The sequence below is a fragment of the Gouania willdenowi genome, unplaced genomic scaffold (assembly GCF_900634775.1).
Source record: "Gouania willdenowi unplaced genomic scaffold, fGouWil2.1 scaffold_303_arrow_ctg1, whole genome shotgun sequence".
Classification (NCBI taxonomy): Eukaryota; Metazoa; Chordata; class Actinopteri; order Blenniiformes; family Gobiesocidae; genus Gouania; species Gouania willdenowi.
In genome coordinates, this window is record NW_021145064.1 from 209,613 (window position 1) to 353,791 (window position 144,179).

Sequence of the window (144,179 nt, forward strand, 5' to 3'; positions counted from 1 at the left end):
AGGTGTGCAGACAGGTTGAAGTCCCCACCGAGATATAAAAACAAGTGCACACACACACACACACACACACACACACACACACACAAATGATCCAAATTAGACTAAATGTTAAAATGAACAGATTTAAATATATATCTAATATTGAAATTGTTTTTCAAGGACAAATGTTTTTAATATATTAAAACCAGAGTAAACATATTTTCTAATGATAATCTGTACTTCATTAAGGAAATCTAGTGATTCCTTCAATGACTACAGTGTTCTTTCATCCTAGCAGATTAAAATGAATCCTCATATTATGTCTGTAAATTGTGTCTTACCTGTAGCAGCCATTCCTCACTCAGGTCTTTACTATTAAACCTTTCAAACTTCATAAAAATGTTTGTTTTACTTTTTGTTGCAAAGTTACTCAGAGAGAGTTTTTGCTACTTCTCCACTTGCAGTGAGAAAAGCAACTGAAGATTTAGTTATGTTTGAGTCTCTTTCATCTTGCTGCCACAGCAACCGTTCACTTTCAAGTAATGTCAACAAACTGTTTCCTATGTTGTACATGTATACATACAGTGTGAACAAATTTAGTTAATGTACTGACATTTAACTTGAGTATTATTTTAGGGGATAATTTTACATTTCCACTGATGTCATTATTACTCAGTACTTTTATTTATTCAATCAACTTAGTTTTTTTTTTTTTTTTTTTTTTTTTTTGTCACTGGCCACGTTTACATTTGAGCTTTAATTCCTCTTTAATTCAGAATAAAAGTTAAATCATCTTTAAACTCACCTTGTAAACATTTAATTCCTAATGCAAATTTAATTCCAAATTAAACTTAAATCTGAATTAGGTGGCTGGTTTATTCCAATTTCATTTCTGAATTAAATAATTCCTCTATCTTGTAAACACTTAATTCCACTTTAATTTAATCCACTTAAACACTGTAATTAACTAGTATTTTCATTATGTACTTTATATAAGTATTATTTTGGGGGATAAGGTTTGGTTGGAGGAGATGATGACACTACCTTTTCTGGGTTCATATCATTTGGAACATGATTAATAACTATAGTTTGTCAGATTAATGTATTAGGTATTATCATTGTTGTACATAGACGGATCACAATTACATACATTAGGAACAAAAGTTTAAAGATAATTTTATTTGTTATCACAGTTTTTTTAATACTTGTGGTACTTTTACTTTAACAGATTTAAGGATTCTAAACTGTCCAAAGTTTCTGTAGCCCAGTAAAAAAAAAAGCTTGGGTGTTAATAAATGTTAGAAGATGTTCACTGATTAAGGAGGTTATTTGTTTTATTAATCTCTGAACATTTGAAAACATGTGTATTTTTCTGTTACTTGAAAAGGAATGTTTATTTTTGTATGTAAACTAAACCAATTGTATAAGGCGAAGAATATGTTTTGTTTGGTTTGAAGAGTATATGTGTAGTGACCAAAAGTGACCAGAGGAGGTGCTGTGGAGGAAATGAAGAGCCACGGAAGGTGTAGAGAGAAGAAGAGGAATGGAGAAAGAAGAGAAAGAAAAGGAGACAGAGCAGATAAGGTTGAGAGAGAAAAGAAAAAAGGAAGTCCATGTTAAGAGTTCATGTTTTAGAGGACCAGCCACACAGAAGAGGACGTGAGATTGTCAACCCGACACAGTCTACTGAGCGGACTGTGTGAGAGTTGTACGTCAGACCGACGGATGAACATTAGCCTGTTAGCATTTAGCTTAGCTTGTCCAGCAGAGTGATTCAGTGCTACGGCGTCAATCAGCCATCCACCTGTCCTGCTCGGGAAACGAGAGGAGAAACTAGGCTGGTGTGGTGTGAAGTGGACTGCTGCTGTCGGAGAGAGGATTTTCACCGTTGGAGGAGCTAACACCACGTGGAGAGTTTGGACCTTGAATGCACCACGGAGATCCGCCATTTTCCATCAGTGTGGAAGTGAGGGGAGGAGAACACCCTGAAATACAGGCCTGAACTTGTTTTATTTTTATATGCTGGCTTTTTCAGGGTTTATTTTGTTTTATTTTATTACAGTGGGTCCACATTTGTTGTGTTTTATTTTTACCTTACCTAAATCTTTGATTGTCTAAACAGTGATTTTTTTATGTTTGGTTAATTCAAAAAGAAAATAATAACTTTGATATAAAGCATTATTAATCCCTACTTTTGGTATTTATTATTTGTGGTGAAATATTTAATGGGCATGTGTTTTTCCTGTTTCTATTTTATCTTAATAAATCTGCGGTTGGGATAGGCTAATTAAAAATTCAATACTATTTATTAAAGAGTCCCAGAGCCTTGCTCAAAGAATTAGAGGGAGCAAGAGCGCTACATTTCATTGTTCTTTTGTCTTATACTCCATGTAAAGAGGTCTTTTATTAGTCTATTTTCTTTTTAAAGTGGTGCCATTTTTGTGGCTTTAGACTTCAGTCACATTCATGTATAAAATATCTTCCCTACATTATAAACAAACTTTTTTTTTTATATTTTCTGTTTCCACTTGATCCAGAATAATAATAATATTTCTCAACAAGAATTGTTGATTGATTTGTCACATGACTGCTACAGGGTTTGAGTTTATTTTATTTAGTTTCACATCTACCTGTAACTCTTTGTTTTTTAGACTGATGACAACTTGTTTGTAGTTTTATTTCAGCAAGTTTCACTTTTACAGTTACAGTTGTGGACCTTTGTAAGTGAATACACTAGTTACATTACAACAACCAAATTAAACTGTATCAACTAAGTGAATTCATAAAAATGGCCTGTGTAAAGGCTTTTTCAAATGATAAAATTGTTGAGCAATGAAATAAACACAGAAAATCTGCTCTCGGGGACTCGAACTGGCAACCCTGGGCATGAAAATCCAAAATATTCCATAGGACAGTAGTTTCCAAACTTTTCCCAGTTGAAAACACCTTCAGACTTTGAACCTAAAGCCATGTACCCCCTACTCCTCCACACTTAAAAAACATCATAATGTAATGTCATATACAGTTTAGCCCTACAAGGGAATTTTTCACTGAATTTGACCTGTTGAGGAATAATATATAATGGAAAAAAATAACAATAATCTGTTAGCACATAAGAAAACATCTTATTCAGAATTATCACTTGTTTGATTTATCTAATCATTTAGCCTACTGGTATTTTTAGAAATAAACCTATTTCCTCTTTGTTTTAGAAAAATAAGTCGACCAAACATTTGTTATGTAAATTTGTTGTTATGTAAATTTGTTGTTATGTTGCTGCTGTTTTTTTATCCTGTAATACGAGCCAATGCAACCACATTTTGTTATCTGTACTGTAAAGTTTAAGTTTGAATGACAATAAAGAAAGTCTAAGTCTTGATTGAACATATTGCAGTAATACAACATATTGATCACCCTGAAACTGTGAAATACAACTCACTACAACTTAAATAAGAAGGATGAGGTTGAGAGGATGAACAGAACTCTGCAATGTTTGGCTGAATTTGAGAAAGTCTGAGTTTTTAATTGTTCTCCACGTAAAGTCAACAGTAGGAATAAAAAGATGAACTCACAATATTGAGGGATAAGAAACATTTTGACTTTACAAAATAGTTGAATTATTTAGCTCAAAATAAGCATTAAAGTTTAAAATAAAACCTTTATTGTAAATACATAAAAACATTAACATGAAACTAAACAAGTGATATTAAAGATTGTTAAACAAAACTTAACATTTCAGATTTTTACTCTAGAGAAAAATAAAAACAGGAAATACTGTTTGTTGGCTAAACTCATTAATCTAGGTTTCAAACTGGGATTAAAAAGATGAAATGTAAGATTAACAAAATCCTATTTTCAGATATAAAAGCATGCTGTTCTTGGGAGATAACATTAGCTTTTGCTGATATCAGAAAATGTTCATCACTTAATTTTCTAAATTAAAAGACAGAGATGGTGGTCAGAAATATGAAATACAATCATTTTTTATTTTTTTTACAAGTTGGTCAGTATGTGACTGTCCATGGACACCAGCACGAGGCACAATATGGGTTCTACTTCCAGGTTCCATCGTGGGAGAGTCACCAGATGGGTTCTACTGCCATCTGTAGGGATGTAACGATTCACTCAACTCCCGATACGATTCGATTCACGATACTAGGTTCACGGTACGATTCTCTCACGATTTATTTTACAAAATGGGACTGTAGACAAATTTTTTTTTTTGGGAAAAAAACTAGAAAATGCTGTACTATTTTTCTTTTATTTTTCGTTGTCAAAAGAATCCCTTGATAAACGATTCAAAACAATGCAATTTAACTAAAAATAAATCTTGAATGAAATAAATAAAGGAATAATACAAATGAAAATGAAGCCTATTAATTTAAATTCTGGTTCTATAATAAACAATGTAAAACTGCATAATAGTTCTTTTCCTTTTAAAAGTGCAACTGAAAATGTATTTTGTGCCTTAACAATTGGACTTTAAAAAAAAAAAAAAAAAACCTGATTATGCTGATTTACGTCATATTTGTTTGGACCAGCAGAGGGCGCTGGTAACACAGTGGTCGGTTGGCATGCAGATATCTTGCAGTGAAGAAGAGAAGCTATGCTAGCAGACAGAGCTACTAGAAAAATGTGACTTTTACAGATATTCAAGTAATATTACAGATATTCTTTCGGTGCTTAAGGGGTAATTAATCATTTATTAACATATTTAAGAGTAGAAGGTGGCCAGAAAAAAAGTATTAGCAGACTCCGCCCGCCGCCTACACTTGTGGATAGCGCCCTCTGCTGGTTAAAAAAATACTGCGATTCAATTTTCAGAAAATCAATATCAACCGTGATACCTATGAATCGATTTTTAACTGCCTTACGATTAATCGTTACATCCCTAGCCATCTGTGTCAATCATAGCTTTCAGATATTACGTTAGAATAAGGGGTCGTACGTCTTTCATCCATTTTGTTGAAGCGGTGAAACACTTACCTTGAGCTTGGTTCTGTTACTGTAAATGTCTGCACTGACACAAGCACTATTACCTCATCATTTCAATAAGCATTTTATTTATGTTTTCTTTGATGTTTTTGCACAATTTATGCATAATCAATGTAATCTGTTTGAGACAGTTTGTTTTAAATGCATAAATACTAAGTTTTTGACATTCCACCTAGAATGTTTTATAGACTTTATATAACATACTGTCAGCATTTCTTGCTTTCAGAGATTCCTAAAGATAGGAATAGTTTTCTTACTAGAAAATGTTTTATTAGATGCTCTGACACATTGGATGTATTGACACAAACACTTACCTCATTGAATTGTTTTATTTATCCAGGTTAGCCACACCATGTCTTGTTCTCATGCACATTATTTTGAAATGGTGTTCTCTAATAATAATAATAATAATAAAAAAGAACCTAGTTTGATCTTTATACACATTTTTGTACTTTTTTATTGCATGGGAGAAAACTTTTACTCTGAGTACATTTTAAATGATCAACTTTTTACTTTTACTTGATTAGTAACTTTACTTCGACTTCAGTAAAATGTCATCAAAGTAACAGTACTGCTACTTAAGTAGACTTTTTCTGTTCTCTTTCCACCCCTGGTTGCTATAGATACGATCAACAGACTGATGAAAATAACCGTGATGGGTACAGAGTCAGAGCGTGCAGCAGGAGTCGCCATAAGATGGATGTTCCTGTCAGATTTCCAAGTATCTTGATCATTTAAAAAAAAATTCACAAAAAACAGAAAAAAATTCACAAAAGCTCTTTTCACTAATTTTTCCTCCTGTTTCTTTATTTTCTGTTTTCCATGAATCTCTCATCACTCGTCTGTCAGCCTGATTATTTACAGTAAGTACGTTACTCACTACTACACGGGTCACTATAAGTGAAACACTGAGGTATAAAGAGTGCTGATATATTTACTAAAGTAGAAGAAGTTATTGTTACTTGATTTAAATTGTACTCAAGTACAATGTTTATTTTTGGTAATAAATCTTGGTACGGGTCCCTTGCATACATAAACATCTCATGTAGAAACTTAAAAAGGAAGAGACCAAATCTACCACAATTACAACTTTATTTATTTTCCACAAAGGGATCTGTATAAAAGCTTTGTAAGAATGTACAATTATTAATAAAATAAAACAACATTAATTAATTCAAATCAAAATCAATAAATTCTCAGGTTATATAGTATAGATACATTTATGAACTCTAAAACTGAGAAAATAACCTCCATTCAACGCTGTTTTGGTGCCGTACATTACGTTTAATCTGATTGATCGGCTATGATGTGATGCATTACATTTAATCTGATTGATCTGCTATGATGTGATGCATTACGTTTAATCTGATTGATCGGCTATGATGTGATGCATTACATTTAATCTGATTGATCTGCTATGATGTGATGCATTACGTTTAATCTGATTGATCGGCTATGATGTGATGCATTACATTTAATCTGATTGATCTGCTATGATGTGATGCATTACAGTTTATCTGATTGATCGGCTATGATGTGATGCATTACATTTAATCTGATTGATCTGCTATGATGTGATGCATTACATTTAATCTGATCGGCTATGATGTGATGCATTACATTTAATCTGATTGATCGGCTATGATGTGATGCATTACATTTAATCTGATTGATCGGCTATGATGTGATGCATTACGTTTAATCTGATTGATCAGCTATGATGTGATGCATTACGTTTAATCTGATTGATCAGCTATGATGTGATTCATTACATTTAATCTGATCGGCTATAATGTGATGCATTACATTTAATCTGATTGATCTGCTATGATGTGATGCATTACATTTAATCTGATTGATCGGCTATGATGTGATGCATTACGTTTAATCTGATTGGTCGGCTATAATGTGATGCATTACATTTAATCTGATTGATTGGCTATGATGTGATGCATTACAATTAATCTGATTGATCGGCTATGATGTGATGCATTACGTTTAATCTGAATTAATGAGTCATCGTTTTAACTTTTTAAACTAATAATTTGTTTATGTTCCTTGTCTTTTATGCCTGTGTATTAATACTAGGCATGCAACAGTAATATTCTCTACAGGGTTGGGCTCAATTATAATTGTATTTGCATAACTGATAAGTATGCATTATTGATAATTAATTACAATTATGACATAATCGTAAATGCTAAATTCTGTGGCCGTTGTGATCTTAATTGAATTTTAATTGAGTTCTAATAATTGACTTAGAACTGTAACATGGTTCTCCAGTTTTATGTCAATTACAATTACTATGTCTAATACATATGTAGTTCATTAAAATATATTGTGTGTGTGTGTGTGTGGGGGTGTGTGTACGGATTTGCACTGCAATCTTAGTAAAGTCCCCACAGCAAGCAAGGAAACAGCTCCCCCAAGATCCCCCCAACAGACAAGCCCCCACCCCTCCCCTATGTAACGCACTAGGGGCTCAGGAACTGACTACAAATAAAGGTAAACAGAAATAGGTCCGCCTGTTGAACCAAAGTGTGTGAATAATTGACAGACAAAATAATTTCAGGTAAGTATATATATTTAAGATATTTGGAGTCAGTATATATTTTATATTTATTATTTAGTTGCTATTAATAATTAGATATAGACAATAAACAACAACAAAAATATAATTACAAAACACAAAGGAAATAATTTCTTATTTCAGAATTCAGCAGTCATAGTTAGTTTCCTTTAGTGTGTCTCAGTTCATTTTGTTTGATTTCACAGAGTTGACATGTGAAGGGTTCCACAAAGTTCTTTCGCATTGGAAAAAGAAATGAAAAAAAAAAAAAAATCCCCAGGGTTTAATCCAGATATTAGGTCAGAGTGTCCGAGGAAACAAAAAGATCAGATATTCCTACTGCGATGCAGCGGTGGTTGGGTGGTGGCTCGCCATCTAGTGGTTGAGAGTGGTAGGTGATCCAGAACTAAGAAAAAAACCTGACCTATGAAACCAGGCCAACAACAATTAGTCAAAAAGCTAATAAAATTAGCTCAAGTACCTTTTAAAGAAGAAAATAAATGAACCTTAGCACCCTTAAATAATTGGTCATTGTTAAATAAATAGTTATAAATACATTCTATAAATCGTAATCAATTTGAAGCTTCATTATATACATTCACAGTTCAAAAAGAAATAAAGTGCACTTTTAAATCAAAATCATTAGCTGTAACGCTAAGTCATATCATAAACATGCATGTCTTCAACATATTCTTTAAATAATTCATTGTTGTTGTACAATACATATCTAATTCATTCAAAAGGTCAAAGCTTATTCAAAACCACATAGCCGCTTAGGCATTTATTTCAAAAAGTAACAGATATCGTCAAAACCGGTCAAAACTACAAAAAGCAAAGTATTATCTTAATATAATACTGTCTAAAAAACAATTCAGCTTTGGTAATAAATTAGAAGGTAAAATGATTATTTAAATAAAAAGTGCAATTGGTCAGACTGACCATGTGTGTTTCAGAGCTAATACTAGCTTATTTTTATTTTAGCAGGAATTTCAATGGAGTCTGGCACGACACAAATACACAAAATGCATAAAAATACAACGTGGATCGACTCACCGATGAGTGGGGAGATGGTGGGGTTATAGATGAAGATATTTGTCAGGTTATTTTTGATGGATGGTTTGTTTAACTGATTATTTTTAATCAAAAAGCCAACCAGGTCTACGCCACAGTGAGAGCAGCCATAGCAGCAGCAGCTGAGCAATCAAGAGTGAGGAGGAGGGGCAAAGGAGCTTAAAGGCAGAGCGTGCCCATCACAATAAAACTATGACAGGAAGTGGGCTTCTAGTTCACATGGTTACACCTAGCACTGTGGACGCCACACACCACGCCAGGAATGAACGTGGCTTTGATATTGATGATGTCATCAGCTCAGTATAACATGTTCTCTGCACACACTTAGATCTCAGAGCTCATCCAGAGGCACAAGATAGAGCAAGTCCAACTTTTAGCTGATGATACAGATGTGGAAACTAAAAACATTTCCTCTCTAGCTTTGTCAGACTCATCAATGACTGATTATTTGGTCAAATTTACACTTGTTTCTGCTGAAGTAATCAGACATAATGCTGCAGTTACAGCAGAATTAAAGAAACGATGGAAAGTGGACACAGAGAACGATGACTCAAAGGTCCCAGGTCAGGACCTGACCCAACCAACCGCCGACCCAGGAGACGTGCTAACACAGAACCAGCATCATGTGATGAAGACTCCACAGAGAAACAGGCTCACAATTCTTCATCTAAATCTTCTGTAGACCAACATTTTGAACTGAAACAAGCATCAGAAAACTACGATGATGATGGTTGGGGTACGGTGACGCGTCAGGATCAGTAGAACCAAACGATCCGTGCTGTTGTTAGGGGCAACAGAATACAAACCAACATGGAACTTTGTGGACTTGATGTTAAAAAGATCACTATGCAATGTTTTAGATTTTATCAGGGTTTTCTCTGGAATCTCTGGTTTCTTTTCACATTCCTGTGAAATGTTTAAAAAACTTTATTTCAAACATAACACGTCTTCTTTCCTCACACGACTTCCTGTTCAACCAATTTTGTAAATGTTTATATATTCTCTTGATTATCTGTTTAACACTTGTTGCTATTATTCCTACTATTACTATTTTTGATACTGTTATTGTCATTTTTCTTTTGTTTTGCTTTATCCCTGATCCTGTTTTTTGCACATAATTACTGTATGTACCAAGTGTGGAAAACTTTGTTAATTGAATGCCAAAAATGTGTAATAAAATGAGTTTTGAAAATAATAATTGTATATTCTCTCTACTTTCTGTGTTTATATTTTATATCGACCCTGTTTGCAGTTTTTTCTTTAAATGCTGCTGGAAAAGAGGGACACACACACACACACCAGTGTATTTTAAGTTTAACACATGAAGACATCTGTTAAAGTAACAGTACCTCTATACACTAACAGTTGTAGTTAAGATGTGTAAATAGTTTAAAGGATTTTTTTGCATTGTTTGCCCAAGTAAATGACTATATGTATACCTGTTTATTTTTAATTTATCATTAAGCGTTACATTTAGGATACAACAATATAACCTTTATTTGTCCCACAAAGAGGAATATTACAGTGTTTCAGCAGCAGTAGATAAATAAACAGGGTAATAAACAATAGGAGATATTTACACACACATGGTCCTGTACACAGTACAGTGAGAAAGACGGAAGATAATGGTGCATGAAGGGACATTACAAAATAAAAAACATGAAAAATGTAATTCTTAAATAGTCTTTTTTCTAATATGCTTAAAGTCTAAGTTTAGTTTTTTAATTCTTAATTTTTGAAGGTGAGCAAAAACATGACAACATTATAATGTACATTATAGTGAATTATTTTCCTTTTTAAAAAACTGCATTTATTACACTTTGATCGACATAAATCAATAAATATTACTGTTTTTTATTTTCTAAAAGTGCTTACATAAGTATCTTCTGTTATTATTTTTATTTGTATTTTTTTCTGCCCTTTTGAAATGTCCAGTTTGCAAACCAGAACAAATAAAGTTATTTGATGGTAGACTACATTAACTGTCACTTTTAATCTTAAAGTACATATTAATACAAGAGCACATCTTAAACAAATACATAACAATTATAATGTAGTTGATAATGTAAAATTAAAAAAAAATATTTTCCTGATATGTTACAGTGAGAAAAACACAGTTGGAGGATGTGGGAACCTCTCACTTCCACAGGTACCATAATCTTATTATTATCCTGATGTGTGAGTGTGTGTGACCCAGGCTTTGTGTTGGCAGCAGGTTGTGGGTTTGAGTCCAGCTCACAGCAAGGAGCACGTCTGGTGACTCTGTTAAAATACACCAGAAATATCTATATAGAGGTACAGGTGATACTGTCTATGATATTTCACTATTGCTTTTTGCATCTTTTCCTTTGAGTGAGGGAGTGTAAAAATTGTCCAATTGTGCAGCTAGCACTCTACCATTTGAGCTTCATGATTTTGATTAAATACACACAATAAAAATATTACACACTTTCAAAATTGTCACACAACGTAAAGAGATTTTCTTGATATTTTCTTTTAAATTGCCTGATATTTGTATTCTTTCAGTGATGATTCAAATGAAGAAAATCACAGTGTAAAAAAACAATGAACACTGGAATCAATGTGTCACATTTATTTATTTAACCAGACCAGATCAACAACTTCCTGAACTGTTGGTGTCCATTTTCCAGCTGACAGCAGGTTTATGTTGGAATCCTGTGCAGCCTGATCTCTGGGTTCTTCAGTCCAACACTGGAACCAGAAGGTGTCGTCACCATCCGTGTGTCGCTGGGATCTGAAGATGATTCCTGCTCCATGTCTCCATCCACACAGAGATGTGAGTGGAGAACAGATGAAGTGCTGAAGGTCTTCCCACACTCGTCACATCTGAAAACATTCTTCTCATGAACTCGTTGGTGGAGATTAAGTTGAGATTTCCACTTGTAAGATTTTCCACATGTGTCACATTTATGAGGTCTTTCTGATGAGTGGCTGATTTGGTGATGTTTTAACTTTTGAGAAGTTGTAAAAACTTTGTCACACTGGTCACAGGGACACACTTCATGTCCAGTGTGAGATCTCAGGTGATCAGTGAGGGTTTGTTTCCGTGTATATATTTTCCCACAGTGGTCACAGAGATACAACTCTGTTCTGGAGTGAGTCTGCATGTGCCTCGTTAAATTTGATCTTTGTGTAAAAGTCTTTCCACACTGTTCACATCTGTGAGCTTTGATTCCACGGTGAATGAGGACATGTTGACTGAGGTGTCCAGATTGACTAAAAGTCTTTCCACACTCGTCACACGTGTATGGTTTCTCTCCACTGTGAACAAGATGATGTAATTTCAGGGTCCGCTTTAAAGCAAAAGCTTTTCCACACTCGTCACATTCAAATGTTTTAACTCCAGTATGAACGACTTTGTGTATTATTAAGTTACAATTCTGGTTAAAAGCCTTTCCACACTGGTCACAGTTAAATGGCTTTGATCCAGAATGGATTCTTTGATGTCTAGTGAGGTATGATTTAAAGCTAAAGTCCTTCCCACACTGGTCACATGTATGTTTAGCTTTAACTCCAGCTTGGCTCTGCTGTTGAACTCTTTGCTCTGAAGTTTTTCTCTTAGATTTGTTTCTTTGTTGTGGCTGAGCTTCATGGTCCTGAGAACGTTGAGGTGTCACTTTGTTCTGGCTTCCAGAGTCCTGTAGAACAGTTAGAGATTAAACACAGAGAAGGAACCAAACAAACATTTGTTTCTAAATGTGTTCCTAGAAAGAACAGTGGCTGTTAAAGATGGATCAGACATAGCATTAGGCTTCAGTAGGAGATCAACTTCAAAAGAACATCCACATGGACGTCAGGAACCAAACTTCAATCCACTCATTTCTCACCATGTTTGCTGTCACGGCTGAGTGGTTCCACAATCCTCCATTCACCTGTAACATCAGCATAGAATCAGCTCCACCTGAAGGATAGAATAGACAGAATGAACATGAAGGATCTAGAAATATTCATCCATCCTTTGCAGTGTCATCACTTTGAAATTGACTAAAATTATCAGTTTGTTCAGAGATCACATGATGTGGAGGAAAATCTTTAGATTTTGTAGCTGAATAATTTAAATTCCCATTGATTTGTAAATGAAGGTCTTCAGAGGAAACAGTTTGACTTTGAGGTTTGACTTTGTTCTTACAGGATTAATGAACAACTTGTAATGAGCTCATGATTGGCTAATTATGGTCCTATAATATCTGTGTTAATAGAATCATAGACAGAATGACAGAATCTACCAATAAAAATAAAATCCATTGTTAAATGCAGAAAGTGACATAATGTGAATGAAACGCTGTCATCGTGAGGTAAAGGGAAATGTTAAAGGGGACCGTTCATTTGGTGCACCCCAGCACCCCTCCTGGTCCTGAGCTAAACAACATGTTGAAGCGTCCACCTGAAACACGTCTAAACTACCAAAATACTGAGCAGACCAGTTCCCACGTAACGTTTATGTGTCTGTGAAGCTACGGCCATTTCTGGTGAAGAGCTGCAGTTGTTCTGTTGTTGTGGACGAGACCAACGATGACAGGGATTGTAGAGTCTGAAACATCATAGGTTCATGATAACTTGATAGCTTCTAATACTGTACAACATTCTGCCCTCTAGTGGTGAAATAACTGATGCATTTGTTTTTGTTTAATCATTATAGTCTGGAATGATGTCATCAGGATGATTTAAATTAGTTTAATTTAAATGAAGTTGATCAGATTCAGTAAACTATTGATCCCTGAGGGGAAATATGTTGATATTAATGCTGCTCTCATACATCTTTATATTACATATATAATAAAAAACGTTTTTTGTTTAAATGTATTTGTAATATATTTCTAGAATATTTCTAAATAAATGAATTTAAAAAAAAAAAATGAATCATTTGTGTGAATAAAACAGAAAACAAAATATCCCTGAACTTATTGATTAAAGTCAGGTCATGTTCTCCACCACAGATCCTGGATCAGTACCAGTAGTGGGCGGTTAAGGAAGAATTGTTGGTAGAATCGTGCACTTTGGGTTAAAAGCATGAAACTTGGCACATAGATGGCATGAACACTACTGATTATTTTAGAATGTGGATCCACCTCAGCAACCTCCCCTAGTGGTCGTTATGGCCATTTTTTTCAAAATGGCAGATAATTTATTGAAATACATATTGAAATCCGTAGCCGAGCTCATGCTGCTTTATAAACATGTGTCTGTTTACATGTCAATCATGGGAGAGAGCTTCCTGGAGGTGTGGCTTCTCCTGCTCAGTCAAATTCGTCATCAAAGTGGGAACGCGTCATCAAAATGTAGCGAGGTGTTTGGGCTCACCCTGTAGTAAGAAAGGAGCAAATCACCCTCTAACTAACGATTGAGGGAATTAATTAAAAACTATATTTAGGACATGTGTATGAAGCCCTAATAACACTTTATCATGTTTAAAGAACAGAAAAGTTCATTTAGATTAACATGTGCCCTTTAAATAAACATTGTTATTGTCACACTGGCTCAGCATCTGATTTTGGATCACACACACACACACACACACACACACACACACACACACACACACACACACACACACACACACACACACACTCTGTATAAAATGATCCAATTCAGACTAAATGTTAAAATGAACAGATTTAAAATGAGCTTTTATGACAAAGTCGTTCCAAAGATCTTTACATTATCATCTCATTCACACAAGATTATTACTAAATATGTAAATAAGTTTAGAATCAAACAAGCAGTATTTACTCAAAGGATTCTGGAAAATCACTAAATTAGTCAATAAAGTTGACATTATTATCATTAGAAACTCACTTTGGTCTCCAACGTTGCTCACTGATGACATCTGCTGGTCAACGTTAATATATATTATTAAAGCTACTTTAGTCGTTTCTGACGGCGCACAAGGAGATTCTGTAGAATGGTGGAGATTCTGCAGCTTTTATCTTAGCCTGAGTTACTATGACAACCTGTCAACATTGAGCTTCCATTTTTGCCTGAGTTGCCAGACAACCTGTCAACATTGAGCTTCCAATTTAGCCTGAGTTGCCATGACAACCTGTCAACATTGAGCTTTCATTTTAGCCTGAGTTGCCATGACAACCTATCAACGTTGAGCCATTCAAAGCTGCCTTTTGTGATTTAATGTTTCACTAAGATCTATAATAAAGGGTGGTAAACCAGTTGCGTCCCTAAATGGTGATGCAGTTTCACTAAGATTGTAGCAATGATTAGCACACGTGCAGAAGTGGTGGAGACCGCCCTATTTAAATGAGCGTTTTGCTTTTTCAATGTGGAGACGTGAGTGCACAGAAGCACACAACGACATTTGAAGAAGTTAAATTGGAAGCAGATCGTCTTCTCTGTCTGCTGCACAAACATTTATTATTGTAGAAAACTAAATAAACATGCCCTGTGATGGACTGGCGCCCTGTCCAGGGTGTACCCCCGCCAAGCGCCCTATGAGAGCCGGAAATTGGCACCGGCAGACCCCCGCGACCCTGTTAAACGGGAATAAGTGGGTATGAAAATGGATGGATGGATGAACTAAATAAACAATTTTTTTTTTTTTTTTTTTTTTTTAAATAAACAACTTTAAAATTTTGATATTTTTTCCACCTTATTTTATGTGGCTGCTCTCTCCCTCAAACACACTTTACTCTGCATTTTCTCATTCAGTGGCTGTTAAATATTGACTATTTCTTTATTTAAATTATTTTCTTACACTAGAAAGGTTAACTTTTACATCTCCGCTGTGTTTTGTGTCAACATTCAGTGCAGCCATGATCTCTGTGTGTGAGTTTACACCATTGATGCGTCGTCACAAACATATATGACACCAGTCCAGAATTGATGGTAATGCATCAGAAATCTAGCCTTCAAACCACCAAATGCGTAGGACAAAGAAGATCTCATAACCAATAATGGAGTTTGCACCAGCAGAGGGAGCAACGCAAGTACCAAGGAGCAACACAGGTTTGTCCATCATCTTTAAAGGTCCCATGTCATGTTATTTTTCACACATCTCCATTTGTTCTAAGAACCCCAAAAACATAGTATTAGAGGTTTATCTTCCCAAACTTCAGAGTTTTAGCCTCTGAGAAGTCACTTTCTGAGCAACTCTACACACAGGTTGATTTGCGGCCTGCTTATGCATATTCATGAGTGGGCGTGTCTATAGACGAGACACTGACTTCCTCCTCCCCACGCTTTATCATGTTTAAAGCACAGAAAAGTTAATTTAGCGTAACATGGGCCCTTTAAATAAACATTGTTATTGTCACACTGACTCAGCATCTGATTTTGGGTCACACACACACACACTCATGAACACACACACACACACACAAATCCATGCACGCGAGCACGCAGGGCCGAAGTGGGTCTCACTTTCAGCCCTGGAGCTTCATACCTCAGACCCAGAGGCGTTGTAACGGAGTAGGCAACACAGGCAAATGTCTAGGGCCCCGAGCTGAAGGGAGCCCCCGAGGGACGGCAGATATAAGCAATACAACTTGAAACCCCCCGGACACATTACGGTTATACGTCAGGCACCTCCCTAATGGGGCACCAATACGACCGGTGTCACGTCTGAGTTCACATGGGTCTGAGTTTGATTATGAGCATGTGCACTACCAGAAAATGAATTCATGCTACTTCTGCTTAGCTTTTTTCTACTTCGCCGTGCTGAGGTTGAAAATAAAATTTCAAAGCTAAGGTTCAAAGCTAATGTTATTAGATGAGTGCTGAATGGCTCCTTTTCTTGTCCAAAAATTTACAAATGCTCAATATACGAGGCAGGAGAAATATGTTTTATAATGTATTATATGCAGTTTTTATTATTACATGTATTGAGTTTGTATTAAAAATGTTTTATCATTTATTCTATGCAGTTTTTTTATTACATGTATTGAGTTTATAATAAAATTCCATACAAAAAGAAATAATTTATTTTCCAAAGAAACATGATTATAATAAACATTGCAGTAAATAACAGTTAACCTAATGTATCTTTATTTTTTAAATCAGTATAATCCAGCACAGGTACATGTCAGTACGTACTGACATTTTAAGAGGATCTCAGTACGATGTGAACTCAGACCGTGACATCGGTCCCTGCATCAACGTGCTGATGTTATCAAACACACACTGATAAAGTGAGGCAGACTTACCCACAGGGCTCATGAAAAGAAGAACAAACAAGAACAAGATGAAAATAAAAAACATGATAGTGGTAAGTGAGAATGTGTAAACTATGTGTTACATTATATAAAAATAGTTTGTCCCAGTTAGTCCCACTCACTTTGTCCCAAACTCCCAGTCATCCACCAGCACCAGAAAAGTTCACTGTACATTTAAGTCTGTGTAAAGTGAATTCTGCCATTTTCTTCTAAACTCATTAACAAAGTGTGTTTATATGTATTTATTAATCATTCATATTCAACAGTGTGGTTCTGTGGTATGACAAACTTAGAGCACATTCTTACTTTACACCAATTTTAACAGTTTTATTTTAAGAAGTATTCCAGCTTTGCTTACATCATAAGTCTTGTTGCCAATGGCTGTGTACATACTGTACATTTATAACCACACAATAAGTTAGTCCTTTGCTGACAATATTTTCTACTAGAATAAAGTATTTGTTGTCAAATGGTAAAACTGATACCAGCATCAATCCTACTCCTGCTGTCAGTTTAGTCTAGACTGTGTGACTAATTAGGGGGCCAAGCCCGCGGGGCCAGGGAACCGCGTATGTAAGCATCCGCGGTTCCTAGGACCAGCGGTGCTCGGAGCCCTATTGTAATCGTAAGGATTATTGTTACCTTTTATTTTTCCCCCGGTAAAAGTAGTGCTGCAGGCTAAACCGTGCAAGGTAGGGCGATGCCCCTTGGGGGTTGGGTCCAGAACACCCCGTGTACCTTGGACGCAAAAATTCACATATGATCGCCAGCAGGTGGCGCTATAACAAAGGTCAACACAATTTGGACGATAACTCCCACACCATTTGTTGCAAATTTAAAACCTTCATATCCACAGATTCCTTGAATAGCACTGAATCACCTGGGCTAGGCCACGCCCATTTCCGCCTAAACTTTTCTGGAGCAAAATTGCAAAAACTGGAAAACCTACTTTTTCGAAATCCTCCTTGGGATTTTGTCCAATCAGCGTGAAACTTGGCACGTAGAGTCTTCAGTTGGACGTAATATACAGTTAATAAAATGAGTTTGTTCGGGTAAATTATGCGCAAATTATTAGCGAGTAAATTTTCCTAGAAAGCTATAAAAATGCAAACTGGCGCATATCTCGGTCAAAATAAATGCTAACAACACCAAATCTGAGATCCTTAGTTGGCATGTGACTGTGAAGAAATCTGCCAAATTTGAATGATGTAGACCACTAGGGGGCGCTACAAATAATGAATATTTATATCTCTTAATTGGCACAACCAATTGTTACCAAATTTGGAGGGTATGATCTTGGGTCCCTCCTGAGGCGAGATCTCAAAGTTATTCACGATTGGTCAAAGTGGGCGTGGCTAATGACATAATGACAAAAATAAACATTTATTTCTGCTGAATTATGTTGAGGGCAGTGAAATTTACAGGGTAGATATAGAAGACCACACAGACCACCCATACCAAAAACTGCCCCACTAGGTGGCGCTATAATTGCAAAAACATTTTGGCCTTTAACTTTCACAATTTTATTCACATCTTCATAAAATTCATATCCACATGTTCCTTACATAGAGTTGCATTTTCTGACATAGGCCACGCCCACTCCCACAGCACATTGCTCTTTGTAAGTCACTATATATCACAAACTTATTTTTTCAAATTACTCCTTGGGGTTTTGTCCAATCGGCATGAAACTTGGCACGTACAGTCTTCATTTGGACCTGATCTAGAGTTTAGAAAAAAATTTTGTTCGGACAAAAAATGCGCAAAATATTAACGAGTAAAGTTTTCTAGCGAGCTATAAAAACACAAACTGTTGCATATCTTGATCAAAATAATTGCTAACACCACCAATTCTTAGATCCTTGGTTGCCATGAGACTGTGGGGGTATGAGCCAAATTTTAAAAAATTAGGCCTCTAGGGGGCACTGTAATTATGAGAAATTTTTATCTCCTAAATGGCACAACCGATTTTTACCAAATTTGGTGTGTATGACCTTGGTTCGCTCCTGGGACCGGATCTCGAAGTTAATCACGAGTGGTCAAAGTGGGCGTGGCTTATTACTACATAACATATAAATAAACAAACCTTTATTTCAGCTGAAGTATTATGTTGAACGATGTGAAATTTACAGGGTAACTATAGAAGAGCACACAGGTCACCCATACCAAAAAGTGCACCACGAGGTGGCGCTATAATGGGTGCAAACACATTTTAGCCTGTAACTTTCACACTTTAAATCACATCTCCCAAAACTTCATATCCACCTGTTCACAGCAAATGGCACGTTGGCCTGTGTCCTGACGCTCGCCACGAGCCGTCGTGTGTGCGTGTGTGCGTGTGTGTGTGTGAGTGTGTGTGTGTGTGTGTGTGTGTATGTAAAGCTGACTCATGACTGTAGCAAATCAGGAAGCAGCTGTAAATCTACGTTTCATCAGCGACACATTGAAATATCTCAAACATGGCGACTGATAGAATATTACATTATTTTTATTTCCTGACTTTACTGAGTTGGAGCTCCGCCTTCAGGTGGCGTTCAAGGTCACATTTTTAAGTAGGAAGTTGGAAAATCCTGAGGTGTTTTGAATGCATAGACTGATATCTGTGATAATTTTTTGTTCTTGTTTGTTTTTCTCTTCATTTAAAATCAGGATCCAGTTTTACACAGAAATGTCTCACATTAATGTTTTGGGAGAAAATGACACATTTACATGTTATTTTTCACTGAAGGCGACTGAATATTCAGTAAATTTAGCAAATGGACAAATAGGCCACATTTCACCATAATCTTGTTTAAAATCTAATAATCATGAAATATCTGCATGACACGGACTAAACCATGTTTGGGATCATATCACATTTCTGTGTTTGTTTTCCTGTAAAACAAATATGTGAGTGTTTAGTGAGTTTAGCTAACAGACGTTAGTAAACGTAAAGTTACAGAAACAGAGGAACACTTGGTACGACCCAAAGAAAACAGAACAAATGAAAAGAAATAGAAGGAATGGAACGTTCCGTTCTTCCACTGAAATTGTGACATTACAGTTTTTTTTATTGCTAACAAGCATTGGTTGAAACTGAAGTCACATGTTCCAAACTCTAAACACAGCCTGTTTATCCATCAGTCATCACAGCTCAACAGTTAATGTCATCCACTAAAGTGTTTCTCACCAACAAAACACTTGATACACGTCTCAAAAGAAGCTCATTCAACCACAACACTAACAAATAAACACACTTTAGAAACACACATTGTCATTGTGAGCACACTGAACTACTAAATACTAACAACAAAGAGCTTTACATCAAATACATCTGATCTTTACACTTTACATGATTTTTGTATTATTTTGGGCTGAATTTGAGAAAATCTGAGTCTTTAATCGTTCTCCTCATAAAGTCTGTTTCTGTTTTTCTGTCCACATTCACACAAATAAGGGTTTACATGGTGGTAAAATACATCAAGGTCTTAACAAAACATTTGTCTAGTGCAAAAAAATGCAGCTTTTACCATATTTGCAATTTTTTTGACAAGATTCTTTCACTGTCACTGATGTTTCCATGCAGGAAAATAGCAACAAAATGTGAAATGAGATGAAATTGTTGGTTATCTTTTACTGAGGCCAAAATGTTTGATAATTCCAGGGGATCTATTGGGGGATTTACCTACTGTTACAGATTGGTACAAAGTGCACAGCCATGTCCAGCTCATCATGTCAATCAGGGAGATCTGCTGCACCTGTAGAGTTGAGCACGACTGTGAGTTGTTGACAATCAGCTGGACTGGACTATATAAGGAGGATTTTCACTCTTCATTCAGTTGCTGTGAGAAATTGGATTCAGAAGGTTCTGCACCATGTGCTGGCCTTCTTTAAAGCTTGAGTTTGACTGTGAATAATTGATCCAAGTACTTCTATGATTGTTTGTGGTGAACACTGTCCTCTTAGTTTTGTAGTTTCCATCAAATTATAATTCAGGTCCTCATTTTATCCTGATGCAGAGTTAGACAAAAAACTTTATTGACTACTGCATCACAACAGAAGACAGAGAGACACTCTGTGCAGGAATATCAAACAGTGCCATCTATAGGTGAAATTACCACACTACAACACTGCCACTTAATTTTACACTAGTATTTAAAATCATTCAAATAATAATACAGAGCCAATGCCCTCCTTTGCTCTCACACCAAAAAAAAACTTTTGTCATTGTGGCTTATATTTTTTTAAACAAAAAAAAACTTTAACATTCACAATTACCTTCAGGAAAACAATTTTGTTTACAGGGATTTTTTCTTGGAACTCTTTAACAATTACAATCACTTTTAAGAGCATTTTTGTTTACAGCGATTTCACTGGAACTCTTTTAACAATTTTTCTTTTTTCCCTTTTATTACTTTGACCAGGCAGCGTTCGGCGTTCACCTGTCAAGCACAACCTCTTAAGAAGAAAAAAGACCACTCGCTTCTCTCAGTTTTTCAAACCTCTGTTTAGCAAAAGGCTTTGTCACGATATCTGCTTTCATGTCATTTGTTGGACAGTAACATAGCTCTATTTGTTCATTCTGTACACATTCACGGATGTAGTGGTAGCAAATGTCTATGTGTTTAGTTCTGGAGTGATCAACCGGATTCTTTGCGATTGCGATTGCTCCTTGGTTGTCTTCCATGATCACTGTGGGCATGGCCTCCATTCCAACAGTAAGCGTCTCAGCCAGATACCTTCTTGAGCAGCTTGACTGAGTGCGACATACTCATCCTCAGCTGTTGAAAGTGCAACTGTTGCCTGTTTCTTGCTGAGCCAGCTCACGGCTCCTCCGTTTAGTAGGAACATGTTGCCTGTTGTCAAACGTCGATCATCCTGATCTCCAGCCCAGTCAGCATCTGAGAATCCGATCAAAGCTCCAATCTCCGACCGCTCATACTTCAGTACAAAGTTCACTGTCCCCTTTAAGTATCTGAATATCCTCTTCACAGCAGTCAGATGTGTAGCATTGGGATTTGCATTGAACTTTGATACAGCACTCACAGCTTGAGCTATGTCTGGTCGTGTGGCCATTGCAGCATACAGCAGACTTCCAACCATTGACTGATATTCTTGTTGCTGTACTGGCTAACTAACACCATCCATCTTTTTCAGTTTTACATTGACATCAGCAGGAGTTGCTACAGGATTTGCATTGTTCATTCCAAATTCTTTCAGAATGGCTTCTATATAATGCTTCTGATGGAGAAAGACACATTAATTTTCTTTGTCTTGAGCCACTGAGATGCCCAGGATATAGGACAGCTCACCCATGTCTTTCATCTTGTAGTGCTCCTTGAGAGCAGTTTTCAGCTCTTTCATGCTCTCAGTTGACTCTGTAATCAAAATGAGATCATCCACATAAACTGCGAGTATTTCAAGCTCTTTTCTTGTTCTCACAAATACACAGGGATCTGATGTGCTTTGTTTGAAGTCAAGTTCCATCATGAACTTTGTGAAAGCTTTGCTCCAGCAACGAGGAGACTGCTTCAGTCCATAGATTGATTTTTTTAGTTTACATACCAGATGTTCTTGCCCTGGTTTGATGTATCCCTCTGGCTGCTCCATGAAGATTTCTTCTTTTAGATGTCCATTGAGGAATGCAGTGACAACATCCATCTGGTGCACATGTAGATTGTTTTGAATAGCAAAGGAAAGTAGTGTACGAATAGAGCTAAATCGTACTACTGGTGAGAAAGACTCATCATAGTCAGCACCATACAACTGTGAGTAGCCCTTGGCGACGAGTCTGCACTTAAATCTTTCCACTGGTCCATCACTATGATGCTTAACTTTAAACACCCATCTTGATCCTACTGCTTTTCTTTCTTTTGGTAAATCTACTAACTCCCATGTGTTATTTTCCAGCAGCGATTCATATTCCAAATCAGCCGCTTCCTGCCATTTCCTTTTATCAGGACTCATCATTGCTTCTTTCATTGTTAATGGCTCTGTCGTACGACACATATTGGCATGATGATCAACAATAACTGTGTCAGCAAACTCATCATATCCAAATCTCCTTGGAAGCTTCCTGGTTCTGCCACTTGTTCTTACAGTGGCATCATTAATGACCTCATCTTGTGTATCACTCTCAGTTTCCATGGTTACCTGGTTCTCTGAGCAGGATACTTCTGCTTCCTGACTCATGTCAAAGTCTGACTCGTTGAAAACATCACAACTAATTAGAATCCTCCTTTTCCTTTCATCATAAAGGCGATAGCCTTTAACATTGTTTGCATATCCCACAAAACGTAGTTTTACAGCCTTTTTGTCCAGCTTCCGTCTTTCTTCATCTGGGATATGTGCATAAGCAGCACATCCAAACACCTTCATGTGACTCATGTCAGGTTTTTTTTTTACACCATTTCTCGTAGGGTGTCTCCTTTTTCAGGACAGATGTGGGCAGTCTGTTCTGTATGAAAGCTGCTGTGGCTACAGCCTCTGCCCAGTAGGTCTTTGGCAACTTAGCATGTGAAAGCATACTTCTTGCTGCTTCAACTAATGTCCTATTTTTTCTTTCTGCAACACCATTCTGTTGTGGCGAATGAGGTACAGTCATTTCATGCTGGATACCTTGAGCATTCAAATATTCTTGAAACTCCTTTGATGTGTACTCCCCACCATTGTCTGTTCTCAGGCTTTTAACTGTCTGTCCACACTCATTTGTGAATATTTTTTCAAATTCCTTAAATTTGTTCAGCACCTCATTCTTATGTTTCAATAAATATACTTTGCAGCATCTAGAGTAATCATCAATGAAAGTCACAAAGTATTTTGTTCCACCTATTGATTCAGTCTGCATAGGACCACAGACATCACTATGAATCAACTGCATTCTGTGTTTGGAACGAATTCCTCCAATCGGCTTGTATGGTTTTTTATGCAGCTTGCCTTCCACACATCCTTCACAGAAAGGAACCACTGTTTCTACAGAGAGATCTACTCCATTCACCAGATCTTTGAGTTCCTTCAGCTTGGTGGTGTGACCGAGCCGTTGGTGCCACAGGCTGGCTGCTACCGATGCATTATGACAGACAAGAACACTTTTTTCAACATCCAACTGATACAGTCCATCTGCTCTTTGTGTTCCCATTCCCTGAAGAGCTCCATTTTTTCCACGTATGTAGCAACGAGACTTCCTGAACTTCACTGTATTTCCTTTCTTGGTAGCTGCTCCCACTGAAAATAGATTCCCGGACAGCTTTGGAACATACAGCACATCATACATTTTGACATTTTTTACATCACTTGTTTTGAATGTCATTTTCATGTTAATGTTTCCTATTCCTAGGGCGTCAACTACTCTGCCGTCACCGAGTTTCACAGACTGCGTTTTTTTAAAATTCTTGGTACTCTTGAAGAATTTCTTTATTACACGTCATGTGCTTTGATGCGCCCGAATCAATCAACCATTCACTCTGTTGTGATCCGTCAATCAGATTTGCCTCGTTAGTGACAAAAGCACTTTCATTTTCTGCATCGTCACACACCATGCTCTTAGCCTTGTGATTTTTTCTTTTTACTTTATGTTTCAAAGTTGGACTTTCGCGCTTAATATGACCCTCCTTTCCACATTTGTAACACCGCCACGTGTTTGTCTTTTCTGCTCCTCCTGACCTGGAGTTATTCTGCAGATTTCCTGGAAACTGTGATGACATGGCTGATGCACCAGCCGACGTAACAACACTAGCTTTCATTAGCATTCACCTGCTTTTGCTCTTCATTTATTAAAGCTTGTTGAACAAACTGCAGTGTCAGACTGTCAATCTTTGTTTCTAGTGCAGTGACAATAGTTGCATAACTTGGTGGTAAACTGCCTAAAAGTGTTACAATTTGGTCTTCTTCTTTGATTACAGCTCCTATTGCTGATAGCTGATCAGTGAGCACTTTCATTTCCTTTAAATGTTCATTTAAGTGATCTCCTTCCTTCATTTCACACCGGAAATATTTTTTCTTCAGGAACAGTTTATTTGCTAACGTATCTCTCTCAAAATGAGCTTTCAACGTAGTCCATGCTTCTTTGGGAGACTGGCAGCTTGTTATAAGATACAACTGGGGTGTACTTACATTCAGCACTAGCATAGAGAATGCTCTCTCTCTCCGTTTGGTGAACTCAGCTTTTGCATTGGTATTAGCATTTGCGGCTAACATATCCGTCTTCGTTAGCATACCCCATAGCCCTTTAGCTTTCAGCAAGTGCTCCATCTGAAACTTCCATGTTGTCCAGTTCTCCGGTCCGCTCAGCTTGGCTATAAACAGCTTCTCATCCATTGTGCAGTCCCACAACACTGTTTATTCCACACAGCTCAGACAAAAAACTTTATTGACTACTGCGTCACAACAGACAAACAGAAGACAGAGAGACACTCTGTGCAGGAATATCAAACAGTGCCATCTATAGGTGAAATTACCACACTACAACACTTCCTACAGCTGACCATCCAAACAATCTGAACAGCTGGGGAGAAGAGCCTTTCAGACCACATGAAAAAGTTTCAGACCACATGAAAGGCAGGATATGGTTTTCAAAAACACCTGAAGGATTCCCAGACTGTGAGTAACTCTGTGCTGCCTTTTTATTTGTCTATCACTGAGGAGAAGTTTTCATTGGTCCACTCTGCCATAGAGCCCAGTTTTAGTGCAGAGCTGCAGCAGTGGTTGTAGGCCTGGAACTTTCTCCATCTCCACACAGGATCTCTGGAGCTCAGTCACAGTCATCTTCAGGTTCTTTGATACCTCTCACTGAGGTCCTTCTCCCCCAACTGCTCAGTTTGGCTGGACGGCCAGTCCTGGTTGACCTGAACTTCTTTCATATCAAAATTTTGGAGACTACTGAGCTCTTAGAAATTATAAATGAAGATAAATTTTTTCTAGCCTTCTCCATATCTGTCCATTCTACAACTCTGTCTCTGAGCTCTTGGGGCAGTTCTTTTGACATCATGGATCTAATTTTTGCTTTGATATACAGATACATATATTTATACAGGAATTCAGCTGGACTCCACAGCTGGACTGGACTGTGACGAAGGTATAGAACCATCACATTTTTTTTCATGAAGATGTAAGACATCCTCACCTTCGGTGCCAACAACAGTGACTTTTACCCCTGTGTCCTGTGAGCAGAGTTCTGTCCTGGTTTTGGTGTTGAAGTAAGTCTGGCTAGTTTACTGGGGTCTAGAATTATATTAAAAATATAACTAAATAAGAATTTTTCTCGGCAAATAATCAAAACTCTTCCGCAATATAAAAAAATAAATAATATTGTGGCCGCAAGGAGTTGCCGTTGTTGATCTGTGCTGCCATGGCATCAGCCGTCACTGGACCCCGGACAAATCTGCCAGCCTGGACACCTTTGGTACTTACATTGGCAACATCTGGCACGGGGACAGCCAATGTAAATCAGCCTCTGGCTGCAATCATTTACTTATTTATTTTTTTCTTATATTCAATGTTGCACATTGTCCCGTTAAAATAAAATAATTGAAATTGAAATCTCTTAATTGTGATAGCAAATGTTCTTTACAATAATTACGTCCATATGTAATGCTACGCAAAAAAAATTAAGGCTTCAAATTGACGCTGTGATTGGTAAAGGTTATCGCGCCAAAAAATTCTCGTAGTAGCACCTCTAACGTCAACCACATTTTTATGGGTGAGTAAAGCTCCAACACCAACAACTGCTGCATTTGTACTCTATTTTTTGTGCTCTCTTACAACAGTATGTGTTTGTCAAGTTTCGTACTCTTCCTCAACATGCCAAACTTGAAAGGCCGAGAAAACGCAGAAAACTGAGTTCATTTTCCTTTTCTTTTTTTAATTAATTTTGTTAATTCAGATGGAGGTTCAGTTTCAGGTTCATAACATTAACAAATTATAAAGGAAATCACAATTACTGTATTATCAGCTTTCATTAAGGGTTCGAGACTGCGACCAAAATGGTCGCATATGCGAGTACATTTTCAATGTGTGCAAGTGAAAATTTTATCTGGTCGCATTCGTGCGAGTTTGTATAGGGTGACGTTATTTTATACGGAGTGGCTGAGCGCCTCATCACGTCCCACAGAGTGCACTTCTCTTTCTCTTTGCGCTGTGGGATTACCGTAAAACCATCTATAAACAGGCACTGCAAATTGGCTGGCGGCTAGGTTGACCGAGGATTTTGAAGTGGAGGCTGGCTTGACCACAGTGCTGCAGGTGAGGAGACGGTGCACGCTCACGCATCTTTGCTGTGGGTAATGCTACGGTGAATGCATCGACTATAAACACCAATGAGCTCCTTTGGAGTGTGAGTGGTCCGTGAATGGAGCCAGGAATAACAAGTCCTACACTGAGTGTGCGCTCACATTGAGGGCAGCAGTAAAAAGGAAACATGGAAAAACTTCTGTATTCATGTAAACTGAGATGTGTAAGAACTGGAAGATGCAAGATACTGTTGTAGTTCTTGATGTCAATTTATTTTATTTTAAAGTATTTTGAAGTTATTTTTAAGGTATTTTTTGGCTCCAGGAGGACTTTAAATCAGGTGAGATGAGGTTAAATGGTTCCTTGTAGAGTAAAGGTTACATACCCCTGACCAGGGGAAGAGGGTTAGGAGACCCCACTATCAGAGCTGGACCCTCTGAATTTAATTCATGGGGTGAAACAATGCAGATGCTAAGTTGGTTATGCTACTGTAAAGTTATTTCAAGTACAGCATTTCTGCAAAATAAAAAAACAGAATACATGTAACCTGTTGTTATGCTTTGCTGTTATTTGAAAATTATATAGAATAAATGACCTATTATTTCAGCCACTGCTTGTTGCAGAAAAACTTAATATTGACACAAAAACATGAAAACTTTTAGCAAATATATCTCGAGTCATTGTCAATCTTTACTTCAGACAAAACTACGGTACGCCAGTTAAAGGGGACATGTCATGCTTTTAAATCCTTCCTTTTTACATATAAATCATACAGTTGTGGTCTATATAAAGCGGAACTGCAATGCTTGGATCAGATGTGGGTACATTTCCGTAAAAAATAAAACTCAACCAGGCACTTTGAAAAGGTTCTGATGCTGGGAGACGGTGTAATGAAGCGTGTGGGTTACTACATCCAACAACCAAACATTTTGACTTATCCTCTCGTAACTTCGGCATCCTTGGACTACAAAATAAAAGCGAGAAATAAAAATGGCAGATTGCTCGAAGTGTTGGGCCTGGAGTCGATGTCCTAATTTGACAGTTCCGCTGCAAATACTGTGACGTTATTGTTCAAAAAACGTAATAGAGAATCGAAAAATCTAAACAGATTGAAAAATATGACCAAAACAGAATATAAAGATATCAACGGAGCACCTGAAGAGACTAATTTGAGCTTTTCTGTACTTCTAAACACTCTAAATATACAACAAAATGCATTTAAGGGCTAAAAAAGTGGATTTAGCACCCCCCCCCACCCCCGCTCAAAAAAAAGGGAAAAAAGATGCGACCAAATTCTGTGCTGGTGCAACCAACTGAGAAAGTTAGTCTCACCAGTGATACCACTGGAAAAATTAGTGTAGAGCCCTGCCCAATTCATATTAACAATGAAAAATTCCCTAACACGTGCTGCTTAGAGTAAACAAAAGATCAAACAATAGCTTGGCCTCTAAAGCCACTAGTCACTCTCATAATTTTGAAATTAATAAACAAATAATGCAAACAATCAGCGCATGATGAGCTGCACACATACCGATGCTGTCGGTTGCAGTTTTGGTTTGTCACTGCTCAGCAGCCAGAGCAGACTGGCAGTAGACTGGTAGAAGGATCTCCTGCTAGGGGGACAGCAGCAGAGAGCATCAGAGGCAGGGATCAGTTTGCTTTGACTTGTAACATATGCTAACCTTGCTATTAACTTTTTATTTTTTATTTTCCTCATTTGAGATGTGGCTTGTGAGGGGGAGGGTGCAGAGCAGCAGCACCGCCTCCACACGTGTGTTACATGTAAACAGGTCTTATAATGTTTGTTAGTCCTCTTAAACCATAACCTGGTTTGTGTTTGTGTTACATGTAAACAGGTCTCATAAACACTCTTGGTCTCATAAACCATGTCCTCATAAGCCTGTGATATGTCACATATTTTTATCACCAATTGCCATTTTGAGGAAAAATATAGAGATATGAATATTGTTGTTTTATCTTGTAAATGATATTATTGTCTAAACTGTGTAAAATGAGGTGTAGGATTTTATTAATATGAGTGTGTTACCTCAATAACAAATAGAAATCATGAGACTGATATGCTGCCTTGTTATGTAGCAAGTGATGCTAATGCTAATGCTACACTATAGTTCATTCATTTCATTCATTTTCAGACCCACTTATTCCCGTTTATCAGGGTCACGGGGGTCTGCCGGTGCCAATCTCTGGCTATCATTGGGCGCTGGGTGGGGGTACACCCTGGACAGGGCGCCAGTCCATCACAGGGCAACACAGACAGACAACCACTCACTCTCATTCACTACTATGGGCAATTTAGAGACTCCAGTCAATCTTATAGTCATGTTTTTGGATTGTGGGAGGAAGCCGGAGTACCCGGAAAAAACCCATGCAAACAACACTATAGTTAAAAGACTGTGTGACTATAAGAACATGTCAGATCTTTTGTTTGATGTTCATTGTACTTGGAACCAGTTTGATAAATTGCTTACATACAATTTAAAAAAAATATTTGAAAATGACCTTGTCTTAAATGATCTTTTATTTCTTTTTTCCATTTAGGGTGATGATTTTAAGTAGGTGAATTGGTTCGTTTTTATTGGTAAATAACTTTAAAATAGTTTAAATGATTTGAATGAAAAAAATTGTATTTTGATCGTGTTTTTACAAAAAATAAATGGTGATATGATTTTTTCCCCATATCACCCACTGTGACTGAGGTAAAGGTAGCACTGCCTTGGGCCACAGTGTTTTAAGTGGGAGCCCCCTGCCTCTGTCATCATCAACATCTGTGATAAACACCTACAACATGAGACATGTCCCCAGATAAATGATGGACAGTTGGTTGATATGAAATATTAACAAATAAATGTATTTTGTCACATGTTCTCCACAGGGGCTGCTAAACAAGCTAGCTAACGTTAGCCAATGTGAACTTTAGCTAGCTAGCTCACTCTGTGGGTCTTTACCAGGTAATACGTGTTAAGGCTTCAGCGAGCAGGAGAACTCTGTCAGCATGGAAGATTTTGACAACACCGTACTGTCAGTGTTGGAGGGTAAGTCATGTTTTTCATTCATATTTGGTGATTATTAAGCAAAGTTAGTGTCTGTATTGGTAGCTTTGGTCACATTAATGTTGCACACTGTTAGCTGGATGTTGTCTGTTCCTGTATGCAAAAAATGCCTTGCTTAAGTGCCGTGGAACAAGTGCCAAACTTTTTTTCTCTTAATAACCTAAACTTTACACACCATACAACAGACAGCAACAAGAAAAAACACTTATTACTGTTATTATAATTAATAATATTTCACCATAGTTGACCATCTACACCAAAATGTACAAGTGACTCCAAAATATGAGGTCCCTGAGGAAGAGGCAGGGCTCCACGCCACAACGATGGGTGTTAAAGAAGAGTTTCTTCTGCTCAAACAACACAGACAATGACACTGATGGTGACAGAAGTGGTGACACAAGCAGTTCAACCATAATTATTGAGAGCAATGATGACCTCAGCGAGGACAGTTTAAATGGAGGTTTGTGCTAAAAGTGGGAACAATTCTGTCATAGTTCTGATTTGTGTACATCTAAAAACATTTAAACAACTTCTCCTCTTAATCCCATACGTGGTTTTAAGGGATGCTTTCAGTGAGTTTGTGCTTGCTTTTCTATTTCATTGCACTGCCTGATATGATTTTCCAAAGTCCTTTCCACAAATCCATGTTCCTCAAAAATGGTCTGCATATCTTCAAAAGTGCATTCACAGTGTCTGCATTTGCTGTAAGCAAATCCAACACCTTCTTTAAATCCAGCAAGTTCATGTTGCGCCAGTGTGTTACCGCATAAGGCTATTACAGCACCAAACAAATCAGTTTCACCATTTGGTGTTTCAATCCTCACACCATCATAAAGTTGAGTAAGGTCTTGAAGAAGTCTTTTCAGTACAACATCAACGCCCCACAGTGAAATATCCCTGGACTTAGCAATTGCAAGTGTAACACTCTTGTTACTATATAGGCAAGAATTTAAACCAAATGTAATTTAAAATTATATATTATTCTTAACTTTGGACCAGAAGGTTCAGCTACTTACAGGAGCAGTAAGATAAATGAGACTCAGACAAAGGTTTTAAAAGTTTTAAATGCCGGCTTGTATTAAAATAAAAGTAATCTTGTTAAATGAAAATAATCTTTTTTCTTGGTACCAAAAGTTCAAAGAAACAGCTGTTTCACAATCACAGTAATCTCAAATTCTTACCTGGGTGCACCCATCTAATTCACATTCACAGTGTCTTTCAAAAATAAAACTGGTTGAATCACAAAAATCAATTTTCATCACAATTTTGCACAACAAAACCCTTAGTTGGTTGAATTGCTCCACCCCACTCCAAGTTCACTTCCTGCAGATGAAGATGTGTTTGTAGTCGCAAAGTCCTTATAAGTTCCGTTCAGTCCAATGTAAAAGTTCCAGGGGAAATGTGTGTGTGTGGGAAATGGGCAGCAAGTGACAAGGGCTTGTAAGGGGTTTTTGTTGCAGGGGGCCTACCACACTGCACCGTGTAGCAGAGGATCCAATCAACCAGTTCGTCCCAACGGGTGGCTCGCCATCAAATAACAGGTCCTCCCAACTAAAAAAAACCTGACCTGTCAGACACAGTGTCATAAATAACATAAGTGTACAAATAAAATCATTTTCACAATCGGTTTTGACTGTAACTTATTTCTTCTAACATTAACACATCACACAAAGGAGCATATAAGGCCTCCCCCCTCCCCCACATCGGACTCTCTGATCACATCACTGTTCTGCTAACACCAGCATACAGGCCGAGAGTGAAAGTCACCAAACCGGTTCGGAAGGAAGTACGAGTGTGGCCGGAGGGGGCCACCTCTGCTCTTCAGGACTGCTTTGCCACAACAGACTGGGAAATGTTCAAGCAAGCAGCCACACAAAACAACCACACAGATATTGAGGAGTATACAGACACTGTTACCTCCTACATTAGTAAGTGCATCGATGATGTGACTCATACAAACACCATCATCACTCGGGCTAACCAGAAGCCATGGCTGGCAGGGGATGTCCATCGGCTGCTGAAGGCCAGAGACAACGCCTTCAGAGCCGGAGATGGAAGTGGCCTGAGAACAGCGAGAGCCAACCTGTCCCGTGGCATCAGGAAAGTAAAACAGGACTACACAAAAAATATAACCTGCCACTTCAATGATAGCAGAGACACGCGGAGCCTGTGGCAGGGCATCCAGACCATCACGGACTACAAGCCCACGCCACAGATCTGCGACGACAACATCTCTCTGCTCAACAACCTCAACAGCTTCTTTGCACGGTTTGAAGCAACAAACAACACAAGCCCTCAGAAAACTCCACCCCCCCCCCCCCCCCCCCAACGACCAGGCTCTGTGCCTGTCTGCTGCCAGTGTGAAGCAGTATCAACCCCCGCAAAGCAACAGGCCCAGACAACATTCCAGGCTGTGTGCTGAAGGACTGCGCAGAGGAGCTTAAGGATGTCTTCACGGATATCTTTAACACTTCTCTGAGACAAGCTGCTGTTCCATCCCTTTTTAAGGCCACTATCATCATACCTGTGCCAAAGAAACCTGCTCCATCCTGCTTCAATGACTATCGCCCTGTGGCACTGACCTCCATCATCATGAAGTGCTTTGAACGGCTAGTCTTGTCTCACATCAAGTCCATCCTCCCCCCCACCCTGGACCCCTTTCAGTTTGCATACCGAGCAAAACGCTCCACAGAGGATGCAATCTGCTCTGCTCTCCACCCAGCCCTTACCCACCTGGACACAACGGACTCATATGTGAGAATGCTGTTCATAGACTTCAGTTCAGCATTCAACACCATAATTCCACAACAACTCATCTGTAAACTGGACCAGCTGGGGCTCAACACCTCCCTTTGCAACTGGCTGCTGGACTTCCTCAGTGAGAGGCCACAAGCAGTACGAGTCGGCAGCAACACCTCGAGCAGCATCACACTCAGCACAGGGGCCCCCCAAGGCTGTGTGCTCAGTCCCCTGCTCTTCACCCTACTGACTCACGACTGCACACCAACCTACAGCTCCAACCACATGGTGAAGTTTGCGGACGACACAACACTGGTGGGTCTCATCACCAAGAACGACGAGACCCACTACAGGAAGGAGGTCAATCTTCTGACCACGTGGTGCAGAGACAACAACCTCCTGCTGAATGTCAGCAAAACCAAGGAGATTGTTGTCGACTTCCGAAGAGGCCACACCGAACACCCACCACTGAACATCGATGGTGCTGCTGTGGAGAGAGTGAGCAGCACCAAATTCCTGGGGGTGCACATCAGTGAGGACCTCTCCTGGACCACCAACACTGCATCACTGGAGAAGAAAGCCCAACGGCGCCTCTACTTCCTCCGCAAACTGAAACGAGCGAAAGCTCCCCCACCCATCATGTGCACATTCTACCGGGGCACCATCGAAAGCATCCTGTCTAGCTGCATCACTGTGTCGGGTGGGAGCTGCACTGCACACAGCAAGAAAGCACTACAACGCATAGTGAACACAGCAGGCAAGATCATTGGTGCCCCACTCCCCTCCTTGCAAGACACATACATCACCCGCCTCACCAGAAAAGCTACCTCGATTGTGAGAGACGCTAGCCATCTCGCACACAGTCTGTTCAGCGTCCTGCCTTCTGGGAGAAGGTATAGGAGCCTCCGTGCCCGCTCCACCAGACTCACCAACAGCTTCATCCACCAAGCTGTCAGGAAGCTGAACTCTCTCCCCTCTGTCACCTCAGTCATATCCACCAGGCTGTCAGAGAGCTGAATACCCCCCCCCACCAAAATAGCAAAAAAAAAAAAAAAAAAAAAAAAAAAAACAACCTGTCAAACTCATACCATACAGACTCAAAATGCTGTTATTTATTACTGTTTTACTGACTGCTCTTTGCACTATCACTCTTGCACTACTACTGTATATACAGAATTTTTTTATGCTGCCAAGACCGTTTTGCCTTTGCACTATCATAACAAACTATATAGAAAGTTATGCTGCTACTCCCACCTACACACTGTATTTATATATTAGTATTAGTTTTAGTATTTAGTATTTATATATTAGTATTAGTTTTAGTATTTAGTATTTATATATTAGTATTAGTTTTAGTATTTAGTATTTATATATTAGTATTAGTTTTAGTATTTAGTATTTATATATTAGTATTAGTTTTAGTATTTATATATTAGTATTAGTTTTAGTATTAGTAAATGTTTTATCTGTTGTAAAAATTGTATGTCTACCTTTCGTATAGGAATGTCTTTTCTGTTGTGCCTGAGCACTGTATCTGTTGCACCGTGGGAAGTGAGAAACGTCTTCTCGATTCCCTTGTATGTTGTACATGCAAAGGAATTGACAATAAAGCTGACTTTGACTTTAATGATCTTTGTATTTTTAAATAAAACCCTGAATAATGAAATTATAATGTATTATTGTGTAATACATTCCCCTTTTTAAATATTGTTTTCTGTGTTACATATAATTACTAGTACATTCTCAATTCAAATCAAAGATACAATGAACTGCATTAAAATAGCAGTAAATAACCATATAAACATAAATAAAGTAAATCCTTCTGATAATTAAACATTTCTCAGCATCTCAATATGAGCAATATACATTTTAACCTTAAACATGAACAACAAAATGCTCACCAATCTGCCGATAGGAAAAGACAAGAGGCAGAAAATGGCGTCGCCTCAATGCCTTCACTGTCTACAAACCAAAAGTGCAGAAGGAAAAATAATGAATTTCTAGGCTTAATGTTCCGTTTTTTTCTACCTAAATACACAAGGTATAATGTTTATCTCTGTTGTTGATGTTAAATTCGTACCTTTTTCTTAGTTTTTAAAGTCCTTTTTTGACAGTGCCTTCTGTGCTCGTGTTGCAGGAGCTAAGAGATAGAGGCCTGCTTGACAACAGCGCTATTGAAAAAGGGGCGGGGCAAAGCGCCATTTTCCAGCAGCTCATTGGTCAAGAGCTGTGTCAATCATGTTAGGGAAAATGTTAACCCTTTAGTTGCTGATAGTTTTTTATATTTACAATGGGGGAATATGGCAGCATAGTATCACTATTTAAATAGCATTTTGGGGCTCATGAATGTTTATTAAAGCCATAGTTAATTATGGGTTACACAAGGAGTCGTATAGCAGCCAATTTGGACCTACATTTTGGATCAATATTGCCTAAACTATAGTAGAACATCAGCAGTTTATTTGCAGATGCATGAGGCCCTAATGGGTTACATATTTCAATTTCATCTGTGTAGAGCACAATTTGCAATGAATTTGGTCTTTCAGAAAATAAAGGATATGATGCAAAGAGGGCCCCGTCACTAAAGTCATACAAAAATCCTTCTCTGCTTCTTGGCGGTATTCTATTCAACATGGTGAAAATTCTGGAATTGCTCAATAACTGCTTTAGACTCTGAATCAAAGGTACATAGTAAAAACTGCTGTTTTTGAGTGACATAATCCTTGCACCACCTCACTTAACCCAACAAATCTTCTGGGAGACTACAACTTCCTCTGGGGTCACTGGATCGAAGATTTCACGGTAAGTCTTGTTTTGTCCATATGCGTTGGCCGAGAAAGGATCCACAAATGTATCCAGTACGGACAACGCTTCATCTTGAAGTTGAGGGCTTCTCTCAGGGTGCTCCTCAAAGACTCTCCTCATTCTTTCCTTGAGCGCATTGATGAGAACAGTTTGATACTGTTGAACCTCTGAGATGATGCTGTTTACCGTTCTCTGTAAAAACAAATTGAACAGATTATTTTCTACGGCATTAACAATTTCAACTTAAGAACTATTCATCAATTAAGCTTTTTTTTTTTTTTTTTAAATATCAGAGGTGTTTTTTAATTGGATAAAATTGCAAACAAGTCTGCTTTTATTCCTTTTTAATGGATAGGCATTTTGATAGGCACATAAGATGAGCATGTACTCCATCCAATTTAAAACTGTTTATCACTATAGTTAAATTATTTAGAGTTTACATTACAGTGTAAAGTTTGTAACTGATATTAAAGGATTTGGACATTTAAGTGATCATCATTAGCAATTTTAGAACATTATTAGGATTTACCAGGGTTGCCAGATTCTCAAAATCCTTATATCGTACAAAGCTTCCTAAACTATCGTATTTCAGCACAAGCTATTGCACACTATAAAGATGCCAATAGTGCTGTAGCACCTGCGCAAAATATGGCTCAAATCATCACCACCCCTAACTGCAACACAGGCGCAGGCACTTTCCCATCTGCCCCTTACTTTGTTTCGTTCTCAGTTTTTCCGGACAATATGAAAAAGCTCTGAAATTATCCTACATTTAGGGCTTTTTATTGTACAAATCGTAGTGTACATCTGGCAACCCTGTGATTTACTGTTAATTCTTTCAATCATTTATGATAGCCAATAGGGATGTAACGATTAATCGTAAGGCAGTTAAAAATCGATTCATAGGTACCACGATTCACATCGATGCTATAAAAATTGAATCGCAGTACTTTTTTTAACCAGCAGAGGGTATATATTAATATATATATTAATCCTTCCAGAAGCGGACGTGACGGGCGGAATCTGCTACTATTTTCTTTCTGGCCGCCATTTACTGTTAAACATGCTCATAAATGCTTCTTTACTCATTTAGCACCGAAAGAATATCTGTAATAATACGTGAATATCTGTAAAAGTCAGGTTTTTCTATTAACTCTGTTTGCTAGCATAGCTTCTCTTCTTCACTGGTGGAATAACTGCATGCCAACCGACCACTGGGTTACCAGCGCCCTCTGCTGGTCTAAACAAATATCTGACGTAAATACAGTAAAATGACTTTTTTAAAGTCCAATTGTTAAGGCACAAAATACATTTTCAGTTGCACTTTTAAAAAGAAAAAGAACTATTACGCAGTTTTGAATTGTTTACTATAGAACCAGAATTTAAATTAATAGGCTTCTTCATTTGTATTATTCCTTTATTTATTTCATTCAAGATTTATTTTTAGTTAAATTGCATAATTTTGAATAGTTTATCAAGGGATTCTTTTGACAATGAAAAATAAAAGGAAAATAGTACAGTATTTTCCCCAAAAAAATAAAGGAATATTTTTCAGTCATTTGTCAACATTCCCATTTTGTAAAATAAATCGTGAGAAAATCGTATCGTGAACCCAGTATCGTGAATCGCATCATATCGGGAGTTGAGTGAATCGTTACATCCCTAAGAGCCAAGTCAAATTAAAGTCACATAATCATCTACAAACTTACTTGTGACAAGTGGCACTGTTCACGGACACTGAGAGCAAGAGCTGCAGCAGATCTGGTGACATTGAGGGTGGTGGTGGATGATACTGCATCAGCTTCATCCTTCATAAAACAAACACATATTATTTTTAAAAGAAATATTTAAAACTGGAAGTACTGAAACAGTTGCATTTGGAAGGTTAGCTTATGTAAATGTGAAAGCCTAAATGATGCAATACATTAAATCCATTTTTTTTTTAAATTATTATTCGTTATTGGTTTATTTCATCGGGACAGTGCATGTTATTTTTTTTTTTGTTATTGACCTTTATTTAACCAGGATATATATTGTTAAAAGGTATTGTCATTTTACATGTGATTTGTGAGAATTAGATCACTGTCTTTAGGAGTCAAAACACATTATAAAAATGTTTGGAACTTACTGGAACAAGGACTTGGACCTGTGGCGTTTCAGCCCGCGATGAACCCGGTACTAATTCCACTGAGTTGGTTGTTGCTGGAGTGATGATAGTTGTGGAATTGGAAAAAATCGACACTCCAAACGTTTCCACTCCCAACGAGCACGATGTTGGTGTTGTTCTCCATCCACTTGGCGGGACTCCGTGTTTCAGATACGCTGGGTGCGTCCGTTTGATATGGCGAAAAAAGGAGTTGAAAACTCTGAATTCCTGCTCGCATTCATCGATTCCACAATGAACCCAAAACTCCTGACAGCGACCATGTGCTACATTGATGTGACTAAGAAGCACCTTAAGCGTCAAAGCAACAAAGATTAGACAAATCATGCACCTCCACGACGCCATGCTCTCAGCCGCGTTCTAACTTGTGTGCGCATGCGCGATACCGCCAAAAACTTTGAGTGTGCGCAGTGGGGTCTGCGTGTTTAGCATTGAACCCGAACCTGGAGAGGAAAAACGCTGTTTGATTTCGGTTGAAGCGACAAACCACCAAGGTTAGTATTACTGCAATGGTTAGTATCCTACATTAATCATAAATAAAGCTATGATTTGCATACGTATAGCCTGTGCTGTCAAACACATCAAGATTGCATGTTCATTTGAAATCTGCGTGGCCTACATGACGGCTCACGTTAGCTTCGTGGTAGCTTAGCGTTAGCATATTTTAACTTTGGAAATTGTTGTAGTGGCTGTGTTGACACGTGGAGCCAAATTGAAGATCAGAATGGACGGGTTGGATGCCTCCATACGTTCAGTGTTGGAGGGTAAGTGTTTTTTCCCCCACATTTATTATTGCTGTTAGCCAAGCCACTTAGCATTAGCTGGCTAGTGTTAGCAACAAAACCCGCGCTCCAGGGGCATAGATCCCGGGTTCTCACCAGAGTGACGCAAAGCCAAAAGAAATAACCTTATTTTCAGCCAAATTGGTCGACAAGGAAAAAAGAAAATGGGCTAAATACAATGTTTTACCTAAGTCAGTGACTGAATAAAATTTGCACCCAATAGTAAAAAAAAAAAAAAAAGAAAAACAGTAAGCAGGTCTGAAACATTGTGTTGCCAACAGGCAATATATTCAATGAATTGCATTAATTTCACATAACAGTAATTATTAGATTTAATAAAGGCTTAAAAATCCCCATATAAGTTTGAATTAAACTGTATGTTCCTTACCTTTTTCTTTCCAATTTGGATCACTGAATAAGATTATTCTTTATATATATATATATATATACATATATATATATATATATATATATATATATATATATGTTAACGGTGCAGGCAATAAAATAGCAAGTTCAAGAACTTATCTAATATAACACAAGTACAGGAAAAAACATTGTGTATTAGTGTTTTATTCCTGATTATTTATTAACTTGAAGGTAAAAAAAAAAGAGAGGCAGTACATATTGTGCTGATGCGATTTAAAAAGCCTGCAAGAATTAGAAGTTGCTGGATAGAATAAAGGAAAGATCTGCGCAGCTTAAAGCTCCCAAAAAGTGTTTCTGCAACACATGATGTTTTGGGCCTTTTATCAGTCTGATAAGAACTACCATGAAAACTACTATTTAGCACAACTTAAGAACAACATTATGCAACAGATATAGGGTTTATGACATCCAGTATTTTTCCCAAGTTGCGTAATAATAATTTATTACAGAGTTGTTAATTAAAGTTTAAGTTTAAGAGTCATCATACTGAGAGATAAATATGTGTTCTCTTAATTTTCTCTTAACTTACAGCTGCAAGTATTGATGAGGAGGCTTTGACAACATTAAATCATGAGGACCTGAAGGATTTATTCCCTGGCTCTGAAAATTTTCTCCAAAGAAAGAGGCTATGGGATTTTATCACTCAATTGGTATTGTAGCAAAAACATTTTTTGTACTGCATAATTTATGTTTTTTACCTTATTTTTATTTATTTGTATACTTCATACAGGAGAGTCCTATTGACCAGATTGCCAACACTAGTACTGGGAGTTTAAACACTTCAGGGAGTGATTCTTCAACCAGTCACCACGTGCCACCATGCCAGCCTCAAAGCTCCACTCCCTTGTCTGCCATCTCCAAAACCATAAAACTGCCAGATCCACCAGAATATGTGGTATACACAGATTCTGAGTTGGATATGGTGCGTTGTCAGTACTTTTTGCTGCTCCGTGCTGGAAATGTTGAAGGCTTTAACATGTCTAAGGAGCTTATTTGTAGACTTGTTCGCAACACCATCACCAGCATGCTTGCAATCTTGCGTGCCAGTCCTATGGGGAACGAAGCGAAATACCCTTCCAAACTTGAAATGAGAGCAATGTCACAGAAGATTGTAGAGTATTATCCAATGTTGCGTGATCCTGACCCGCACATGTCATATGTGAGTATTTATATTCCATAGAAAGATAAACTTGCAAAATTGTCAATCTTATATTTTATTACCATAGGTGACTGTCTACGCTAAAATGTACAAGCGACTTCAGAATGTGAGGTCTCCAAGGAAGAGGCAAGGTTCCATTCCGCAACGAGGCAAGGCAAAGAAGACTCTGTTTGACTCAGACAATACTGACAATGGGACAGAAGATGACACGAGTGGTGAAATTACTGGCTCCAATGATAGCACTGTACTTATCGAGAGCCCGGATGACCTCAGTGAGGACAGCCAAAGTTCTGGTGCATATTTATCTTAAATTATAATTGCATTCCAACATTACATTGACATTCATACTATAAAGGTATGTTTTTAAATATTTTCCTCAGAGAAAGTGATCCCACCGAAGCGGTCCTGCAGTGTAATCCCATCCTCATCAGCCCCTGGCTCCTCACCCAGATTTGTGACAGCTACTCAAACATCCCCAGATGATGCAAATGGTAAGGCCATGTATATATATCTCCAAACTTTCTTTAATGTATTCTTTCAATCTTTCTTTGATTTTTATCAACTTATTTGAAGTTAGCTCATTTTGTTTTTAAATGAATTACTTAAAAAGATGTAATTTAGTATATTTTCCAATTTCAAAACTGAGCCTAGGTGAAGCAAAGTAGATATGCAATGTTTTCTGATGATATTCTTTGCTTTTGAACCTTGAGTTCAAAGCTAGGCGGGCATTCATTGATGCAGATGTCACAAGAGAAGATGATAGACCCAAAAAAATATTTGAAGCATACCCATGCTTTAAAGAAATTGGACATGTAAGGAAGCATTTACTTCATTGCTTCTGCTGTAGAGCTTGAGTATTTTTTATTTTTTGACCTTTCATTTAAACGTATAACACTTTTGTCTTAGGCAATGGATGAGTTGAGTCGAATTGTTGGTGGCACCAACCAGAAGTTTATTGGGGAAATGAAGGCAAGATGGTCAACTTTTTGTTCCAAGGTGCAGTTCTTTGGCATCTATAAGAAGGCTCTGAAACCTCCTTTACCCTTGGATGTACGTGGAGGTAAACTGTTCTTTGGTCATGCCCTTTCATTTCTTATGCTCAAGATATTTTTTTAAAGGCTTTTTCTTAATATTATGTAGTGGATTTTATCATGACCCTCTTCAATGTGCTGCCATCACTCTTGACCGGCACTACCTCCAAAACGGCTGGGCAATGCTGGGAGAGCCCTCCTTCATATCCTTAAGGTAAGAATGAAGTGTATAGAAATAACTGTGCTTACCCCTACAATCCACTTTATTTATATAGCACATTTAAACAACAAAAACATAAAGTGCTACACATGAGATTATAAAAATAAACCAAAACATTCCAAGCTCAGGTCCTTTATAGTCGGCCTGGGAGCTTGTTGTGCTGCACAGTATCTTTGCGATTCGTAAAGTGCAATTTTCTGTACTGAGATGTGGGGTGTTATTACTGTGATGTACTCCAGTTTTCTGATGCACTTCTAAATGTAATGTATTCATTATTGTTCTTTGTGCTTTATTCTAGCCACACGAGGACCCTGCTCTGTACCTGGAGAAGCGGCCTCTGTCCTCCCCGGTGCTGCTATTCGATGGTACAACCTGCATTGTTGCTGTGGGAAACATACACGTGAGCAACCTTCCGAAAGAGGACTTTTCTGATGGAATGTTGGTGCTAATGGCATATTACTACACTTTACACCTGACATATCCGAAATGTCTTGCAACAGTCCTCTCTGTCATCCAGACTGAGGTAATCCGTGATGTCATCCATGAGCGAGATGCCACTTCTGCATATAAGAAAGCACTGGCTGAATGGAAATCATTTTTTGAAAAATAGTTTGATAGCAAGTAGATATTTTTCAAAGGCGCTGCTGCAGTTCATGTTTTATACTGTTAAAAAGGCTCTTTTGTAATTCCTAATTTCTGAAATACATGTTTGGCCAGTTTGCACATGTGCAGCAACCCTTGAAGTGTGAACACCCGTAGGTTAGGACATGTTTGGGTGTAAATGAGTCAGAACTGTACAAATATTTGGGGGAATCGCAAATAATAAATTCTGATGTTTTCATATTGCTTTTCTGGTTTTGATTTCAGTATGATGTATATACTTAAAACAAGCACTGGTTTCAGATTTTTAGAGCTAGTTTTAGGATACATTTTGGTTCATTTTATGATATATTGTCTTGTTTCAGGATACTTTCCACTTATTTTAAGTATTGTTAACTATAAACAAAAGTTGATAGACTTAAGTATATTTTCCTTACAGTTGAATCTAAAAATAAGTTTTTTGAGCTTAAAATAAGTCTTGGGAGTACTTATTTTGTGATGCTTGTTACAAGACTTTAATATCTTATCTTAAGATTTCTTACCAAGTAAAATGAACTTGCTGCATGGACAGATAATTTGACTAGTTTTAAATATTTTTATCTTAAAATGCTGGTATTTTATCTTGTTTTTAGCTACCTCTTATTTGCAGTGCAATCAGAGAGATCTGCTGCACCTGTAGAGTTGAGCACGACTGTGAGTTGTTGACAATCAGCTGGACTGGACTATATAAGGAGGATTTTCACTCTTCATTCAGTTGCTGTGAGAAATTGGATTCAGAAGGTTCTGCACCATGTGCTGGCCTTCTTTAAAGCTTGAGTTTGACTGTGAATAATTGATCCAAGTACTTTTATGATTGTTTGTGGTGAACACTGCCCTCTTAGTTTTGTAGTTTCCACCTAATTATTCTAATGAAAATTTGTAAATCGTAAACTTTGCAAGTCGTAAAACTTACAATTCTTCTCAAAACTAAAGATTCAGCATTTTTCCACTTATTAAAAATGTCATAGGTTATTCAGATGAATTGGTTAGTGCTAAATCAATTTTAATCTTACAGATGTTTGCTTTTTTATAAAGTTTATAAAGTCTTTATTTTGAATGAATTAATCATGACTCCATTTAGTTGGCGAGCAATAAAAATTTGTCAAGTTTTGGTATAAATTGGTCAACACTGTAAATTAAGACTGAAAACATTATGGCATCTATAATTAACTATGGCAACGTTTGGATTTTATTTACTACTCAAACCATGACTCAGCAACAACAGTATGCATCTAAACATGTACACTACAAATTAATATTATTTATTATCCTGTTTTTATTGTAGTGTTTTTTTTTTTTTTTTTTTTTTTTTTTTTTTTTTTTTTTTTTTTTTTTCTTTTTCACCTTGTTTGCACATGCTGTTGAAGGTTAACACTACAAGAAGTGCAATCTTTTAACAGCAATGCATATTTTATTATTGCAATTAAATAAATGAGTTTATTTCATTGCATAATTGTGACCATCACCAGCCCTCCCTAGGGAAGGGTAAATACTTTATTAAAGGGAGGATGTAAAAGAGAGAGGGCAGTGTTACACCAGGGTGAGGGGGGTGGGGGGGGGGGGAGTTAACAGGGAGGAGGGATACAAGATAGGAAAACGAATGGGTGGGGAATAATCAATAAGTTTCAAGTGATGTGATGTGAAATTGTGGTTGTGTATATTGTGCTTATTGTTGTGTTATCAAGCCAGTCTGGTGACCAGTGTGCGGCTTAGGAATAATGTTGGTGGCTGTGAGCAGAGGAGGAAGTGAGTGGAAGTTACATAAAACAGGTATTTGGGAACAACGTGTCTATGGTTGAGCCCAGTATGAGTGTTATCCCACAGCCCGAGGCCAGTGCGTCCATGACAAATGTGATTCCAAGAGCCGCTACTGCAAAACCCATGAGCCGCCCCCGGGCCCGAAGAAGCAGTCGGGCCAGCAGAAAGAGCGAGAGATCTAGGGGCCCCCGGCGACCACCCCACGGCCAAGCAGCCCCCCGAACGCCCCCAAGGTCCCAAGCCGAGAGGCTGCCATTGCCCCCCCCATACACACCCGAAAAGCCCCCAAGGAGCCAAGGACCAAGCGCACCACGCCACCGACTCCAACCCCCAACCCCCAGGCCCCCCAGCCCCCCACCCCCCCACCACCACCCACACCCCCGCGCCCAGCCCCCCGAGGGGAGGGCCCAGAGAGCCCCCCGCCCGAGACCCCAGCGGAGGAGCCAAAGCCCACGCCCAGCAGACGACCAGAGCCACGCCGAACAGGCAGCCGGCGGGCACCCGCCGGTGAGCCCAGAGCCAGCAAGGACCCGACCCCAGGCCAGGAGGACCCGGAATGGATGCAGCACCAGGAGCAGCCCGCCCAGGGCGAACGACCACACCCCAAGCCGCATAAGGCACCAGGGGGCCGCTGGGAGTCCCCCCGCCAGTCCCCAGGCACCCCAACCCAGCCCCCCCGGGCGCCCCAGATGCTGATGCCGCCCGCGCCACGAGCTTCAGTTCTTTAAAGCCAGGGCCCCCTCCAGAGGCCAAGCCAGACCGCCCCGCCGGGATGTGGCCCCCTAATCCCACCCCGACACTCTGCCTCACGGGGGACTGCCCAAGCAGGGGCCGCACCAGAAGGTATGCAAGGGCGCGGCACGCGCCACCCGCCCCAGAAGACCCCCGCCAGGACCGGCCCGGCCAGCCGGCCAAGCACCCCGGGCCCCAGGAGTACCCCCAGGGACCAGGACCCCCCAAGGGCAAGCCCCCGGGCCAAGCCCCCCGGGACGCGCCCCCCACCCCAGCCCAGGTCCCGGCCACAGCCCAGCAGGACCGCACAGCCCCAGACGGCACAAGGCCAGCAGCCCAGGGCCCGCCGCCCCCCGGACAGCGCAAGCCACGGGGCAGCGCCCCCCGCCGGCCCGCGAGCAACCGGCGACCCCCACCGCGGGGACGGAGGCACCCCATCGGCACACTTCCAGCGCGGGACAGCAGCCCCCAGCCAAAGATGCCCCGGACCCACCCACCAGTCCGCAGATGGCAGGACATACCCACCAGGCGGCCGAAAGCAACCTCAACCATCGGAACAGCTAACGCCGCCCCCCCAGTAAACAGCATCATCCCGAGGCGCCAAACAACCCTGCCCCAACCCCGGTGAGGACACCAGCACCCCCCCAGCACACCCACCCCCCAAACCGGCGAGGCAGGCCGCCCCGGGCCCGCACACCGCGGGGCCCGCCCCCAAGGCCACCAGGAGACAAAGCAAGCACCAAGCCACACCCAAGGGGGAGAGGCACCCCCGCGCCCCACCCGGCCGACACAGCCCGGAAAGACCCCGCAAGGAGAAACCCCGGCAAAGCCCCCCCGAGACCCACCGCCACGCCCGACCGCACCATCTTGATGTGCTTTTACTCTATGCAGTGGCCCAGCCACCAACAGAGGGGCCAGGCCCCCACCGGAGAGGCCCAAATATGTGTACCAACCCACCACCCTGTTATGGTGCCTCTCCATTCCCCAATGGAGAGGCACTTCCCGATCCCCTGTGTGAATGTGTGTGTTTGGTGAATGTAGTTATTGTAGTGTTTTTAAGTGGCCTGAAAGGCACTTTTTAAATAAAAGTAATTATTATTGATTACATTAATGGGGTCAGAGGGTGGAGCTTAAAACCACAAAACCAAGAGTGTCAAACGTATCAGAAATCATTCATTTAGGTTTTAGGTTTAGGTTGTGAAAGGCGAGTTACAGATAAATATTTTATATGTCTGGCCCTGATGTGAAATGAGGAGGACACCCCTGGTTTAACAAAAACGATTCTCACTATGCAACAAATTGAGAACGACATCCAGGGTTGACCCACTACAGAGTTGATGGACATCCAGGGTTGACCCACTACAGAGTTGATGGACATCCAGGGTTGACCCACTACAGAGTTGATGGACATCCAGGGTTGACCCACTACAGAGTTGATGGACATCCAAACAGGACGTGACTCTGTAAATCAGGACGTTTGGGCAGCCTACTGAGGTCACACAGCAGCCGTTGCAGTTCAGAAAGAATGAGTAACTGCATCTACAGCTTAAGTAGGTTTAGTCAATCAAAGGTAATGAGCATCACCTGCTGTAACAGGTGCTGCTGCTGCTGCACCAACGTCATCTACTCACTCTCATGCTGCGTTCAAGGACCCTCGGAACTCTGCATTTTGGGTTTGAAACTCTAACTTCAGTGTAGCAGACGCAGCACGTCCAAAATATCTCACAAACATGGCTTAAAGGAATAATATTAACAATAAAGGTAATACTGTTTATGTGTTTAAAACTGTATTTATTCAGAATAATATTTTTTTGTATTTGTCCAACAAAGCAAGGCAACAATATGGAGCACATTTATTCAAGTAAGGCACCAAAACATGGAGAAATGGCACAAATTAAAATAATAAAAATGAGTATTAAAATAAAAGGCTTCATAATTGCATTTTAAAATCATGACAGCTCAATTATAATGGAAATGATATAACACTGTTTTTCAACCTTGGGGTCATGATTCCATGTAGGGTCACCTGAAATGTCTAGTAGTTGATTAAAAAAACAAATAATACATTTTAAAATTATTGTTCTTTTTTAAATTAAAACACAACCCAGGCACGTCTCACCTGTGAGGGATGCGGGGGATGCGACACCCACACTTTTATGAAAACAAAAGTGAATCCCCCTCACTTTTTACAGAGGGATTCATTGTTGAAAACAGATTGATCCAGTTAGATTGATTGAATGGTGATCAAGTCAATCACTTGATGCTGTTCTGAGAAGATAAACAAAGAGTTCACAGTGATGAGTATGTGACAAAAAATGAGTAAGGTGGTAAAGAATGGTCCAAAAGTGGCAAAAACTTGGCAAGAAAAGAATAAAAATGGACTAAAATGGGCCAAAAGCAGTCAAGAGTGGCAAAAAAAAAGAAATGACATTAAAGAAAACAGGTGTTATGTAATGGCAAAAAGTATCAACATTTTGGTAAAAGGGACAAAAATGGGACAAAGGATGTTACAAAATGTCCAAAGAAAAAGATAAAAAGTGGTTAAAAAAGTTTCCCCTTTAAAGGTTATCTGGGGGAATCATTGTTAAAATGATAAAGAACCACATGTTGAGAATCACTGACTTAATAACAGCTTTATCATGGTTTTAGTAAAATAATTTAATAAACTAAAATGGGAAACGACGGTTGCCCTACCCTTAACCTACCCAAGTAATCTGTAAACAAAGTAAATGTTGTAAATCATTTCCTGATGTTTATTTTTTTTTTAATATAAGTCATTTTAACAAGTGTTTCTATGAAAAAGGAAATAAAAAAAAAGTACACACAACGCACAAAAGAACAGCACAAATAGGCAGAATGACAGAAAAATGAGCAAAAGGAACAACAAAAACACACAAAATGAGAGAAAAATAGACTGAATATCAAAATAAATCCCCTAAAGAACTTTAAAAACACACAAACAACAACAGAAACACACAAAGTCTGATAGTTGTGTCCTATTAAGTTACACAAAATGATACAGAGAGCTGCATGTACATGTATGACACTAAAATCTGATTTTTATTATGTTGCTAATGTCTGAGCATGAGCAACTCTAAGATATTTAAATGTAATAAAATAATATATTTCTATCATTTCACTGTTCAGCATTTCAACTGGGAATCCCAATTATGGTTAAAGAAAAATACTGACCACACCATTAAGGAATTTGATCTAATATAAGGAAAGAAATGTCTTCAAATGTTTCAAAGTTTGAATAAAAGCTGTCAGTAGTGCAATACTTTGATTCTCCTGCAGGTGTCGCTTCAGGCTTGTTGTTGACACACAGCTTTGTACTGTCTGTCCCTCATTTATATCAAATATAAAGTTTGTCCACACATCTGCTCTTCTTTGTGGTCCGAGGTTTGACCTTTTGACCTTCCCAACTAGTCCGTAGTTTAATCTGATTAGATTTCATCCCAGATGTCACCATGTAACCATTCCATTCCAATCACCATTTGTTGTTGTCCATTCAATTCCAAAGTCAACAATATTTACAGGTTCTCACAGTTTTCCCTGTGCTTTTATCACATGATTTCAGTCATTTTCATTTTAAACTGTTGAAAAAAATCTAAATTCTTACAAAATCTTTCCATTTTCCTCAAAATATGACATAATGTTTGCCTTAATTAAATAGAAATTGATGACAAAATGTATGAAATGTAAAGTGTAGATCTGTTAGGACTGATATTTATCACTTATTACTTGGATGTAGTCACTTTCTTACATATTCTGTATTTCTTGTCTACGTAGAAGTGCAAACGGACACAATAATGTTAAAATGAATCGTTTTCCTGTGTAAAATCTATGACCCACTTAAGATATGTGGCCCGTTAACTAAAATGAGTTTGACACCCCTGCTTTAGAGCATCTAGTTCAGCCCACAGGAAAACATGAGTAAATACAGATTCAATCAAACAACACAATATTTGGAGGGTTTACAGTTTCACCATCATTATTAACCTTTTAATCACAATTTGTTGAAAGATTTCTCAGTTTTTCCAAATTTTGGCAATTATCCTCAAAATATTTCACCAAATATTTGGAATGTAAATAAAAATTAGTCACAAAATCCAGTAAATGTAAAGTGAAGATCCTACAGGGACTGATATCTGTTAATTATTGCTTGAATATTGTCCGTGCCTTCCATACTTTACATATATACATACATAAAATGAGTTTGACACAGTTTAAGGAATTTAGTGGAAAATAAAGAAGGTTTTGGAATTGGAAACATTTTGAAAATGGTGATGAACTGGTTTGTTTAAAAGAACCTGTACTTGGTGTAGTTTGAGTTCATGTGGGAAAATGCTGTATTTAGGAATAATCATGGTGCTTTTTATCTACATTTCAATGGACGAGAACAAGTTATTTACAACAAAGTTTTTATTGTTATGTCAAATATGGTAATATCATGTATGACAGCACGTTTTAAACAGACTAACATGGTGCATAGAATCAGTCAGTAACACATTATAAAACAACATTCAGTCATTTAGCAGAAACAATATACAAAGAACGTCGTCTGTCGTGGTGAAAAAACTACACATTTCCTAAAATGGACTAAAAGCTCATTTCTAACACTTTCCACTGATATAATGTCATAAATCACAGGTTTGAATGTAAATCAAAGGAAAAGAGGTTACCATGGCAACGAGGAACTAAAGCTAAACTAAAAGAACATCACATTGAGAATAGTTGATCACACTCACCTTCTACTCACTAATATGAATTATGTTGAATAAAACATCGTGGATAAAAATGTCTCTGATCCTTTTTCTAGAACCACAGACTGTCTGTTTTATATCAGTTATAATCTGATAACATGTCTACATATAATAATATATGGGTTTTAGATGATTTATTTAAAGTTGTTCATATTATTGCATTGGTAACTTACATGATCTACTGTATGTTACTTTTCGGTCATCGTGAGTTTCCGTAAACACCCTGGTGTGTGTTTCTTTTTTCCTGAGCTTAAAGAGAACTTGGACGCTCTTTATCATGGCCACGACTTAAACACTTCCAGGGGTGAAGGAACAGTGGATAGGAAAGGAGATAGGAAAGGAGATGGGAGGGAACATTAGGACACAGCCAGAGAGTAGCAACAACTCGTTCACTCCAATGGTTGTTTTATTTACAGCAATGGCGGCTCATTGAGCCTGACATTTAGTCCCTGAAGTGATCAGTTTATCATTGTAGTGCATTGAAGCTACAGTAGATTAGACAGTCTGTGATGCACTTTAGAACTTTTGAGATTGAAATCACACAGAAGTTTAAAATAGACCAACAATGTTGAAATTAAATTATGCTAAACTAAACGAGGAACTATACGTAATACTATAAGTATTATAGGCTATTACTGTGTTATATAAGTTATTATACTAATTATATTAGTAATCACACCTACTACTGCTGTGATGCTGCATGGTGAGGACCAATGATGCTGCATGGTGAAGACCAATGATGCTGCATGGTGAGGACCAATGATGCTGCATGGTGAGGACCAATGATGCTGCATGGTGAGGACCAATGATGCTGCATGGTGAGGACCAATGATGCTGCATGGTGAGGACCAATGATGCTGCATGGTGAGGACCAATGATGCTGCATGATGAGGACTAATGATGCTGCATGATGAGGACCAATGATGCTGCATGGTGAGGATCAATGATGCTGCATGGTGAGGTATATATATGAACATAATAAATATGTTTTCAATGTGTTTGTCTGGATGTGGTTTAAATGACCCATTTTTCAATGAAAATTAAAAAAGATTCAAAGCAATACATACTGTATACAATATATATGTACATATTTTTTTAACATTTTTTTTCATTAATACAAATTTACATTCGGGGAAAAAAAACTATTTATGGAACTACATAAACATATATTGTATATACACATACATATGATGGTGTACTGTATAAATATTGTCAATCAATGCAGTTATTGATGACAAATTACCAAAAATCCCAGTTATGTCAATGGATTCAAATTGCCCACCACTAACTTCTGGAACAAACTGAGTTTACATGAATCATGTGATGGCCAAGCATTTTGGACTTTGTCGTATAAAGCAGTGACCCCCAACAGAATCTGTATCCCCTGCTGTGGGAGCGCGCATGAAGGGCGGAGCTACAATTCTGTGTTTAGATATCAGTTTAGCTTATTATTAAAACTAAATGTGGATTGTTACGATTATGCTTTGATTGTCAAAGATGGATAATTATTCTTGGTTTCTTTTTAACATACAATAATTAAATGTTATTTTCAGAATATCTAATTTCAACTTAATCTAAATCTAACAACAAAACCATGTACGTAAACAGAGACAAAACTGATATAATCCAGACAGTAAGATTAACACTAAAAAGACAGTTTGAGCAAAATACACAAAATATAAATTAAGAAATAAAAATAATTGTTTTAAATATTAAACTTAATACACATTAAACAACTCATATATACTGTACCTATAAAGCAGACACAATAGAGCCCTAAATGATATATAATTTGATAATAATATTACTAATAATAATAATAATGCTATTCTGTACATTACATGTTGTTAAAGTTAATAGTATTCATAGATCTGCTTGACAATGTCATATATTCTCCTTTTTCTATGAAAGTGTAATGTTGCTAGGCGACCAGCCTGCTAACTAAACGTTAGCTAAATACTCTCTGGGTTCTAGACTCAAACACGCTGTAATTCAGTCTTTAGATCAATGTGTCCAACTTGTGATACAGTAAAATCAACACCACTGTGAACATTTGAACACACTGTCAGACTCAGATCCACCTTTTTCACTCAATGATGTTCTGATGAACTTACTGCAGCACTGCCAACAGTAGTTGTTGATGTAACTCACTTTCCTTTACACAGGAGATCTGATCTTTAGATAATGGTGTATTTTTTAATTCAGCCTCTGTTGATCATCATAACTTCATAGCATTTATTCAGACATTCTCAACACAGACACATGGTGATACAGGACTGTGGACCAGAACATGTTATCAGGAGATACAAATGATTTCAGCCTGTCTCACTGTGCCTGATAGAAAATGTATCCCCTCTATAATCCTCAGGTGATGGACTAACATCATCTACTTTATTCTGTACACATTTATCATCATTCATAATAAAACTTGTGAATTAAGAACAGTTTCACTTTTGTGGAGAAGAAGAACATGAGACAGATGTGACCTCATGCTTTGTGTTCTCAGATGGTTCCACTTTTAGGCGTCCGGAAAGAAGATCGTGTTGACTTCAAAATAGTGTTGGATGAATCTTATAAGATGGGAACAGGTCCTGATAGAAAAAACAGGCTGTGATCAGTGGGAGGGGCCTATAATGTCACTGTAAAATCCTTCACCGTCACATTCTAAATGCTGTATCTTTGCTATTTTTCAATGGATTCACATCAAATTTACATGTATTCTTGACCCCAAGATGAGCAAAAAGATACATTATAACCCCGCCCAAAACCAAACAGGAAGTCAGTCATCTTGTCTGTCTGTCTCACAGAGGACTCAGAGACACTTCTGTCTATCTCTTTGTCTGTGTGGCTGTCTGTTTTGTGTCTGTCTGTCTGTCTGTCTGTCTGTGTAGCTGTGTGTGTCTGTCTGTCTGTCTGTCTGTGTGTCTGTCTGTCTGTCTGTCTGTGTGTCTGTCTGTCTGTGTGTCTAAGAGTCTGTCTGTCTGTGTGTGTGTGTGTGTCTGTCTGCCTGCCTGTGTGTCTGTCTGTCTGTGTGTTTGACTGTCTGTAGGTGTGTGTGTGTGTTTGTCTGCGTGTCTGTCTGTTTGTGTAGCTGTGTGTCTGTCTGTCTGTCTGTAGGTATGTCTGTCTGTCTGTCTGTCTGTCTGTCTGTAGGTGTGTGTGTGTGTCTGTTTGTCTGTCTGTCTGTGTAGCTGTGTTTGCCTGCCTGTGTGTATGTCTGTCTGTCTGTGTGTCTGAATGTCTGTAGGTGTGTGTGTGTGTGTTTGTCTGCGTGTCTGTCTGTTTGTGTAGCTGTGTGTCTGTCTGTCTGTCTGTAGGTATGTCTGTCTGTAGGTGTGTGTGTGTGTCTGTTTGTCTGTCTGTCTGTGTAGCTGTGTTTGCCTGCCTGTGTGTATGTCTGTCTGTCTGTGTGTCTGAATGTCTGTAGGTGTGTGTGTGTGTGTGTGTGTTTGTCTGCTTGTCTGCCTACCTATGTGTCTGTCTGTCTGTGTGTCTGTTTGTCTAAGAGTCTGTCTGTCAGTGTGTGTCTGTCTGTCTGTGTGCCTGCCTGTGTGTCTGTCTGTCTGTGTGTCTGACTGTCTGTAGGTGTGTGTGTGTGTTTGTCTGCGTGTCTGTCTGTGTAGCTGTGTCTGTCTGTCTGTCAGTGTGTCTGTGTAGCTGTGTGTGTCTGTCTGTCTGTCTGTCTGTCTGTCTGTCTGTCTGTCTGTCTGTCTGTCTGTCTGTCTGTTTGTGTCTGTCTGTCTGTCTATGTGTGTGTTAGTGTGGGTTTGTCTGTCTGTCTGTCTGTCAGTCTATGTGTCTGTCTGTCTATGTTACTGCCTGCCTGTGCGTGTGTGTCTGTGTAGCTGTGTGTCTGTGTCTGTCATTCTGTGTGTGTCTGTCTGTGTTGCTGTCGGTCTGTCTGCCTGTCTGCATGTCTGTTTGTCTGTCGGTGTGTCTGTCTGTCTGTGTAGCTGTGTCTGTCTGTCTGTCTGTCTGTCTGTCTGTCTGTCTGTCTGTCTCTGTGTGTGTGTTTGTCTGCCTGTCTGTCTGTCTGTCTGCGTGTCTGTCTGTCTATCAGTCTACGTGTCTGTCTGTCTGTCTGTCAGTCTATGTGTCTGTTTGTCTGCGGGTCTGTTTGTCTGTCGGTGTGTCTGTCTGTCTGTCTGTGTAGCTGTGTCTGTCTGTCTGTCTATGTGTGTGTGTGTGTGTGTTTGTCTGCCTGTCTGTCTGTCTGCGTGTCTGTCTCTCTGTGTGTCTGTCTAAGTGTCTGTCTGTCTGTGTGTATGTCTGTTTGTCTGTCAGTGTGTCTGTGTGTCTGTCTGTCTTTGTAGCTGTGTGTCTGTCTGTCTGTCTTTCTGTGTGTGTGTTTGTCTGCCTGTCTGTCTGTCTGTCTGTCTATTTGTGTGTGTGTGTTTGTCTGCCTGTCTGTCTGCGTGTCTGTCTGTCTGCCAGTGTGTCTGTCTGCCTGTCTGTGTGTCTGTCTCTTTGTCTTAGTGTCTGTCTGTCTGTGTAGCTGTCTGTCTGTCTGTCTGTCTGTCTATGTGTGTGTGTGTGTTTGTCTGCCTGTCTGTCTGTCTGTCAGTTTATGTGTCTGTCTCTCTGTGTGTCTGTCTGTCTGTTTGTCTGTCAGTGTCTGTGTGTCTGTCTGTCTGTGTAGCTGTGTGTCTGTCTGTCTGTCTTTCTGTGTGTGTGTGTGTGTGTGTGTTTGTCTGCCTGTCTGTTTGTCTGTCAGTCTATGTGTCTGTCTCTCTGTGTGTCTGGCTAAGTGTCTGTCTGTCTGTTTGTCTGTCAGTGTGTCTGTCTGTCTGTGAAGCTGTGTGTCTGTCTGTCTGTCTTTCTGTGTGTGTGTGTGTGTGTTTGTCTGCCTGTCTGTTTGTCTGTCTGTCTGTGTAGCTGTGTGTGTCTGTCTGTGTGACTGTCTCTCTGTCTGTCTGTTTATCTGTGTCTGTCTGTCTGTCTGTCTGTCTCACAGAGGACTCAGAGACACTGAGGAACCAATGAACCCAATCCCAAACCCAGGATACAGAGTGTCAGTGAAGGAGGTACAGACGGTGTAGATGAGTGTCAGAGAGTCAGAGGAGACTTCATAGAAGGACAGACGTCCATCAGGACAGTCCACATACACTCCTACTCTACCAGAGGAACCACAGGGACAGGAGGTACGTGTGTTTATGTTATTGTGTCTGAAGGAGTAAAAACCTCTGTAACATCTCAGAATCCAGGACTGATTATTATTTCCAAACCAACAATCATAACTGTCTCCTTTCCTTCTGATTCCTCTGTAACTCACTGCGATATTAACATCTCCATTCCACTCCACCTCCCAGTAACAGTGACCAGTCAGACCAGTACTACACAGAACCTGATAGTAGTGATCAAATCTGTCCTGATGATCAGGATAAAGCTCCTCCTCCTCCACACGTGTCACCATCCTGTTGTTGTCAGACAGTCTGAGGTTTCTGTTGATGGAGTTTGTGTCGAGGTGAATGTGACAGAAATCTGATGAGACACAAAGAAACAACAGTTGATCATGTGATGCTTCATTGTCTCTGTATCACTGACATGTTCATTCACTCAGAGCTTCATGAGGACACTTTGAATGAACACACACACACACTTACACTTCCTCACACCAGCTTTGATCCTCTGCTCTCCTCCATGGTCCGCCCTGCAGGAGCAAACACAGGCAGTGATTTACACACCTAAAGAGTCCAAAGTGCTGCTCAGAAACCTGATGCCATCTCCATCAAGCTCTCCATGTTTCTACTGGTTTGTCTTCAACAGCTTCACCTTCTTCATCTCCTTCAAAGTGTTCCTCTCTTCATCCTCACTGATTGGTTCCACCTCCTCTGATCTTAACTATACACTATTATATATATGTATATTTACACTATTTGGTCCTTTGCAGTTTAAATAAGTTTGGTAGTCGTACATATTTTTATTCTTTTTAGTTTTTGAATGTGGATAATATCACACACTAAATCATAATTCTCCCTTTAGAAATACATTTGTCTTATGAATTCTAATACATTACAATGATAAATAAATGAATAAACAAACCTATTGATTGACTGTATATAGTGATTATTTCAAAAACATAATAAAAAGGAAAATTAAACATAAGACATCAATACATATTCACAGAAGTATAATTTACTAACCTCTCAACACTTCTCTTTAATAAATAATAACAATAATCTTGATAAAATATATTTATGACTTTGTATCTGTTGTATGATTGTGTATTAATCATTCATTCATTATCCTGCAAAGAAATGCTTATTTAACCAATACAGCTATTAAACTGCCATTGTTATAGAGAAATGCTAGGAAAAATGTGACCTCAATGTGACCTAAACATGACCATCCGGTAGTGATACTTCTTTTTTCTTAGAAGACGTCTGTTTTTCGAAAGAAGAACTAACACCTCGAGGTGTTGGTTAAACAGGATGCATTAAGTATTAACCACACAAACAGATGGAAACCACCTTTAAGTAACTTTTTGTACTCCAGTTGGACCATGACATCTGAGTGAACTTTTGTACTTTTGTATTGCCATGACATCTGTATAAGCTTTTGTACTTTCGTATGACAGCTGGGTGAGTTAGAGCACCTGCTACTGCTACGCCAGTAAGGCCTTGACATCAGTATGAACTTGTGTTCTCTTTTTCTATTCGCTAAGGTGATTAGGGCATGTATTATGACACGTTATCACGCCATGCTTTGGCCTATAAATATATCACTGATTACTGTATTCGTGGGCCTCCTTTAGACGGACATTCAGTTGTTCATGAGGCCCCCGTCTTTCTCTATCGGCTGATAGTTTAGGACTTTGATACTTTGAAACTTTTTGATTGACTTTTACTTGATTTTTGTAAACCTTTAATAAAAACCATTAAATATTAAGAAGCCTTCTTGATTAAATCAACCTGCAATGTATATACTACCCACATCTGAGATGACTCCTGGGTCGAGAGACACACTTCTAGACCTCTGGTAAGTGAATCTGCCTTTGGCTCCCTCTTTATCAGGGGAGTCAGGGGGGGGCTAACTCATGCTGTTGTAAAAAAGAGTTGTTTCCAGCCTTGACCTACACTCGGTGGGTCTTAATATCAATCCCACAAAATAGCGAGACGACTCTTGGACTTCCTATAAGAGGAGGTACATATAGTCCTTTTCTTTATTAATATAACATTTAATAGAGGATAGGCAGCCAGCTTCGGTGACAAGGTAGAGGGGGAATTCTTGTGTGAAGTTACGACAGTTTTAGATCCCCTACCGTTATAAAGTCCCGCGGGCTAACGACAGTATCTAAAACTTCAACATTCACAACATTCACATAAATGTACATATATATACACTAACACATATAATTACACACCCATATATAACTGATAAATAGAGATTGATAAAATACATATACACCTATACATATATATCTACACATAAACACACACATGAAAAAAAATAAAATAAAAAGAAACATAGATTTGAACATTAGCTGAACAACTTTACACAAATAATTAACACTAGAAATAATAATTATAAAATACTTTAGTTTAAATATATTTTACTACTTTAACTTTTACAACTAGAACAGGCTAAAAATGAATTAAATGAATAAATGAAGACTGAGACACAAATAAATATAAAAATGAATGAATTAAATAAAGAAATAAGTAAACAAATACTTAAATAAGTCATAAAATAAGTAAATAAGTTGATCTCCAAAGGCACCAAATATGACAACACAAAATACTTTTGTTATAATGACAATTTACCAAAAACCTCTTGGGTAATAATAAAATAAAATAAAAAATCAGGACAACTTTGTTTTTTGAAAATAGCCAAACACACATTATAAAAACTTATAGACTCAAAATGGCTCCATTCAGATAGTTTTGATTATGTTAAACTCAGAATAAAGAACAAACTGTTTCCTTCAAAAACATGACATCAAAATAATAATAATAATAATAATAATAATAATAATAATAATAATAATAATAATAATAATAATAATAATAATAATAATAATAATAATAATATGAAATAAGAATAATGATAAATAATCTGATCTGACTGATCTGGACATGTCATCTACCAGTGGCTGTTAGTGATTGGTAGATGACCGTTGCTATGGATACTATGAACAAATACAGAATGAATTCTCCCTCAAAAGGAAACACTCTGAAAAAACTCTGCTGCTGGGAAAAGACTAAACTAAAGTGTTCTAATCATTCCCTCCTGATAAAACAAGTAAAGACTGAAGGACACGTCACAGAAAACAATAATGCTGATGCTGCTAAAATATGTTGGTGTATGTTAACATGAAACACATCAGTTTAGAAATCATTAAATCAAAACTATATGTTCAATCCCATAAGGTTTTATAGATAACGCTAATAATTCTGTAATTTGTCTCGTTTAATTAAAAAACGAAAACATTAATGAAATAAAATAAAATACTAATTATTGAACAAACTAAAAAACTTAAATTGTAATATCAAATTAGGAAAATGAACTAAAATACATTTTGGTTGAGAAACTTTTTAATAAAAGTTCAGCCTTTGTTCCAAAGTTAGATTTGAAATGTTTCACATAAAAATATCTCCTCCATAAACCAGTAATTATTATATTTTTAAACCTAAAATATATAAAGACTAAGAAAAAAATAAGAACCACAACAATATTTATGTTTTAGTTTGATTTTGAATATTTCATTTAAAATCACTAATGTCCTAAAAAGTCACAACTTTCACATTATTCCATTATTTAATAATAATAAACATAGAAACAAAACACACATCAAACAAATGTTTTTCTGATCTTAAATCAGAAATGTCCAAATCAACATATATTAAATTAAAACAGCTTTAATAAATTAACCAGAAATGAATTTCTCCTCTTTTTGACATGAATGAAATGAATGATTATGAAACTATATCTTGTGTGAACTGCAGTGAACTGGTAGAAAGAACATTAGATAACACACAACACAACTTGTTCACAACTGATACAGAAAGAATAGAAAAATAACATTGTTTGACCTAGAAAATAAACATTTACACAACAGAATAATTACAACATATAAACATTGATTAAATAAGATATTATGGAAACAACACACACACACACACACACACACACACACACACACACACACACACACACACACACACACACACACACACACACACACACACACACACACAGATATATATGTATGTGTGGGTGAATGAATAAGGATGATGTCATGCTGTATGTATGGGAGAAACGTGTTGTGAGTGTGAGTGTGCTAGTGGGCGTGTCATAGAGTGATTGATTGTTGGATGATGACACTTTATGTATAACTGAGAGAAACGTGTTGTGAGTGAAAAATGTACCAGGGCGTGTCTTTGAGTGAGTGATCATGTGATAGAAGGATAGCTGTTTGCACACATATATACATACACACATACAGTACATACACAATGTAACACTCCCCAACACTTTACAGTTGTAGCTTGAATAAAAGTCATATTTTTTAGTTAAAAGGTAAATGAACAAATGATCTTAATAACAGACATGGATAACATTATTTCATATATTGAGGAATCATATATACTGTATAGACCCTGGCCCAGAATGCAGAACAATGGCTGATCACCTGAGGTTATAAAAACAACCTCACCACCTAAAACGTCTAATCAAAGGTGGGGGGGCTGAACTGTACATGGTACGTGGTCTATAGATTTAACTAGGACTCTTTACAGAGATAATAAAGACATAAATACAATCAAAAATCTGTTCCCTTGTAATCTATATAAATATTAGTAGAGGCATAAATTAACATAACACCTAGTTACATTTCTGTTTTGTTCTATTTACTGTTTTATTCTAATGATTTGATTTACTTTTCAGTTCTTTGGGTTATTTTCTTACTTTTTTATTCACTTCTTTAATAATCTCTGTTAGTTTGAATATTATGTTACAACTGTGTAAAATATTGTCATTTTCCTCTATTTATGTTCTAAAAATCTCACAACTAAAACCCTTATGTGTATTTATATCCTCAAATAGATAAATAAATATGTAGACATGGATAGAATTAGATAGAAATTATAACTTGAAATATTAAAAAAATCATAATCAACCTTTGAAATGTATATAAATGTAGTTTTTTGTTCACATGATACAGACATCACCAGCTGAGAACAGAAACCATTGGATAAATATTTGATTTAGTCTAGGACGTATATGTTAAACTTTAATTATGATTTATTTATTTTTAGTAAATATAATAAGTTACAAGAGAGGGCAATGATAAATTACTTTAAATATAAAATAATCTGAAACAAACCACCTGCTCAGTTAGGAAATAGAACAGCTGATAGAATAACACTAATTAACTAATATAGATTCATATCATTGTAATTTAAATGAGTAAGCGATATCACTGTGTTTCAATTGATTTTTATTCAACAAAAGTTTCTATATTATATTAATATATTATTTCTACACAGTTTATATTAGAGGGTGATCACGTGTTTTTGTCGTTTGTGTTTCAAAAGCTTCCATATAAATTTGATAAAGATTGATATTAATTTCTGAAAGTCATTTCCTGATTGGTCGCTGTGGGCAGGCAGGACCGTGAATGTATTTTTCCTCACTAAGAAATAAGAATCAATCAATCAATCAGTTAAGGTTCCTGCTGTGGGTTTTCACATCCACATGGAAAGAGAAGTGATATTAAAATAAAATACACACACACTACATAGCAATCATAGACTCACCACACTATGTGGTTGTATGTGTAGGAGGATGAGTTATTATTAATGGGTTAGATAACTAAGAATATTAATTATGATTATTAATATTACTTCAAATTTTGCGGGGTGCCACTCCTTTTAACAGGAGAAATATGTCTAAGTTTTTAGACTAAACTCATCAATGTGAAACCAGGGGAAAGTGAATTCTAACAGCAAATCTACACCATAGTCACAGCTTTAATGAATCAGAGGAATCAAATATTATGTTTAACCTTTTATTCAAAAGTCAACAATTAACACAGTCAAAATATCAATTGAAATGGGATAATTAAATCATGATAAAATGCATTTCTAGGATAATAAAAGTGAGGATTATATGTAATAAAGTGAAATCACTAATCTAGGAGAAAGCTAGTCTACCAAATATTGAATAAAAATGCAGGATACATATTCAAATAATAAAATCATAAAATCAAAGAATAAAATCATAAAGAGAGCTCATAACAAAGAGAGGAAGACAGACAAGGGGAGACGAACACACATGAATGAGATGAACTGTGTGGAACATGTTGTGAGTGTGTGTGAGTTTGTAGTTATGGAAGTATGTATGTGATCTATTGTGGATGAAGTTGCTGATGAAAGTTCATTCTTGTACCTTGAAGATGATGTCAGGGTTGGACCTGGAGGTGCTGTTTGAAGAAATGCAGCAGGACGTGCCACCGTTGAGTTCTGTTGGGTTTCACAGAGTATAGACCCTTCAGCCGATCCAAGCGGTTCTGGCCTTCACAGCTGGGTTAGAGAATGGCTTGTGGCTAACCCCAATGGGTCGCAGGCCGGGCTTCCTTCGGCTGTTACGCACGTCACTAGATGCTGTATTCGTCCGAACCAAGCAGCTGTTGGTTCCAAAAATCTAACTGTTTCAACTAAAAATAAAATGAAATAAATGAAAAGATGGGGAGGGAAACGCATTGAGCATGAAACGCCCGCGTCCCAAACTGAAGTTAGGAACGGCGTTCTTCCTTTTAAAAGCTTATCTTTGGGACTTGCCTCCTAAGGAGGGAACTTCGTTGATTGGTTTAAAGTTGCCAGCAACTCAGCTGGCTGCCTTTGGGTGTGTCTTGGGTGTGTGGTATGTGAGACAGAGACAAACAGGAGGGATGATTCCTAGATTTACACATAAACCATAATAATGAGTTCAGCATATTCAAATAATCTTTTCAACATCATATCTTGAAATATCATGTATTACGAAAGAGTTTGATACCAAACACGACTGGAAAATAGCCTAGGATCACTTTAGGAACCGGTTAATGAATTTTACATGTAATAACTCATAAACATAAATGTTAAAAAGTCATGTTATGCCTCTTCTTAACTATATGGTTGCAGTAGTTACCCCAAACTAACTTTTGTGATGTTTTCTGGTATTTTTAAGCACTTTTAAAGGATAAGCACTTTAAAATAGCATTCTGTTGGTTATTGAATTACATGAAAAGAGGACAGACAATATTTGCAATTTCAATTTCTGCAGGAACCCGTAACAATAATCCTTTCTTTTGTGATTTTCCAGTCAAGCACATGTTCGTTGTTCTCATTTGGGCAGGAGAGGTAGGGTTATTCCAACGTCCTGTGTAACCATTGTTGTGGGTTCGGGAGGTGGCAACATCTGCAGGGGGTCAAAGGGTCATTGGGACAGTTCTTTGATCTTACAGCATCCCAAAAGTATCTGTTTGAAAAGGGGGGAGAAGAGGGATGTTCTTCTTTTGATCGTAATGTAGCGGAGAGGTGATATAGAAGACAAACTGTTCTTGGATTCTGTTGTTCTTTTGTTCGGGCAGGAAGAGGGAGAAGATCCCTTGTGGGGCACGTTTGCACTTCACAGTAGGAGACAGACTCCTTGGCTCCACTGCCTGGTGAAGCCAGTGTCCTAAGTCAAAGATCAAACTTGGAGGATTTGATTTCCTACAATGTAATAAAGAAATTATAAAATCTGTATTGAATAATTCTTACAACACCTTTTGTAATCATGTGATGTTTTATAAGATTGATTTTGATGCGCATATTTTCAGTTATTGTTTGTACAGATAAATATAAGTGGCTTATTTCAAGTTTACTATGTTTATTCAATTTAAACACAAATCATGTTTGTATTCTGTTCTGTTCTAGTTATAACTTTTTTCTTATATTAAAACATAGTATAACAGTAAATCCAAATAAATGTAATAAAGTTAAATAAAAGTTTTTGGCCCACTCTAACAATGGTAAACAAAATAGGAATTTTAACTTTAAAATAAATTAAAGGAAAAATAACGTTAAAATAAATTAACAAGCTTACTTTAAGTAACCTGATATTATAATTTCCAAATAACGTTAATATAACATAATAAAACATAGTCTGAATTCAATATTTTGTCGTATTCATAAATTTACATAGTCACACTGTTAAACAGTGTGAAGAGAGGAAATGTTAGATTGGATTATTATTCATTGTTTCTTTTTGTGTGTAATACTATAATTATATATCTTTATACTCAATAAATCTATTTATAAAATATATTCAGCTCATTAGCTGTCATTTTCAGAACAAGGACAAACAGTTTCAGAACATCTGATCTAATGATCAATAATAATGAATAAATCAATAAATCTTAAACATAATTTGTATTGCTTTAAATCACCAGTAAATAACATGTTTAACTAATTACAAGGAGCTGATCATTTGATTTCTAAATATATAAAAACGCTGATAAATCTATGTTTGGGGTCCAGGGAGTGAGCAGACCCTGAGGACCACAGCTGTGTTTTAGATGAGTGTCTGTTCTTCTATTGACTTGTTATGACTTGTTGATTCATTTTCTGTTCATCTCTAATAAATTGATTGATTGATTCAGCAAAACCTCTGACTATGTCTCTCTGTATGAAATCTCAGGTACTGAACACCAGAGTTAGCTCAAAAACTCTAACAATTGTTAAACAATGATATTTGTAACATAAGTCTACAGTTTGAAATAAATTTAAAACGTTTTAAAAACATACATATTTCTGTTTTAATAATTGTATGAGTGGGTCAAGTTAAACATTGTATTATTTTATTTTATATTACGCATTGTTGGAATGTCAGTGCTAAATAAATATTTTCATATTTTAAAGGCAGGGTAGGTGATTTTTGAAAGCTAGCATGATTTTGAATGTAGCTCACCCCCCTCCCCTCTGTGCTCCGTCTCACTCACATGCATTAGCACAGCTGCTGCAGAAGTGGATCTAAGCTCATTGTTTGTATTGTGTAGAAACTACATCATCTCATTCAGCAGTAAGTAAACACTAAACTTTATCATTATATACTGTATGTTAAAAAACGTGACTAAAAACTCTGTTTTAAGTCCGTCACCAATGACGCACTTTGAGTGTGGGCTCGAGCACGTGAGGGGTGGAGAACGAGCAGGGACACAGAGAGACGTGATTGGTTAATAAAAAAACAAACCGTCTTTTTTCTATGGTTTTTACAGGTTTACAGCTGCTACACATGATGGATTTTCTTTGTTTCTTTTTTCAGAGCACATAAGATCTTAATTTCTGTCAGAACATTAAGACAATTTCAATCAAAAAAAAATCCCCCACCCTTCTTTTAATTGATTGATTATTTGAATCATTGGTTTTGATTTATACAATTGCAATGCTTTAATTTTAGTGGTTTGTAACATTCAGAGCTAGAAATGCAATAATTTATTTTGGTTTTCGGCTAGTAATTTACCTTTCGGTTCTTCCCTAATTTTTTGACTTGATAACTTGTGTCAGAGAAAATATTAAAATATAATTTCACAAGATATATTTATATTTTTGTATGAACACAATCCTCACTGATTGGTTCCACCTCCTCTGATCTTCTCTCTCATTCCTTCATCAGCTCCTCATAGTTCTCCATCAGCCTCTCCTCACTCCTCACTACCTTCTTATCTCTGTCCTTCATTCCTCTAACCTGTCCCAGTCCTCCTCCTTTAGTGTCCCACCTCTCACACCTTCATCACATTCCTCTGATACAGCTCTTTGTCACACATGTGATGGGGATTGATGTGAACATGTGATGAGCTGCTGTGATGTGTCTCACCTCAGAGTGTTCAGTCTCTGAGAGAGCAGCTTCACTGCTGAGTCTCCTGGATGGTTGTAGCTCAGGTCCAGCTCTCTCACACTGGAGGAGTTGGAGCTCAAAGCTGCTGCCAGAGAAGCCCTACCCACCTCTGTGATGACACAACCTGACAGACTGGATTCAGAAAAACATCCACAACTCAGGAAACAAGTGAGGAGACGAGGAACAGGACAATGTTGATGGAACATGTGATCCACTGACCTGAGAGAGTCCAGTTTACAGTGAGGACTCTTCAGTCCTTCACACAGCAGCTTCACTCCTGAATCCTGCAGATCATTGTTACTCAGGTCCAGATGTTTCACACTGGAGGACTGAGAGTTGAGGACTGAGGACAGAGCTGCACAGCTTCTCTCTGAGAGACCACAGGAAATCAACCTGATGAAGAATCAGAGAAACCTTACAGATGTTTGTCTTTGAGATAATTAAAGACATGTTCTTCTATAGTCACATACTCAGCTTTCTTGGAGGCTTTGATCACTGGGAGCAGCTTCAGAAAAGCTTCCTCTGAAGGAGAGAATCTCTTCAGGTCAAAGACATCCAGATGTTCTTGTGATGACAGTAAGATGAAGACCAGAGCTGACCACTGAGCAGGAGACAGTTCGATTCTGGAGAGACTTCCTGATTTCATGGACTCTTGGATCTGCTCCAGCAGAGAGCGATCATTCACTTCATTCAGACAGTGGAACAGGTTGATGCTTCTCTCTGTGGACAACCTCTCACTCAGCTTCTTCTTGATGTATTTAACTGTTCTCTGATTGGTCTGTGAGTCATTTCCTGTCTGTGTCAGCAGGCCTTGTAGGAGCCTCTGATTGGTCGGCAGTGAAAGACCCAGCAAAAAGCGGAGGAACAAGCCCAAGTGTCCGTTTGGACTCTGTAAGGCCTCATCCACAGCACTCTGATGGAGAAGGTTCAGAGTTGGTTTTTGAAATGTAAACACCTTGAAGCTCTTCTTCTTCTGTGGTTTATGTTCCAGCAGGTTGACTTTAGAGCTGATGAAGTTTTGATGGACATGAAGAGCAGCCAGAAACTCCTGAAGGCTCAGGTGGATGAAGGTGAACACCTTGTCCTGGTACAGGCTGCTCTCCTCTCTGAAGACCTGTGTGAACACTCCTGAGCACACTGAGGCTGCTCTGAGGTCCATGCCACACTCTGTCAGGTCACTCTCATAGAAAATCAGGTTTCCTTTCTGCAGCTGCTCAAAAGCCAGTTTTCCCAGAGACTCCATCATCTCCCTGCTCTGTGGACTCCAGTGTGGATCTGTGGCAGCTCCTCCATCAAACTTCACTGTCTTGACTTTGTTCTGAATGACCACATAGTGGCTGTAGATCTGAGTCAGAGTCCTGGGCAGCTCTCCCTTCTCTCTGCTCTTCAACATGTTCTCCAGAACTGTAGCAGTGATCCAGCAGAAGAGCGGGATGTGGCACATGATGTGGAGGCTACGACACGTCCTGATGTGGGACATGATCCTGCTGACCTGCTTCTCATCTATGGACCTCCTCCTGAAGTACTCCTCCTTCTGAGGGTCAGTGAACCCTCTGACCTCGGTCACCATGTCCACAAACTCAAGAGGGATCTGATTGGCTGCTGCAGGCCGTGTGGTTATCCAGAGGAGGGCTGATGGAAGCAGTTCTCCTCTGATGAGGTTTATCAGCAGAACCTCCACTGAGGTGGACTCTGAGACATCAGTCAGGGTCCGAGTGCTGAGGAAGTCCAGAGGGAGCCGACACTCATCCAGACCATCCAAGAAGAACAAAACCAGAAAGTCCTGGAAGCTGCAGATTCCTGCTTCTTTGCTTCCAGAGAAGAAGTGATCAACAAGTCCCACCAAGCTGAAGCTCCTCCCCCTCAGCACGTTCAGCTCTCTGAAGGTTAGTGGGAATGTGAAGTGAACCTCCTGCTGGGCTTTGTCTTCAGCCCAGTCTACAGTGAACTTGTGTGTTAAGAGTGTTTTCCCAATGCCAGCCACGCCCTTTGTCATCACTGTCCTGATTGGTCGAGGTCTTCCAGGAGGGGCTTTAAAGAGCCCTTCTAGTGTGATGGCTCTTTCTGCTGTGTCTGATCTCCTGGATGCTGTTTCTATCTGCATGACCTCATGTTCCTGGTTGACCTCTCCACCCCCTCCCTCTGTGATGTAGAGCTCTGTGAAAATATTCTTCAGTAGGGTTGGACTTCCTGCTTTAGCCACGCCCTCAGACACACACTGGAACTTCTTCTTCAGCTTGGACTTCAGCTCACGTTGGTATCGAGGAGCTTTTGTTCCTGAATGAAGACAAACTTAATGTTAGAGTGGAGAAGTCAGAGCAGGTTTGAACATTGGAGATCAAAGTGTGTGATGTTCTCAGTCTGGATGGTTCCTCAGATTAAATGTGACTGATTGAATCATGCTTTGAAAAAGAAAAGCCAGCTTTGTGTCTTTCATGTGATGTTCCTTACAGTGAAGATGTTCACATGCTCTTACTGCTCTGCAGACGCTCAGCCAGCTCCTCCTGCTTCATCCTCTTCAGGAAATACAGTGTGATGTTCAGAAAGTCCTCCCTGCTCCTCCTCTGCTCCTCATCTTCACCCTCCATCTGACTCTCTGAGCATTCTGGATCATCTCCATCCACAATCTTCTGCATGTGTTTGAGTTCAGCCTTAACAAAGCTGATGATGTTGTCCTCCAGCAGCTGGAACACAAGTACATTAAAGGTGATGAGTGAAGACCTGCTCCAATCATCTGTGTGTGTGTGTGTGTGTGTGTGTGTGTGTGTGTGTGTGTGTGTGTGTGTGTGTGTGTGTGTGTGTGTGTGTGTGTGTGTGTGTGTGTGTGTGTCGTACACACCGTAAAGATGGAGTCAGGCTCAGCTCCAGAGGAACCATCCACACCCTCCAAGCTGCTGTGGAGAAGACACAGACACTCAGACATGCTGACATCATGTGAACATCAGTAACAGTGGGTGATGTCCTGCAGAGCCACAGTGCAGTGAGTGTGGAGCAGCGTTTGGAGCTCAGCTCATGTGTGGAACATCTCAGCATGTTTCCACTGAACAGGAGAACAAGTCTGTTGGACTGAGGCTTTATTTGGCTTCAATCCTTCATAAATCTGAAGATCACACAGTGTCTAAAACTCACCTACACACTGGAGACCATTCCTACAAAGTCTTTTCTCTTTCACCTTCCACTGTTTGCTGAGATTTACATCAGCACCACTTCAATAACAAACATAGTTCATCAAAAGTGCTGAGTCATGTTCACCACTCACTCCACCAGATAGGGCAGCCGGGTGGGGGGTTTTTGATTGGGGGTGCTTACTACTCTCAATAGGCCACTTTTCACCCTGGCTTTTAACACTAGAAGTCCCACAGAGGGGTCAAATGAACTTTTTACCTATAAAACCCAGAGAGGGGTCATTCGACCCAAAGGATTTGAGCTAACGCCTGTCCTCAGCTGCTTTTGTTATGTCAATGAGGCAGTAAGTGTCGCACCACAGGAGGGGCCCTGAATCCTGGGTTCAGGAAGAATTTCAGTTAATATATAGTTATATACAGTTGCATTGATATTTTAACTCTTTTTGGGTTTTTTTTACATGTGTTAATGGACTATGTAAGAAATATATATTTAAAATTCTCATAAGGTGGAGGCTTTAACCCTCTATGACACAGCAACCTTTTTTCCTGATTTTGTCATTTTTTGTATAACATCTACAATTTTTCTGGTTACTTTTTTTATTTTTAAATGCCAACTTTCCAACACAAGCTTCATTCAAAAAGAACACAAAAATTATTTATTTTTAATGACTGTGTGGTGGAAGCAGTCAGCTATTTATTCCCCACAGCACAAAAGGCTGCATGAAAATAGGCTATTCCTATAGGTATGGAAATTATCCCAGCTCCTCCCTACCCCACCCCAACCTGTGAACATACTCTGAACACATTCTGAACATGCTATGATTTCATCAAAGTTCATAAATTCTGATGCACATCAGTGTCTTGACCAGGTTGTGAAGGGATTGTGATAATAAAAAATATATATATATATATATTTTTACACTATGGCCCTTATTATACAGTTTATTGTTGAGAGGCACACCCAGGTTCTTGCGGTGCTCAGTAACAATGTCTTTACTGGATTTGTCTCAGGCCCCATTTACACTACACATTAAATCTGATGTTTTTTTGCCCTCAAGTGTTTCTTTCAATGTTTGTAGTCTGTGTTTGTTCTCCCCCAGCATCAAGCAGAACGAGTTAATAAACGGGGCATTGTGACTTTAGCTTCCAGGGCACTTCCTCCTAACATTCCAGACTTCCATTGTTAGAGTCAGGCTCTCCCCCCTGCTGATTTCTCAGGTGATTCATTAACAAATGAATAGATGCAAATTGTAGCCATCAGAGTCGTCAGTTTGGTCCTAGAGTTCATTTGACCTTGCTCTGGGACTTCTGGGGGGATATAGAAATCCCTGGGACTTCTAGTGTTAACACACCACACTAAATAGGGCAAACATTAAAAACATTACATATATCTATATATATAAAAAAAAAAAAACTCTTCCTCACCCTCCGCGGGCGGTCTCTCTTTTTTTTTTTTCCTCCAAACTCGGGTCCTCTACCAGAGGCCTGGGAGCTTGAGGGTTCTGCGCAGTATCTTTGCTGTTCCGAGAACTCCACTTTTCTGGACCGAGATGTCTGATGTATTTCCTGGGTTCTGCTGGAGCCACTCCTCCAGTTTGGGGGTCACTGCCCCGAGTGCCCCAATGACCACGGGCACCACTGATGCATTCACCCTCCAGGTTTTCTCCAACTCTTCTCTGAGCCCCTGGTATTTCTCTAGTTTCTTGTGTTCCTTTTTCCTGATGTTGAAGTCGCTTGGTATTGCTATGTCGACCACAACGGCTTTCCTCTGCTCTTTGTCCACCACCACCATACATATATATATATATACAAAAATAATAAATAAACATGAAAACACCATACAGATACAAAACTAACTAATTAACTTGGGCTCCTGCGGTGAGGCCGGTCCAGGTCAACCAATTTCTTCCAAAGCTCGCAGTCCCGTGTCAGCAGATCTGCATCTTCCACAGCAAGTTTGTGTTGTCTGCTATGATGTTGACCCATTGTGTGCGGGGCTTGCCTTGTGGCCGTCTCCAACCTGCTGCCCTTGGGTCAAACTGAAGAATGGCTTGCGTCGGATGGTCAGGAGGTAGGTGGAGGACATGGCCAAACCAGCGGGTACGTCGTAGCGCAGCCAAGCAAGATGCTCTAGGCTGACACTTTTGGGCTCTTAGCACTTTGTTGGTGCCACCTGATGTTTTCGATGGTTCTGAGAGCCCTGCTATCAAAACCATCTATTCTTGCAGCCAGCGTATTGTTCAAGGGCCACGTCTCTGAGCCATAGAGGATGAGTACTGCCAAGTTGTAAATTCGGAGCTTCATTTTGTGTGAGATGGAGCAACGCTGCGGTCTCTCTGGTTTCCAGAGAGACCGCAGAGATGAAGCTGCCAGGGCTCTTCTGTGAGTAATTTCTGGTTTTAGGTCCCCATTGTCTGTAACTGTGGAGCCAAGATATACAAGGCTCTTGACAGGCTTAACAATGTTGTTGCCAAGCTGAAGAGGGGGTGGATCTGGTCCATCACCGACATGCATAAACTTGGTCTTTGTCCAGCTCACTTGAAGGCCAAGCTTCTCTGCCTTTTCACTGTATATGCTCAGGGCATCTCTTAATTGGCTGTAGGATGTGCTCAGTGTGGCACATCTTGATGAGGTAATATTTGCCCACTCTTCTTTACTAAACCACTCCAAATGTGACAGATAGCGAGGGCATCTCCTGTGTACAGCCATCTTCAGATTACCCCACATTCTTTTGTTGATGTGGCTGTGTGCTTAGGGTTATTGTTGTGTTGAAAGATAAAGTTCCTCTTCATCTTCAGCTTTCTAACAGAAGCCTGAAGGTTTTGTACCAACACTGCTTGGTATTTGAAACAGTTCATAATTCCCTCCACCCTGACTAAGGCCCCAGTTCCAGCTGAAGAAAAACTGCCCCAAAGCATGATGCTGCCACCACCATGCTTCACTGTAAGCATGGTGTTCTTTTGGTGATGAGCAGTGTTGTTTTTGCACCAAATATACCTTTTGGACTTATGGCCAAAAGTGTTCAGCCTTGGTTTCATCGGACCATAACACATTTCCCCCATGCATTTGGGAGACTTCAATGGTGTTTTTGCAAAATGAAGCCGGGCTTGGATGTTTCTCTTGGTAAGATAAGGCTTCTGTCTTGCCACCCTACCCCATAGCCCAGACATATGAAGAAGACGGAAGATTGTTGTCACATGTACTACACAGCCAGTACTTGCCAGAAATTCCTGCAACTGTTGTGCCATGTTTTCTCCACTTGATGATGACTGTCTTCACTGTGTTCCATGTTATTTTTTATTCATTTGGAATTATTTTGTACCCTTCACCTGACTGATATCTTTGAACAATGAGATCCCACTGATGCTTTGGAAGCTCTCTGTGGACCATGGCTTGTGCTGGAGGATGTGGCTACAAAAATGTGAGGAAAAGCTACAAGAACATCTGAACTTTATTTGGGGTTAATCAGCAGGTGTGTGCTGACTCCATGTTAACATGAGTTTGAATGTGATTGGTTAAATCTGAACACAGCCCCGTCCCCAGTTACAGACCCCTTTCCAAAAAATTTGAATGTCATGGGAAAGTGGTTCAATTTCCATAATTCCATTGAAAAAGTTAAACTTTCATAGATTAGATTCAGGGCCCACAATTGAAATGATTTCAAGTATTTATTTGTTTATTTTTACATAATTGTAGTCAGGAAACAACAGAACATAGCACCCCAAATCATGACTGACTGTGGATATTTCACACTAGACCTCAAGCAGCTTGGGTTCTGTTCCTCACCCGTCTTTCTCCAAATCCTTGGAACTTGATTATTGACTGAAAGGCACACTTTACTTTCATAAGAAAAGAGGACCATGAACCACTGGCCAACAGTCCAGTCCTTCTTTTCCTCTTTTTTTCTGCAAAAACTGAGAAGTAAATGGCGATTTCTTCACAGTATTCTAAATTTTTCAAATTCTGTTTTTGTGGGTTTTATGAGCTGGAAGCCCAAATTATGTAAAAATAAACAAATAAATACTTGAAATTGTTTAGACTGTGGGCCCTGAATCTATAATCTATGAAAGTTGAATAAAATTATGGAAATTAAACAACTTTTCCATGATATTCTAATTTTTTGGAAAGGGTCTATAAGATGGTGTGCAGACTTTTGCAACCTCATTCTTTCAAATTTTTTTTTATTTTTATTTCACCTCCCTGAAGGATGTTTTTCAATTGCATTGTGCAGGTTATAGGTCACATTAAAGGTGGAAAATACTGTGAAATATTATTATTTATATTGTCTCTCCTCCGCTTACTCTCCATAATCGTTTTGAAGCCCTCTCATACGAAAATAGAGACAAACTCAGTCCAACTGAGCGACTGAAACAACCACCAGGAAAACGCCTCCACCACTATTGGGACTGAATTCTCATGAGTCCAAATCCTCCAAAGCCCGTCTAAAACTTCTCAGAGCAGCAGTACAGAGACACTCTGGTTCCACATACAGCCATCAACAAACACCGCTCTACTCAATGCATCAATGCTGGCCGACCCCGACGACGGAGGCTCCCCATCAACCAGCCGTAACCCGCTTACCATCAGATGCTCCTGGTCAGTGTAACAGGTTCACACACATTCCTAGTCACTCATTATTGGTGATTCAATAACTAGGAACATCAGATTATTTAATGACATCACACACTGTATTCCAGGTGCTACAGTTCACACTATCTGAGACAAACTTAACCAAATGTTACCCACGCTGCCACCAACTATTACTAAAATAGTGTTACACGTAGGAACAAACCACGACGTGAATGGATGTGAACCATGTGTGAGTTTAACCTTCCCTCACCAAAGAACAAACAGTACATGGATTGATGTCGTATGTGTTTGTCTGTTCTGTCTTTGATGGAATATATATTTATTATTATTATTATTATTATTATTATTATTATTATTATTATTATTATTATTATTATTATTATTATTATTATTATAATTATTATTATTATTATTATTATTTTTATTATTAAATGTCTAACTGCCGTAAGGAGCCGAGGCAACGATTTATCAAGTGAACGTGATGCCGTCATCAACTACAGCCGTTATAATGAAGATCTCTGTCATCATCCATATCTGTCAAGTTTTGAATTTGAAAGAGAAATTTTCTAGTGCCCATTACGAGCCGTCCCATCCGCTCAACCAAGCAGTATCCCTTATATTTTAAGATAGATGTACAATAAATCTAAAATACCCACTTGTCGACCACTTACTAAATACAATTATGTGATTAGAATCTGGTAGGTTGACCTTTATTAACAATGAAATGCTATGAACATACCTACTAGGGCTGGTGATATGGACTAAAACTCATATCTCAAAATGGTGATATACAATATAAATCTTGATAATTTTAGCAAATAAAGTCTGACCAGAAAAACAATTCTGGGTTAAATTTGCTGATGCTAAATGCTACACAGGGACATTTATAAACCAACAGCTGATCAATATGTGACACTCATTAATCATCTAACTGAGCTTTACATGTTGTTCTGAGAAGCAAAATCAGCGACTGCTAAAAGTAGTATTTTGATACATAATAAGCTATAATATATATATATATATATATATATATATATATATATATATATATATATATATATATATATATATATATATGAAATAATATAGTTTTCTATATCGCCAAAATAGAAAACTCGATACATCTTGAATCTCGATATATCGTCCAGGCCTAATTCCTAAATTATAAAACAGTCTAAATAAAAACATAAATGTGTATATGAAGCACATGTGTTTATTATTTATTCAGTTCATTTCCGACATGGTTGCAATCACAGAAATTCATTTTGACATTCAGAGCAAAATCACATCATTGTTTTTTTTTTTTTTTTTGTCCTTTTGCATGCCGGAAAGGGCGACGGAAAAAAGCATTTTGCTTATCCAGATCCGTCCCCTGATTTGAACACAGATAATTTTACATCAAAGCTCGTTTCTTCCCTTGTCAAACATTCTTATCTTCTTCATACCATAATTTCATCTTTTCATTAACGTCTCTTTTTTTTTTATCCTTTTTTATGTGATGTGTTCTTGTCTGCAGTCATTGTTCCTGTTGTTACTCCACCTCACTGTCCTTTTTCTCCATATCTCCTCGAGCTTTCTTTTCCAGTCGTTGTTTACGTTCCTCCAACTTTCCAAACGAAAAGTTCTTCTTTCGGAGTACCTTCATATCCTCGGAAAGTCACCTCAGCATACGATGCATCAGAAAGGCACATGCACATACACATACCCCCATCATTAGCAGGCCAAAGATTATGACCCCTAGCAGATAGATGTCCTCCACATCTTCCACTGTCAGCAGGGAGAGAGAGAACATCTGGCTTCTCCCTCGTGCATCCATGACATATCCACTTGGGTATGTGTCCTTTGGACATGCTGGTTCGTGCTGTAGTAATTGCCTCGTCGTGAAGATTTTGTCAATGGCGCTCAATGACCAGTTGATGAGTTCCATGTCGTTGCTGTATAGTTCGATGAAGAGTTGACTTGAGACCTGTATGCGTGTAGAAAAATCCTCCGTGTTTTCTCCTTAAATCCTTTCAGATTTACGGATTGTTGTGTCTCTGCGTCAAGGCTGTTCCAGAGGTTCATGGCTCTATACACAGTACTATGTTTGCCAACGTTAGATTTAACCCTGTCTGGTCTGAACACATTATTATGTCTGAAGTCGTAGGAATATTGATTGTTTGTGAAACGTTTTTGTATTTGATGTGGTAGTTTTTTAAGATGAAGCCCTAAATGTGTGTATTTGTGTGTTGTAGTGTATTATTTCTTGCAGTTTTAGGTATTTTGCCTTCTCGAATAATTTGTTTGTGCGTGCGTTGTGTGGTACTTTATGTAAAATTCTTATAGCTTTTTTTTGTTGTTTAAATAGTGGTTCAAAATACGTTTTGTAGTTATTACCCCATATTTCGGAGCAGTAATTTAAGTCCGATGCTATGAGTGAAGAATAGATTCTTTTAAGTGATTTGGTATGTAGGATTTGTTGAAGCTTCCATAGGATGTAACTGCTTTTGGCAACTTTGTTTTTAACTATTTGTATATGATTTTTTTCCAGGTCAGCTTGTCGTCCATCCACACTCCTAGTACCCTATATTCTTTTACTTCTTCTATTATTTCTATGTTTAGTTTCAGTCTTATATCTCCTGTTATTTTTCTCTTTCCGAAATTAATGAATTTTGTTTTACTGACGTTTAGGGCTAGTTTATTTACATCTAACCATGTTTGAATTTTTGATAGTTCTTCATTTGTTGACTCTATTAGAGTTTTAATGTCTTTACCTGAGCATAGGATGGTTGTGTCATCTGCAAACAACGTTAGTTTGAGGCAATTTGTGACTTTGAAAATGTCGTTTATGTATAAAATGAACAGTTTTGGTCCTAAAATTGAACCCTGTGGCACACCACATTGTATGGTTTGGCATTTTGATTTGTGTTCTTCAAAGTCAACATATTGTCTCCTATTTGTCATATAGCTTTTAATCCATTTTAAGGCGTTGTGCTTTATTCCGTAATTTTGAAGTTTTTGTTCAAGAATATCATGATTAATTGTGTCAAAGGCTTTTTTTAGGTCCAGAAAAATTCCGAATACAAATAGTTTTTTTTCTAATGCTTCTCTTATATTCTCCGTGATGTCAATTATAGCCATTGCTATAAATCCATATTGTCCTTCATGTAGTATATTATTGTCTTCTATAAATTTGTCGAGTCTGTTCATAAACAGTTTTTCCAGAATTTTTGATAATTGTGGTAATATTGATATAGGTCGATAATTAGTGAAATTCCATTTTTCTCCACCCTTGTAAATCGGTCTGATTTTTGCAATTTTCATTTTTTCTGGGAAAACACCATTCTTAAATGAGAGATTACTTATATGTGTTAGTGGCGGGGTTATTTCAGCTGTTATGGTTTTTATTAGACTCATAGTTAGATTATTAAGGTCTCTGGATTTTTTTGAGGTACAGGTTGTGATTATTCTATCCACCTCTGCTTCTGTTACTTCTTCAAGTACAAGGTACTTATCAATGTATTTCTTCTCATTGTCAAAATGGTTCCATTTAAGTGTTGGGTGTTTATTAATCCCTTTCTCCGTGTTTTTTCCAGTATTTATGAAAAAACTGTCGAGTTCTTGTGCTATTATGTTTTTATTGTATTCTTTTACATTGTTTATTATAAAGTGGTCTGCATTTTTTTCTTTGCTTTTGCGCATGGTTATGGTGTTTATAATTTCCCACAATTTTTTGTTTTTGTTTTTATTCTCTTTTAATTGTTTTTCATAATATTCTCTTTTTTTTCTCTTAGTAAATTACTGACTTTGTTTCTGTATTTTTTATAACGTACTTCTGCTTTCAATGTTTTTTCTGTTATATATTTTTTATATAATATGTTTTTCTTTTTGCATACGTTGGCTATTTTCTTATTAATCCATGGTACTTTGTTTGTTTTACTTTTGATTGTTATTTGTTTCAAAGGGCAGCATTTATTGTATATTGTTGTTATTGTGTCTGTAAATGTGTCATATGCTACGTTCACGTCTCCTCCTTGAAGACACTCTCTCACGTCTGTCTTTTTATCTGTTGTTTAAAGTTTTCTAGTTGTTTTTCTCCTTCCAGTCTTCTGTATGTCAGTGTGTTATGATTTTCAAAGTTCTTCTTCTTTTTAGTGTGAAGTATCGTAAATATTGGTAAATGATCAGAGATGTCATTTATTAATATACCACTCGTTAGATCTGTGTTTTGTATGTTTGTGAAGATGTTATCTATCAGTGTTGAGCTGTGTTTATTAATTCTGGTTGGTTTTGTTATGAGTGGTTTTAATCCAATTGTGTACATGTAATTAGTAAAGTCTTCAATGTGTGTATTTTTTAAAGGATTTAAAATGTTTATATTGAAGTCTCCACATATCAGTAATCTCTTATATTTAATTTCTTCTATCATTTTAGTTAGTTTCTCATTAAATATGTCTATTTTACAGTCAGGTGCACGATACAAACAACAGATTATTATCTTACGTCCCTCTGGACTTGTAATTTTCACTGTTATACATTCCATTACTTCTTCCACGGTTAAACTCATCGATTCTATAATCTCCATCTCAATATTTTCTTTTATGAATAGTGCCACCCCACCTCCTGGCTTGTGTAATTTGTTCTTATAGACAAATGTATATCCTTTTATCATAAACTTCATGCCTTTTTTTTCTTTCAGCCAAGTTTCTGACAGTGCTATTATGTCAAACTTATACAATGTGGAGATGTAATCCTTAATGTCTTCAAAATTTGCATACATACTCCGACAATTACAGTGAATAAGTGACAGACCTTTTTCCTTCTTTGTTTCCACTTTGAATTCAGTCTCTGTGTAGTAATGACAGTTCGTGTCTTGTTTCCAGTGTGAAAAGTTGTTTGGGTCCACTTCGTCCGCTTGATTAACACTAGAAGTCCCAGGGATTTCTATATCCCCCCAGAAGTCCCAGAGCAGGGTCAAATGAACTCTAGGACCAAACTGATGACTCTGATGGCTACAATTTGCATCTATTCATTTGTAAATGAATCACCTGAGAAATCAGCAGGGGGGAGAGCCTGACTCTAACAACAATAAACTGTATAATAAGGGCCATAGTGTAAAATTATATATATATATATTTTTTTATTATCACAATCCCTTCACAACCTGGTCAAGACACTGATGTGCATCAGAATTTATGAACTTTGATGAAATCATAGCATGTTCAGAATGTGTTCAGAGTATGTTCACAGGTTGGGGTGGGGTAGGGAGGAGCTGGGACAATTTCCATACCTATAGGAATAGCCTATTTTCATGCAGCCTTTTGTACTGTGGGGAATAAATAGCTGAATGCTTCCACCACACAGTCATTAAAAATAAATAATTTTTGTGTTCTTTTTGAATGAAGCTTGTGTTGGAAAGATGGCATTTAAAAATAAAAAAAGTAACCAGAAAAATTGTAGATGTTATACAAAAAATGACAAAATCAGGAAAAAAGGTTGCTGTGTCATAGAGGGTTAAAGCCTCCACCTTATGAGAATTTTAAATATATATTTCTTACATAGTCCATTAACACATGTAAAAAAAAACAAAAAGAGTTAAAATATCAATGCAACTGTATATAACTATATATTAACTGAAATTTTTCTTGAACCCAAGATGCAGGGCCCCTCCTGTGGTGCGACACTTACTGCCTCATTGACATAACAAAAGCAGCTGAGGACAGGCGTTAGCTCAAATCCTTTGGGTCGAATGACCCCTCTCTGGGTTTTATAGGTAAAAAGTTCATTTGACACCTCTGTGGGACTTCTAGTGTTAATCTCCCGTTGTTGATGTTGATGATTTTTAGTGATTCTTTCCAAATCCATAATTTCTATCAGTGTTCTTGTCTTTTAGGTACCTCATTCGTATTTTTCCAGGTCTTCCATCCTTTCGATTAGAATGGGTTTTCCATTTTCTCCTCCTGGGCGTGTGATGTAAATCCTGCAGCCTCTGGTCCAAGTTTTCACAATTTTTCCTCCTTTCTTCAGTTGTCCTGCCTTCCATGCGATACTTGCATTCTGCTTCGTCAGGTTCTCGTTCATAAACACCATCGTTCCCCTAAGTTTTCTGCCTGTCGCACTGGCGTAGCTCCTTGGCCTAATCTTTAGGCCCGTGATGATGACATCCTTTTCTTTTTCTTTTCTTTCCAGATCTTCAACCCTCACATCCAGCATTTTTATCTTTTCAGCATTCTTTGTATTTTCTTCTTTCAATACCTTGACGTCACTCTCCAAGGTATTCTATCTTCGTAGATAGATCCTGTCTCATGTCCTTAATCATTTCTTTAAGCTCTTCCAAAACCGGATCAGGTTCTGGATCCGGTGGTAGCATTTGACTTGTTTTTTTTCTTGTAGTCATGTTCTGGGCCCAGTTTTCCCAGGCTCAGGCTTTCTTTGGCTCCCTTCAGATGCAGCTGTTCGCTGCTCGCTGTTAATCTCAAGGTCGTGTTATCAGACGGGAGTATTGCATTCCCGGAGAGCCCCTGAAAACACGTCTGTACTCTTCCAGACTCAGGAAGAAAAAAAAGGATATGGGATGGTTTGGGGTTTTTTGTGTCCTTTATTTGTGTTTAACATTATTCTGTTATTCAGGTTCCTGAGCTTTCTTCTTTTTTTTTTTGAGAAGTAAAATAATAGTTAACAGTTATGAATAAAAGTTACAAAATCCTAATTGTTTTCCCGTGTCCTTCCTAATGTGTTTATTCCCTTTTTGAGGTGTAACATATTATGGGGGCTTGTTCAAGCCAAAAATCTAGCACGTAGTCATATGTTGCCCTAGTTTTTTGGCCCTTCGTTTTTTGGGTTATTTGTTGCAGGTAACTTTTTGATTAAGGGGTATGTTTGTTTGGACTTCGTTTGGATAATATTTTGGTGTTATTTTGAGTGAGTGAGAGGTTAGCCGAGACTTTTTGAGGAGTTTAGTCTGGAGTTTTGTTCAATAACAGGTGTAACTGTTGTTGCTGCGCATTTGTGTAATTATGTCTCTCGTGTTTAATCTGGAGGAGTTTGTGAAAGCGCCCAGTGTAGAGGTGGTTCACAAATGTACGAGAGAGCATTTAATTATACTGGCTGATTATTATAGAGTGGCTGTTTCTAAGCAGGGTAGGAAGGGTATGGTTAAATCCGAACTGCTTGAGGAACTTGTAGAGAGAGGAGTTTTACCTGCTTCATCACTCCCAGCAGAAGGTTCTCGTTTGTCCTCTAGTGAGGACTCGGTACGTTTAAAAGAGTTGGAAGTGGAACTCCAACGATTATCTCTGGAGAAAGTGAAAGTTGAGCAGGAGGCCCAAATTGGTCTGCGTGAGCTAGAGTTGGCGGTGCTGGAGCAGCATCAGCCACAAAGGAAACGTTCGTTTGATGTGAGTAAGAATATTCGTCTTGTTCCACAATTTAATGAGAAAGATGTGGAAAAATATTTTACTCTTTTTGAGAGGGTGGCAATGTCTCTCAGATGGCCCAGGGAAGCGTGGACAGGGTTGTTGCAGTGTTCATTAGTTGGAAAAGCGCAGGAGGCTTATGCGTCATTGTCGGCTAATGATAGCCTTGATTTTGATAAAGTTAAGGCTGCGGTTCTGCATGCATATGAGCTGGTCCCTGAAGCTTATCGCCCATCCCTCCTCGACGATACCAGGCTCAGGATCACTCTTCTCCTCAGGCCATCTGTGTTCATCTTAGAGCGACACAGGTCTGATGTGTGCTGGGTCCGGACTGCAATAGCTCTATTTTTAGGAACAACCAGAAAAAGTCAGGGCCCTATGGAGTTAATGCAGCTTCTTTAATTCCTGTGGTGACAGGTAACACAGGTAAAATTGTGAAATTAAAGAAAAGCAAAAAGCTTTATAGAGATAAAAATTTGACTCCTATAACATGTCATCCAAAAAGTCCACCAGTGTCTCCAGTAAAGTCTTTAAAATTAGCTCTTCTTAATGTTAGATCTCTTGTTAACAAGTCACTAATAATTAATGATTTTATTTTGACACATCACTTGGACTTTTTATTTCTTAATGAAACATGCTTGAATGATGGTATCAGTAATACTATTCTCAATGAAAGTGCACCACAAGACTTTATTTATTTAAATAAGTGTCGTACTTGCAGGAAAGGTGGTGGAGTTGCTGCCATTTTTAAATCAATATTTCAGTGCAAAGAAATAATATTTGGGGATTTTATCTCCTTTGAATATATGTCATTCTTACTGAAGGGTGATTCAAGAGTTCTGTTTTTAGTCATTTATAGGCCCCCAAAATATTCTGGAGAATTCATGGATGAGTTTGCTGAACTGCTGTCAGTTGTATGCACTGAATACAACTTTTTAATAATAACAGGTGACTTAAATATTCATGTAGACAATAACATGGACAATACTGCCAAAGAACTGTATGCTTTAATGGATACTTTTGGTCTTACACAACATGTGACTGGTCCGACACACACTCAAGGTCACACTTTGGATCTGGTTATCTCTGAAGGTGTTGATATCTCTGCTGTTGTTGTAAGAGACTTAGCTCTATCTGATCATTTCTGTGTCTTTTTTGACCTAGAGACTGTAACATCTGTTCCCCCTAGTTATGTGTGTTTAAAGAAAAGGTACATAAATGAGAACACAAGTGCACAGTTTATGGAAGCCATAGCAATGACACCAACATTGAGTGCTGAGACAGTTGATGACCTTCTGGATGAGTATAATAGAAACGTCTGTAATGTCATAGATGTGGTGGCTCCAATCAAATCTAAGAGAAAACCAAACACACAGAAAACACCTTGGAGGAGGACTGAGATAATGCAGAATTTGAAATCTGTCTGTAGAAGAGCTGAGCGTAAATGGAGATCAACAAAACTCCAAATTAATCTAGAACTGTACAAAATAAGTCTGCGAAAATTCAATGATGGCTTGTTCAAAGCAAGGCAGCAATACTTTTCTGAAATTATTGCCAAAAATGTCAACAACTCTCGCACTTTGTTTTCTGTAATTGAAAAGCTCACAACCCCCCAGATCAGATAGCCCCTGAATTACTGTCAGCTGGAAAATGCAATGAATTTGCTGTATATTTCAATGAAAAAATACAGTCAATAAGGTCAAACATCAGAACAAACCAGCAAAATCACAAAAAGCTTGAACAGCTTCAACCACTGAGGGATGAGTCAACTACAATGTCAGAGTTTATTACAATGAACCCAAAAACAATAGAGGAGACTGTTCAGCAGCTGAATCCATCAACGTGTTGCCTTGACACAATACCCTCAAACTTCTTTAAAACTGTTGTAAAGTCAATTGTCACTGATTTGTGTCAGATAATTAACTGCTCATTCCAATCAGGCACCGTACCAAAATCCCTGAAAGTAGCTGCTGTGAAACCGCTGTTAAAAAAGAGAACACTGGATGCCTCTATACTGGCTAACTATAGACCAATCAGCAACCTTCCATTCATGGCCAAGATCATTGAGAAGGTGGTCTTCAACCAACTGAGTCAATTCTTAACATTCAACAAAATATTTGATAAATTTCAGTCAGGTTTTCGTTCTCATCACAGCACTGAAACTGCTCTTATCAAAGTGATCAATGACATAAGGTTGAACACTGATTCAGGAAAAGTATCTGTTATCATTCTGTTGGATCTAAGTGCTGCATTTGACACTGTAGATCATACAATTTTGTTGCACAGATTGCAAACATGGGTTGGACTAAATGGAAAAGTAATGCAATGGTTTAAGTCATACTTGGAGGAGCGAAGCTATTTTGTAAGCATTGGAAACTTTGAATCTGACAGATTACCAATGTCCTGTGGGGTTCCACAGGGATCTGTTCTTGGACCCCTTCTGTTTAGCCTTTACATGCTTCCTTTAGGACAAATTTTACAGAACTGTAAGGTTGATTATCAGAGCTATGCAGATGACACACAACTATATCTATCACTGAACCCAGATGATCATGGTCCCATTGAGGTGTTGTGTGACTGTTTAGAAAAAATAAACTGCTGGATGAGTGAAAACTTCCTTCAACTAAACCATGACAAGACGGAGGTGATTGTCTTTGGTAACAAGGAAAAGAGGACTGCTGTCAGCAAGTATCTTGAGTCTCGATCTTTAAAAGCTAAAGACCAAGTCAAAAACCTTGGTGTTCTGATTGACTCAGATCTTACATTCAGCAGTCAGATCAAATCTATCACAAAAACAGCCTTCTACCACCTAAAGAACATCTCCAGAGTGAAAGGTTTAATGGCTCAGAAAGATCAGGAGAAACTGGTCCATGCTTTTATCTCCAGCAGACTGGACTATTGTAATGGTCTTCTGACAGGAATCCCCCAAAAGAGCATCAAACAGCTACAGCTGGTTCAGAACGCTGCAGCTCGGGTCTTAACCAGAACAAAGAGGTCAGAGCACATTACTCCAGTTTCAAAGTCTTTACACTGGCTCCCAGTCAGCCTCAGAATAGACTTTAAAGTTCTGCTGCTGGTGTATAAATCTGTGAATGGGTTTGGTCCAGAATACATCAGTGACATGTTAGTCAGGTATGAACCCAGCAGGTCTCTCAGATCTATAGACACAGATCAGATAGTGGAGCCCAGAGTTCACAGTAAACATGGTGATGCTGCTTTTAGTTGTTATGCTGCAAAGAAGTGGAACAAACTGCCAGCGGAGCTGAAGTCAGCATCCAATGTGAACATTTTTAAATCAAAGTTAAAGGCACTTTTTTTCTCTACTGCATATAATTGAGAGAGAGACTTTTTGTCATGTTGTTGATGTAATGATGATTTTACTGATGATTTTAATTGATTTTACTGATTTTACTGATGATTTTAAATGTTCTTATTGATTTTAAACAATTGAATGTTTTATCATGTAAAGCACATTGAGTTGCCTTGATTATGAAATGCGCTATATAAATAAATTTGCCTTGCCTTGCCTTGCCTTGTCAGAAGTTTAGACGACTAAAAAAACAATATAATCAGTCCTACGTAGATTTCGTGAGAGAAAAAGGAGTGCTGTTTGATAGATGGTGTTTATCCCAAAATGTCACTGATTTTGACCAGCTTAAGCAGCTAATATTAATGGAGAATTTAAAAAACTGTCTCCCAGATAAAGTCACCACATACTTAAATGAAAATAAAGTTACTGACGTGGTTAAGGCTGCTGTGTTGGCGGAGGAATATGTGTTGACGCACAAGTCTGTATTCTCAGAGCGCCCCTTTTTCATTTTATAAATCTGACCGAGATATTAATAATGGCAAAGACAGTAAAAATGTGAGTGGACAGATGGAACCTGTCCTTAGCTCGGTGTCTAGTGCAGACGTTAAATCTGATGCACCCGAGGCCAGGACAAAGGATGATGTGCACTGTTTTTATTGTAAAAAGAAAGGGCATGTCATTTCGGGTTGTCCTGTGCTAAAAAAGAAAAATACCAGACCAGTGGCTCTGATTAAAACTGAGTATGAGGTTGGTAAGTCACTTCCGTGTAAAAAAAACCTCTAAATACGCAGACTTCAAACCGTTTTTCATGGATGGGTTTGTGTCGCTGTCCGGTGAGTGAAAAACTCCGGTAAAAATCTTGCGGGATACTGCAGCCTTGCAGTCTTTTATTTTGGAGGGTGTGTTGCCTCTAGATAAAAGTTCTGCTGTTGGTATTGAGGTGCCTGTACGTGGTTTCGGTATGCAGGATATTGGTGTTCCCTTACATAAAATCATGCTTCAGTCAGACTTATGGTCTGGATACGCTGTGGTGGGCGTGCGTCCGGATTTCCCGATACAGGGAGTCTCTGTTATTATGGGGAACGATTTAGTGGGAGGCAGAGTGTTGGTTACACCTAAGGTTACACCTGTTCCTGTTAGGTCCAAAGGTCCTGATGAGCTGGCACGAAATTATCCGCGTGTTTTCACATCTTGTGCGAAACGTGAGCGGGCGCAGGATAAAGAGGACATTGATTTGAGTGAGAGTTTTATGCATGACTTTAAAACTGACAAGGTTAGTGATGCAGAGCCTATATTACCTACACGGAGCACTGGGGAGTGTGAAAGTGGTGGCCCTAACGTGAGTACGCTGTCGCTGTCCAGGCAGCAGTTGATCAGCGATCAAAAAGCAGACGAAAGTTTGGCACGTCTGTTTGAAGTCGTTGTGTCTGATGACTTGAGGTAATCAATGTCTACAGGCTACTTTTTGAATGAGGGGATGTTGATGCGTAAATGGACACCGCTTGGTGTCTCTCCAGCTGAAGAGTGGAGCGTGATTACGCAGATTGTGGTTCCAACTCCCTATCGGACTGAAATATTGAAAATGGCCCATGACAATCTGCTCACTGGCCATCTGGGTGTTAAAAAGACATATGATCGCATTTTGCGCCACTTCTTTTGGCCCGGGTTGAAAAGTGACGTTGTACGTCATTGTACGGTCTGTCATTGGTGCCAAGTCTCTGGTAAACCTAATCAGATCATTCCTCCCGCCCCCCTGTAGCCAATCCTAGCTGTGGGTGAGCCATTGGAACGTGTTCTGGTTGATTGTGTGGGTCCGCTACCTCGAACTAAGTCTGGGAATAAATTCCTAGTCACTGTTATGTGCGCGGCCACACGGTTTCCGGAGGTTTTCCCTGTGCGTAAAATCACCACTCCAGTTGTTGTGAAAGCATTGGTTAAGTTTTTTTCCTTGTTCGGGTTACCGCGGGTGGTACAGTCTAACCAGGGCTCGAATTTTATGTCAAAAATATTCGCCCAGGTCCTAAAGCAACTTAAAATCCAGCACTACCACTTAAGCGCATTTCACCCCGAAAGTCAAGGGGCGTTAGACCGTTTTCACCAGACGCTTAAAACAATGATTCGCACTTACTGTCTGGAGTTTGAGAATGACTGGGATGAGGGGGTGCATTTGCAAATGTTTGCCATACGGGAGGTGGTCCAGGAGTCCCTGGGTTTTAGTCCAGCAGAGCTGGTTTTTGCACACAATGTTCGGGGGCCCTTAAAACTGCTGAAAGAAAAGTGGGTGAGGGCAGAAGCAGAGACCAACCTGTTGGATTATGTCTGTCGGTTTAGACATAGACTGCGCCGTGCATGTGAGATAGCCAGGGAAAATCTCAAGGTTGCCCAGGCACGTATGAAGTCTTTGTTTGACAGACGGGCTAAAATGCGAGAATTTAAACCAGGTGAAAAAGTATTGGTGTTACTACCAATCCCTGGCTCTAGTTTACAGGCACGATATGCTGGTCCGTACCTTATTAAAAACAAAGTATCACGCCGGACCGTCGCCGTTCGACGCGGCTGTGCCATGTTAATATGTTGAAACCGTATTTTGAGCATGGCGAGCCAGTTGTGTCTGCGGTCGGTGAGGTTGTGGAACGTGCGGAGCTGTCCGTTGCCGGTGGTGCTGAAAGTGCTGAAGCGCGTGTGAGCGTGGTGACAGGTGGACAGGAGGCATCTGTTTCAGCACCTCCGGAGGAGGATGGTTTGTCTGTGGCGCTGACTCAGGGACTGTTGCAGAATTTGCCAATGTTGCTTTCCCATCTATCTGAGTCGGAGCATCGTGGTCTGGTTGAATTAATTAAATCATATGATTCACTGTTTGGGGATGTTCCCTCTAAGACGCACGTGCTCTACCACGATATCGATGTGGGTGATGCTAAGCCCATTAAACAGCATCCTTACCGTGTCAATCCTGAAAAACGCTCTCGTCTAAAAAAACAGGTTGACTACATGGTACTACACGGCATAGCCGAGAATAGCAGTAGTGCGTGGAGTTCTCCGTGCCTATTGACAGTAAAAGCCAATGATGAAGACCGTTTTTGCACTGATTTTAGGAAGGTGAATGAGGTGACTACGCCGGATTGTTATCCGTTGCCGAGGATGGAGGATTGCGTGGATCACGTGGGCGCAGCAGAGTAAGTCAGTAAGCTTGATTTGTTGAAAGGCTACTGGCAGGTCTGCCTGACAGAACGCGCCAAGGAGATATCTGCATTTGTCACACCCGATGATTTCCTTCAATACAATGTGATGGCTTTTGGCATGTGCAACGCACCCGCTACTTTCCAAAGGCTTATAAATGTCGTTTTATCTGGCTTGCCTTTTTGTGAAGCCTACCTAGATGATGTTGTTGTTTGCTCGTCATCCTGGGGGGAGCATTTGGAGCATCTGGGTAGAGTCTTCCAGCGGCTGTGGGAGTCCAACCTGACTGTGAACCTCTCTAAATGTGAGTTTGGCAAAGCAACTGTCACTTACTTGGGGAAACAAGTGAGTGGAGGTCAGGTGCGACCAGTTCAGGCTAAAGTTGAAGCTATTTCAGCAATCCCACCGCCTGTGAATCGTACGGAGCTCCGTCGCTACTTGGCCATGATCGGTTATTACCGTGGTTTTTCTAAAAACTTTTCTGTAGTGGCGGCTCCTTTAACTGACCTTCTCAGCCCAAAAGTTGACTTTTGTTGGACTCAGGCTTGCCAATTTGCTTTTGACCAGACAAAGACACTGCTTGTCAACGCACCTGTACTTGCGGCTCCTTCTTTTGAAAGACCCTTTAAGGTTGCTGTGGACGCCTGTGATTCGGGCGTGGGGGCCGTACTTCTGCAAGATGACGGTGAAGGTGTCGAGCATCCCGTGTGGTTTTTTTCGAAAAAGCTGAATCGACACCAGCGGTGGTATTCCACCATTGAGAAAGAAGCGCTGGCTTTAATCATGGCCTTAGAACATTTCGAGGTGTATGTCGGTTGTTCTAGTGTGCCTGTGGTCATTTACACCGACCACAATCCGCTGGTTTTTCTTGATAGGATGCGTAACAAGAACCGTAGGCTGATGAATTGGTCTTTGCGATTACAACAGTTTAATCTTGTGATCACGCACATTCGTGGGTGTGATAATGTCATCGCCGACGCCCTATCACGTTTATAGGCTCTAACGCTATGGCTCTGACTGAGTTGAATGTGGCCTTTGTGTGTGGAGACCACAGTTCATACTTATTCAGTGTCACTGGGTGGGGGTCTTAGGTATTTGCAAGTTTCTTTGTGTTTATTTTATTATACATTTATATGACTTTAAGACATTGTTCTTTTTATTTCTTGGTTATAAGGCAGTTTTTGGTTGTGATTAAATTACCTCTTCTTTATTTTTATACTGTTTTCCAATTTGGGGATTTTTTGTTTCAGGCGCTTGAAAAGCCTACGGCTCCGCCTATAAATAGGCTGGGCCTGGAGTGCGCGCTCTCTCTCTCTCGCTCATTCACCTGCAGACGCGGAGCTGGGCGGAGGTCTGTTCCTGCTCCTCCACCTGCGCTTCTCTTTTTGGGGTTTAGGTATGTTTTGTTTGTTTCTGATGGGACCGGCTGTCCTGTTTTCGTTTTCAGTTGGTTTTCAGGAGTAGATGGGGTTTTCTTTCTTAGTTTGGATGTGGTACTGGCTTCTACGGCCCTGTATAGAGTTGGCCCAGTACCGCATCTTTTTCTTCTTTTTGGCCGGCCCACCAGGTAAACTTTGTTTAAAGTTCATTAGTTTAAGGATATGGGATGGTTTGGGGTTTTTTGTGTCCTTTATTTGTGTTTAACATTATTCTGTTCTTCTGGTTCCTGAGCTTTCTTCTTTTTTTTTTTTTTGAGAAGTAAAATAACAGTTAACAGTTATATATAAAAGCTACAAAATCCTAATTGTTTTCCCGTGTCTTTCCTAATGTGTTTATTCCCTTTTCGGGGTGTAACACTACCACAGCTCACCATAGATCAGAAAACCACCTTAGACTCACCATTAACCTTACAAGAACTACAAAATGCTTTGGATAGCATGTCAACAGGCAAAGCACCAGGTCCAGATGGGTTCCCTGCTGATTTCCTAAAACATTTCTGGTCAATGCTGGCTCCGCTCTTTTTCAGAGTAGTAACAAAGAATAAAAATAAAGGTTATGTAGGAGGTCACATGGACACAGCTAACATTAAATTATTACTTAAACCAGACAAAAACCCCATGTTACCCTCAAGCTACTGTCCCATCTCACTTATTAACACAGACATAAAAATTATTTCCAAAGCACTCACTTCCAGGTTAGAGAAAGTAGTACAGTCAATTATATACAAAGACCAGACAGGATTCATTAAAAATAGACACTCCACAGACAATGTTAGAAGGCTGTTTAATTTGATCAACATGGCACAGAAATCTAAAAAGAAAACAATAATCTTGTCACTAGATGCAGAAAAAGCATTCGATAGAGTCAACTGGTCATTCCTCCTTGCTGTCCTTGGCAAATTTGGCTTTGGAGAATCATTCATACAATGGATCTCCACCCTATACTCTAAACCTAAGGCCCCAGTAACCACAAACAAAATAACATCCCAAAGCTTCACATTGCAGAGGGGAACGAGACAAGGTTGCCCACTCTCACCTTTGCTTTTTGCAATATTTGTTGAACCTCTCGCAGCAGCTGTTCGTCAGAATACTGTTATTAAAAAAATCCACTCATCTATTTCAGAACACAAAATTAATCTTTATGCGGATGATATTTTACTCTATTTGGAAGAACCCCAATCCTCATTAGAGGAAGTATTTAAACTAATAAATAGCTTCTCTAAACTATCAGACTATTCCAATAACTGGTCAAAATCATCAATCCTTCCTTTAACGAAAAATTCATGGAACCCAGCAACCCAAAACCCACAATACCCCTCCCCCACAAATATAATTAAATATCTAGGCTTAAATATATCACCAAACCTAAATGAATTCATTAAACTGAACCTAGACCTTCTGTTGGATAAAGTCACAGAAGACCTGCGGAGATGGAACAATCTCCCCATCTCACTCCTTGGCAGAATAGCCTCAGTTAAAATGAAAATCTTACCTAAAATAAACTATCTGTTCTCTATGATCCACTGAAACCACCAACACAATGGTTCAAAAGATTAGATTCTGCAATTACAAAATTCTATGCTAGGAATAAAAAAAACAAAAAATAAGCCTTTCAACCCTTCAAAAAAATAAAAGCGAGGGAGGGTTGGAAGCCCCTAATTTCACGCATTATTACCTAGCAAACCAGATTCTATATTTAACAGAATGGCTTAAACCAAAATAAACCTCTGGCTGGAGCTAATCCCTCCAATTTTAATTACGCCTCAACACACCACCCTATTACACCACATACACATATATACACATAGGTTGGATGGGGAGCACCGCTCCCCTCCATCCACCCTTTTTTAATAGCACTTCATACATTCACTAAACACATACATTCTGTCAGGGGATAGGGAATACCCACCACCCTGTTGGGGATCTGGAGGGTGCGGTCGAGCGTGGCGGGGTGGTGGGTCTCTGGGGGGCGTGGAGGGGTGTTGCTGGGGGCTCTCTTTGCGGGGTCTCTTTGGGCGGTGCCGGCCTGGTGGGGTGTGGGGGTGCCCCTTCCCTACAGGTGGGGCTTGGTGCTTGTCTTGTCTCCTGGTTGCCTTGGGGGCGCACCTCGAAGCGTGTGGGCCCGGGGCGGCCTGCCGCGCCAGTGTGGGGGGTGGGCGCGCTGGGGGGTGCTGGCGTCTACACCGGGGTTGGGGTGGAGTTGCTTGGCGCTCCGGGATGGTGCTATTTGCTGGGGTGCGGCTCTAGCTGTTCCGGTGGTTGAGGTTGGTATCGGCCGCTTGGTAGGTCTGTCTTGCTATCTGCAAGCTGGCGGGTGGATGGGTTCTGCGCCTTTTGCTGGGGGCTGCTCCTCCGCATCGGTTTTGTGCCATTGGGGTGCCTCTCTCCCGCGGTGGCGGCCGCCGGTCGTTCTTGCGCCGGGGGGAGGCATTGCCCCGTGGCTTGCACTGTCCGGTAGGGGGGCGGGGCCTTGGCTGCTGTTCTTGCACCGTCTGGGGCTGTGCACCCTCTGGGTTGTGGCTCATTCGTGGGCTGGGGTGGGGGGGCGCCCCCCATGGAAAGGCAATCTGGCGCGCTCTGGGGTGCTCGATCGGTGTTCCTGGGGGCCGGCGGGGCAACTTGCAGCATCCCCTTGGTGCCCTTGGCGACTATGGGCTTGTTTGTCGTCCCTGGGGCGCTGCTCTTGGTGCTGCTTCCGTTCCGAGTCCTTCTGGCCTGGGGGCCGGCGGGGCAACTTGCAGCATCCCCTTGGTGCCCTTGGCGACTATGGGCTTGGTTGTCGTCCCTGGGGCGCTGCTCTTGGTGCTGCTTCCGTTCCGAGTCCTTCTGGCCTGGGGTCCGGTCCCTGCTGACTCGGACCCACCAGCGGGCGCCCGCCGGCTACCCATTTAGCGCGGCTCTGGCCGTCTGCTGGGCATTAGCTTTGGATCCTCTGCTGGGGTCTAGGGCAAGGGACTCTCTGGGCCCTCCCCTCGGGGGTTGGGTGCTTCCCTCTGTCCACAGCCACCAACTTTATAGCTAAGCTTCACACTTGTCACCATACTGGCTTGATTACACAACATAATAAGCACAATATATTCTACAACTTCACATCTCACCCTCACTGTAAAACAATCTATTCTTCCCAACCCTTTCTATTTCCTACCTTGGAGCTCAGCTCACGTGTGGAACATCTCAGCATGTTTCCACCGAACAGGAGAACAAGTCTGTTGGACTGAGGCTTTATTTGGATTCAATCCTTCATAAATCTGAAGATCACACACTGTCTAAGACTCACCTACACACTGGAGACCATTCCTACAAAGTCTTTTCTCTTTCACCTTCCACTGTTTGCTGAGATTTACATCAGCACCACTTCAATTGTGCTGAGTCATGTTTTTTGGTTCTTTATCAGTGTGGAGTGTGAAGAACCTGGACCATCAGGAAGAAAACAAAACCTTATTTATGTTCACTTACTGGGAGTCAGTTGATTGTTGTCCTTTGAAGTCAGTAAGTCTGTCCATGGACTCGTTACTTCCAAAGGACTCACAACTAGGTCCAGGTCCTGGTCCAGGTCCACTTAGTCTGGGCTCAGTTCTGGTACAAACACATACAGAGTTTTGAGTGTGAAGAACCTGAAGCCTCATTTATTACATGTTGATAAGCACAGATCGTTCCAATCAAAATATGTTATTGATAAAGTTGTGTGTGAGCATAGAAACAGGTGTAAATCTAAATGTAATATAAACACCTAGTGGTAGAACAGTGATATGGGGCTATTATTGCAACAAAACTATTTGTGTGTTTTATCCAATCTGTGTGTCTGTATCTTGATCTCTGTGTGTGTGTGTTTCAATGCGAGTGTAGAATAAGTATTTGTAAACAAAATTGTCTGTGTGTAAATCATTCTGTGTCTGTATTAACATCTGTGTGTGTGTGTCATCAAACCAGGACATTCTATTGGCTGTCTCTGTGCATGTGACTTCTAGAACACATTTGGAGAATCTGTAACATTTAAACTTGTAACTTGTGCAATACCGCTAGAATCCAGCATTTGTTGCCGTTACCAAGTGACCATCAAATTGGAAACAAACTTCACAAGACTTAAAAAAAAAATTTAAAAAAAGACTGAAACTAAATAATCAAAAAACAATCAGTACATCAATTGGTGTCATATGTGTTTATCTGTTTCGTCTTTGATGTAATTTATTATTAATATTATTATTATTATTATTATTATTATATGTCCCACTGTCGCAAGGAGCCAAGGCAATGATTTATCATATTTTTAAGTAGATTTGATAGTTTTGTAAATATATATATATATATATATATATATATATATATATATATATATATATTATTAACAGATAGGTAATATGGTTTCAGGAATAATGGATCAACAGCACAAGCACTAACAGATTTAATCAAAGAAATAACTGATAGTATTGATAAAAATGAATATATAATTGAAGTGTTCTTAGATCACAAGAAGGCATTTGATACAGGTGACCACAGTATACTTATGAGAAAAATGAAAAAGTATGGTTTTAGGGGTAATGTTTTGGACTGGATAATAAGTTATTTATGCAACAAAAAACAGTTTGTACAGAAATCCCAGAACAAATTATGTTGTTTGAATATTAAATGTGGGTACCACAGGGGTCAGTTTTGCAACCGAAAATGTTCATAATGTATATGAATGTAATTTGTAGTCAGTGAAAAACTAAAATATGTGTTATCTGCAGATTAAACCAATATGCTCCGTACTGATGTGGACTTGCAGCAGCTCTTGAGGATGGTCACTATGGAGATGTGTAAATTAAAAAAAAAATGCTTTGATCTCAATAAATTATCATTATACCCAAATAAATCTAATTGTATGTTATTTAGAAATCAGAAGAAAAATATAGATGTAAAAGTAAATATAGACAATGTTAACATAAAAAGAGTGAACAAAGTCACATTTTTGGGTGTGATCTTGGACCACGGGATCTACTGGAAGTCACACATTAAATATATTAAATACATTAAAAAGAAGATGGTGAAGAGTATTTCTATTACTGTCCTGGACAAAACAAGGCTAATTCTTAATAAAAAAGCATTGCACACTCTTTATTATACACTTATTTTACCATATTTGAGTTACTGTCTAGAAGTTTTGGGAAATACATACATGACGAACATCCAACCTTTATTCACAATGTAAAAAAGATCCATCAGACTGATACATAACACAGGATACAGAGAACACACACATGGATTATTGTTAAAAACACCAGATTTAAAACTCCAGATCTCATCAAACTCTAAACTGTCCAAATGATTTATAAAACAAGTAAAGGTTTACTTCCAAAAGGGTTGAGAAAAGATTTATATAGAGAGAAGGGGAAAATAATTTAAGAGGAAAACTACATTTAAACATACAATATGAAAAAATATGAGTATAACAATATCAGGAGTTAAATAATAGAACTGCCTAAAGGATGAAATAAAACAAAGTGTTAGAAGAGTCACTTCTACACAGCGTTTAACGTGACATAACACAGCACACTTTTTGCAGTTTCCGGTGAACATCCGCACCTACGGGATCACCTCATTTATTCACACACACATGCATGTCATCTCCTGATTGCACGTCACATGACCAGCGCGTCCACAGCGGCCGCCAATGACAACATTAAACAGAAATATTCAGGGGCATAATAATAATAACAGAAATGAGAGCATATCTCTCAACACAAAGCACCAACATAAACCAGTTTAAAAAGCTTTTTAAATCATATATCGTTAGTAAGTATGAGAAAGAAGAGCAACAATTTAACCTTAGACAGCAATAATATATAATATGTATGTAATGGTATAACATATATTAATACTTAAACATAATAAAAGGGTTTTTATTAATTTATGTATTGCCACTCTAAATTTAATCGATGAAATTTGTGTTGTAAATATGAAATAGCTTCATATTAATATGATGTACATGTCATATACATTCATGTGTATGTATGTACAGTATATACTGTATGTTTGATGTGAATGTATAAACTACAAAAAACTTGTGCAGAATATCTACCTATAAAAGCAAGGAACGTCTGTGTGGATGTGTGCGTGTGTGTGCGTGCATGTGGAGCAAATATCTCCCAGACGCGGTGCGAGTTCGACCTGAAACTTGGTCAACGGGTTCCAAATACCCCAAGTGTGTGTATCTGTTTTTTTGGAGTAATTTGGTCATTTCAAAATGTTTATTTTTTATTTTATTTCACTTCTGGACGGCCCCGAAATGAAACCTATTCAGTTTTGACCTCAGGGTGTGAGGTTGCGCTAGCGCACCATCTATATCTATTTCACTGTGTGCATGAGCTCCCGTGGACTTCTCTTTTCTCTTTTGAGGTAAAATACTTTTTTACTGTCCTTTTTTTGGTGATGACATTTCGAAACGTTTATTTTCATGTTAGTTTGATCGTTCGCTATTTAAACCTGACAGACCTCACCTTGAAGTTATTGACGGCAATGGATGCTGTGTTGAAAGCTGCACATTTCTCAGCAGCGTGTGTGTGAGAAAGAACCAACGGAGGAGATTAGAGTCCAAGGTAGAGAGTCTCACACACACACCGGTGCGCTTCACTATCAATCACCGTCTACGTGTGTGTGTTTGTGTATCGGACCACCATTTAGTCCGGTTACACCCATCCATTGGGTGGTAGTGACTGTAGTGTTGAGTCAGATCAGTAAACGGTGCTACATAGTGAAGCCCGCCTGATGATTACTGCAGCTTCACTCACGACACACCTGCCACTACATCTACCTACTGATAATAGATAAGTTTAGTGACAGTTAGGCAGACACACACACACACTAAACGACAACAAAAAATATGAAAATGACTCAAAATACACAAAACTAAATATTTATACAAAAATTACACAAAAGACAACACAGAAAAATACACCAAACGACAACAAAAACATGAAAATGACTCAAAATACTCTAAACTAAATACTTATAATTCCACATGAATGCATACTTCCGACGGGCACTGTATATTACAGAAAAAAAACACCAAACAAAAAAAATATATAAAAATGAGTTAAAAAAACAACAACACATTTATCATGCACATGTCTCATAGAATTAAACCAGGGAAATTGGACACGCTATTTTACTTTGCACCTGCAAATCTACCCCTTAATAATGCTACAGAGTATGTTGTTATTATTATGCCCATAATTGACAACTCTTCTTAAGCTCCTCCCACTATATGAAAACATACTTCCGACGGGCACTGTACTCGACTTCAAAAAAACATACATTTACAGAAAAATACACAAAATTACTCCTGATTCACACTACAATAGCAAAAAAAACAATAATTATACAAAAATACACGACTCCAAAAAAACATATATTACAAAAAAAAAATTAAATAAAAAAAACAGCAAACATTTATGCACAAAAAGACAACAGAAAGATACACAAATACACATGACTCCAAAAAACATATGTTACAGAAAAATACACCATACAAAAAAATATAAAAGTGATGATCAAGTCATGCACATGTCCCATAGAATTAAACCAGGAAAATTGCACCCACATTTTGCACCCGCAAATATACCCCTTATGCTCCCACATGAATACATACTTGCGAAGGGCACTGTACTAATATATTGAATGTTTATTTGAAAATAGTAATATAAGTAAAATATTGTTTTGTGTGTGATATTATGTCGAGAACCTTCTTTAGTTTTATTGTGATAGGGTTGGTCAAAATAAAAACACACTGAACTACACAATACTAACAACAAAGAGCATTACATTAAATACATCTGATCTTTAACTTTGAATGATTTATGTCAGGTTTGATTATAAAATAAGATCTTTGATGGTTCTAAATGATTGTATATGATGTAATAAAGACTAAATCAGTCATTTACAGTAATTAACATTTGTGCTTTGGACAGATGGACATGTGTTAGAGTTTAGATCATGTGACTTCACTTTCCACCAATGATTGTTATCAATAAAAAACTGTAAAGTATCCTGTACTTTTTATTGAGATGATCACAGTCTCCATGTGTTTAAACCATCAGTAATAATATGTTTATATAAATATACGTGTTTATCTCCTCTGTTTACCACACAGTATATGATCCATTCATTGATCAGAGATTAATACACTTTATTTTATATTGTTAACAAGCATTGGTCCTAAAGTGTGTTAGTGTTTGAAAAATGTGCTGTAAAAGTTTAGTGTTTATTAGGTGGTGAACTAATTATAATAATGTATAATTATTAATAATAATAACTAGTGACTGAGGAAATAGTTGGTGACTGTATTTAGTGTGAAAACAAAGAAAAGTGATTGACACTTTAGTCCACATGGACTGAGAGATGAATCAACACTGCTGTGTGTACGACCTCTGTCCACACGCTTCAAAAATACTGATTCTTTTTGTACTGGTGCACATTCTACATTTCATTGGTCTGAACGTATTTAGAACCAGTTCTATGAACGGATCAATAAATGAGGCCCCTGGACCATCAGGAAGACAACCAGCAACCTTCTTTATGTGGACTCACTGTGGGTCAGTAGATGGACCTCCTTTGAAGACAATAAGTCTGTCCATGGACTGGTCACTTCTAAAGGACACACAGCTGGGTCCAGGTCCAGGTCCAGTTGTGAGCTGCTTCCTGGCACACACGCACGCACGCGCGCGCACACACACACACACACACACACACACACACACACACACACACACACACACACACACACACACACACACACACACAGTGTAACACTGATGTACAGAGGTGTGAGTGCTGAGCTCTGACGTGGTCTCACCTCTGATCTTCAGTCTGGATCTCATGTTGTTTCTTCACCAAGCACTGACCCATTTATCCACGTCACGAGATGATGAGCTGAAAATATGAGTGTGAGACAGACAGCGCTACCTGAGTATCATGGTAAAGAGTGTAAACACACATTAGAGAAGATAAAAGATGTCAAAGCTCTGAGTTTCACAACAAATATCTGGAGCTCTGAAGTTTATCAGCACACTGACTGGATGAGAGTTAGTGCTACACACTGTGATGCTAACGCTAAATGCTACACACCGTGATGATAATGCTAGATGCTACATGCTGTGATGCTAACGCTAAATGCTACACACTGTGATGCTAATGCTACATGCTACACACTGTGATGCAAATGCTAAATGCTACAGACAGTGATGTTAACGCTAAATGCTACACAGTGTGATGCTAACGCTAAATTTTACAAACTGTGATGCTAACGCTAAATTCTACAAACTGTGATGCTAACGCTAAATTTTACAAACTGTGATGCTAAGGCTAAATTTTACAAACTGTGATGCTAACGTTAAATTCTACAAACTGTGATGCTAATGCTAAATGCTACACACTGTGATGCTAACGCTAAATGCTACACAGTGTGATGCTCACGCTAAATTTTACAAACTGTGATGCTAACGCTAAATTTTACAAACTGTGATGCTAATGCTAAATTCTACAAACTGTGATGCTAACGCTAAATTCTACAAACTGTGATGCTAACGCTAAATGGGACACATTGTGAAGTTAATGCTAAATGCTACACACTGTGATGCTAACGCTATATGCCACCACACTTGCCAACCTTGAGACCTCAAAATTAGGGAGATTTTCAAAAGGGGGGGGGGGTAGTTTGCTTTTGAAAGAGAAAATGAAATAATTCAATTTCACAGTGTTCTTTAATTTGAAAAACACATTTAAAGTAAAGAACAAATTCCACAGTACCCGTGCAAATGGTAAATGGTGGTAGTAGTAGAATAAATAAAATAAATTACATAAAATTAAACAAAAAAGGCATACATTGCATAAATTATCCATCAAAAATAAATAAAAATAAAAAATATCAACAAAAGGAAAATTAAACATAGCCTATACATCAACGGCTATAACCATAACAAAAACTTCCCTACACATGGTTGTATTTGAAGGTGCAATGCTTTGCAGCCAGTGACACAGCTCTTGAAGGAGCGTAGGTATGGGCAGGACCTTCAAAATTTAATTTGCAGGAAAGAAGTGGGTTAAGGGTTAAATTGTCCATTATTGTTCTATTCTCTGTCACTATCTTTCTAACCATGCTGAACACCCTCTCTGATGATTCATTGCTGTGGGGCACGCACAAAAGTGCCTTCATCACATGTACCAGAGTCTGGAATCTTCCATCTCTCCCTAGCATGGTCCAAAACCTGTAAATCCTTGCTTCCTGAGGAAGATCTTTCCTGGTATTCCAGACAATGTCAGGGCGGAAAGCGGGAGAAAATCGGGAGAATGGTGGCCCCGGGAGATTTTCGGGAGGGTTGGCAAATATGTATGCCACACACTGTGATGCTAATGCTAAATGCTACAAATCTCCAGTCACACACCAGCTATGCTTTTTTTAAATGTAATTTTACATTTTAAATTGCACTAAACCATTTTGAAGAGCTGATTTATGTGTATTGTTAATATCTTTCCACCAAGCTAGTGAAGCTATTGTTTTGTTTTGTTTTTCTTGTTTTTTTTTTTCTTTATTATTACATTGTTATTTAAATTTACATTTTTGATTACACTGACTGAACCAGTGATATTAGGAGTCAGATTGTATATTCTTTATTTACTAAGCTAGAGAAGCTGTTTTTCACTAAACCATTTTAAAGAGAAGATTTCTGTTTATTTTTAATGTTTACCAACCAAGCTAGTTTTTTCCTCTCAATTTTAGTTCCTTTATTATTTAATTTGTATTAGTGAATAGTTAGTAAATAAAATGTAACTCACTACATTTATATCTGTTTATTTATGTTTTTTAAATACAAAATACATGTCTGATGTATGAAAGCAGGATTCCAGTCTTTTTCCCACAATGAGACAAACCATTTGTTTGGTAATTAATTTATGTATCCTATTGGTATCAGCCAATAGGAAACACCAGATATCGGTATAGGTATCGGAGGTGAAAAAAGCTGATTGGTGCATCCCTAGTCATAATAACAGCGTAATGTCAGCCTTTATGTATAAAACGTTAAGTAAAGTGTGACCTTATTTTCTCCTGAGGCCCAAATCAGATGCTCTGAAGGGCCAGATTTGGCCCCTGAGCCTTGAGATTGACACGTGATTTTCTCTTAGGGGAATGTCCATGATATGTTTACATTTGAGTAGTTTTTCCTGTATCTTTGTGCTATGCTGTGCTTGTCTTTTCCTTTGTGTATCACAATGACATGGTCCATCACCAGTTTACAGTGTGGCACCAGTATGTGGACAAAGACGGAGGACAACACCACCTTTGGACTTTCACCCAACAAAATATAACACAAGACACTCAGACCTGTATGTTAACATGGTCCCATTTCATAAGTGACTTTATTACTAAAACTTTAAAAAACCATTAAAAACTGCATTCATACAAAAAGGGAAGATAATGAATATGAGTATAAAATGATCAGTGCTAAGGTTAACCATGAAGAAGAGGAGGTAATGCTGAGGATCCCAGGGAAAAGACAACAACACATTCACCACTAAACAATGAAAACTAGAATAAAATGTGGATGGTAAAATAAAAATTAAATAGTTGAATGGTTAAAAATGATTTAAAACATAGCATAAATTTAATTATTTGAACAGTTTGACTCCAAAATTGTTGAAATGTGTTGAAAATGCAGGAGTAGTTAAAGCAAGAGGGAAGAATAATAAAAACTATAATAAAGTTTAAGGATCACTCTAATAAATGATGGTTAAATACAAAACAACTGTAATAAACTACCTAAAATATAAAGAAACTACAGTAGAAGCTATAAAGCAAACACCATTATATCAAAACTTAAACACAACTTGTAAATAATGGCAAATGTCATGAAGTCAATCATCAACTGCCTAATCAAAAATCATTAACTATAACATTTAAACAATTAAAGATACCATACAATAAACTGTGGTGTGCATTTACATAGAAAACTATATAAAAATCTATAGATCATAATGATGGAATGAATGAGTGATAACACAAATTTAAAATGGTTTATTTTCCTCTCTCTCTTTCTCTGTAGTACCCATTGTAGTGCCATGGCGTACCTCTAGGGGTACACGTACCCCCATATGAGAAACTAGGTAAATACTGGTTGATTTGATGATGGTGTGTTCTAACCAGGGTGTGAGGGTCCAAAACCATCTCTTGGGTTTTTCTTCCATTGATGGTGATAAAGTTGGCATCACACAGCCAACAAAAGACTGAACCCAGAGTAGACAGTGAAACTTACAGTGATTACCTCACAGATCTATTTTTGTATAAAAATAATAAATGTGTCCTGTCTGGATGTGGTTTGTTTTTTTAATGATATCTAAAAGTCAAAGATTACATTAAATCATAGGCCCTTAATTACCATGGGATTACTGAAATTGAAGATAATAAACTAGTATGAATTCTAAATTCTAAATGGAAGTTGGTTGTATGTATAAAAGTTGTATGGTTATTATTATGTTAATAAACATTGGGATGTGATTGATCTTAATACAAGTTTAAGAACATTAAAGAAAATTCAAAGCAATACATCCTGTATACAATACATATCAACACATTTTTAAATAAATTAATGTTGGCCTGAACTGCATCAAAAAGCAGATAAACTAGTTGTTTACACTAATCTTTAAAACAAATTTACAATAGGATAAAAAAAAACTATTTATAGAACTAAATAAACATATATTGTATATACACATACATATGACGGTGTACTGTATAAATATTCTAAATCAATGCCGTTATTGACGACAAATTACCAAAAATCCCAGTTTTGTCACTAGGAATCATTTGATTCGAATTTCCCACCAATAACTTCCAGTGAAATAATTAATCTCCATGAATCACATGATGGTCAAACATTTTAAACTTCTAATGTTACAACTCTCTCTGTAAACGTCTCTGACACAGTCTGATTCCTCCAGCTCATGCTGGTCACCAGTTTGCTCACACACTGCTCTGAGATGACATCACATCTTTAAACCACTCCATGCCTTCATAGGACAACATCTCTATGTGGTGCTGATTGTAAAGTTGTGCATGTTAAAATAAACAGCAACTTTTGCAACATTTAGCAACAAAACACATTTAAAAATCTTATTTTTGACCAGATTTACAGCAATATTTTTTTAAAATTTGTGATAGAGTTTTTTTCTTTTAAAAATGTAATGTCAATGTTAAATCTAAATGTTACATATATATATCAATCTAAATTTTTAATCTTAAATCTAAATGTACATCTAAAGCTAAATGTTGAATCTACATAATACATGTTAAATCTAAATGTTTAACCTAAATGTCATGGGTGAAAGTAAATGTATAGCTCAAATGCAAATTCACCAAAAGCACCAAAATAAAAGTATATTTAAATGTAATATCTAGACTTAACATTTAGATTTTAATTCAATATTTAACATTTAGATTTAGATTGACATTATCTTTTTACAAGAAAACAATTCTCACAAATTCCACAAATATTGCTGTAAATCTGGTTAAAATATTTATTTTTTTTGCTAACTATTACAAAAAGTTGCTCTTTCATTTAGCATGCACAACTTTAATATTGGCACCTCATACATCAATTAAATATTTATGTAAATGTTTCTTTAATTGTTTTCTATCTACTTTGTTTGAATCAGGAAGCCCTGTGGAGAGAGGAGAGAGAAGAAGAAGAAGAAGCTGACAGCCCTGCAGGACAACATTTCAGGCCTCTACAGCTCCTTAGACGTAGTTTGGACAGTAAGACGCCATTATTTTATGACATTTTAGATATTCTATAGAACATTATTCACTGTTCTTTGATGCATTGCTGGATGTTGTGTTGATCACGTGTACTGGGTTGTGTTTGCCTGGTGTTGTCTCAGAGACATTTGCAGCCTGTGGTTTGGTGCTTCCTGTTTCTGTTCTATCTAGGCTGTAATAAACTGTCAGTCTTACACAGGAATGCGTGCCGTTGTTCATGTGTGCTGTGTATCTTTATCAGTTTCCAGGATCCTGTAACTGTAATGAATGAAAATAAATTATCATTTACTTTTGTGTTTGTAATGTTAATGTGTTAAAGCTGTTTGATTTTATGTTGCTTCTATTTTATGTAGCAAATGTTCTATGTGTGTGTATGTGTGTGTGTGTGTGTGCGCACGCGCAGAGTAGACAGTGAAATATGCAGTGATTTTTTTTATATATATATCCCGATATTTTTAAGCTATACCACGATATACAATATATATCTCGATTTTTTGCCCTTATCTTAAGATGATGCTTTGATGCATAAAAAGGAACCAGAATGTCAATACTTAATATATATAATAATGTTTTTTCTGTGATATAATTGGGGTTTCCTCTATTATAGCATAACGTATCTGTTAGTTCAATTTTTCAGAGTCAAATCCTTAAAATGAATTAAGTCAGTTAAAGCCACGTCTAATGTCACACAGGGACCTTTATTAACATAAGTGTAGAGAATAATATCAACATTTATAAAATAAATATTGTGCATTTGTGCACATTTTAAAAGCAACTTCAGCTGACCAAAGTGCTGTACATTTTTTCATTATTATAATTAATGAATTATTCATCTATTATCACTGACAATTGTGAATTTATCAGATACATAATATATAAACAGTTGCCATTACTAACGCGCACACGCACACACACACGCGCTTTTATGATGGCCTTCTGAGGACTGTCCTTATAAAGGAGCCATGGTAACCATGGTAACGTAAGGTCAGAGTTGAGTCAGACTTGCCTACTTCCTGATTTGTACTGAGCGCATGGATGGAGCTTTATGTTACTTTTCTGTTACCGTCCCGTCTGAAACGACATAAGCAGTGTTTGATCTTCCCCTGCTTACAATAAACATGCAGTGTGACGGTAACAAGTTGTTTTGAGTTCTGTTTACAACATTATTGACCCACGGAGACCTCTGGATCACCACAGCTCACACACACACACACACACACACACACACACACACACACACACACACACACACACACACACACACACACACAGTTTTACTAAGCATTATGCCTGTCATAGACTTTCTCATTATGGGGACCATGTCCTTAGTAATATGGTAGGCTAATGCTTTGGTAATCTCACCCCACTTTTAAGGCACAGCACGAGTCATTGAATCTTTCAGCGTAGTTTGTTTTGGCTGCGATCAGAGGGACAGAGCAAGAGAGGGGGGGCGGGGTTAAGAGGGACAAATAGTAGGAGGAGAATAAAGCATACTGGTGGCTTTACGGAAAAAAAAACTTTTAATGTTACGTTAATTATATCGATATTATGATATAGTCCTATGCTATATCTCCTGAATAAATATATCGATATTTATTAAAAACTTGATATATGGCCCAGCCTTAGTTCTGTCTCATACAGAGAAGCTCCGTGACCTGGAGATAAAGTACAACTGGGTCTATCCCTCTACTCTTCGAATCCATGCAGACAACGGCAAATTTCAACTGCTCCGTTCTCCTGACGAGGTGGAGGTGTACATCCGCAACGTATCCAAATGATCCACACGACTCTGGTTTGTAAACCTTCTTTCTTGCGTGTCACTTATATTTAAGTTTCTGAGCTGCTGCGGCTGACTGTTGACTGTTGTCACGCTGTTCTCTGTTTGCCGTAAACGGTGGCTATCGTGATTCAATCACGTGATGCATATCCCGTCTATTTGACTGTTTGGAGCAGCAGATTCGACTGTTATAAAGACAATAATATTAATGGTTGTGTAGTTTCTGTTTCTGTTACATTAATTAGGGTTTATTTATTTTTTCTTGAACTAATCCTATTTCATTGATTGATATACATTTTGGTATGCTATCTAGTTTAAGAAGATTTTCCCTAATTTAATATTGCAGACTGAGATTTCTGTTTTGTTTTTGTTGTTGTTTGCTGTTTCTTGTATTATGTATGTATGTGTGATTGTGTGGTGGTGTGGAAGTGTATGTATGACTATAAGTGCTCTTGACTGGTTGTTCTCACAGAGCAGCAGTTCTGTACAGAGCAGACCGAGGCTCTAGAGGCGGCGGCGTAGCCACCTTTATAGCATCTAATCTTCAATCTCTGCTTATTCACCCAAAAGAAAAACCAGTGCACTTTGAGGGTCTGTTGTAAAAGTTATTTTACATGAAAATAAACAATTAATCATTGGTAATATTTACAGACCTCCTAACTCCCCTTCTGATTCCGTGAAAAATATATTGTCTACAGTTTCATCCTTAGGCCGTAATAATGAGATGATTTTACTGGGTGACTTTAACATAAACTGGTTGGCTCCTTCCTCTGCATCTGAGTCAAATATTTTTAATAGCTCAAACATTTCCCAGTTGATTAATGACCCTACAAGAATTAGTCCCACATCACAATCTCTTCTTGATCTGATCTTAGTAACTCACCCTGAGCTTTTTAGCCTCTGGTGTGTTATCTGATTGTTTTAGCGATCACTGTATTGTGTATTGTATATGAAAAATTAAACCTCCATGTCTCTCCCCAAAAATTATTAAAGTTTGTAGAACAAAATGATTAAACAGTGAAAACTTTATTAACGATATTTTAAATATTAACTGGGACAGACTTTTTTTAATACCTTCCATAAATGAAGCCTGGGACTATTTCTCCTCTGAACTTCTAAATGTTATTAATCTTCATGCTCCATTTACAGAAATCACAGTTAAAGGAAGCCATCTTCCCTGGGTGAATGGAGAACTCCTCAGTCTGTTTAGACAACGGGATAAGGCCTGGTCAACTTTTAATCACACTAAGCTTGCTGCTGACTGGGATGTATATCGACACCTGCGAAATATATGTACCACGCAAACTAGAAATGCTAGATCAAATTATTACAAAAACAGTCTCACAAATAACTTTAAACATCCTAAACAGTTTTGGAAGCAAATAAACAAATTATCAGGTAAATCTAACTCTGCAACTCATAATATGCTTATTAATGATGTAATTACTAATGACTCTGGTGCGATTGCTTCTGCCTTTAGCCAACATTTTTCACAACTTCCACAGGTCCATTCTCCTCCCCATGCTTCACTTTCTTCCTCTGATGCTCCATCTTGCAGCTGTTTCTCATTCAGTAGGGTAAGCCCAGCTGTAGTAGAGCAGATCATAAATGAACTTTCTCATAGCAGTGCTGGTCCATTGAGACCAAGTTTATCAAGCTTGCCTCTCATGTTCTATGTTTTCCTTTAGCCGATCTGTTTAACTATCATTTAGTACATGTGAAGTTCCCTCTGCCTGGAAATGTGCAAAGGTCATCCCCGTGTACAAAGGGGGTGACACTAGTATTGTAAATAACTACAGACCAATCTCTATGATTAACAGTATTGTTAAAGTCTATGAGAAAATAGTCTTTAAATAACTATCAGAACACCTCTCAACCAATAACCTCTCATCTCCATTTCAATCTGGCTTTAGAAAACACTTCTCTACTACATCTGCTTTATTAAAATTTACCAATGATATTTTCTCTGGCTTTGACAATAATCTGCTTACTGGTGCTTTATTTATAGATCTCACCAAAGCGTTTGATATGGTCGATCACTATTTGCTTTTAGACAAGCTTCATTCTATAGGCCTGGATAGGTCTTCACTCCTCTGGTTCAATTCTTACCTTCATCATCAGCAGCAGTGTGTGTTTTACAATGGCAGCTACTCTGAATTTTTATTTATTGAGAAAGGTGTTCCGCAGAGTTCTTCTCTTGACCCACTTTTATTTTCAATATTTATTAATGATCTCCCTCTTGCATGCAATGACTGTAACATCCAACTTTATGCTGATGACACTGTGATTTATTCTGCAAAATCCAATATCTCTGATATAAATCACTCTATTCAGCATGACTTTAATGTAGTTCAATCCTGGCTACAATCTAATAAACTATTACTCAATAACTCAAAATCAAATCTTATGTTGTTCCAGAAGCGTGTTCGCCCAGTTTCAGCCAATGAGATTAAACTTACTTTTTCTGATTTGTCACCAGTCCCAGTTGTTGATCAGTTTAAATATCTTGGTCTATGGCTAGACTCCTCACTATCATTTAAAACTCATATACAAACTATTACAAACAAAATGTCTTATCGCTTAAAATTGCTTTATCAATCAGTTATTGTTTTAGTTACTCAGTTAGAAAAAGGATCATTTTACAATTGATTCTTCCCATTATTGATTACAGTGATATTATTTATCAAAACACCACTGCCACGATTCTCCAACCACTTAATGTCACTTACAATAGTCTGTGTAGATTTATCCTCCGCTGTCCCTTCAGAACTCACCACTGCCAAATGTATGAACACATGGCTCTCTCTGGCATCTAGACGACAGCTTCACTGGCTATTATTTATATTTAAATGTATTCATTTAAGTTTTCCTGATTATTTAAAACAATATATAATTCCTTTCAGATCGTCATACAGTTTGGGTCATGCTGATCAACCATATCTTGTTGTCCCTAGAGTCAAAAAAGAAGTCGGTAAATTTTCATTCAAATATAAAGTTCCATTTGACTGGAACATTCTCCCATTATCGATCCGCTCTCTAACCTCTCTGTCTCTGTTTAAAAATGCTCTTGTCCTCCATCTCCAGAATATCTGTCAGTGTTTTTGATCATAGGCTATGTAACCTAAACCTTTTTATTTATTTAATCTAATGAAAGTTCTTACTATCATTAGATAGCTACTATTAATGATATCACTATTATTACTTATTTATTTTTTGTATAAAATATTTACTGTTTTGAACAACTGTCAAATGTATACTTTGTGTGTGTGGGTGTGTATGTGTGTGTGTCTATCTATACTTTGTTGTATTTATTTTTTCTGAAATACTGAATTCTTGTATTGTCTACTCTGCTGTATCTGTCATCTTATGTAAGTTGAGGACCCCCTCAAAAACGAGATGTTCCATCTCAAGGGGCTTATCCTCCAATAAATAAATAAAATAAATAGATAAATAAAAGAAAACATTTTCCAACAGTCTGCTACATTACAACAACCATTCTTTTCCTTTCTAACCTCCACAGTCTCACTGCAGAGAAGATTTGCTGAAAAGTAAAATCAAGACTCTGGAGTCACAGTTACATCATGTCTACATGCAGGTGAGCAGCAGCTGCTAAAGAAGCAAAGAATCCATTTGTGTGTAAGTGTAAAAGTAGATGTTGCTCTTTACCTTTGTTTGACACTTTCTGTGATGTCTCTCTCCTTCCTCAGAAGCGTCTCACTGACAGCGTGTGACGTGTAAGCCAGCTTACACTTAATGTCTGAAAAAAGAACGTCTAATGATTAGTGCGCATGCAGAAGTGGTGGAGACCGCCCCTATTTAAATAAGCGTTTTGCTTGTTTAATGTGGAGAGGTGAGTGCACAGAAGCACAATTACATTTGAGGAAAATCTGTGTATCATTAGTTCATTTGTTTTTTATTATGTAACAAAAACATGAAAAAACGAAAAAAAAACACTCATTTGATATTTGTTTCCAAAACCAAAAAGAAAAAACGGAAAATGCCTTGTTTTTCAATTTCAAGCTTTTTTGCTTCGGTACAGAAAACAAAAGACGGAAAATGAACACCTGTATTCGTTTTCTCCATTACCGATTGGCCAAAGTATGTGAAGAAATGAATAATAAATAGCATAAAAATAGAGAGAGTGAATAAAATATAATTTCTTGGAAGTCACATATACAGTACATTGCAGCCAAAATAGCAACGTCAATCACAATATTACAAAAAGTATTTTTTTTTTTTTAAATCAGTCATCACTATAGACCTTGTTCTGTTCCTTCATTCTCCCATTTATTACTGACTGTGTGAACATGTGGAGAACACATATAAAACAAATATGGACTTAATATTCAAAGGTCATAAAAGAGCAATAAAAACAGTAAATAAACTGAAGGCACTGAAATTCTAGGATTTGGTCGACCACAAAACTATTCACATTGTGAACAAAGCAAATCACAATCAGTGACCAAAGGGAATCCAAAAGTTATTTCAAATAAGAGAAAATAAAGACATTGTGAGGGTAATATATATGTTAAAAACAGCCTGTATGACCCAACACATAAACACACTGTATATCAGTCAAAGGTGTTCATCTATAGAACCATTACAGTGAAGAAATGAAAACCTGTACATCACTGAAAAAGTTCAAACATACTGTATGTTTACAAACCAAGCTCCTCTTTCAAAGAACAATGTAGAAAGAACAATTACAATTACGTCTTCAATTACAACTTAATTACCATTACGGTCACCAGCATTTTTTCCAATTACAATTAAAATTACAATTGTTGTTTTTCCCCTTAATGTTAATTACAATTATGTTCTCAATGACTGAAGTTCAAATTCAGTTAATCACAATTATTGAGCCTTTAATAAATAAACCTGGTATTAATATTTATGGTGTGGACGTCTGAGCCTTTTTTCTGTCAGCACTGTAAATATGAACGTTCAAAGTCATTAAATAGATTAAGTAGTTTACACTCAAAGTTATAGAAAAAGTAATATATCTAAGTAATTACATGCTAAGAATGATAAAGTTATTTCTGTTGTTTTAAAAAAAACTTACTTCATATAACACTTTAATATAAATGTTATCAAAAAGTACAAGTAGCCAGTCATCCAACCTTTTAAGTTCCGGAAAAAAATTATTTTTAAGTTAATCAACTTTAAAAAAAATAAAAAAAATCTGGCAAGAATTTTCTGAATGTTTTTTAGTTGTGGTAACTTATTCATGTTTACAGTGAGTATAGCATAGATTTAATTTATTTAATGGTAAAATGATCCTCAAGTGAAGTGAAAACATGATATGAAACATATTTTAATCGTTGTTAACTACATGTGTGTAAGCCATAGAACTGTAAAATGGTTCCACAGGTTCACGTTTCATTAAATTGTAATTGATAATTAAAAATAAATAAAAATCATGACAATTACAAAGTCAAATTTTCTGAACTCAATTACAATCAATTATGATTACGACAGCAACATATTGTATTTCAGTTATAATTCTGATTCTAATTCCGTTGTAACTATAATGAATAATGAATTGTAATTGTAATAGCAGCAGATGATTGACAGCAGTGGATCCACATGGTTGAGTCAGTGTGTGATCAGAGTGAAGCTGCTCATCAGACACTCACTGATTCCTCACCTCACATCAGCTCAGAGCCTTTTCAGCTGCTGCTGTAGAGAAGAAGCTGCGTCTGTGTGTCTGTCACCAGCTCACAGTGTGAACACAGCAGAGTGACGTTAGAGTGTTAGAGCGAGGGGCATTTGCAGCCTGTGGTTTGGTGCTTCCTGTTTCCGCTCTATCTAGGCTGCAAAGAATGGCTGTAAACTGCCAGTCTTACACAGGAAAGTGTGCCTCTGTTCATGTGTGCTGTGTGTCTTTATTAGTTTCCAGGATCCTGTAACTGTAGTGCATGAAAATAAACTATCATTTACTTTTGTGTTTGTAATGTTAATTTGTTAAAGCTGTTTGATTCTGTGTTGCTTATATTTTATGTAGCAAATATTCTCTGTGTGTGTGCGTGTGCCCCTGTGTGCGCAGAGTAGACAGTGAAACATACAGTAATAGGTTCTGCCTAGGGCTGGGCGATATGGCCATTTTTTAAATATCTCAATATTTTCAGGCTATACCACGATATATGATATATATCTGGATATTTTGCCCTTGCCTTGAGATGATGCTTTGTTGCATAAAATTCAACCAGAATGTCAATACTTAATATATATACATATATAATAATGTTTACTCTGTGACGTAATTGGGGTTTCCTCTATAACTATTATAACATAATGTACCTGTTAGTTCCTGTTTTTCAGAGGAAAATCCTTAAAATAAGGTCAGTCAGTTAAAGCCACATGTCTGTCACACAGGGACCTTTATAACATAAGTGTAAAGAACAATATCAACATTTTTAAAACAAATTATGTGCATTTTGTACACACTTTAAAAACATTGTATTATTAAAATTAACTATCAATTATTTAATTATTATTACTGACAAATGTGAATTAATCAGATACATAATATATAAACAGTTGCCACTACTAACACGCGCACACACACACACACACAGACGCGCTGTAATGATGGCCTTCTGAGGACTGTCCCTATAAAAGAGCCATGGTAACCATGGTAACGTAAGGTCAGAGTTGACTCAGATCTGCCTTCTTCCTGGCTTATTTTCCTTTCTAACCGCCACAGTCTCACTGCGGAGAAGATTTGCTGAAAAGTAAAATCAAGACTGTGGAGTCACAGTTACAAAGAAGCAAACAATCAATTTCTGTGTAAGATTAGATGTTGCTCTTTACCTTTGTTTGACAGTTTCTGTGATGTCTCTCTCCTTCCTCAGAAGTGTCTCACTGACAGCGTGTGATGTGTCAGCCATGCAGCTTACACTGAATGTCTGAAAAAAGAACCATCAAACATCTAATGATTAGTGCACGTGCAGAAGTGGTGGACACGCCCCTATTGAAATGAGCGTTTTGCTCGTTCAATTTGGAGATGCGAGTGCACAGAAGCACACAGACATTTGAGGAAGTTACATTAGAGACAGATGGACTTCTCTGTCTGCTGCACAAACATTTAATATTGTAGAAAACTAAATAAACAAATCAAAATGTAAAAAAATAAATAAATAAATACAAAATAAATAAACAGCAACTTTAAAACCTAATGATGTTTTTTTTTTATTATGTATTAAATTTTCTTACATTCAACAAGTTTTATATGTTTTTATATTAAAAATGTTAAGTGAGTCTTAGTCATCCATGGTTTACCAGGTTGATTATTTTGTGCAATCATTTGAAGATTGTAAAAAAGGTATTGTTTGCCTTTTTTTCTAAAAATTATTCTATATTTTATTAATTAAGTGCAGTTGACATGTTTGCAGATCATTTTTCACTGAACATGCAAAGTGTCACATTAAGTGGTAAAGCCACACATTGGTTAGGACTGTGTTAATGTGCACAATGAAATGTGTGTGATTACAGATGTATATACTTATGTTTACGTCATACTCATTCAGTAGAATTCAGTAATAAGTTTATAGCTGTAAGACGACTCAACATCTTTTATGCTTATTAATGCTAAAATAGTTTAATATTGTACCGTAATGGTTTGAAACTGCCCTATTGAGTGATTAGCTGCTTGCTTTATTTCTTTTAGTTAATCTGTGATATTTTATTGAATTTAGGTGTTATGTTATTATCATGTATATATGGCAAAGGATAAAAAAACAGTTAAAATTAAGAGAAAAAGAAAATGTAATTCTCTACTATTTTAACTACAGCATTTTCCTATTATTTATTATTTTTGACCCAGAGTATTTAAAATAAACATGCATGAAGATTAGTCTTTGAAAAAAAACTACACCGTGTTTTTTTTTTGTGCTTGACAAAACATTTAATTAAAAACAGCAAACTTCTAAAAATAGAAATATTTACAAAATAAGTTCAAAGTCTAAAAGCTTAATCCACTGTTGTCCACTGCCTGCATCTGGTTCATCACCATGATGTTGTCTTCCTTTTCTCTGGACAGGGGTCTGTAACCTGTGGCTCTGGAGCTGGATCTTTGACTCTTTTGCAAAGGCTCCCTATAGTTATAAGAAAATATTAAAATAATTAATTATTATTTCTTACAGAGGTTATTAATGATGAATGAAATTGACAATAAAATCATGATAAAACAATCTGTCAACCTAAAAAAAAGCCAATAACTATCATCATTTCCTTACACCTGTGGTTCACCTTATGTTTTAAATTTCTGGTAAGATAAATAAATCAACAAAATGACTCTTCTGGAAGAAAATAGAGATTTTATTAATGTAGGAAAATATTTGATTAACTGCTCACGTGCTGGATTAATAAGAATGCTTGATATGTTGCAAGAAATTGTGTTGACTGACGTGATCGTGTGTTATCAAATTCAAGTTGTTTTTTGTAGTAATACAAAAACATCAACAAAAAAATGTTTGTTATTAATAATATTATTTGATATATTTGTAACTACATATAAAATTTTCTACACTATATTGACATCAGTGACGTGTCGTGACCACTAGGGTTGGGTAGGCTGGGTGTTCCAAATTGAGACCACCAATGTCAACACCAATGACAAATTTCATATGTTTCTGCTGGCAAGTGTTAATTCAATTCAATTCAATTCAATTCAATTCAACTTTATTTGTATAAAGCAATTTACAAGTCATCTCAATGCGCTTACCAAAATATAAAATTCATTATAAGAAAGAAAAAACCCAACAAGATCCACATGAACAAGCATTTAGCCATCGTAAACACCATTAAAGAAACATAAACTATTAGCAAGATATTAGCATAAACTATTAGCAAGATATATCTCATGACACGGCAGCACATCTGTTGTTCGTGTTGGAAACACAGTAACACGGAGAAAATGACAACAACAACTCAGAACAGCCTCAGTGAGGAGCATCCACAAAGCCAATCCTTCCTTTTGTTCCATTCACTGTGAAAAGTATGAACAATTTTCTGACTTTACCTTTGCTGAAGGTCTGGTAGCTCAGGTGTTGGTCTCCATCTTTTAAAAGCTGTCGTTTTTCCTAAAGAAAAAGTTTCTATATCATCTCTAGCGCTGTCATCCTGACTGTAGTGTTATCCCGCCCACTAGCTAGAGAACGCAGCAGCAGCGGTCATGTGATATCAGTTCACTAATGCTGACCTGAGGGCCATTGTTGGGGTGTTGGGAAGCATCAGTAGACAGTCCCATGTCTGACGCTCACTGTTGTCATACAACACAAACTATCTGATCTTGACTTTTACTCCACTGTTGAAGTCAGCAGACAGCTTCATGAATCTGACTGTGTAATTGTCCTCCATCCTCACCTGGTAACACAGAGAAACTATTAGGTCAGCACACTGTTTTAACTACATATACAAAAACTCACCCATTCACAACATTGACAATCAGAAATTAAATGAAAACTAAAATAAATCAGAGGTCACCCAATCAACACACTTCCAGCAGGTTTAAAAAACCTAAACTTAAAGCTGCAGTATGTACTTTTTTTCTTTTTTGCTTCATTTGGTCATAAATCCATCCTACCCTTTGATGACATTGTAATTCAAAGTTTTCTGAGAAAACTCTGGACCTCTGCTCCTTCTCATGGCTCTGTATCTGAGCTTTAGAAAAACAAGGGGCGAAACGCTACATTTCAGCCAATCAGAGATCTTTTTACTGAAGTAGATGCGTGTTCACGTCCTTCCTGTAGTAAAAGTGCAATGGTGGACATTCCAGCAAGAAAAGTGGCCATTACAGCGGTAGGCACAACAGTTACACGACAAAGCAAGAGGAAAAAGGAAGACCGACGTAGTGAAGCAACAGTTTAAAGCACATGTGTCAAACTCCAGTCCTGGGGGCCAAATCCGGCCCTTTAGAGCATCCATTTCGGCCCTCAGGAGCAAGTAAAAAGGACAGAGAAAACATGAATTATTTTTTAAATGACCATTTCATCAACTCCACAACATGTGGAGTTCACTGCTCTGATAATAAGCAAGGGTTCTCAACCTTGGGGTCAAAACCCCATTTGGAGTCATTAGACACTGAAGGATTCACCAGATGCCTTCAAGAAACTAAGAATATTTTCTGAATAATTTCAGCTCATTTTTGCTTATTTTTATCCTTCTTCTACAACTAAACCAAACTCTCCACATTTTTAACCAAGTTCATCACTTTTTCTTGCCATTTTTTGGCTCCTTTTAATGTATTTTTGCTACATTATTCCTATTTCTGGCACATCTACATCACATTTCAATGCCTTTTCCGCACATTTTTTCCACATTCCAGACATTTTCAGCACTTATAAACCCTTTCCACCACTTTTCCACCTAATGTCGCACATGTTGACCCATTATTGTCACTTTTAACCTCTTTTCACCATATTTCATTATTATTTTTGTCATTTGAACCATATTCACCATTTGTCGTACTCATTATTCACCAGTTCAAACTAATTGTTCCAATATTAACTCTTTCAACCCTTTTTTACCACTTTTTCTGTCTGTTTTTGTCCTCTCTAATTTGCAACTTTCAACCAATTTATCTGGTTTTTAAAATCCCATTTCACCACTTTTTTCATCATTTTTGGTAACTTTGAACTAGGGCTGAAAGGATTCATAGAGTTACTCGATTTAAAAAATTCTTCAAGGCAAAAATTGTGCCTCGAAGCATTGTTACTTTCCTATGATACGCACTATACGCGCAGCAACCGCACACCGCTAGTGCGTCATCAATGCGTGACAAACATTCTGCATTTAGTTTAGCGCCATGGCGGAGAGTAAAAGACAGAGAACGTCTAAAGTCTGGAATCATTGCATCCTCAAAAATGAAGAAAACAAGGTGTAATCATGTGTTTACTGTAAACAATACCTGTCATACCACAGCAGTACGACTTCAATGATGCAGCATCTGAACCAAAAGCATCCACATGCTGTTTATACAAGTGTGACTGAAACAAGGTAATGTAGCGCTAATTTAGACCTGGGCCGATTATCAATAAATACATAAATTAACCGGACAATAAATTAAAATGAACGTGGAAGTTTTCCAGCCTTGATATATTGACATATGCATGTGTATTTGGCTGTGTGTCTGTCAGCTGCAGAGGTTAGCATTAGCATGGATATAAAACAGCAGATAACTGTTCTAATAATCAGTGAACCTGCAGCGTAATTTCTCTAAAATAGTACACGACCATCAGGTAATCTTAGATTTATGTAAATCAAACAGTTCTAGTCCGATAGATGCAGCAACTCTAGCTTCAGATTGCTACAGCGGCTACACCCAGCAGCCTGTGGAGCCTCGTACTCCGCCAGAGGAGGAGACGTAAGCGGTGTGATCAGAATCAAGCACTGCACACGTGTACACACAAACCAGGGTAGATGGTCTTTAAATCCTTAAAAAGGTAAAGTATTAAATGTGATGTAGCCAAATCTAAAGCCTTAAAAACTTTATATTTGAGAAAAATGGGATTAAATTAGAGAAATTGTAGCATTAAATATTGTGGTACGTCTCAGTGCCTGTGCTCTGAAGTGTTGTGGACTTTAAACACTCTCTGGTCTCTGATCATCACTGTGACAATTCTAATAATGTCAGCAACACAATATTTTATATAGAATAGAAATACTTTATTAAGCCTGATATAAATTAATTTTCTCAGCTGCTAAAAACATAATTTCAGTGTTTGTCAAACACATACACACAGGTTTCTAGGTTACCATAGCAAATAGGCTGAGCCCAGAAATTATATATTATATGTTAGTAGTAAGTTAGTTGACGTAACTGGCACTTATTAACACTACATGGTTAAATTGCAATAAATGGGCTCAGTTTTGGAGCCAAATGTTGTTTTTTTGATAAATAAAAGCGAAAGGATACCAATGTTCAAATGTTATAGTTTTCAATAAAGCAAAAGAAATTGCTTCAAAGTCACTGAGAGATATTTTTTTTTAGAAAAAGCCTGTTTTTCTCAGCTTTTTGCTCTGAAACTGGTGATTTGTGTAAAACTTGCTCTATTCAACGGCTGATTACAGAAGAAAACCACTGGCCCAGCGCACACGTTCAGAAGCTGATCGAGAAGCTCTGTGCGCTCTCACTCAACCACATCACCGTGGTTACCAACATGTCACCAGATCAAGTGCAAAGTAATGAACTTGTGAGGTTACTTAGTGCAGGAAGTATATTTATCACATTTAACATTTAACATCACTTCTATTGGGAAATCTGGCAAAACTGTGTAAATAGTTCTCAGGAAGTTATTTTTTTGTTTTCCCGTTTTCTGCAAACTTGGAAAATCAGAGACTATGTGTTGCTATCATTGTCTTGAAGGGAAGGTCGGTACTATGCCAACAAAGTGTTCTGTAACCAGGTACAGTAACAGCATAATTTCACTGAGAATAGGTAAACAATCCAGACTATAGGTGTCAAACGTGCTGGGGCACAGAAGCCCTAGTTAGTCCAGTGTCCAGAACCTCTGCCTATCACTGGAGAAACAGAGACTCAAATATTAAACCTATGTTTGTATTTTATTATAAAACATCAATCAGAAATGCTGAAAACATGAAACAACAATATTATGTATGTGAACTATATTACATGCACTAAAACTAAAATATAACAAAATTACTGAAGAATATAACAAATTGTCAACTTAACAACACTCAGCAAAAGCTCTTTTGCTGGTAACTATGGTAACATTCTGTTTGGAAGAAATGGAAGCTTTCGGTTCTAAAATGCTTTGATCTTCTAGGTTCTAAAATGCTTTGATCTTTGAAGTTCTAAAATGCTTGGATCCCCACATGACCTTCATTGTCAGAACATTTCACAAACTCCTTGGACTCAGTGACTTTACTTATTATATTTCTGACAACAGCAATAATTTTGATCTAATGATGGAAGTGCATCAGTTCAATGTAAAGAGTCTGGAACAAACATGCTTTGATGTCCTTAAGGATCATCTCTGTACAGAAAACTGCATTGGGCTGTGGCAGTTTGCAAATGCCTGTTATTTTCCCATTTTGTTTCAACTGAAGAATGAGGCCTTTCACTTTATCTGTGAGAATTTTGAGGAGGTTTCACTCTGTGAAGAGTTTTTGCAGCTTGCGGAGCAGGAGCTGGCTGATATCCTGGGTCAGGATGACCTTACTGTGACCCAGGAGAGCACAGTTTATCAAAGTGTTTTAAGGTGGATAAACCACATGCCTGAGGAACGACAGGGAGCCATTTCTACTCTGTTACCAAAGGTACGACTGGGGCTGATGGACAAAAGTTACATCACAGACAATGTGCTTAACAATGATGTGGTAAAAACAAACCCTGAGTCCCACCTCTTGGTCTCTGATACCCTAAAAGTCATGTCTCAACCTTCGTTACTCTGCTCTGAGTCTGGGATCAACAACACCTTGTTTTGCCGTCGTTTGCCAAACGCCGTCTTAATGATGGTTAGAATATTTTCTAAGACTATAGAGGCCTTTGACTACAGAACTAACAGCTGGATCACAGTTCAGACTAATCCTAGTCTGGAGGATTCCATGACTCACTTAGACCTCTACAGCACTGTCTTCCTTGGTAGATGCTTCTACATTGTGGGTAGTGGTTTAAGTTGGACCAACCCCTCTAACAGAGTGTGGAGGTATAACCTAGTCACACACACTTGGCAGGAGATGTCACCAATGCAGGAGTCACAGAGCTTTGTGAGTGTTACTGTGCTAAAGGGATACATCTACGCTATGGGAGGCTACAGGGATGATGATGGTACCTCACGAAGAACTGCTGAACGCTACCAGCCCAACATCAACCAGTGGACACTCATTGCATCAATGAATGAAGAGAGGATCTACGCCAGCTGCACCACACTGAACAACAAGATTTACATATGTGGAGGATGTAGTAATAGAGTACTGAATACTGCTGAGTATTACAACCCAGACACCAACCAGTGGACACTGATCACTCCTATGGGAACACCTCGGTGTGGACATGGAGTCGTTGCATATATGGGCCACATTTTTGCAGTTGGAGGATGCGATGGGTCCAGAGATCTGAGGTCTGCTGAGGCTTATGACCCAGTGACCAACACCTGGTACGATGTCCCTGAAATGGTCCACACACACAGATTCTTTGACATTGCAGTGATGAACAAGCAGATCTTTGTTGTTTCTTGTAGCACAGGAAACAGAATTGTTGAGTGCTATGACTACACTACAAATACTTGGTCTGTAGTATTTTCTGGCATGGACCACAATGATTGAGTGAAATGCTGTGTGATTTCTGGACTTCCCAACATGGCTGAGTACTGTTCACCTCATGAACCCATCATACCCAGGACACAGGTCTAAAAAAGGTCTAAACTAGATACTGAGATGGAGCAAATGTTATTTTCCATGATCCTAACTGGGAGTGTAACCTGCTCTGACCAGGTCTGTGTGTATCAATAAAAGTGTTTAAAGACATTAGAAGAACTAATGTGTGAATAAATGGATCAGTTCATGTCCCAGCTCAGATGGGATGGTTTTAATCAGCCTGGAACAACCTGAGTTGATGATGATCTAGAAAAAAAATACTACATTTTAGTGGTGACAACATATAGCAGACGTGTCGATGTACTGAATTTCATTAGAAATAATATTGTGGTTAGCATGTATTTATTTCAAAAAACAAGACAAAACAATGCAATTATGCGACACAACAAACCACTGAAAACAATAGAACCTATTTTACCATTTAGAATAATGCACTGTAATACAATATAACACCTACAGACCAGGTTAGGTGTTCAGCCTAAGTTACCATGGTGATTTAGCCTGGTAAGAAGTTATCCAGAGTCTGAGTACAGCACACACTGATTAAATGCAGGAAGTTAAAGAGAGAGAGAGAGAAGAGGAAATCCAGCTTCAGAGGACAGGGTCTTTGTGTATTCTTCTTCTTTTGTGTTTAATGAGTTATTCATGTTTGTTTGTTGTATTTTCTAGATTTTTTTTGTGCATATTTATGGTCATTTTGTGAAACTGTACAGTACATTTGTGTACTTTTATTGTCCTTTTGTTCAGTTTTGCTATTATTTTGTGTGTTGTTCCTTCATTTTGAGCGTTTACTTTGGGGTGTGGCCAATACTAGATTGAGTATTGTGTGGCCCACGTCTGGTCCAAACTTAAAGCTAATAAATGATTGCTAATCAGGAAATGTCCAAATGAAGCTCTGTGATGATGGGCTTTTATTGTTAGACACGTTGTCCTAACCAACAGGACAGAGGAGTTCATCTGTTGACCAATATCATAGTTAATGTTGTTGTGGACTGTCCCAGAAAAGCTGCTGCTCTCTATTTGATCTTAAAACAAAGCCTTTACTGCAAATTAGAGATAAAATATAAGAAAAAACACTAGATTTGAGGAGAATTCTTAAAACAAGAGACATTATCTGTCCATGCAGCAAGTTAAATTTACTAAACAAGAAATCTTGAAAAAAAGATGTTGAATCTTAAAATAAGAAGGTCCTGATACATATTCTAAAGGGTTAAAATAAGCAGAAATGTATGATTATTAGATTAAATTACTTAAAATCAAACTTCCTACAGCACAATAATAAGTTACATATACTGACTATAAGCAAATAATTCTTGAGAAAAAAAGTTTTTTTTTTTAATTTTTGCAAATTAAAGCTTCAGAACAAGAAGAAAACAACTAATCTAAGTAAAAAATGACTCAGTATTAATGAAAAATGATTAAGCTGTTTCTTGATACAAGTTGACTCATCTTGAAATAAACCTAAATCTATATTAAAACTAAAACCAAAACCTTAAAACCAGTTTTTGTTCTTAGAATAAACATCTTATCAGAATCACAACCAGGAGTATGAGTACCATCAACATTTATTAACAGTATGAACCGTACACCAGAAACAGGGGTTGCTGCACACTTTTTATGTCAAATTTAAGACAATTTAAGACTTTTTTTTAAAGCAACACAAACAGCAATGAACAAAACACATAATATGCTGCTGTATAAAGTGCTGTGATTTGTCACGTGAAGAAGGCAAAAACAAAATGATCAAACATTTGTGCAACACTACAATGTAAAGTATTCAAACATGTCTCAGTTCAAGGTCCATCTAACATGTGAGACCTAAGGACACTGAGGGAAAACTTGTGGCGTAGCTAGCCAAGTCAGGCACAAAACAACTAATTCAAAGGCATTGCAAACAAAAACCAACACAACAGACCTGACAAAATGCTGCTTGACATTCACCTATTTTTCAACCAATGATTTCCATTCAGCGATTGCTTTCCTATATGTGCTAGTAGCATCTTGATCATGGATGGCATCACCAATGACCTCGGTTTGAATGACAGAGAGGACCGTGGCAACACACTTTGGGTGTGTTAAGTGCAGAGTGTAGTAGTATGACATCAATACCAACATTGTTTCCCAGAATTCCTCCTGGGGGAGGTGCTCACAGGCATGTTTCCCACAACGACACAGCTGGATGTTCCATCAAAAACCAGCAGCGGAGAGGAGAGAGGCTGCTTCTCCAGGTATAGCCCAGGGTCCTCTCCTGGCTGGAATAAAGCAAAAAGGACAATGTGGTGAAGAGTTTAAAGAGAAGCAGTGCCGTGCATCAAAACAGCTTCAGAGGGCGTGTTCATTGAACACTCATTTATTATTAACTTATCAGGTTAGAACTAATGAACTGAACCAAGAGCGTTATCAACAGATAACAACACTCAGAAATAATATGATTTAGATCATGTTTGAATCCATGTACCCTTCATTCTTTGGTTATTTCGTTTGAAAACCAAATTAAAACTGAATTTTTAAAAATTAATTTAAAACCAGAAACAGGAAAACGGAAAAACCAAATACAGATAAAAACGTTGTATTTCTGATTGGTTTTAAAATATTCCAAATAACAATGTCAACATATTTTATTGTTTTGTTTGTTTGTCTTTTTTAGGTGACGACAGTTGCAAACACTGCAGCTTCTCTGTGAACTTGTAATAGAGAATAAGAACGCTACATCAACTGTATAAACTATGGAAGTATATCTGTACCATAATTCAATTTAAAATCCATTAACAGAAATGTTTTTTCATTTTCAGAAGATAACTGCATTTTTTAACTCATAAATAAAATGAATAATAAATCATTCATTTTCATTTTCTTCTTCCCTTAAACATGATGCTCTGGTGGGAGGAGTCAATGCAGACTGGAGAAGAATTACAAACGGTGGAAAATCAGATCATTTCAGGTCAAAATAATGTGAGCAGCTGATTTTCTGAGGGTGCACAGATCCTAGATGACTAAGATAGTTTATAAATGTGATGACTGGACTACAATAGAGTTACACATAAGTAGTTTGATATTTGCAACCACTGTTTATTTGTCAAAGGTCACATATTAATTCAATGAAACTTTATTTATACAGGGACAATTCCAACAATAGTCACCTCGTAGTGTGAGATAACAGGCAACACATTGTGTGATCATTGGTTTCTAAGAAGGGTTTACAGATGAAAAGCTCTATTATAGCTAAGTGTGTGCTAATATGCTAATTATTGTAATATACAGTTTTTAATAGCAGACATGATGTTTACAGTAATAATATATTGTGTTTCTGGGTGTGCAAAGGTTACAGATGTGTTCCAGTGAATTAATATAATTTTGATATTTTTTTTGAAAATATTTTCCGATTAATATTTTATCCCAAGGTTCCTTTTTCAATGCAGTTATGGTAAACAACACCAAAATTCCAAATATTCATAATAATAAAAAAGACAAACAAACAAAATGAAAAAAATATGTTGCCATTGTTATTTTGATTTTAAAACCAACCAGAAATACACCATTTTTTTGTATTTGGTTTTTCTGTTTTCCTGAGTCTGGTTTTAAACTAAACAAAAAAAAAATCTGTTTTTTCTATTTTTTAATTTGGTTTTTAAACAAAATAACCAAAGAATGACGGGCAGTGCCGACCCTAGCCTCTCTGGTGCACTAGGCCAGATTTTTTTTTGCCCCCCCCTCATATTTTTATTACCACGTAATTGACATTTGCATTATTGTTATATTATTATTATCAGAATCATTTCTAACACTTACATAGTGGTCTTCACCATATCCACAAAGATGCTTTACATGAGGAGAAAACATGAGCAAAATTACTTTTTTGACATTTTATTAAATTTTGATGAAAATGTTTCACATACACATATAAAAGAACACAAACAAGTAAATAAAAGCCAATTTAAATATCTTAGTAACAGGTTCAAAATACAAATGATTAATATTATTATAGTAAAGCATTGCACAAAAGCAAGATACAGATTAAAGATAGATAGTGGTGGGTTGGCTCATCAAAGATTATTTTTAATTTAAATACTTATGACTAAAATGTTTTTAATATTCTTATTTTGTGAAAAGATGCAAAACTTCCAGATTTAACATAAAATTACTAAAATTGCAGTAACGAACACACATTAATTTAAACAATTACAGTTCACAGAGGTATTGCACAAAGAAACTATTTAGTAAAAATAGTGTCATTTTCTAGTGGTGATTCATAAACAGCTTTAACCAACATAAGCTAAAAAAAACCCATTCATTATATGAGGAGAGATTTGTCTCAAAAACATTCATAAATACATACGGAGCCCTGGAGGTGACATGGATAAAAAAAAAAATTATCTCACACTGTGAGTTACAGAGACTGGTTATAGGTCAGAGTTTATCACAATGACATCATCCACAATGCTGGATATTCATGTGTTTTTTGATTTTTACTTTGAAAGTGAGTCAAAATATAAATATATTAATGATTTGTTTGCTAGTTGGCACAACTTTAACATGAGTGACGGACAGATAAAGATGATACTTTAGTTCTAGAGGACACAGTCGTCATAAAGCATAGCTTAGAGTCCTGGTTGAATTCATTAACAACAACTACAATACTACGGTAACTTCATGGATACCTGTGGATAATAATAATATTAATGCATTAGATTTTATTTAGTGCTTTTCATAGACACTCAAAGCTCTTTACATTGATGTGCATCATTCTTTCACTCCACACACAGTGGTGGTAAGCTACTATTGTAGCCACAGCTGCCCTGGGGCAGACTGACAGAAGTGAGGCTACCATAGTGAACCATCGGTCCCTCTGACCACCACCAACACTCACTCACACACTTCATTCATACGATGGATGTACATGGACTTGAAAATGGTTGTATTAGAGTTTTTCAGCGTTTCCTCGTCCCTACAGATGCAGACAATAGCCTTGATAGTTACTGACCCTCAAAGTAACACCACCAGTAATGTTACATACAGCACTAAGATAAGACTGTACAGTGAATAGTGAATGTGATCATGTCCCTCTGTCACACATTGATCCCACCCACCCACCAACCACAGCATGGAAGGTCCAGTTGACAGAATGTTATATATGTCACTCACTTGTACTACCCAAAACAATGTTTGACTGTCTGACCTACATAAAGATATTACATTAAAAAAGAAGAAAAACACTCATTTCCTTAATACTCTGTGTGTTATTTTCTCTAATGAAGCACGTTATTCATACATACTGTATATCTGTGTAGAGTCAAATGTGGTGATCAATCAATTCAAAAATGTTGGCCCCAAATGAAGTGAAGCAAAGCAGATGAGAAAGTGTTTCATTTCTATTAACAACAGGCTGAGAGGAAACTTTGGTCCATGTGTAACACAGCAGTGATGGTTACAGCATTCATCCTCTGCTTCAGTGGATCAATCACATCTGAAATGAAAAAACTACAAAGACACACATTTCATTTTATTTTATTTCTAGAATTATCTTTTGATAATGTTTGTTGTTGTGAGGATTAGGACACAATGTGACAATATGTACCAGCTCAGATATTTTTATAATGTGTTTTATTTTATGTAGATTAAATTTGTGAAAGTGAAAGCATAAAATACAGTTATTTAAGTTTATTTTGTGTGTGGTGTTATGATTTGAAAATAATAATTAAATCATTTTTAAAATACATTTTAATCAGTTTTTTTTAAAAAAAAATCATAAATTATTAGACATTTCAGAGGACTCCATTTTAATTCCATGTGACCCCACATGGGGTCACGACCCCAAGGTTAAAAAACACTGCATTACATTATAGTGTACAGGAGTAGGGGGTACATGGCCTCAGGTTAAATGTTTGAAGGGGTACGGACTGTGAAAAGTTTAGGAACCACTGCATTAGAACAATAGTTTACAGGAATTTAGTGAACAAATTAAGGAAAACATATTTATTTATTTTTTACTGACTACAATTCTCCATCATATTATATCATTGTCCATCAATAAAACAGAAGTTGTACCATTAGTAATTACTCCTCTAATAAATGTGTAAATGTAGAACAGTGTCTTCCTCTTTGTGGAACACAGAGTTGTTGTGTCCTTAAGTCCCTATTCTCCACTATTGGGTGGTGTTTTCACTGGTAATATTACAGTAAATAGAACTAGTGGGGATTACACACTGCTATCAGGGTAGCTGATACCTCACTGTCACATTATTTATCTTATTTTATTTTTACTACTGTAATGTGTCTGTATCTAATCCTTATTTTTAACAGCCTTTTACTTCATTATGTACTTTTAAAACATTTATTCTTTCTTTCTTCTTGTTCAACATTTATCCTTTTTATTTGTAATATTTAATATGTCAGATATATATGGAATGCAGTTGCTAAAGATGAATAAATTAAGGCAAAACTAAATTACATTGGGTGTTACACTGAGCCAAACAGTGGTGTTTATGTAAAAATAACTAATTATTTATAATAAAGACAACAATATTCTTAAGGCGTACATTAGTGTTTGATACATTTATAATGTCTACTGAATACAGAAAAAGATGATTTACATGGTAAACACTGCTTTCAGTTCATTAAAGATAAGAACAATAGATTTTAAGTGTTTTAAGACAAACTAACATCAACTACTGCACAAAACAAGACATAAACACAAGCTCACTGGGGACATCTACTGGTGAGATTTAGAGATATAACTTTAGTTGGAAGTTGTACAACTATTTAACAGTTGTAGTTAAGATGTGGAAATAGATTCAGGGATTTTTTTTTCATTATTTTTTTGCATTGTTTGCACAAGTAAATTATATTTCTATACCTGTATATTTTTGATTTTTCATTAAGCGTTACATTTAAGATAAAACAATATAACCTTTATTTGTCCCACAAAGAGGAAATTTACAGTGTTTCAGCAGCAGTAGATAAATAAACAGGGTAATAAACAATAGGAGATATTTACACACACATGGTCCTGTACACAGTACAGTGAGAAAGAGAGAAGATAATGGTGCATGAAGGAACATTACACAATAAAAAATGTAATTCTTAAATTGTCGTTTTCTAATATGTTTATCTAAAGTCTAAGTTTAGTTTTTTATTTCTAATTTTTGAAGATGAGCACAAACATGACAACAGTATAATGTACATTATAGTAAATTATTTTCCTTTTTAAAAAACTGCATTTATTACACTTTGATCAACATAATTCAATAAATATTACTGTTTTTTATTTTCCAAAAAGTGCTTACATAAGCATCTTCTGTTATTATTTTTATTTGTATTTTTTTTTTACCCTTTTGAAATGTCCAGTTTGCAAACCAGAACAAATAAAGATACTTGATGATAGACTACATTAACTGTCACTTTTAATCTTAAAGTACATATTAATACAAGAGCACATCTCAAACAAATACATAACAATTATAATGTAGTTGATAATGTAAAATAAAAACATATTTTCCTGATATGTTACAGTGAGAAAAACACAGTTGGAGGATGTGGGAACCTCTCACTTACACAGGTATAATAATCTTATTATTATCCTGCGGTGTGAGTGTGTGTGACCCAGGCTTTGTGTTGGCCGGCAGGTTGTGGGTTTGAGTCCAGCTCACAGCAAGGAGCACGTCTGGTGACTCTGTTAAAATACACCATAAATATGTATATAGAGGTACAGGTGACACTGTCTATGATATTTCACTATTGCTTTTTGCATCTTTTCCTTTGTGTGAGGGAGTGTAAAAATTGTCCCCCTGCCTTTGTGCAGCTACACTGTTAGAAACAGGGGTACGCTAAGGGTACATTTATGTTCTTCAAGATACAATTTCTAGTCATGTACCCTCGATGGGTCAAGATACTGATATGTACCCTTTTTAGGCTTAAATGGTGCTAATATGTCCCCACTGATGAAAGGGCTTTAATTTGTACCTTTATTCTTTGACATAGGGGTACAATGCATATTATTTTACCATTGGATATACTGAAGCTGTTAAATGTTAGTGGGCCTATTTATCTGACAAGGTTGACTTTTTACTGTACTGTATACAGTATACAGCTCAATTTATAATTACTTTCTGCACCCATCTGTGCTACATAAAATGTAATATTGGATGTCCAAACATTCTGAGTTGGAATATTTTATGACCCATTCAATTGTGTGCTTTTGGGCTAAAATAACAATATAAATACTTCAGTGCTGATCTGGTCTGACTCTCAAATGTGTCCTGCACGCCCCACAACACCCAATAATGCAAACACACAGGTGCAGCCGTGCGGTGTGCGCGCGCAGCCCCGACAAAGATTTGAATTTCACCGCCTAAATTTCCTTTCTTCCTCGCGCCACAGCGGATACGCGCGCATTCCACTCTCAAACTTTTAAGATGGACTTTACCAAGGAGGAACTTCTTCTGAAGCTAAAGGAGTCGGGTATTAATATTACGGAGGAAGAGGCACAAAAATTCAGAGGTAACAATTTATTTTACCAGTAGATGAAGTATTTTTTTTAATCCAATATTGACGATGTGACCATGAAGGTTGCTTGTCAGCGTCAACTGGTTTGCTAATGCTACCTAGCTTATGCCATAGCCTGCTTGGGACTGCTACTAGCGTTAAACAACTGAAATTCGTAGAGAAAGTGCTTTTTTTTATCAACGTTCCTGTATTAAGTCATGGGTGGGTACACGGGACACAGCGGCCGTTTTCCGAGTCTCGAAGGCTGCCGCTGTTTCTAAACCTCGGAGGGAGGCAAGCCCCGCTGTTCCCCGTTCTTACATCGGTACCGCGGTGTACCCGGGAAGGCACCCCGATTGCCAGGCTAACAACGGCTGTCTCCCAGACGTGGTGCCTACTAGTTAGCTAACTGTTTTAGCAATGAAAATGTGTTAAATTCCTCTCGTCTGTGTCACGGCCTGCTTTGCAGTGCTTTTATGAATAGATCAATGTTATATAATGTGTTGCCTTTTTATGTTCAAACTGTATCTACATTATCTTTCTCTCTCACGCTCTTTGTGTGCGCGAGAGAGACTTTTTCTTTATAGACCATGAAGTTGACGGTGAAACTTTGGAGTGTGGCCTGAAAGACACAATGTTGTCTTCCCTCTTTGGCTCGTTTAAAAAACAAGCTAAATTTCTGAAGTTTATTCGAGAACACAAAATGATCACCCTAACTCTTGTGCCAGAGTGCGACCCACCCACTTGTCCTGCAGAAAGGTATGTCAAATAACATGTGTAGTTTTGATCTGAGATACTTGTACTGGTGTCTGAGCCAGGTTAGTTGGATTTTTTAACACACTGTTTAGATATATTTTTTACTGTTTTTTTATTTATTTTTTTTATAAAGATGCATAAACAAATCTTCTGTGTCTCTAGTAAGCAAAGGTACTTGAGGAGTCATCTGTATTCTGTATTGAGGACAGATGGCTGCTCAAGCTTACACGTTTAAATTCAGTAAGAGTGGTGAGTGAATGAATAGGTTGCGTTCACGTTATAGAATTCTATTTCAGTTGGAGGGCAGGTGCCAATACAACTCTATGGGAGAGAAACAGTTTTTGACAGAAATTTCCAAAAAGAAAATGTCCAAATGTTTTCTCTGATCATCATGTGATAGTGATCAGATTCACAAACCTGACATGTGAATTTTATGGCTGAAAGTCCTTTCTACTGGCCAACATCAAGCACATGTTTTTGAATATTGTCTCCACTTTTGGACGCCTTTGTGAGGAAATAATTAGACATATGTTCACATTTACTTAAAGATATGACTTTGAACTTTGTGACAGTTTTTGTTTCATGTGAATTGGTCCAGTAATTACAGAGATATTAGCAATGATTTACGACTATAAATCTGCATTTTGAGCGTTACTAGGGTTACGGCCATGAAATGTTCAGTTGCCCTCCACCTCAATGAACGTGAACACTACCTATTGTCTGTACTGTTCTGAGAATCTTGTCAAGTGCAATACAATAATGAAATATATTTTATTGTGGTGTGTATAATTGTACAAATTTTACAATTTGTTAAAATTTAAATCATTTATTTTCCAGAGGTGCCACCAGTACCCTCCCTTCCTTACCTGGTGTCCACAATAAAGAAATGAGGCTACCGTTACATTTCACATGTCCTCAATTCCCCAAAGACCTACAGGCCCTGCTGGACAAAAAGGAGCCATGCCATAAGATATCTAAATATAGACATAGGATTGTGTGTGTGCTCCATGAAGCCCTCCTAGAGTATACAATGTAAGCCATAACTGTTACTTGGTAAATTTCTTTTAAACGCATGGCAGTGTTTCTCAAATGGTGTTTTTCTGAGTTTGTTTTTTAAATTATGAAATAAACTGCAATGTATAATTATTGCATAAAGTTTTGTAGTTTTTGGTTAAGATCTGCTCTTAAGATCTAGCTTGATCTGGCCCATTCCAATCTCACAAAAAACTTGTTATGAGATGATTCTTGTGAAAAGTGAGAAGCACTGCAGAGTGGTCTATTTTTTATTTTTATTTTCTGTTTAAGACAACTTTTTTCTTTAGGTCTTTTTACTATTGATAGTTCATCAGTAAAATATTGTCATATTTTACAGGTATCCTACCAATGGGGAATACATCCAAGTAGTGAAAGCACTAATTGTAGCAGACATTGGGGGAAATGGTTATGTAAGTAGATCCAATAGACTATTGTGAACAAAATTTTCATGATGCTCAATTAAAGGGACTTGTAAATGGTATTGTATGTAAAATAGTGTTTGATTGCGATTTCTGATTTGTATTTCAGTTTGAATTGTAATTCCTAATCAGCTCATTTTAATCTTTGCCTTTTAGAGTACCTGGCATCAATCACTTAAACGCAAATTTAAATTGGAGCGTGCACCTCTTATTCATGAAGATGAAGTGAAAAAGTGTAAGGAGAAATTTGGACAAAAACGAACAAAACAGTTGGGTGAATGTGACAGAGTCTGCAGGCGAGCTCCATCTGAGGTGCTTAATTGTATATTTTTGAGTCAAAACTATAACCATTATTCAATGATATTGCAGTTGTTGTACAATGTAAAGAGGCAGGGAAATGAAATGTGTTTTTGTTTTGTTTTTCTGTCTTTTTTCAAATTCCATGTGTAAGCGGGGAAGATGCTTCATCCATAGAGCAACATGTCCGAGTCCTGCATGTGCAATATGAGAGGGTGAATCCAGATGTTTCCGTAGTTGAAGATCGCATGCGGCGTACATTTGCTTGGCGGAGGAAGGAGATTGTGGATGGGATGACAGTGGGGGATGTCCTCAAAAAGTATCCCTTCTTGAGATCTCCCAGAGAGGTAAGCTCTAACTCTGTATTATATATTCAATATTTTAGCTATTTTGCTCAAGGGGTGTCACGGTGTGAAAATTTAACCTCACGATTATTTTGACCAAAATTATCACGGTTTTCTAGCGTGGCTATCGCCAGACTAAATATTCCAAGTTATATTTAGTTTGGGAACCACCAATTCATTTTCTCGTAGGAGAGGTGTGGTTTACGATTGTCCATAGCTGTTCATTGGGCGCTACGATGTCTATATGCGTCTGCACGTAGCCATAGCCAATTGTATCAATTGTACCTGATGACATATGATGTACCCGAGCTAAACTATTTAAAACACGGTCTAAAGCTGATCAAAAGATGGCGTTGCGTCGGCTGCTGTCATGTTGGATCCGTAAACAAACTGCAAGCTTCCGTATGTCGAATAGCGCGTCATCATCTTGCCGTCCCTCCTCATTCTGTGATTGGTCCCCAAATCTGTGCGAAAATTTCAGCCAGGGTATCCATGCCGCAGTGCTGTTTGAAATGATTCAAGCACACACAGCAGCATGGGTATTCCCAGGCTAACGGTTTTTAGTATTATTGCGGTAATTGTGTGTGTTGAATATGTTCAGAAAGCCTTGGTAGTCCTACACAAACTGAAATAGTTAAAAAAAAAAAAAAGTGCAAAAGCTATTATATTTAAATATAAAGAAATGTATTACTATTTCAAATGAGTTTTTTAGGCCCTTGTTTTACTAGTTAATCAACAGGACAACAGGAACACCTGTGACCTCCGCATCATTCAGGGCTGATAAGTGATAAAGCTAAAAGTAAAAAATATCATCAGTTTCTCACTAATTTTAATTGCACAATCATCAATTGACATAATGCAAAAATACCAAATATAATCAAATATATTTTGATTTGCAACAGATAACAGTCAAAAAGACGGCGTTTGGGAAGTCACGGTACTATTTTAGCCTTAGTATTGTTGACCCCTCCCACCACAAATCACTTACTGAACATAAAGCGCTGGGATTTTAAGCTACCAACCTTTCTGTTTAACCTACTCTTCCATTTGCACCGCTTTTGCCCCACACATTACACAGTACTGTTACGCTATATTGGCCACACTAAAATATTTTTTTGTTTTTTGTGTTTTTACTCTTTCTGCATAGATAAATGGCTTACTGATAAATATTCCCCTCTGCCTTTTCAGCTATGCATTGAAGTAGACAGGATGCGTCCAACAGATGTCAATTTGTGTCAACGTTGGCGACAGAATTTCACCAAAATTGTTCCAAAAGTGATACAGTTGGCCCAAGGAAAAACTCCACTGGCCAAAGTGCATTCTGCTGCCAGGGAGGAAATTCTCGCGGAGGACATACAAGGTATTTCAGTGATGTATGAAGCAGTGATGTTATGTGTGGAGTGTTGGATTCTAATTGCAATATTTCTGACTAGTATTGTTAATTGGCTTGGACATTTCTTTTTGTCTAAGCAATATTCAATCCACTGCATTTTTTTTAAACAAGTAAAGGAGCATTAAAGTGATAGTCTGTAATTCTAAATTGATTACAAATTTAATAGTACGTAATGTGTATGATTGACCATCTGTGCCTCAATTTTGAGACAAGCTTTCCTGTTACTGGAACAGAGGAGAGATGTTGTGGATCAATCAGGAGAGCAGGCGGAGGGAGTTTTACTTTCAGAATGTTTCTCTCATATCACTTTTTGAATGAAATACAGCATAAACCGCTAAACTAATTAAAGAATGATGTATTTCATACATCATAAGATAATTATGAAATAACGAATAGAATTTTAAATATTTAAACTACTGTTGGCAGGTTTCATACATAATGCTGTCACTCCACAATTTTGCAAGTTGAAATGTGTGATATTGCCAAAAGGATTTGGGCTCATCTCACCATTAGTTCACCTGTGTGAAGGGTCTGCACACGCCTATGAACATGATTTTAAAGAAACACCAGCGAACAGCATTTATCAAAATACTATGAACTAAAATCGAATTATTTTTCTCACAGATGTTGACTTCAGAGCAGCACTCATTTTGCTACCCTATCTCTTCAAAGACAAAATTGAACGAGTCATTATACTATGCCAGGTAATCCTTTTGCCTGTTTGTTCATTTAATGTTTTTGCCTATTTTTTATTTATTTTTTCAGGAATGTGTTAAAACTTTTGCTTTACAGGCTCTAGTGATGACATTACAGAGCAATTATTTAACTTTGACAAACTAATATTTCACCATGAGAAATGCTATTTAAAGTTTGTCTTTTTTACTAATGTACAGTGCCGTGAAAATGTATTAGCCCCCTTCCTGAATTGGTATATATCTGTGTTTACTACACTTAAGTGTTTGTTTTCATCAAGCCAATTTTTATATCACATCAAAACAACCCCAGAAAAAACAAAATAAGATATTACAAGTCAGAATTGAATGGAACGGTTTATCCAAGTAATAATATTGCGACATTGCATGTCCGTATCGCATATCGCATACGTTTTTTTCAATATAGAGGGGAGCAACAAAAAGGTTTATGATAATGGGGCAACATAGTAAAATGGTAGAAAACTCATTATTTTTAAAGTTCAACATTTGCTTTCTTCAATATGAGTGTGCCCTAGCACTACAACCTTTTTGTTGTCATGATTGCTGTGTTAAGTTATTTTTCTTTTACAGTCTGGGGCCTTCAGTTCAACCCCCTACCCAACTGTACAGCTGACTAACATGGACTGGAAGACGGTCTTCACAAGGAGAATCCCCGTGTCAGTCATGGTGGATGGAACAGATCTGTGCCAGGGATCAGGAGTTGAAGAAGGAATGATTGCAGTCTTTTGTGCGTACTATGTTTTTAATTTGGAATAACCTCCTTACCTGAAGAACACACTGATGTTTCTTCAGCACGTGGTACTGAACATTTCTGAGGTGGGTGAGAAGGCCCTTCCCATCACTGTGACTCAGATGATGAACCTGCTATACTAAACGCCTAAAATGCCACGGCCATATAAATGCGCAAAGTGTAGCAGAGCTACATTCACCTTAAAGAAACTGATTCAGCATGTTGGTCTATTTCATGCTCATGAATCCAACTTTAGTGTAACTTGTGGAATAAATAATTGTAAGTCAACTTTTAAAGTATACGAGTCGTTTAGGCGCCATGTGTATCGGAAGCATTCTGAACATATTCGATGTGACACTAAAACCCTGGACACTATGGGCAACAATGAGACTGAATCCCTGGACACTGTGGGCAACGATGAACCTCCTGGAGATGAGGAGCCTCCTTGTATGAATGCAATACTAAAACATTTTAAGGAAAACCTTTGTAGCTTTGTCCTCAAGTGTAGAGAAAAGAACCACATTCCAATTTCAGTCCAACAAGAAATTATAAAACAATGACTCTTTTATCAGTTACCATCTTCAACAAAGTGGATTCAATGTTTTGGAGTGTCCTAAGTTACAAGAGATTTTACAATCTATTGACTTTTTTGAAAAAGCAACAGTAGCTATTCGTTCACCATACATGCTGAAAGAACATTGCAAGTCAAAAATGCATTTGGTTGAGCCAGTTCATCAAAACTTAAGGTCTGAAACGGGTCAGAAAATAGGGACTTATTCATATGTCCCTATCAGAGATGTTTTAAGCAATTATTGTTCACATGAGGACATTGACGAGGACATTGAGGTCACAGAACATTCGAACAGCAATCCTGATTGTTTAAGTGACTATACAGATGGAACTCACTTCAAAAACCATCCTTTTTTCAGAGATAATCCAGATGCCCTGCGTCTTCATTTCTACGAAGATGAATTCGAAGTAGTCAATCCCTTGGGATCAAAACGAACCAAGCACAAGCTGTGCGCTTTCTATTATACTGTAGGCAACATAAATGGTAGACATCGATCTAAACTGAAGCATATCCATCTTGCTCTTTTAGTCCGTTACAGTTATGTCAAACAGTGTGGTTTAAAAAACATCCTTAAACCCATGATAAATGATCTTAAAAGACTTGAAACAGAAGGTATCAATGTCAAAGTGAGTGGCATTGAAAAGACTGTATATGCTGGACTTGCAACAATTTCAGCTGATAATCTATCAGCGCACATGTTGGGGGGTTTTACAATGTCGTTCAGCAGTCACAGAATTTGCCGCTTTTGCATGGCTTCCTATACAGACATGAAGAAAAACTTTAATGAAGAAGATTTTGTCCTTAGAACTTCAGAAACACACCACTATCACCTTATGGCATGTACCGAAAACCCAGATCTTAAAACCACTTATGGAGTAACGGGACCGTGTCCATTTGCTGAACTTAAGTACTTTGACGCCACTACTGCTTTTCCTCCGGACATAATGCATGACATATTAGAAGGGGTTGTTCCTGCCATACTGAAGTTAGTTGTTTGTCAAGCACACAAAGAAAAGCACATTACCATAACAGAAATTAACAACGAGCTTCAGCAGTTGGCAATTGGCCAAAACAATGTGAAAAATAAACCAGTTCAACTATCAGAGCGATTGTTGCAAAAAGAGCAAGTATCTGGGTCAGCAGCTCAAAAGTGGTGCCTTTTTAGACTTTTACCATTTATAATGGCACCTCATGGACCCCCAAACTGCAGCTACTGGAATGTGTATTTGATTTGTCGTGAAATTGTTGACATTATATTTGCATCAAAAGTAAACCGTGAACATTTGTCTTGTTTGAACTTGCTTGTTGTTGAGTTTCTAGAAAAACTGAAAGAATTTGATATTGTGACTCCAAAGTTTCATTACTTGATACATTATTCAAGGCTGATTGACATGCATGGACCTTTACGTGCATTGTGGTGCATGCGCTTTGAGTCGAAGCACCAGTACTTCAAACTTGTTGCAAGTTCTTCAAGAAACTTTATAAATATAGCAAAAACTTTAAGTGATAGGCATCAGATGTACAAGTGCTGGGAATTTTCTCCGGAAAATATTCTGAATGAATTTGAGGAAGTGACAGGGACAAGTGCTGACACTTTATTTTCGTCACTCCCATCTGACCTGCAAAGATGCATTGCATCTGTATGTGGAATTGACTACACCATCTCACCACACACAAATATGCAGCGAGTGTCAGGAGTAGTCATTGACTGTGTCAAATATGCCTGCAAAGATGTATTTATAGTTGACTATTTGCATGCTGAAATGATTCCTCTGTTTTTCTTGATCAAATTTATTTTCAATATTGATACGCAATGGCTATTGTGTGGCAAACTGCTCGTTCCAAAGGCTTATAATGTACATTTACATGCGTATGCACTTCAACAGGACTCAGATTGGACTGTAATACAGCCAGGACACGTAATGGACAATGTACAAATATGTCCCCATAAAGGTACAATGTGTTTGTCACTGGGGTGGTACCCTAAAAAGGACAAATTTGTACCCTCTTCTCAAGGTACGTTTTTGTCCCGTATATTAAGGTCCATTATTGTCCCAAAGGGTACAAATCTGTTCTCATAGGGTACAAACTATATGGGTACTAAATTGTACCCACTTCAAAGGGTACAATGGGTGTACCCTTGAGGGTACCACCCCAGTGACGAGCCGTTGGACCCTTAAAGGTACAGTTTTGACACTTTATTTTTAACAGTGTAGGGCTGGTGATATGGACCAACACTCATATCTCAATATATTTTATCTAAATGATATATGATAGAAATCTAGTTAATTTTATCAAATAAAGTCTGATCAGAAAGACAATTCTGGGTTAAATTTGCTGATGCAAAATGTTACACAGGCTCATTTATTAACAAACACCTGATCAATATGTGACACTTATTAATCATCTAACTGAGCTTTACATGTTGTTCTGAGAAGTAAAAGCAGCGACTCTTAAAACTAGTAATTTGATACATAATAAGCTGTAATATATATATACACATATATATATATTAAAAATAAGGGATATATATATATATATATATATATATATATATATATATATATATATATATGAAATATGATAGTTTTCTATGTCACCAAAATAGAAAACTTGATACATCTTGAATCTCGATATATCGCCCAGCCCTAATTCCTAAATTATAAAACAGCCAAAATAAAAACATAAATGTGTATATGAAGCACATGTGTTTATTTAATATACTTACAGTTTATATACAAGTCAACACATTGCATATTTATTATTAATTTCACGTTGCTTGTCTTTAAGTCAGACATTAACATTTTATTTTCATTAGATATTTTATTATAATTTCTCATACTCACTCATGTGGTTCTCTGGTATTCACTAATGACTTATTATAGACATTTATTACAGACTTTACATTCTTTAACACTTTTTTAAAGCAGTGTATATTTGTGGAGCTTGTGATTGGCTGATTTTTCATGGTGACTTACGTGGTTCCTTCCGCTGTGGGAGATGCTAAAAGTTACTAGTCTAACAGAACGTGTAACTGTGTCCCATCCTGCTGTTCTTTAGGAAGTTAAACTCTGTCACATTTTACAACGTATTTACACCAGTTCTTAGTTTTTTTTTAGCTGGAACGTCTTCATTCATCATCTCTTTTCTGAGTTGTTTCTGGGTTTGTTGCTGCTGTCGGCACTAATCTCATGAGAGCTGCCGCCCAGGCTAATTCAGGTGGTAGTTCTTGTGGCATCTTTTAATTTTTATTACATTAAAATACGGGATATTTACGGAAAAAAAATAATACGTGAAGATGGCTGGAAAGAGGGGTAAAATACGAGAGTTTCCAGGCCAAAACGGGATACTTGACAGGTATGTCTTAGATCTCAGTGCAGCCTTCGATACAGTGGATCATCATCTACTGCTGCAGAGACTGGAAAGTGTTTTTGGGATTAAAGAAACAGCGCTGGGTTGGTTTGTGTGTGTGTGTGTATCTGCATTTTGTCATTTTCAATTTGAGTTTTTTAATAACTTTTCAACTTTTTAAACTAATCAACTTTTTAATTAATGTTAATGAAAATGTAACGTTCCACTGGTCAGCAGTTCTTAAACCCATTTCAACTTTTAAAATGTTCAGCTTTTTTGTTCATTTTTAGTGAAAACCTTCAACTTTTTTGTATCTTTAACCGTTTTTGACTCACAGCCCTTCAATGAGTTCCATGTTTAGCTTTGACCAACTTCTAGAGTAGAGGGACAGCTTTACCTTCAACTCTTTGTCAACACATTGTCATAACTTGTAAAATATTCAACCTACAGTCCTAATGTTTTTAAAAGTAGTACTTCTATCTGTCTAGCTGCTCACAATAGCACATTTGAATTTATTATTGTTATAAGTTCTATCACTGCCAATGACATAACCATAATTGTTGCTTCTTATTTCAAGTTTTTCATTCCTGTATATCCAGAAACACACAATGCAAGGAGCATTTATAAAAGGATCTATTACTGTATTACCATGCTACCATTTAAACTGTCTCTGACAGGTCTTCATTTATTTATTTATTTATTTTACCTTGTCTGCACATGTTGTCAAAAGTCAACACTACAAGAAGTACAATCTTTTTAAGACAGCAATGCATGGTTTGTTATTACAATGATATAAATGTTTTTATTTCATTGACAGGTCTTCAGGCCCTGAAGTTGTCCTTATAGCTCTAAACACTGAGGACTACCAGGGCCCAGGAACCTGTCTGCAAAGGAAATCTTTATTAACAGTATTTCAAAGAAAATATTGAAATATTTCATTGATGTATCACTTCTACATTTATTTCCATTGGGTCAATTATATACTTGGTACATTTTAAATTTTCATCTTTGATCTGGAAAAATCCAGCATCAATACTCACTTTGCAATTGTACACCCTGTGATTTAAGAAGACCATGGATCATCCTAATCCCTGCTCTGGGACACACTGTGTGTCTGAGCTCTAATCTGTCCGTTTGTGTGAGCTGAACACAGGTCTGCCCATAGCAGGGGCTAACTTTGGCTGTGGCTGCTAATTAGGGCTGAATGCCTAATATGTGAATCAGAGTCATGATGTAGCTTTTGTCCCTCTTAAAACTTGTGTACAAAGCTGACCGACAACATGACGGCATCGTATTTTACACTTACCTCCTCAAGATTGCACCACACAGCTTCGTCCATGTCTGCATTTGTCAGCGCAGATATTTCTCCAAGACTTTCCATGACATCTTCCACCAACCTTAAAATATAGTCCGTTGGAGAATTTTCCTCCACATACCGAGATATTGCAAATAACTGTCGTTGAACGCCTCTTCTCAATTCATCCACGTCTCCCATTTTTAACTTTCCCTCCAAGAGAAGAGGAATCATGTGATCAGGTATCGACTAGTCAGCCTGGGCAGAATGACCATTGAATTGACCTTTGCTTTTACCGACAGCTTGAGTCATGAAGTAAAAGCAATGTCAAAACACAAACGGAAAAGACAAAGACAAAACAGAAAAAGCACAAAATGGAAAACAAATATACTGCTTTTGTATATTTTTTTCATTTTTGATTCTCATTATATTTCCACATTTTTATTATTGATTGTTTTTATATTTCCAAATTTGTAATATTGGTTCTCTTTATATTTCCGGGCCGATCCACAAACGCACTTTGCTCAATCCACAATCACAGTTGAGGATTTACACATGATAATTCATGATAAATACACACATAAATGAGAAAACACGTGTGTAAATTGTAAATATATTTGTGGATTTGAAAAACACATGTAAAAATTGTGAATCTATTTGTGAATGTTTTTGAGACAAATCTCTCCCCATAGTCATCAGTCTGACTGGATGGTCTCAGAAGCCTTTTGGTGAGGTTTTCATAAATAAATGTGTCTAGTTGTATTTTGACACTGCTGGGACTTCACAGGTGTAACTATGACTACTGTATGTTCCCTATAGGACACCTCATGTGGAACATGTATACATACACACTGTGTTTAATGAATAGAGAACACACAGTAAAGTGTGTGTAGAACACGCTGCATGTGGAACATACATTCTATGTAGAAATGAGTGAATAATGTACTGTGTGCTGATAGAATGACTGCATGTATCATCTAAAGTTTGTTTTTTCTATCAATAAATGATGAGCTGCATTACAAAGGGAAACTTACCTCTAGCATAGTAACCGTTGTCATGGTAACGTCTTTCCCCTTCACACACACCATTCTGGCATTTGAAAGCTGGATTAAAGAAGAGTTGGTGTAAATAGTAGATTATGATGGTCAGTCATTTACCAGGTGATCTCATCAATTTATGTTCAAACTACAAAGAAACAAGGCATATAGTAAGTTAACATGTGAATATAACAGAAACAGAAGCCATCTTTGAGGGAGGGTTGAGGAGCAGCCGCCCACTTTGAATGAGGCTGTCCTCAACCTCAATCCCTGCTGTTTTAAACAGCATTGTCTGCCTTCCAATCATCAGTCTGTAGGGGGGGGGGGGTTACCCTCAAGGGTATATTTCTTGAAACTAAATGTTTTATTCCAATTTTTTTTTTTTGTTCGTCAAAAACTTGTTTTTGAAACAGTCCTGGCATCGGTTACTACGGCAACCAGTTTGTTCTTTATTGTCCATGGGACTACTTTGTCTTCTACCACTCCCCAAGCTATAACCCTCTCTAGCTCCTCCCCAAAGAGGACTTTAAGGGTGATGGGTGGAGTCATGTTGTAAGGGTGGGAGGATCCCTCATTGATTAGTGGGTGGAGCTGAAGGGCCATACTGAAAAGACAGAGTATTATATATATATATTGTTTTTAATTAAATTTTTCATGTATTTTTTGGTTTTGTAATACTGTATATTTTGACTTATTTTATAAAATATATTCATTAATGCAAGTTCAAAGTCTTAGAATTTGAACTTTTTTCTGTCAACAAATTATAATCTGGTCTATGGAGGTAGATTTGTGTCTTTATTTAATTAAAAAAATTAATTAAAACATTTTCAATCAAAATAAAAGTGTTCAAATGCAAATATTTAGGTCTCAAGTATTTTTTTTTGTGCATTTGAACACTTTTTTTATTTGATGGAAAATGTTTATTTTTGATTGAAATGATTTTTTTTTTTTAATTGAATAATAAAGACATCAACCTGTCCAGGGACTAGAAATGAAAATGATCCATGAAACGTTTATGAATGTGTGTTGTTCCTTTTATAAAAATAAATAAATATGATCATTGACATAACAAACATTTAAAGCATGATTTAAAATGTGTGTGTGTGTGTGTGTGTGTGTGTGTGTGTGTGTGTGTGTGTGTGTGTGTGTGTGTGTGTGTGTGTGTGTGTGTGTGTTCATTGGCCTTTTGACCAACTGAGAAGGTTCAAACACACACACTGTGACACTCCACATGAACACGTAACTGGTACCAGTCACATTGTGAACGACTTTAACAAAGATTTAGAAAAGTTTAAAAAACACTTTTGTTTAAATTGTAAAAATGACTTAGAAAGTTGATTTCATCACTACCAGTGGTAATAATACTGAGTATTATTTAGTGTTTGTCTAAGGTTATCAACCTATTCTGTTTAAGAAAATAAAAGAGAAAAAAGGAACAAATAATCTAAGTTTTCCCTTTGCTTCATGTTTAGAACCAAGATATTTTTCAACTTTGATCAAATCAGTGAAAAACCAACAACTTAATGTGTCTGTGAAAAATATATAATCTGGTAAAAATTCCATAACATCCCTTAACTTGAATAAAATATATAATGGCATTAATCTTTGTATTATTCTGTTTTTGTAATGTGTTCTTTCTTCCCCCGGCTCTTTCTTTTATGTAGAATCTATTGTATCTTATTAATAAATTATTTTATTTTTTTAATAATTCTGCTTTGCAGCCTTAAATCCAACAAATTATAACATAATTGATTTTTTTTTATTTTCCAATACTTGAGTTTGATTACATTAAGTTTGGTTTAAAATTTAAGGGTAAAGATTTATTACAACTATATTTTAATTATTGTATTTTTTAAATTCATAAATGCAGATATTTAAAAACAAAGTCATGTTTGTCACATTTTTTAATGAGTTAAAAATATTCATAAATATTAGTTTTTATGTGTTCTAAACCTGCTGCCAACATGTCAAATTATGGAAATGTGTGTTTTGAGTTTTCTCTGATTTATTTTGGTTTTAGTTTATTTTCTGTTTGGTTTTTAATTGTCATTGTGTTTTGATCAGTTTCTGTATATATGTTAATGTGGATATTATTTTATTTTTATAAAACAAATATCAACCTAATCAGTCTTTTATTATTATTAATAGTGTAAAAAACTTTACATTTAGGGCAGAAATAAACCTACTTTATTTACATTCTAAACATTAATTCCCAGTACTGTCCATTTTAACGTCTATCTGTTGTGTTTTCCTGCAGATATAGATTTAAGTGAAGTGTCTGGTTGGATCTAATCAGAGAAGCTGTTGAGTCTGAGAAAAATAAAGAATAAAACATTTTAAATGAACCTGACTGAGTGTGTTTATTACACTTATAAAAATGATACTGTGGTCCATCCTTGGTGTTACATATTAATTTTTATTCCTGTGGAAATAGTGACCAAACATATCAGTTTTTAAGTCTGTGTTGCTCCGTATAACAAGCACTGTTGACGTCTCACTCTATTGGTGACTGACGTATTTCAGAACACATATTACAAGGTGATCAAGTCAAAAACATTCAAATTACAATCATGTGACTGTGTAATAGTACATCCTATAACCGACATTGTTCACCAACAGTAGTTATACTCAATTAACTTCTTAACAGTATGTATACTCATTTAACTGATTTTTCAATCTATATTTATTCTCTCATGAACAATTTCACCTTTTTAACTTCACTTATAACTGTTTTTAACTCACCAGTATTTATTATTGTCTCTGTCTAGCTCTATGTTACTCCACAATGACAATAAAATATAATACTGAAATTGTATCTTCCATATAAACTATCATTTTTATATAGGACAAGGTTACATGTCTGATATATTGCTCCGCTCTTATTCTGAAAACCCAACCGGAAACGGTGTACTGTAACGCTGCAATGCGTGCAGACTTTACTATTGTTAGCACAGTTAGCATCTGTGGCATTAGCCTCTGCTCATTCATCCACACAAACCAAGTTTAAACTCCTCTCAACTCACTAGTTAACCAGATCTCTCATTCCTGTTAGTGCTACTATCTACAGTTGATTGTTTCTCATTTTTATAAAACAGTTTTAAAGCTCGTTTTTAACCTTTTTAGCGCCACGTTGTCGTACTCAGTTAGCACTCATTACAACGTCTCTCTCGTCTCCATTCATCCAAATCACTGTATTTCAGTCACAGTCTAAGGCTGATACATGTTATATCTCTTCTGGTTATGGTTTCTGAGCATCTTACCTGTGGAAATAGTGAGAAAACAAAGCAGTTTTTAAGTCTGTGTTGCTCCGTGTAACTAGCACTGTTGACGTCTTACTCTATTGGTGACTGACGTCCGCTATTGACACCAAATGCCCACAGCTCCACCTACTGGCCAGGTACTGCTACTATGTAAAATATACCCAGACCTGCTAGAAAATAATTAAGTTACTCAGAGAATAATAATAATAATAATAATAATAATAATAATAATAATAATAATAATAATAATAATAATAATAATACAGTACTTTTAACATGTTTTAAAGTCCTTAGCTGTTTTTATGAATTCAGATAAATCCAACTTTTAAATAAATGGGGGGCAAAATATTTCAATCAAGTCTCTTTAATCATGTCTCTGAAAACACTCAGTGTCACATGTAAATATATAAATGTATTTAAAGTAAATATAAATTATATTAATATTTTAGTATCTATAAGTATTTTATTAAGGTGATATTTCGTAGCTGCTGGTACATGGGGTCTCCACCACTAAGCCCACCAAGGTGATCTCACAACACCTGCAAACATTAAACTAAAGACAAAGATCAAAAAGTTGACCAGGACCAACACTTAAAGTGGACCAGACACACACCACAATAATTATAAAGAGCTATTAGAGGCAAACATTGTCCTCAGTATTAATAACAGAATAAACTCATATTTGATGTATGGTCAGGTAAAAGTAAGAACAGACAATGAACAACATTAACAAAGAGTCAACTTTAAAAAGTACTGTAGAGATAGTGAATCCTGAGATGTAGTGTAGGGAGAGCGTCCAGCCCTAGCACACAGTATTGTTTAATCCATCTACACTGTCAGCAGATGATAGAGCAGCAGTCTAGGAACTACAAGTCACTGAAATATGAATAAACACAATAAGGCCAAAACAGCAGTAACAAGCAGTTAGTCTGTACCAGTGAGACATTTTATATCAGATAATTATTGTTTTTACACAGCGTAGCTTCACTGTTTTTATATCTTTTTAACCAACCTACAACTTTTTATTAAAAATAAATAAATCCAAGGCTCATCACTAATTAGAAATGTAAATGAAAACATTAACAACAAAGTCATGTTAGTGCGCTTAACAAAATATAAAGTCCATAGTAAGAAAGAAAAAACCCAACAAGAAGAAACTTTGAAACCTATATTTACATTTATACAGTCATTTTTAGCAAAGTGTCTTTAATAGGAATCAAATAAACACAAAGAACAAATATTTTATGATCTTTAATATTTCATCTTTCAAATAAAAAGTGTGATTAACAATCTGTAGTTATTCTTATAAATGTTTTAAATAGAAATCAAATTAACAATAACAACAAAATCTATTGTGATTTTTCACATTTATTTTTTTTCAAATAGAAAGTGCAATGAACAATATGCAGTAATTATCATTTTTTCCCTATCTTTTATTTTTTACATATTTGATAGACATCATAGGAGAGATAAAAGCAAGTTTACAAATATTAAATAGGATTAGAACTACAATTAAACTTTATTCTGTTAAATATTGTTTTGTTTTATTTACATTACATAACATTTATATAATATCTGCATCACTATTGTAAATCTGTTTCAACATTTGTAAAACACTTTTTTGCTGTTTGTATTTATTTTTAGATAATTATGCACATTTGTTTTCAAAATTGTAAATTTGTTGTGGCATTGCATTGTACTCTGTAGTTCCCAAAATATACGAAAATAAAGACACGTGAACATATAAAACATGTCAACAATTGATAGATTTATGGAAAATGTAGCTCAGACATGCGGAGTACGTGTTTGTTTATGTGTTTGTTGGACTGGTGTACACACACACACACACACACACACACACACACACACACACACACGTTTAGCAGTAATGAAATGTTTATTGATGGATGATGGACAGAATGCTGCATCACTACCTACTGCTGTTTTCAGGAGGTCTTGGTAGCTTTTCTTCTCCTGCAGCTCAGCTTGTGATGTCCATGCTGAACTAGCAACAAGTTCAGGCTGCTGCCACGCAGCAAACTCATTCTGATCACTTTTAATAAGAGGGCTGTTCCTCTGATACCACACATTTACAGCTTTTTAATCACATACTATGATACATTCTGAAGCCAAACTGGTGATAGCTCAACAACTTGTGTTTTTAATCAACTTATCAAGTCTCCCCGTGACCCTGAAAAAGGAAGAAGTGGGTCAGAAAATGGATGGATTATCAAGTCTATGAACAAAGCCTTTTTCTCTAATGTTTGAAAGCTGATGAAGCAATGATACTGGTCTGTAGTTAGAGCTGCTTATATTAACACTGTAATACATGGAACACTTTCACTGTTTGTTATTTATTACAAATAAACCACTTTGGAATGATTTATTGGAGACATATTTGACTTATTTTACTATATATTCTATATTAATTCATGAAAAGTTCATTTTAAAGCAATATGTTGACATTTCATGATGTATTTTTTTTTAACAATGTGAACTATTTATTTCTAATCTACAGAATGAATGAACAATGAAGATGAAGTTTTATTGACTCGACTTTTTTGGAATTAATCTACTTTTCTTGGCTCAACAATCTCCTTAGTGAGGTCGTATCCAACATTCACCAAATACCTGTTAAATTCAGGATTAATATCTGTTATTCTTTCACTACATCATTACTCTTTATTAAATTATTTGCTGATTTTTTTAAACGATTTAATTTACAACAGTCCATGTTTTTTTTAGTGATACTCATATACTGCTACAATTTTTCATGTTAATATACAGTATACAGTTGTCATAATGTTTACTCATTGTTTTTTATATTATTTATGCTTATCTTCTGCTTCTTTAGGTTTATAAAGCTTTTATTCAGGACATTTATCTTAGTGCATACAGTCTCTAAGGCCTCAGTAATCCAAGGCTTGTTCTAAAGCTTCTGCTTCCTGCTCTTTGTTTAAAGGACAGTTTTTCTCATGTAGCATCACTAATGTGGACATAAAGACATCATAGACATTGTTTGGATGATCACATTGATAGATCTAAGCCCAGCTCTGGTTTGTAACTGGAAGCTGTTCACTGATATCACTTCTAAATAATCCTCCATCTACTTTCCAATCAGCTGAATGTGTCCAAATGTTAATGATGGATGTGTCAGTGTCTAATGTGACTCTGCTTGGCTTTAGAATGACTAAGAACAGGCCACAGCTGTACATTGGATGTAGAACATCACAAGTCTTTATGTGTCTGTTTGGATTCATAATATTAATAATGAAGTCACTCCAAACACTTTGTATTTTATTGAATCATCAGAGTTATGAAACATGTCAGCTAATGTGTTCTTCAGTGTGTCAATGCACCACCCTGGTGTTCTGTATATACAACTTTATATTATATTCATTTA

The 144,179-nt window shown here is 37.5% G+C and overlaps 1 protein-coding gene and 3 long non-coding RNA genes across 5 annotated transcripts; 1 reads left to right on the plus strand and 3 right to left on the minus strand.

The window, feature by feature from the left end:
• Positions 1-54,146: 54,146 nt before the first annotated feature.
• On the minus strand, positions 54,147-66,891 carry LOC114459346 (NLR family CARD domain-containing protein 3-like). Its single transcript, XM_028441630.1, has 6 exons — positions 66,883-66,891; positions 66,634-66,841; positions 64,628-66,434; positions 64,137-64,550; positions 54,902-54,948; positions 54,147-54,779 (listed from the first exon to the last, which is right to left on the minus strand). Exons 1-6 carry the CDS (start codon positions 66,889-66,891, stop codon positions 54,247-54,249), a joined length of 3,018 nt encoding a protein of 1,005 aa, XP_028297431.1. The 3' UTR covers positions 54,147-54,246.
• A 102-nt stretch (positions 66,892-66,993) lies between these two features.
• Positions 66,994-95,809, minus strand: LOC114459351 (uncharacterized). The gene is made up of 3 exons (XR_003673319.1): positions 95,758-95,809; positions 90,649-90,768; positions 66,994-67,051 (listed from the first exon to the last, which is right to left on the minus strand). It is a non-coding gene; the product is annotated as an uncharacterized LOC114459351 (long non-coding RNA).
• A 9-nt stretch (positions 95,810-95,818) lies between these two features.
• On the minus strand, positions 95,819-109,676 carry LOC114459350 (uncharacterized). 2 transcript variants are annotated; one of them, XR_003673317.1, is made up of 4 exons: positions 109,569-109,676; positions 106,422-106,512; positions 96,023-96,099; positions 95,819-95,868 (listed from the first exon to the last, which is right to left on the minus strand). It is a non-coding gene; the product is annotated as an uncharacterized LOC114459350 (long non-coding RNA). The 2 variants fall into 2 exon arrangements; XR_003673318.1 differs by lacking the exon at positions 109,569-109,676 and adding an exon at positions 108,403-109,253.
• An 18,563-nt stretch (positions 109,677-128,239) lies between these two features.
• Positions 128,240-130,479, plus strand: LOC114459352 (uncharacterized). The gene is made up of 3 exons (XR_003673320.1): positions 128,240-128,430; positions 129,616-129,787; positions 130,445-130,479. It is a non-coding gene; the product is annotated as an uncharacterized LOC114459352 (long non-coding RNA).
• Positions 130,480-144,179: the final 13,700 nt, after the last annotated feature.

Coding starts and splice junctions, on each gene's coding strand:
- LOC114459346 (XM_028441630.1), bottom strand. Junction 66,435..66,633: donor GGCTGAGCGTCTGCAGAGCA/GTAAGAGCATGT, acceptor GTCTTCATTCAG/GAACAAAAGCTCCTCGATAC. Junction 64,551..64,627: donor AAAGCCTCCAAGAAAGCTGA/GTATGTGACTAT, acceptor ATTCTTCATCAG/GTTGATTTCCTGTGGTCTCT.